This window comes from Diceros bicornis, chromosome 2 (genome assembly GCF_020826845.1).
Source record: "Diceros bicornis minor isolate mBicDic1 chromosome 2, mDicBic1.mat.cur, whole genome shotgun sequence".
NCBI classification, from domain to species: Eukaryota; Metazoa; Chordata; class Mammalia; order Perissodactyla; family Rhinocerotidae; genus Diceros; species Diceros bicornis.
This window is the reverse complement of record NC_080741.1, coordinates 40,062,810-40,206,988: the sequence shown is the minus strand read 5'-3', so window position 1 is coordinate 40,206,988 and position 144,179 is coordinate 40,062,810. Positions and strand designations below refer to the sequence as shown.

Here is a 144,179-nt window from a genome sequence, read left to right as displayed (position 1 = left end):
CTGCCCTGGGGAATTGCCTGTGGCTGATAGGAGCCACCTCCCTGGATCTCCCTGGGAAGTTATGTCACCACGACCCTCAGGGGCAGCCAATGATTGACCAAGACCAAAAGCATCAGGGTAGGTCAACTCTGGGTTATGATTCACACTCCATGGTGCTGTCCAGTAGAATTTTCTGTAATGATAGAAATGCTTGTGTCTACTCTGTTCAATATGGTAGCTCCTAGATACATGTGGCTACTGAGCACCTGATATAAGACTGAAGAATGGAATTTTAAATTTTAATTCCTTTTAATTAATTTATATGTAAATAGCTACATGTGGTTCTGGCTACCATACTAGACAATTCCATGGATCAGGCCAAGGATAGACTTTGCCTGAGACCACATCATTACTCATCTCTTCCCCTTTCCCTATCCTATTCCACTCCCTCCTTTGCTGGGTTCTCCTGAGAGCACAGCCTCAACAAATTATGTGCACTCAAACCCCTATCTCAGGATCTGCTTCTAGGGAAACCACCTGAGATATTATGTTACAATTATTTAATAGTAAATTACAGAAAGCTTAAACCCTGATCAAAAGTGCACATATGAATTCAGTACCAGTCAGAATTTTTTTAGCAGAAAGTATAAAAGAATCTCAAACTCATCTGGCTAAACAACAAGGAAATAGATTATCCTGCTCCTGGAAGTCCAGGGGTAGGATAGCTCCAAGGTGGGATAATTCAGTGGCTCAGTGACATCCTCAAGGACCAAGTTCTTTACATCTCACTGCTCTGTCACCCTGGTGGGCAAGCTTCATTTTTGGACCACCCTCACCCTCATCATCACAAGGTGGCTGCCCAAGTGCCAGCTTTCACATCTAGATACAGCCATGTCCAGGAAAAAAGACCATCTTGTCCAGTGTGTCTTTTATTAGGAGCAAGAAAATCTTTCCCAGAAGCCTCCTGCAGACTTCCCCTCAGTTTCATTGATCAGAACTGCATCACATGGCCATGTCTAAACCAAGTCCCACAAAGGGGAATGGGAAAACCATGACTGTCGTAGAACAATCAGGACCTGGCCTATGGGTCTGTGGCCAGCCTGTCCTGAAGCACACGGCTGAGCAGAGAAGGATGGATACCTAAATACAATATAGCGTCTGTGCGTATGGGTTGGGAGCTGGTTACAAAGAATGTTAGAGAGACAACCACAGTATCAATTATGGGTTTTTTTAGGCCAGCTTCTCCTACAATGTGTTCTGTGAACCAGCTATGTGAAAATTATTTAGAGGGCTTGTTAATATGCAGATTCCTAGGCCTAAGGCATTGTCTGATACATGACAGCAGTTTAAGAGATATTTGTTGGAAGGAAGGGAGGGAGGGAGGGAGAGATGGAGACCTATTGTGTTAGAATCACCCTCAGATGGTTTTTCTGCTCACAAATGCTAGAGAACAACTAACTTAAGCTGAAAACTAAAGATTTATCTCCAGTCCCTTCACTACCAATCTCCCAGCAGAAGGGATGCAGTATGTGACCACGTTGCCACATGTATGCCTCTTTGCTCTAACACTCTCAGTGATGTTAAGATGGCAAGAGTGCCTATCGGTTGTACTTAACATACATTATTAATGTGGCTTTCAGCTTCACTTACTGAATCCACGATTCCTGTTACAACACTTCATGAAAAATAAATGAGTGTGATTATGGCTTCCAATTCCTGGACTAATATATTAAAAAACATTTAAGAAGACGTAAGTATGAAGTTTGTGGAAAGCAGCACCTGGGGCCATTTTTTAATGCAACAAAAGATCTCAGGGGTGATTTTGGCATCTGGAAAGCAGCTGCCACCAACAGTAAAAGCTGGCTGTTTATCTCCTGGATAACTCTAAATGGAGTCTGATATAATGCTCAGTCTCCAGTTAACTAACATCAGTCTTCAGGGAAAAGAAAGCCTGAGCAGCGACAGACATTTATGTCAGAGGAGGGACTCGTTGCCAGAGAAACTAGACAGTGATCAGCTCCATTTTATTGATTGTGAATAATTTGACTTTTTAGCAGTGACTGCTCAACTTCTTTTTTCTTTTTTTTTTCTCTTTTTCTCCCCAAAGCCCCAGTAGATAGTTGTATGTCATAGTTGCACATCCTTCTAGTTGCTGTATGTGGGATGCTGCCTCAGCGTGGGGGAACAAGCGGTGCGTCAGTGTGCGCCCAGGATACGAACCCCAGCTGCCAGTAGCGGAGTGCGCACACTAAACCACTAAGCCATGGGGCCGCCCCTTCAACTTCTTTTGGATATCTAAAAATCATTTCAAATTTTAAATATCCAAAATAAAATTCTTGATTATACCTTTACGGCTGATGTTCCTGTCTTAGTCTTTCTCCTTTCCTTGTCTTGCTGTCTCCACTCCTTCACTTCTGCTCCCCAATCACCTCCCTAATAAACTGCTTGCACCCAAGTCCTTGCTTCAGTCTCTGCTTTTGGGGAAACCCAAACTAAGACAGGTGACATGAAAGGAACAAACATTTCTTAAAATATAGAAATAGAACACTATTTCAAAGAAATTATGAATATAGTATGCATACAGCACAACTAACGTATACTTGGAAGGACAGCCATGATTAAAGATGCACAAGAGATGAGTAACAACATTTACCTCTGGGGAAAGGAACTGGAACCAGGGAGGGGATGAGAAGGGAACTCACTCTTCACTGTGACCTTTTCTAAGTTGAATGCTTTTGCCTAGTTAAAAATATTTACCTATTTTAATTGTAGACGGACATAGTAACTCTGAAATCAAGTATGTACACAGATTGACCAGCCCAGAATGGAGTTTGCCTTGTGCCTGCATTGAGGGGAGTGCCTTCCTTATTCCTGGAATCCCTGCTTGATGTCATAACCACAATTTGTTTAAGTTGCTTTGTAAAGAAAGCCCAAATATGTAAAGACCTACTGAACTTGGTGAGCAGAGTAACAAATAAGAAAGGATTTGTCGTATGTAAAGCTCCATGGCTCTAACTAGAGGGAAAAAGTGTATTTCATAGTCCATAGGTAATTAATGCAATAGGTTTCTACTGTGGCTTCCACTGTGTAGTCTCATTACTCTCAAGGTTTTTAGGTCTTTGATCTGAAAGTGACTGAGAGGGTGGGATTATCATGGAATAATTAGATGATTCTGATTTCAGAATATATGCTGCAAGTCAGTGTGTCCTAAAGGGTGGGTGGGACCAGCATATCTCTGGGGTACAGGAGGAGATTTTAGGTGTTCCTGGCCTTTCCTAGCTGTGATCTGCCTTTCATGGTGATCATTTTCATCCATGCCGTTTGATGGAAAGTGTTTGCCAGTTCTAGACAAGGCCTGCAGAGAGAAATACGGTTGCAGAACTGCTGACAGTGATGGCTCCTTCTGCTGATGGAGGCCTGGGGAGAGATGGCTGTACCCGACACCTCAATCAGGGTCAGAGATAAGGAGAGACTTTCCCTATCTCAGCTGATGGTTGAATGGAGGGAGAAAACATCATGCTACCCACCTTCTCTGGATCTGATACTGAAAGTGATGCTACAGTTGGACACATGGAGAACGTTATCCTAGAGGATGGATGAGGACAATTATCAAGGATAATTCTCCACAAATTATAAAGTTCAAGGTAATCATACACCACCCTGCAACTTATTTAAATGAACTTAATATTAGTTGAATATATTCCCTGAATTATTCTCAGATACCTCCCCACCTCCTGTCAAGCTACCAGAAGGCTCAGGCCTACCGTACTGGTATTCTTGAGTTTTCAGTATTGGTCACCCAGCATTGCCTCCTTAACTACCTGGGTTCCAGTCTGTCTGCTTATATCAGACTCAGGTTTCTGTTAGACCTTGGCTGACTCTTTCAATCCCTGGCTGAAGGCCTCCTCCTAGCCATTTTAACCAAAATTAAAAGGGAATGCAGAATGGGTGGTAGCAACAGATCAGAAACCATCAAGCAGGAGCAATGAGCCAAATCTCGGAAGAGCCAGATGTTAAGAGATGACTAGCCATTAGGTGTCAGGAACAGACAAGAAAGTTGAAAGTCACCGAAGAGATACACTTATCAATCTGCAGGTAACAGCAGAGAGTGCTGAGTTAGACAACAAAATCTAGATTCAAAAAGAATTTAGTTGGCTAGAATGTGAGCTCCATACAGCCACATAAAATTTTAAAGGAATGAAAGTGCTTTTGCTTTTGGTATCACCATGCCATAAGCACTGAGGGAAGACACTTGGCTTGTGAACAATTTCACATGAAAAGCATCCCGGGGTTTAGATTAGCACAGCCCCACTGTGAGCCTAGACTATTGATCCTGGGCAAAGGAGAATGGGGTTTAGTGGTCCCCTTGAATTCTACATGTCAGACCACATCTGGGACATGTGTGTCCTGGTCTGGGTAGAACGACTGAGATGGGATCTTAGTGTAAGGCATACAGATCCCCTTTCCAGGGCATCCATTCCCTACACACTGTGACGGTTTCCAACAGCTTACATCTGTACCCTGCTCCTGAGACCTCCCTCGCCAAAACGGGAACCATTTCACTCTGGAAGGTTATACGTAACTCCCCTCACCCCCAGAGCCAATGGCTGAGAGACATAGAGTACAAAAGACTGCCCATGGTGACAGTCTTGCTCCAGAGCTGCCCTAAGGATCACCTGAGGCTCGTCTCCAGCTGAGACCACATCCTTGCTCAGCTCTGTCCCCTACCCCATCTAGATCCCTCATGCTTCTACAGGTGTCCCCTGAGGGCGCTCCCCCAGTAAATCACTTGCACTCGAATCCGTGTCTCTGACTCCGCTGCCAGGGAACTTGACCTGAGAGAGAAGCATAGGATGATGAGAGCTCTGGAAATCATATCATTTAAAGAGAGATGAAGGAGCTGAAATATTTAGTCTAGAAAAAAAATGTATGGAAATATGATAAGCAGCTGCCTTCAAATATTAAAAAAATTAGAAAGTAGCAAAAGAAGGACAGTTTGGATCGAAATTAGACCAAAGTAGAATTTGGCACAGTATCAGAAAGAATTCTCTAATAATCACAGCTTTACAACATAGGAATATACTGTTTTACAAACTGGCAACCCGCCGTGGGAAGTATTCACCCAGAATCCAGTCAACCAATGGATGGGCTGCAGGAGCAGGAACTCTGGGCCTTGTCTGGTGGGACCACAGGCCACACACTAGTTGTTATTACTCCAAGTGGCCACAAGATGGCAGCAGCAGAGAATTCCCAAAGAGTGATTAAATAGAAAATTCCAGTTTCCACAGATTTGATTCAGATCTTCAGACATTTCAGGAGGTGTTATGTCTACCATTATATGCCTTTATAGATTTGTGACACACAAACTTGGAAAGTAAAAACATTTTCCCTAAATCGTATATTTTACTATCGGAAAAAATAGAATCTCAGAGGTAGAAAGAGGTAAACACTGATCGTTAGGGTTACACTGAATCAAGGTAAACACATTTCTTACATTCTGATCATGATGCTACTTCTATCTTGTTACACAGGTTTCCAGGTCCAGCCACTGTGCACCTTCCAAGGGAGGGGGTCTGTGTTTGAAATAGGCTCAACAATGAGGCTACATATTAGGCCTCAGCCTGCAGTGGCCTATGGTCCTCACAGAAAAAATTCTCCACATTGGTAGGCCTCTTCCTGCACCACCCTCGAAGTCTACAGGAAGATGTACTGGCACTGAGAGCCTAACTAACTAGTCTGCCAGGGACGCCAAACATACCTGTGATTACCGGAACCAGATCTATATCAGAGCACTGTTTGCAACTCTGAGGCCAGTTAATCCCACCAGGCCTCACAACCCTGCCATGCATGTCCCGATCTGTGGTAGCAGCCTCCAAGATGGCTCCCAGCGAACCTTTGTTCCTGGCATCTATGCCTTTTCTCATCCCCACCCACACTGAAACATGGCTGGTCTGCATGACCAGTAGGATACTATAGAAGTGATGATGTATGTCTTCTGAAGCTAGGTCATAGAAGACATTTGCAAGGGTCGGCCTGGTGGCGTTGGGTTCGCGGGCTCTGCTTCAGCAGCCGGGGGTTCTCCGGTTGAGATCTCGGGCACAGACCTATACACCTCTCATTAAGCCACGCTCTGGTGGCGTCCCACATATAAAATAGAGGAAGATTGGCACAGACATTAGCTCAGCGACAATCTTCCTCAAGCAAAGAGAGGAAGTTTGGCAACAGATGTTAGCTCAGGGCCAATCTTTCTCACCAAAAAAAACCAAAAAGACATTTGTAGCTTCTGCCATACTCTCTCTTGGCTCACCCACTCTGGAGGAAACCAGCTGCCATATTGTTAGGACAGTCAAAAAGCCCTATAGAGAGTTCCTCGTGGGCTCCTGACAACAGCCAGCACTGACTTGCCAACCACATGAGCGAGCCATCTTGGAAACAGATGTAGCCCTAGTCAAGCCTTCAGATGACCACAGCCCGCCAACATCGTAACTGCAACCTCATGAGAGACCCAGGTCTGAACTACCCAGATATGCTGCTCCTGAAATCCTAACCCACAGCAGCTATGAGATAATGTATATTGTTGTTTTAAGCTACTAAGTTTTGGAGTAATTTATTATGTAGCAATAAATAACTAATACAACACCAAAAATAACTAATACAACTCCCTGGCCATATACACTCCTCTTTTCAAATATTTTCCTCTCTTTACTCTGGCTGCTATCTTCACCACTCTGGTTTAGTAACAATAACCTGCTAACTTTGAAATGCAACAGACATTTTCCAGCCCTTACAGTACTGAATCTCTGCTTTGACAATGGGGATCTTCTTGAGAATTCCTACTCCTTGGCTTCCATTGCCTGGCTTCCATGACACCATACTGACCTGGTTATCCTAGAGGATGGATGAGGACAATTATCAAGGATAATTCTCTACAAATTATAAAGTTCAAAGCAGTCATACACCACCCTGCAACTCATTTCCTTCAAAGAGGCTTCTTTTCCACATGCCACATAAATGTTGGTGTTGGCCCAGAGTCTATCCTTGTTTTCTTCTTTTGACCCTCAACCAGCTCCGTGAGTCGTCTCGTGCTCCCCTGGCTCCAATGACCATCACCCTGCAGATGACCACCAGAGCCATCTCTCCAGCCTGCATCCCACCCCTCACATCCACCTGCCTGCAGCCCATGGTGTGCTGGAGACTGCTCATAGCAACTCGGGAGAGCCAACTGTACACATCTCTTCCCAACTCTGTGTTTAGTAATGTCACATTGGTAGCTTGAAATCGGCCACGGTGGGAGTATTTACACCACGGCATTCAACGACTGCTACCAACCAGGGCTTTGTCAAGAACCAGTTGGTATACATTTGTCAGCACATCACTGTTCAACCAGATGCTTCTGCCTTCTGTATCCCATAAACATCTCAACACGTCCCAAACTGAGTTTTATTTTTTCATTCATTCAGAAATATTTATGCCACTTTTTTCCAGGTTCTAGTGAAGGAGAAACATTCTCTGTTTTCAATCAACTTGCACTCCATTGGAGTAGACGGAAAGATAAACAGGCAGTCTCACTAGCATGGTAAATGCTATAGCACAGGCAAGCATGAGGTGCTTGGAAAGCACAGAGCAGGAAGACTTTAAAAAGGATGTCTCATCTAAGCTATGACCTATAGGATTTATGGGAATTTTCCAGAAGAAAGGGGGAAGAAAAGTGCTCCAGGCAAAGGAAGAAGCATGTAAAGGCTCAGTGTGAAGAGAGAGATCCCCATGTTTGGGGAGCAGGAAATGCTTCCAGTAGAGATGGGCCTGGCATGAAGCAAGCAGAAGTGAGCTCATGAAAGGTTTTATAAGCCCTGATCATTGCCTTGGACTTTTCCTGAAGGCAGTGGGAGGTCACTGAAGGGTTTTAAGTCTATTGATATGACTTGATTTGCTTCCTGGAACATTCACTGCAATTGGAGTCTTGGAAACGGGCTAACTAGGACGCACTTTCTCCTTTGAAAGTCTTTCTTCTCTTGGCTTCCAGGAAAACAGACTCTCTGGCTTTTCTCATACCTCTCTGTCTTTGCTTTTGTTGCTTTCTTGTCTTCTTCCTGACCTGTTCATGTTGATGGGCCCAGAGAAATCCACCCTTGCTCCCTACAGTCTACTCCCAATACAGCAGCCAGAGTTAGTCTTTTAAAACGTGAGTCAGATCATGCCACTCCTTTGCTTAGGACTCTCCAATGGCTTACTATTTCACTCAGAGTAAAAGCCAAAGTTCTTACACTGCCCCATGAGACCCTTCGTGATCTGCCTTGCTTATCTCGCTAATCTCTTACTCACTCTGCTGCAGCTACCCACTCCTCCTAGCTGTTCCTTGCATTAGGAATGCTTCTGCCTCATGGCCTTTGCACTGGCTCCTCTGTCTACCTGGATTCCTCTTGGCCCAGATACCCCATGCATGGTTCAGTCCCTGATCTTCTTCCAGTCTTTGCTCAAATGTCATCTTCTCAGTGAGATCTTCTCTGACCACTCCATTTAAAATTGCAACACTTCCTCCCATCCTGATACTTCTGATACCCACTCCCCATTCTATCTTTTTTTCTTTCTTTCCTTTTAGTAGCCTTTATTACCTCTTAATAACAATACATAATCTACTTATTTGTTATGTTTATTGTCTATTGTCTCTCTCTCCCACTAGAATGTAAATTTCACAGCAATGGGCATCCATGTGCCTTGTTCACTGATATAATCCAAACATCTCTTAGGATGATTCTAGAGACGTCCTGAAGTTCTTCCCAAGGGCTCCTCTCTACCTGAGTGTAGAAAGTCCCTCAGAGCCTGTATAACCTAGAGATGATAAAGCTGCCTAGGACATAGCTGAATAGGAAGGAGAACACCCCGAATTTGAGGCAGATGAGGTAGATGTGGGGCTAACTGACCACTTCCCAGCTCTGTGATCTTGGGCAAGTCACTCCACCTCACTAAGATTCAGTTTCTTTGACTGTAAAATTAGGTTAATAATATTTGTCCCTCTTGCTTTGCTGGAGTGTGGTGGGAAGTGTGGCCTTTTAGCTTAAATCCTCATGCCTCAATGACCCAGAGAAATGGCCCACCCATTAGTATATGATGACCCAAGGGCTATGTCCATGTTTGCCAGCTGTCCTTTGGGATAAAATGTCAGTTCTGGGGGAGGACATGTTGTGTTTAAGACTCAGAGATCCTTAGATCATCTGGATGAAATGAAGAAGGAGTAAGATTAGGATGTTTCAGACAGAGTGGGCCGGATTCACAAAGCTGGAGAAGGGACGTGCATACCATGGTCAGGGGCTACTAACATGGGAAAGCCAGACTTTGAGGAAATGAATCACTTCCCAGAAGTCCTAATAGACCCTCTGTGGACTCCAGGACTTCTAACTCCCAGGCCAGCACTTTCTCTATCTTCATGAAGAGTGATAAATGAAATTATTTTAATAATACAGTTACATTTTCAGGTCCAGTTCCTTGGGCTCACTGGGTACTTCATGGACCATCATGATCCTGTTTAAGCAGCATGGACTGTATCTGTATCTAGTTTCCAAGAATCCTATCAGAACAGGAAGTAATCCAGGTTATTGTCCCAACTCTGCCAGTCACCTGGGTCCCTGTCCATTCCATAGCTCTGTGTCTCAGACCACCGTTTCCCTTTCAACATAATGGTAGAAGTTTATGCCTGTTGGATCTTTTATGATATCTTGTTGGCTTTGTCTCAGGTTTATTAGTCTGTTTTTTTTTCTTTTTTTTTAATAATTTTATTTATTTTTTCCCCCAAAGCCCCAGTAGATAGTTGTATGTCATAGTTGCACATCCTTCTAGTTGCTGTATGTGGGACTTGGCCTCAGCATGGCGGGAGAAGCGCTGGGTCTGTGCGCGCCCAGGATCCGAACCCGGGCAGCCAGCATCAGAGCGCACGCACTTAACCGCTAAGCCACGGGGCCGGCCCTATTAGTCTGTTATTTCAGGCTGGGCCCCAGGAGTATTTCTGAAATATAATTGTGTGCTTTGTGTGTGTGTGGGTATGCATGCAGGGATGGTCTGTGGCTTTGAATCTGAAGTTTAACTGGTAATAATAATAACTTATAATTGACAATTTGGATTAATATAATCAAATTTTATTGATAAAATAATAACAATAGCCTTCAGTTATTGAGTGCTTGTTTTTTCCAGCCACTAAATTAAATTGAGGTTGGGAGCATTTAAGGGTAAGGAAATCGATCACACAAAGACAGTGATGGAGCCAGGATTCAAACGCAGGCAGGCTGACTGGAGAGTCCCTTCTATTTTTTACAAACCATCACCACATCCTCATATTCTCCCCTCCTCCATAGCTCTTGTTTCTCTTCAATAATGGTTCCCACTCTTTGCTGCCTCAACTCACCAGATGGATGATACTTCCTAGCACAACCACTTCCTTGCCCCGTCCCCAATTTCTAATTTGTCCTGCCTAGTTCTCTGCTGGTTCTAACTCCATCTGCAGCTCTCACTGATTATGGCCCAGCAGTGTGTCCAACAACATCGTGGGAACCTCTGCTGTAGGAGAAAGACTGTACTCCAGACAAGTAAGAAAGGACTTTCCCACTCTAGCTCCACCCCACATCTCCCACCTGATTTCTCACACTTCCTCCCTGACGTCTGCCCTTGAGCCAGGCCAAGCAGAGTTCTTGAGACCCTTTGCTGATAATGTCCTCCTCACCTGGAATAAGCACCACATCCTTTCCAGCTATTCATATCAGCCCACATCCCACATTTTCCAGGAACCCATTTGTACAAGGCCAGGTTCTCAGGTGGCCAGCAACAGAAACTGACCCTTAAAAGACCTTATTGGAATGATGTGGGAAAGCTCATAGAATTTACAGAATCTAACCTGGCAGGTCCCAGAAAGAAAAGGAATTAGGTTACTTGAGGAATCCAGGTAGCAGGAGTTAATGGGTGGTCCCTTCAAGGACTCTCCATCAGGATAGATTTTTACCCTCATGTTCCTATACTGAAGATTCAATTCCTGGAAGAAAGAGTGTGAATGGCCTGGTTTGGTTACTTGGTCACACACGCCCATTGGCCACAGAACTTTAATCGACAATCCCACCAAGATTGTATGTAATGGGTTGGGGGCAGTTTCTCAAGGGATAATCAAGGTGCTGCAACCGAAAGAAGGGGAAGGAATGCTGAGCAGATAGACACTAGGCCCACAGCCTTCCCTCCCTTCTCTCAAGGCTTAGACCCACATTGCTGTCTTCCCTCATGATAGCCTGTCATCCACCTGTCTTGCCTAGGGTTGTTATTTAAGTTGTGTGCAGCAAAATCACTGTCATAGCCATCATTGTGCTTACTTAGAAGCACATATTACCTTCTCCCAAAGTCTGTAAACTCCTTGGAGCCAAGAGGTGAGGCTCCTAATTCCGTAGGTTTGCTCAGAGCCCCACTATGGGCCAGGTAACAGATGAGTGACCAGTTGCATGTTGGGTGGAGGAACAGGACATTAAGGGGGTGAGAGGCTCAGGGTAAGAGGGGCACCTTCCCTGGGGAGCCCTTTACCCCCAGTATATGCCTTTTCTCAGGTGAGAGCAATTAGCTGAAGAAGCTCTGAGAGAATTTGATCAACAAATTGCATGTAGCTCAAGGCTGCCTCCACTGGTTCAGGCTCCTCTAGACTTCCTCTAGATGGTCATATGTGCTGCTGAAAACTATTCTGCTCATTGAATCTCCTTTTATGCTGTTTTTTCCCCTCTTGATTTTTTGTTAAATGCCCTTATGAAAAACACTGACTTTCCCTCTGCTAACCTTCAATTTGGAAAAGAGGCTAGACAGGGATTCAGGACATGTGGTATCTGGGGCCAACTCTGCTCCTAACTACTTAGCTGATCATTCATTCATTCATTCATTCACTCAACAAATAGGTATTGAGAACCTACAAGGTAGTAGGCACTGTTCAAGGCACCGCTGGGAATACAGCAGTGACCAAAGAGACCAAGTGCCTGCCCTGCTGGAGCTTCTGTTCTAGTGGGGAGCAGGTAGTAAGCAGGTTGTGAGGCAGGAAGCAGACTACCCACCCATCTGGGTCTCCATTTCCAACCTCTTTCTGGAGGTAGGAGGCCTTCTTCAGCTCTCACAGCTTTTTCAGAGCTATCATTCTAGAAGAATATGAAGGGGAAATAACGAAAAATTTTTCTATATCTCATTCAAGACAAAGGGATATCAAGGAACCACAAGAGGTAAAGCATGGTGGTGTTTGGAAACAGTTCAGAATCTGGATGAGGAGATGGAGACAGAGACAGACTACATAATAAAACCTCCATGAAAGTTTGTTCAATGCTGTATCCTCAGCCCCTAGAACAACGCCCGACACATGATGAACACTTAATAAGTACTTGTTCAGTGGGTGAATCACGTGGGAGAGGGGAAGGAGAGTGAAAGGGTGCTTGGGAGGGAGGATTTCCTCACTGTGACTTTAGGCCCTTACATAACCTCCTTCTCTCTCTCCTGTCTTGAGGATACTGCTCCTTCGGCAAAGCCCATTCTATAACTTCCCCACCTCCTCAAGCATTTGGACCTGAGCGGTCCAGGCCTGAGAGTCCACAATTGAACTGTGGAGTCTGCTTCTTCTCACATTCCATGATGCTAAGAAGAGGGCCTGACTCATTATTGACTATAACCTGGAGATTTCCCTTTTCTGTGGGGGAACTTCTCTCTCTTAATCCTCCTGTTTCTTTCTCAGAGAGGAAAATGTTTGCTTCCTGGGCACCTAACATAATCTTTCTTAATGGGTTTAGGCCTGGGGTCACATATTCAAGGGCACACAGAAAGATGCCAGGCAGGTAATGTCAATTGTGATAGACAATAGGGAGTGTCAGGGACTGTGGTAAACTGGAGAGCTGAGCCCTATGTGGCCAAAATCATATTTTTAAAGAGTACCCTGTGGGCCAAACAAACCTCATCTGTGGGTGCTCTGAGATCAGTGGACCATCAGTTTATGGCATCTACTACTCATTAGGAACAAGCCAGAAAGACTTGTCAACTTTTCACTCTTCACTCTGCAGCATGGCTTCCCTGAGACCACATGACTGTCTGCTTGAATGGATGGAAGGAAGAAGAGGACATGCCCACTGGAAAACAGAATGTTAAGATATAGGTTATATCTTAAAATATCCTACTGTATCCACATTTGGCTTGGGTAGACACTCGTCTTGGGCTAAACTACATAAAATTGCTATAGAGGCACAATTACTGGCTCAAACAAAAGCTGCCTTTGACTATTGAGAGGGGAAAGTCCGGATCAGAAGGATCAATTTTCTGATGAATCAGTGAACAATTCTGAGTGGAACTAATCAGGCTTGTGTTGTGTCACCCTTTCTTTGTAATCCATAGTTCAGTGATCTGAAATCTGACCACCCTCCTGTGACTTCCCCGCCACCTCCTCCTTTTGCTTTCCTAACATGTATGCAAACACACTGCATGTGCATGCACACACATGCACACACAGAGAGAATAAGAGGATATAGAAAAGTATATTTTAGGGATTAGAAGGCTCAGAGAGACATTAGAGCCTTCCTGGACAGGACTGAAAACAAAGAAAGATGCGAGGGCATGATGACCAGTGGAAGGAATTAGCTCTCCCTGCCGCCAGGGAATTAAGAAGGTCTGAGGGAAACAGAGCCCTGGGTAACAAATTAGCTCCTCTGCATGGCAAATTCCTGGAGGATTAAAGGATGGGGCAAGTTCCCAGCAACACTTTTAGCTACTGATGCCAAGGGAATAGGAAGAGTAATCAATTAATTTTTCCCTCAGGATTCCAACTGATGTTATCCCACAAAGCACTGGGTCATATCTCCAAAGCCATGTTAGGTTAGGCCTGGGTTACCCATCATAGTAGTTAAGGTTATAGTGGTTTCAGGGAAGAGAAATGGACTTTGGCCGACTTAAACAAAAGGGGAATTATTGGAAAGCTCCTGGAGGCTTTTAGGAACTCAAAGGAAAGCTGAAAAACCACAGCTCAGCCAGGGAAGAAGCTGAGCTCCTGGAGGTCATGGTTGTGCCGTTGATACAACTGTTTCAGCCTGCCTAGGCTCTCAGGCTCTTTGGGGAAAGAGGATCTTATGAGCCCTGTGACTTAGCCTGGGTTCCCAAGAAGCAGAGGGATTCTGGCGCAAGTGATTTATTGGGGGAGTGCTCTCAGGATGGAGCAGGAGACAGAGCTAAGCAAGTCCAGTTTCAGTCTGATCCTACAGTGGGATCTGGAGACTAAAGGGCATTGCAGAGTTATCCCATTTTGAAGCAGCAGAGCCTGCCTTTCATATCCCATATCCATCAGTTATGGGCTGTGGGCTGCCTCCAGGGGGAGGGCTTAGTTTCTTGAGCATTTTGGACAAGGCGATTCAAGAAAAGGAGGCAGCTGTGAGCTGCTAGCAGTCAACATTCACAGCAGCTGGGGGAGGGTGCATGGCCCAGACAAGGGGATCGTGGCAGAGCACCAACTGCATCCATGGCGCCTGGCGTGGGTAAGGTGTCCACCCACAAGCAATCAGCCACTAAGAGAGAGAGGCAGAAACTTGAGGTCTAGACGTGGTGACGGGCTATTTCCAGAGGAAAGTAAACAAAAAAAGTGAAGGGCAACTATACCAAAGAAGGTCCAGCATATTTACTTAAATCACTTCCACTAAAAATGCCCTTCTGCTCAGCATGCACAGCTGGCCAGGTGTTTCTTCCTCAGTGAGGAAAACGTTTGCTTCCCAGGTACCTAATATAATCTTCCTTAATGGGTTTAGAATTGGCATCACAGATTCAAATGTGTATGGAGATAGGCCAGCCACGTAGTGTCAATTGTGATGGACAGCAGGGAGTGGAGACAGCACTCCAGTTTACCACAGTCCCTGATACTCGCACTGTCTCTCATAACTGATGCTACTTGCCTGACCTCTCTCTGTATGCATGTGAATTTGTGACCCCAGGCTTAAACCCATTAAGGAAGATTTATGTTAGGTGCCTAAGTATGTACCTAGAAGTGAAATCTATAGATCATAGGGTATGAATGTGTTCAGCTTTAGTAGACATTGCCAGAGCCTCCTAGAATGGTTGTACTATTTGATACTGATTTTAACAATGTATGAAAGTTCTAGTTGCCCCACATCCTTATTAGCACTTGGTATTGTCTTTTTCATTTTAGCCATTCTGGTGGTATTTTCTCTGGTGGTATTATATAGTGGTTTAAATTTGCATCTCTCTGGTGACTAATGAAGTCAAGTACCATTTCATGTCTTTTTGTTATTGATTTATAAGAACTCTTTATATAGTCTGTATATGAGTCCTTTGTCAGATATATATCTAACAAATGATATATGTACATAGAATAGATACACACACATAAACACACATATACAAACACATACACATATACAGAGTGGGGGAAGATATATGTGATTTACATATAAAAATATATTTATTATACACTATATACAATATATAATTTTATATGTTAATATGAATTAACACACATCAAATCTATTTAAAATAAATATTAAGTAAAATATTTAACACATATTTTAAAATATACAAATATATTTATATATATATATGTAAATCACATCTATATTCTCCCACTCTGTGGCTTGCTTGCCAGGGACAATCTTCCTCAGGCAAAAAGAGGAAGATTGGCAACGGATGTTTGTTAGATAATCTTCTTTACCAAAAAAAAAAAAATAACCCAAACATTTCAAAATGCCAAAACAATTCTTAGTTTGCAGGATGTACAAAAATAGGTGGTGGCTAGATTTGTTCCATGGGCCATAGTTTGCTAACTCCTGCTCTAGTCCGCCAATTGATTCATTATTGGGCAGAAGAAAAAATGACTTATAAAATTGAGATTATAAAATAATAAGTATTATTTATGGAATATATAGCAACTTATTTGTCTCCTAAATTGATAGTCATGTATTCAAGGATATAACTATAAAATATTAACTGGATAAGATTTTCTTATTCCCAAGAATTTCTATGTAACATAGAAGAATGCAGAAAGATCATATTAATGCTAAACTTCTCTGTAGTTGTTTCTTGACTATTTAATTTTATAATGTACTAATTAAAGATTTATTGTTAACATAGAATCAAAGAAAATAAGGGGCTGAAGATATAAATCACCTAGTCACTTACCATAATAATGATGCCTTACATTTGTACAGCATTTGATAGTTCACAAAAATTATAGTTCCATATATTATCTCTTAAGATCCTCACAACAACCCTGGAGGTAAAAAGCCAAGGTATTATTATCCTAATTTAAACAAGAGCAACCTGCTCAAGATTACGCAAGGGACAAGGGAGTGGGAGGAATACTGTAGTCACACCTCTGACTCATAGTCAGAGTTGTTTCCATAAAACATAAAGATATAATCATGCAATTCAAGAAATGGGTAATGAGTAAATCCTGCTTCACCAGATGAACAACATACCATGTATCCCCATAGAGATGTCTCTGGTTTGTCAACACAAGCCCCACAATGCCTAGATCAGTGGGAAATCCAGACCTCTTTTTCTCTCCTCCTCACTCCACCTCCTTCCCCTATAGGAATCACAGCAATCACAACCAGGGCTGATTGCTCTGGAAGGGGTTATCTTAGCTTCTGTGGAAGCTGGGAGCCTAGTGTCGTTGCTGACTCTGAAACATTCCAAAGCTATGCTCTTGGAAAGCAGTGCCCTTGTCAACTTCCACTGCTGGCCACAGGATTTGAGCCCCAGTCTGAGATAACTACACCCCAACTCAGACCCAAGCTCCGGGCATCAGTGAGAGCTTCAGCTACCACTGCTTTGATAGCCTGTGAACACACAAGCCATCTATAAGAAGTGACTTAGATTGAGCTTCCTGTCCTCACTGTGGCTATTACTTGTGCCCTTCCCTTCAGTGGTGCCACAAAAAGGAAAGGGAGATGCTCCTTTCCTCAGGTTTACACATTTAGACAAGGGCACCCACACCTACTGGTCCAGGGATCCCAACATTACAGTTCTTTGCATTCATTCACTCAGTCTCTTCCCCAGGGCACAAGTCAGGTGCAGAAATAAGCTGCCCTAAAGCCTTTATGTATGTAAGTATGTATGTATGTATTGATTTAAATTTTAACTTTCCATTATGAAAAATTTAAAACACACACACAAAATAGAGAATATGGTATTACACCCCATCTCCTCCATATCCCCATCACTCAGCTTTAACACTTAATCCTTGCCTAATCTTGTTTCATCTGTCCTGACACCAACCCTTTCCCTCTGAAGTATTTTGAAGGGAATCCTGGAGATCATGGAATGTCATCTTTAAATTATTCAGTATATGTCTCTAATAGACAAAAGACTGTTTTCAAAAACATAACCACAGTATCCTTATGACACTGACAAAATTATTAACCCTGTAATAATAATTCCTTAATATCATCTAATATCCAGTCTATGATCAAATTTCTCCATTGTCTCAAAAATGTCTGTTTATAATTGGTTGGTCAAATCAGGATCCTCATACTATATTTGGTAGTTAGGTCTCTTAAATCTCTTAATTTATTAAGGTAATTTATTTGTCGAAGAAATCCTGTCATTTGTCCTGTAGAACTTTCCATATTTTGGGTTTAGTTGATTGCATCTTCTTGGTGGTGTTCAACACTTTCCTCTATTGTTCCTTCTTCCTTCTCCTCAGAAACTGATAGTTACACTTAGAGGCTTGATTGGATTCAAACTCAAAATATTGTGGGGAGTGGTAAAAATACTTCATAGGTGATTCAGTATATTTTCGATTGTACCACATCAAGATGCATCTGATGTATGGTTGTTCGACTTATAGTGATGTTAAAATTGATCAGTGGGTCCAGGTGTTGTCAGCCTGATCCATCCATTATAACTCTGTCCATCAATTTTTCATATAATGGTTTTAGTAGCCATTGATGATTGTTATTTGAATCTGTTATTTTATTAGGGGTTTCCAAAATAATGATTTTTTAATTTTATCATTCCTTTTATATTTATTATTTGGAATTACTCTACACAAAAGGACTTTTCCTTAACAACTCTTTGGCTATTCTTAAAATACAATTTGTACAAGAAAGGCAGAATAAATTTTTGATTCTTCTTCTTTCTTTTCCAGTTACCATCACCATATAATTCAGCAACTTACCACAGCAACTTCTATAGTTAACCTGTAAATTCTTTCTTTTCTTAGTGTCTTTATAAACTTGTGAATTTTAACATTATTGATGTGATAAATGATTTAGAATATATTCTGTAGGCAGTGGTGAGCCACCACAGGCAGTTCCCAACTTCAAACATAAAGCATACCTGAAAATGCATCTAAAAATCCAACAACAAACTTACATGTTTTAGGAGGAATCCTTTCCTGAAGGACTAAAAAGTAGGGTCAAAATCTCTAAACATCCCTAAACTTTTAGGTACAAACTTTACAATGAATATTTCCAAGATTCTGCATTTGTTCTCTGATTTTCTTCTTTTTCTTTACTCAGTTTACTGGCCTTCATTTCATGAATGTCCGGTTATCTGATTGAGGCTAAAGATTCCCTGCTTCTGCCACACCTAATGATTTCCATCTTTATATCATTCAAATAACACTTAAAAGACCTACATTTCCTATAACTAGTATTTGCACTTTGATTTTTATAAAATAAGAGCAAACAAATACTCAAATAATTGTACACTCTAATGATTAAACTCTACTATGTGAACAACGATGCGGGTGTGGCTCAAACTGGAGAACTGAGTAACTGAGTGCCACTGTGTGAGAGTTCAACACACTTGTCAGCTGATGGGCCAAAGCCAGATCTGATCTGTAAAAGGAGGGTTAGGTATTTTGACAGAGAATGCATGAAACTCTATCAACTGTGACATGCTGGATTGTTTCTGTCAGCTTACCTGGTAGACCTCCACTAGACAGGCAGTTAGGTCTAGGAAGGTAGGAGCCACACTTGTATTGTTCACTTACTCCAGAAAGTACGTGATTTTCTTAAAATGAAAGAACAAATGACGTATGTAAGGCAAGAGAAAAATCTGCAATGGTTTTGAGCAGTGAGAATCATAATTTGATCTATTTTTTTGTTATATCTTTTGCATGTTTTGACTCTGGGGTATTGGTATTATAAACTATTTTTCTCTAAAAATTAATTTATCTTGGTCTGGCCCCATGGCCTAGTGGTTAAATTCAGTGCACTCTGCTTTGGTGGCCGAGGTTCAGTTCCCGGGCCCGGACCTACATTACTCGTCGGTGGCCATGCTGTGGCAGTGACCCACGCACAAAATAGAGGAAGACTGGCATAGATGTTAGCTCAGGGCGAATCTTCCTCAGTAAAACAAAAAAATAATTATTATTTTGGGTACAGACATAGTATATTTCATCTACATTTTGAAAAGCAAACAATCAAATCAAATCAAATCACTGATAATTCCATTCCTTAAGGCTAACATTTGGGTGTCTTTTCCAGTATTTTTCTGTGTCTGTATAATATTAAACAATATTGGGATAACCTAGAACATATGTTAAGTAATCTACTTTTTACATTTAAATACATGATTAACACTATCCTATGTCACCTTCTCATACAATAGAAATTTTAATGGCTATATGCCATGATTATTCCATTATCATTTCTATTTTTAAAGTAACTAGACCCAAATCCAATTTCTAAACACAAAATTCTGATGAATGGGACCACAGAGCATTGATTCTCATCAGAATTTTGCTTGTTAATAAAAGCGGGCTATTCCATGGCACACACAGTTCCAGGATGTGAGATTAACTTCAACAACTATTCATTTAGTTTGGTTTGATTTTCTGCCAGTCTTATGACCAACTTGAAGCAGGTCCTAGAACAGAGAATGTTAAGTTTTGTGTCTAGGGAAGCAGCAAACTAGAGGAGCCATCCCAAATTCCAGAATAATAGATAGAGCCAACACTCTCTTTATACCAAAGTTATCCATTTTCTGCAGCAAAATTTGAACTAAAATGTTAAAAATGCCATATAGGTTGGCTTAAACATCTTGCGGGGAAAGAACACCTATTAGTGTAGAAAAGAATGGAAATGGTGAAGCTGAAAAGAAGCTGAAGAGAAAACAGACATATCTGTAGATACCTTTTGCTTTCAAGATTCTACACTGTGTAAATGTCCTTCTAGAGGATTAATTTAAGCTGATTCATTGTCACTTGCTTCTGTAGCGGTTTCCCAGGCATTTTAGCCAGCAGCCACCCTGCCCCCAGGGTATTGAGGGCAAATAACAATGTTTCAGGCAGACTGACAATAGGAAAGAATTGTAGGACAAGAAACTACCTGCAATACCTAGGTGGGAGTATCCTGGAAAGTGATGCGCTGAAACACTGACCCTTCCAGCTGGTTAACTTCTATACTCAGGCATTTACTTTTTGTGACCTTCAATTATCAACGACAAGTGAATATATGACAGCCTAATGATTCAGGAGATAATGCAGTATTGTGTATGGAATTGGAAGAGATTCAAAGTGAGTGCCATGAAATTGCTAATTTCTTTTAAAAGCTTAAGATTCCTTCCTTGAGTTACTTGGCATAGCGTGTATTGTTTTTTGACCATCAGTATCCATTTCCTTATTTTGGTGACAATACCCCATTTCTTCTTCCAAGGAACCACTTCTCTCCCATAGTCTATGTTCTTTGGGCGAACCAGAGGTGAAACATATGACTCACATTTGGCCAGTCACAGCACAGAATTTTCCTACCTACAGTAATTTGTTAAGGGAGGGCAGGTAATCCTTGTTGGTTCAATTAGTGAATTCAGGAACTACTGGGAAGGATTTCTTTCTTGCTGGATTGAACTTGGTCTGAGGTGGATGTAGACTTGCAGTTCTTGGGAACTGTCTTGTGACCACATGTATTCTAAGTATAAAGCCAGTATGGAGGAGAGCTGAGCATTTTTTTTTTTTTGCAGAAGATTCTTTTATTTGTTTGACCTGAAATAGGCAGGTGTGGCAATAGATTGAAAATTCTAACTGTACCCTTATTTTCAAAGGACAGCTAGAAGTGTCTAAATTAAACATTTATAAGAAAATTGATGCTTTATGACAACAAAAGAAATGAAAAACTCTACACTACAATAGTTCATTATATAACCATTGTAAAATGTCTTCCAGGGATACAGCATTGTGGAGTATATAAAAGAAAACAGATCTTTTCTCAAGAAACATATAATCTGCTTGGGAAGACAAGACTAACATTAAAAAACAAAACTCTTTAGAACACAAGTGAATTGCAGACAGAAATGCATATAAATGTTCTGAAAGGCAACAGAAAGTAACCATTGGGTATCTACGAAGAAAATCAGCCTAGAACAAAAGCATGAGTAAGATGCTTTAGGCTAAACTCTGAGTATTTCCATTTAATTTTCAAGGCACTGGTCCTTGTATTCCTAATCTTTAGGTGGAGTCATACGTTTCTATTTTCTGGGTGTTTGTATTGTATTACCTGGATGTTTCCTCTGAACTAACGACTTCCGTATTCAATTGCCCATTGGATATCTCCACTTAGATGTCCAACAGGCATCTCAAATTCACGTTGTCCAAAAAAAAGTCTTCTCTGCCAAACCTGCTTGGCCTAGACTGCCTTCCAAATTTTATTAGATGGCAATCCCATCCTTCCAGTTGCTCAGGTCTAAAATTTTACATGTTGTCTTCTACTTTTCTCACATCTCGAATCCACTCCAAAAGCCAATCTTACTGGCTCTATCTTCAAAATTTATTCAGAATCTAACCACTTCTTACTACCTCCACTGCTACCTGAATTATTGCAATAGCCTAACTGATCTTCCTGATCTCACCCATGTCCACCTGAAGTCTATTCACAATACAGCAGCTAAAACAGTCTCCTTATTTTTTTAGGAAAATTTTCAAACATATCACAAAGTGGAAAGAATGTTACAGTGATACACCTGTATATCCACCACCTAGATTCTACCACAGACAGAACAGTCCTTTCTAAAATGACAGATTGTGTAGCTCCTCTGCTCAAAACTCCAATTTCCTCATTCAAAGAGGAAAAGCCAATTTCTTCCCACGGTTGACAAGACCCCGCATAATCTGGTCCCTACTACCATTCTTCCCTCTGTCCATCACTCTTCAGCCACATTGGCCTCCCTGCTGCTCCTCAAACATGGCAAGCACATTCTTGCTTTAGAGCCTTTGCATCTGCTGTCCTTTTGCTTGGGATGCTCTTCCCCCAGGTATATGCATGGCTTGCCTCTCTGTCTTTAGACTACCTCATTAGAGGTTTTCTTGGACTCTTCCAAGTATTAGGTTGAACAATATAACTCTAAAGTCATCCAACCAGGTTGAACCATGTGAACCTAGTGTTCTGATATAAAAAAAAAAATGATGTAAAGAGATCGGTAATTTCATATGGTTCAAGCTAAAAAAATGGCAACACTATCCTACTCTTTTATTCTTAGTCAGCTTCCAATATTCTTTATAGCACTTCTCACCATCTCATATACTATTTGTATAGTACTGTCTGTAAGATCCTCAAAGATAGGGAATCTGTCCATTTTGTCCACTGCCGTGTACTCAGTGCACAGACTAGTACGTGGCCCATCATGGGCACTCAGGACACATTTTTATTTTATTTTTTTACAATCCAATTATTTTTGGGGGGGAGGTATTTTTTTATTGTGAAATTTTTGTTGTACATTATTGTTTATCAGTCACCATATAAGTGCATCCCTCCACCTCTTGTGCCCACCCCCAGCCCCCTAGCCCCTAGTAACCACTAAACAGTTCTATCTGTCCGTGTGTTGGTTTATCTTCCACATATGAGTGAAATCATGCACTGTTTGTCTTTCTCTTTCTGGCTTATTTCACTTAACATAATACCCTCCAGGTCCAGCCATGTTGTTGCAAATGGGACAAGTTTGTCTTTTTTTATGGCTGAGTAGTATTCCATGGTATATATATACCACATCTTCTTCATCCAATTATCAGTCGAGGGACACTTGGGTTGCTTCCATGTCTTGGCTATAGTGAAAAATGTTGCAATAAACATAGGGGTGCATAAGCCCCTTTGGATTGTTGATTTCAGGTTCGTTGGGTAGATACCCAGTAGTGGCATAGCTGGATCATAAGGTATTTCTATTTTTATTTTTTTGAGGAATTTCCATACTGTTTTCCATAGAGGCTGCACCAGTTTGCATTCCCACCAGCAGTGGATCAGGGTTCCCATTTCTCCACAGCCTCTCCAGCATTTGTGGCTTTTTTGTCCTGGTGATTATAGCCATTCTAACGGGTGTAAGGTGATATCTTAGTGTGGTTTTGACTTGCATTTCCCTGATGACTAGTGATGTTGAGCATCTCTTCATGTGCCTACTGGCCATCTGTATATCTTCTTTGGAGAAGTGTCTGTTCATTTCCTCTGCCCATTTTTTTTTTTTTTTTTGTGAGGAAGATCAGCCCTGTGCTAACATCTGCCAATCCTCCTCTTTTTTTTGCTGAGGAAGACTGGCCATGGGCTAACATCCGTACCCATCTTCCTCCACTTTATATGGAGGGACCGCCGCAGCATGGCTTGACAAGCGATGCATCGGTGCGCGACCGGGATCTGAACCGGCGAACCCCCGGGCAGCCGCAGCAGAGCACGCGCACTTCACCACTTGCGCCACAGGGCCGGCCCCTCCTCTGCCCATTTTTTGATTGGGTTGTTTGTTTTTTTGTTATTTAGTTGTGTGAGTTTTTATATATTATGGAGATTAATCCCTTGTCAGATATATGGTTTGCAAATATTTTTTCCCAGCTGGTGGGTTCCCTATTCATTTTGATCCTGGTTTCATTTGCCTCGTAGAAGCTCTTTAATCTGATGAAGTCCCACTTGTTTATTTTTTCTTTTGTTTCCCTTGTCTGAGTAGACATGGAATTCAAAAAGATCCGTTTATGGCTGATGGCGAGTAGTGTACTACCTATATTTTCCTCCAGTTTTACAGTTTCAGGTCTCACCTTCAGCTCTTTGATCCATTTTGAGTTAATTTTTGTGTATGGTGAAAGAAGATGGTCTACTTTCATTCTTTTGCAAGTGGCTGTTCAGTTTTCCCAGCACGATTTATTGAAGAGACATTCCTTTCTCCACTGTATGTCCTTAGCTCCTTTGTCAAAGATTAGCTGCCCATAGGAATGAGGTTTTATTTGTGGACTTTCAATTCTGTCCCATTGATCTGTGTGTCTGTTTTTGTACCAGTACCATGCTGTTTAATTACTATCGCATGTAGTATGTTTTGAAGTCAGGGATTGTGATGCCTCCAGCCTTGTTCTTCTTTTTTAGAATTGCTTTAGCTATACGGGGTCTTTTGTTGCGCCATATGAATGTTTAGTATTCTTTGTTGTTTTGTTTTCAGAGAGATGGCTTTCAGTTTTTCCCCATTGAGTATGATGTTGGCTATGGGTTTGTCATATATGGTATTTATTATGTTAAGGTACTTTCCTTCTATACCCATTTTGTTGAGAGTTTTTATCATAAATGGATGTTGGATCTTGTCAAAAGCCTTCTCTGCATCTATTGAGATGATCATATGGTTTTTATTCCTTGTTTTGTTAATGTGGTGTATCACATTGATTAATTTGTGGATGTTGAACCATCCCTGTGTCCCTGGTATAAATCCCACTTGATCATGGTGTATGATCTTTTTAATGTACTGCTGTATTGAGTTTGCCAATATTTTGTTGAGGATTTTTGCATCTATGTTCTTCAGGGATATTGGTCTGTAGTTTTCCTTCTTAGTATTGTCTTTGCCTGGCTTTGGTATCAGGGTGATGTTGGCCTCATAGAATGTGTTGGGAAGTGTTCCATCTTCCTCTATTTTTTGGAATAGTTTGAGAAGGATGGGTATTAAGTCTTTGAATGTTTGGTAAAATTCTCCAGAGAAGCCATCTGGTCCTGGACTTTTATTTTTTGGGAGGTTTTTGATTGCTGTTTCAAGCTCTTTACTTGTGATTGGTCTATTCAAATTCTCTATTTCTCCTTGATTCAGTTTTGGGAGGTTGTATGAATCTAGTAATTTATCTATTTCTTCTAGATTGTCCAATTTGTTGGCATACAGTTTTTCATAGTATTCTCTTACAATCTTTTGTATTTCTGTGGTATCTGTTGTAATTTCTCCTTTTTCATTTCTAATTTTATTTATTTGAGTCTTTTCTCTTTTTTTCTTGGTGAATCTGGCTAAGGGTCTGTCAATTTTGTTTATCTTCTCAAAGAACCAGCTCTTTGTTTCATTGATCCTTTCTACTGTTTTTTAAATTTCAATTTCATTTATTTCTGCTCTGATTTTTATTATTTCCCTCCTTCTGCTGACTTTAGGCTTTGTGTTTTCTTCTTTTTCTAATTCTGTTAGGCATAGTTTTAAGTTGCTTATTTGGGCTTTTTCTTGTTTGTTAAGGTGGGCCTGTATTGCTATGAGTTTCCCTCTCAGGACTGTTTTTGCTGCATCCCATATGAGTTGGTACGTGTATTTTCATTTTCATTTGTCTCCAGATATGCTTTGATTTCTCCTTTAATTTCATCAATGATCCATTGGTGGTTTAGTAGCATGTTGTTGAGTCTCCACAGCTTTGTCACTTTCCTGGTTTTTTCCTTGTACTTGATTTCTCACTTCACAGCATTATGGTCTGAAAAGATGCTTGTTATGATTTCAATCTTCTTAAATTTATATAAGCATGCCTTGTTTCCCAACATATTGTCTATTCTTGAGAATGTTGCATGTGCGCTTGAGAAGAATGTGTAATCTGCTGTGTTTGGATGGAGTGCTCTGTATATGTCTATTAAGTCCATCTCATCTAGTTTTTTGTTTAGGTCCATTATTTGCTGATTTATTTTCTGTCTGGATGATCTGTCCATTGATGAGAGTGGGGTGCTAAGATCTCCTACTATTATTGTGCTGTCATTAATATCTCCTTTTAGGTTTGTTAATAGTTGCTTTATGTACCTTGGTGCTCCTGTATTGGGTGCATATATATTTAAAAGTGATATGTCTTCTCGGTGGAGTGTCCCTTTTATCATTATATATTGCCCCTCTTTGTCTCTCATTTCTTGTTTTATCTTGAAGTCAACTTTGTCTGATATGAGTATGGCAACACCTACTTTCCCATTAGCTTGGAGTATTCTCTTCCATCCTTTCACTCTGAGCCTATGTTTGTCTTTAGAGCTGAGATGTGTTTACTGGAGGCAGCATATTGTTGGGTATTGTTTTTTAATCCATCCCACCACTCTGTGTCTTTTGATTGGAGAGTTCAGTCCATTTACATTTAGGGTAATTATTGATATATGGGGGCTTGTTATTGTTATTTTATAGCTCTTTTTCGGGTTCTTTTGCATTTCTTTTGTTTCTCGTCCTGTGTGTTTCGCACTACCAATTTAGTTTGGTAGTTCTGTATAGGAGTTCTCTTAGTTTTCTCTCTCTCTTTTTTTTTTTTGGTGAGGAAGATCAGCCCTGAGCTGACATCCATGCCAATCCTCCTCTTTTTTTGCTGAGGAAGACTGGCCCTGGGCTAACATCTGTGCCCATCGTCCTCCACTTTATATGGAACGCCGCCACAGTATGGCTTGATAAGCGGTGCGTCAGTGCATGCCTGGGATCCAAACCTGGGCCACCAGCAGTGGAGCGTGTGCACTTAATTGCTATGCCACGGGGCCGGCCCCAGTTTTCTCTTTCTTTATCGTGTGTGATTCTGTTCTGATTATTTGGTTAGTGGTTACCATGAGGTTTGTATAAAAAATCTCATGGATGTGATAGTCCATTTTTTGATGCCCTCTTATTCCCTTAGACTAAGTCGATTCGATCTCTTTCCTCTTCCCCTTCTACATTATTGTTAACACATCTTATTCCTTCTTGTGTTGTTAATTCATGTTTAACATGATGAGGTTATATTTATGCTTGGTGCTTACCTTCGCTTGATCTTTGGTTTTATAATGAAGTGTTTGCTAATCTATTTTGATAGAGGACTGCAATTTTTCTGGTTTCGTCAACCTATTTTCCTCCTTGTTCAAAACTTTGAATCCCCTTTCTCTTTTTTTCCTCAGGGATGAGAGCCTTCTTGAGCACTGCTTGTAGTGGGGGTCTTTTGGTAATGAACTTGCTTAGCTTTTGTTTATCTGGGATAGTTATTATTTCTCCATCATATCTGAAGGATATTTTTGCTGGATAGAGTATTCTTGGCTGAAAGTTCTTGTCCTTCAGAATTTTGTATATATCGTTCCACTCTCTCCTACCCTGTAAAGTTTCTGTCAAGAAATCGGCTGAAAGCCTGATAGGAAATCCTTTGTATGTTATTTTTTTTTTGTCTAGCTGCCCTTAATATTTTTTCTTTGTCATTGACTTTTGCCAGTGTTACTACTATATGCCTTGGAGAGGGTCTTTTCGTGTTGATATATTTAGGAGATCTATTGATTTCATTCACTGGTATTTCCAGCTCCTTCCCCAGGTTTGGGAAGTTCTCAGATATTTTTCTTTGAACAAGTTCTCTGCTCCTTTTTCCCTCTCTTCTTCCTCTGGAATATCTATAATCCTTATGTTGGATTTCCTAATTGACTTGGATATTTCTTGGAGAGTTTCTTCATTTCTTTTTAGTCTTAGTTCTCTTTCCTCCTCCATCTGGAGCATTTCTGCACTGCTGTCCTCAATATTGCTAATTCTTTCCTCTATGTTGTCAGCTCTGATGCTTAAGCCTTCCAGATTTGTCTTTATCTCCTCTACTGTGTTTTTCATCTCTAAGATTTCTGATTTTTTTTTTTATAGTTTCAGTCTTTTTTGTGAAGAAACTCCTGATTTCATTGAATTGTCTGTCTCTGTTTTCTTGTATTTCATTAAGCTTTTTTATGATGGCTATTTTGAATTCTCTGTCATTAAGATTATACATTTCTGTGCTTTCCAGGTTGACCTCTGGGTGCTTGTCATTTTCCTTTTGATCTGGAGATTTAATATATTTTTGCATGGTGCCTGTCGGTGTTGGCTTACTTTTCCTCATAGGGAAAATATATGGTCGCAGTTTCCTCTTGCTGCCGCTGGGTGGGGGTCAAGGGCTGTGTATTCTGGCCTGCCTCAATCCACAAGCACTCTCGTCAGCCCCTGGCTGATCTGCAGTGTGGCTGAGTGGACGCTGCTGGGGGGCAAGCATGGGAACAGCTGGAGCTGGAATGTGAGAACAGCTGGGACTGGAGCACAGCAAGGCTGAACCAGCTGGAGCTCAGGTGAGGGTGGGTTGAAGCAGCTGCAGCTGAAGTGCCACTAGCCCAAAGAAGCTGGAACTGGTGTGCACTGGGCCAAAGAAGCTGGAATTGGAGTGCGCTTGGCCAAAGAAGCTGGAACTGGAGTGCACTGGGCTGAAGAAGGAGGATCTGGAGCGCTGCTAGGCCGAAGAAGCTGGAACTGGAGTGCGCTGGGCCAAACAAGCTGGAACCGGAGTGCGCTGGGCCAACAAAGCTGGAATTGGAGTGCGATGGGTGGAAGAAGGAGGAGCTGGAGCGCCACTGGGCCAAAGAAGCTGGAACTGGAGTGTGGTGGGCCGAAGTTGCTGGTGCCAAGTCAGCTGGAGCCTGCACACAGGCCAAGCCGAAGCAGCTGGAGCTGGGCGGTGCGGTCAAGCCAAAGGAGCTGGGGCCATGGCTTGGTGGAGCGGGGGAAGCTGGGGCCGTGGCTTGGTCCAGCTGGAGCAACTGGGGCTGTGGCCTGGTGGAGACTGGTGTGGGGGGCACAGGCTCGCCCCGCTGCTGGTCGGGCCGGGCACCTGGGGGCTGCTGCCTGAGGGGGTGGGGCCCAGGTGCCTGCGGTCCACTGCCTCTGGGGACTGGGCTGAGCTGAAGCACCACTGTGCTGAAGTGCCAGTCGGGCGAGCCGGGTGGGGGAGGGGCACTTACTCTTGCCCCCCGATCTCAGAGGCTTCTTGCCTTGCTGTCGCTCTCTGCTCTCTTGAGGGGCTAGCTTGTTGAAACTACCCTTGCAACAGTTCCGCTCCCTCCATAGGGGGATCCCCTCAGGCTGTGAGGGGTCTTGGAGAGCGCCATTTTTCACTTGGCGAGCTGCCCCTCCCCCTCCTCTGAGAGCCATGTGGTCTCAGTCTCTGGGTCGCAGTCCTTGGAGAAGGAAGGGAGCTCCTCTTACCTCCTTCCACTTACTCTGGGGATTCCAGCACCTCAGTCCTCGGGTGCATGGCTGCCTGGGTGCCTCAGATGTCCCCTGTGTTGTGTGAATAGCTTCTGTTGGAATATGAATGTCCTTTTTGTTGTGTCTTAGAGGGGGAGAGTTCAATGGGGGAAGCTCACGCCGCCATGATGCTGACATCACTCAGGACACATTTATTTAAAGAACGAATTCTTCACATTGAAACCAGAGTGATCTTTTAAAAACACAAATATGATCATGTCACTCCCACTAAAAATTCTTCAGTTGGTTTGAACTGCTTTCAAAACAAAGATAAGAATCCTTACCAAGCTCCTATGACCCTGCATGGTGTACCCTCACTTAGTTCTCTAGACTCATTTCACATTATCTCCCTCAATTCTTTTCAGTCCCTGAGACTCTGCTGGTTCCTCATAAAGATCATGAGGTCTTTATGTTCTTCCTTCTTCTTCCCCTACTTCTGCATTGAATTCATTCTCAGGCAGTTTTAAATCTTGGCTCAAAGAGTCTTGCCAGGAGAAGCCATTTCTGACACTCTAGATTAGGTTGAATTCCATTTTAACGCCCTCCTACACCACACATCTACCCTTAGTAATACTTATTAGGATTAGAGTTACTTGTGTGTGATAATTTTTTTTTTTTTTGTGAGGGATATCAGCCCTGAGCTAACATCCATGCCAATCTTCATCTGTTTTTTTTTTTTTTTTTTTTTTGCCAAGGAAGACTGGCCCTGAGCTAACATCCATGCACATTTCCTCCACTTTATGTGGGATGCCGCCACAGCATGGCCTGACATGCGGTGCCTTGGTGCACGCCTGGGATCTGAACCTGGGCCACCAGCAGCGGAGTGCATGCACTTAACTGCTATGCCATGGGGCTAGCCCTGTTGTGATAATTTGTCTCCCTTATCAGACAGTAAGCTTCATGAGAGAAGGAAATACAGCTTTCTTTTTACTTCCCATTGGATCCCTAGCATCTAGGGAGTATCTGGCACATCGTAAGAGCTTAATACTCAAGTAAGAGCTTAATATCCATTTAAAAAATAGATCCCGTTGTGTCCCAGTGTTACTAGTCCCTAACTGGATGCCTGGTACACAGTAGATGAATATGTTTGCTAAATGAGCCATAATACAAAGGATTTTTGATTACTCATTTACAATGAATATATGATGCAGAAGAGCTATCACTTGATTACCTGTGATTAGGCACTCATACATAATTGCTACACAAAATCCCAAATTCTCCCCTCTCATCAACCTTTCCTCACCACCAAGACTGAAGAAAGTAGTTACATTTCTTTCTTTTCCTTTGTTTACTCTCAGGGGGAGTAAAGGATGAGCTGCTTTGGTTAGGAGAATCCACGCAGAGACAGAATTAGCCATAAGTGAGATCTGGCTTCTGAGCCAGCAGACCATGGCATTCTCATTTGGATAGTTAGATGTTTAGAAACTTTTTTTTCAGTCAAACAAGGACCTTGGCATTCTTTTTCCTTTTACTTTAATAGCAATCTCTTTGAAAACATTTCAGTGGTCAGAGGATGTATTAAAACACAGACACAGGTTGCATAAATTTATAGGTTTATTAGGGCAGGATGACACGGAACACTATAAGCAGAAAAAGCAAAAATCTTACAAATGAATCACTTTTAAGTGTGTTGACTCACAGAATTTTTTAGTAAACTTGTAATTCCAGATGAGCACCATGGCAAACTTATTGCCTTTGTCATTTGCTAATTTAGGAAAAGGAGAGGAGTCAAATCAAATACGATAGAAATGGATTATTGCAAAATGGTAATTTTTTGATATAATGAAACATAAAGAGAAACTAAAAACCTAAAGAAGATAGCAGGATGTCAATTTCTTAGTTTTAATCATGTATTATAGGTATGTAAGATGTTACCAACAGGGGAAACTTGGTGAAGGGTACACAGGACCTCTCTGTACTATTTTTGCAACTTCTTATGAGTCTATATTTCCAAATAACAAGTAAAAAAAAAAAAAAAGACAGCAAGAAAGATATATAAAATCTGGATAAGAAGGAATTTTTAGAAAGAGAACTTAAATACACATATTCTGACTACTGCTTTGCCAGGTTTCCATAGGTTTGTAAAGAGTTAACAAAAATTTTAAAAAATGCTTTCAAAACACACTTTACTAATAAATATATTAGGCCCTGAAAAGTAGCATTCTATTTTTAATGTTTGAACTAATGATGTTTTCCAGAGATGTGTATAGACTGAAACACAGCAGTGTGTTTGCAAAAGATAACTTAATTTTGGGAAAACCACAAAAATGAGTGCTTGCTACTAAGAAAGGAAAATTTTTATTTCTTGACATCATCAAAGAAAAATGTGAAGGATCTGATACGAAAGGAACAAAAATGTACAAATCCTACCACCTCATTCCTCAAAACTGTATAAACACTTGCAAAATTTTCCTTCCTCTATTAATATGTCTCTAGAGCAGCCAGCCCACCCAGTCCTGGGGCATTCACATGTCAGAATAGTCCATAAAGATCTGGGAACACATATTTTTGGCAGAAAGAAATCACTTAATGTGATGGGAAAGACTGTTGGTGAAATAATTCAGAGTGATGCATTTAGGCAGGACCCTTTGCAATGACAAAACATTAGCGTCATACTTTATAACATTTTTGGGAGCATTCAAAAGACACACGACATTATGAACTCTTAAAATAAGTGGAGTAGTTTTGGTGCCAAATAGATGGCAAACACCCTATAGAGGCGGAAGTAAAAACACAGAGAAGTTCCCAACTTGCCTCATACCACTCTACCTTAAAGTATATTTTCATAATAAAATTCTAAAAGCAAAATAGAAATCTGCTTGGCTGGACACTTCACTTATATTTCCCTCTTAAATACTAACGTAAAGCAACATGGCATAAAGTAAAGGTGAATTGAAACCAGAAAGACCTGAGTTCAAATTCTAGCTCTTTCAGCTACTAGTTTTGTTACCTTATGCAAGTCACAATCTCTCTGAATCTCAATGTCTTTGTTACTAAATTGGGTATAATAATCCCCATATCTCAAAGTGGTCCTAGTACTGAAAGGGATAATATATTTAAGTGCCTACTACAATGCTGTACAGATAGTAGGTACTCAATAAGTGTGAGCTCCCTCCCAGTTTTTCCAGAAGACACAGCAAAATACTTCTTTCTCTGTTAGTTTGATATGAGCTAAAACAAGTGGTTAAGGAGTAAAACAAAAAGGGCAATAGAATATATCCTAAAATTATCCAATCTTTCTATTAATTATGAAGTTATATAAACTAATATTTAATAACATTATTGGGTTTATTGGTATTTTTCAGGTAATGCATTATTACCTGAATAGGTCCTCTCACAAATCGGCTTTTTGTCTTTAACTGATTTAGCAAAATATGTCATTAATCCTTTTATTTAGATCATAACATGGTATGATCTTTTGGGAGGATTAAGCTCCTCTTGATTCCAGGTAAAAATCATGGTTTTAAGGTTTACTCCTGGGTCTGAGACAACTAGTGACATGGAAAGAGAAACAGTGAAAGGTTAAAGAATTTATCTTTCAAGGCTGATGGTATGAGAATTCTCCCTACGATGACACATCTGTTGATGTCTCACTGTATAGAGACCAAAGTTCCCCAATCCAAGCCTTGAACCTCCCCTATCAGTGCCATAGTCCCAGCCCCCATGAACTCTAAAGGGCGAGCAAACTTTCCGAAATGGCAGGAGTGGGCAGCACAGAAACAGCCCTTAGAACGTTTTAGAGACAGGTTCTTAACATGGAATCCATGGGCTTATTCAGGGGGTTCTGGAACCTACAGTCCCTGTATGTAAAGTTGTGTTTAAGTGTATTTCGTGCCTTTTTCTCAGAAGGCTGCTCAACTATCACTTTCCTCTAGAGGTCTTCTCTAACCATCCTATCCTGCTAGAGGTCTCGCCCACATCATCTCTCCCATCACTCTGGCGTGTTTCCTGCAGAGCCTTACCACAATCTGTCATTACCTTGTTTGTTTGCTTAAATCCGTCTACCCCACTAGAAGGTAATCTTCCCAAAGAGCAGAATCCTGGTCTTTCTCCCGTGCTTTGAACCTGGTGGGTCTCGAGAGAGACTTCTAGAATTAATGACAGGTCCGTGTTTACTAGATATTTAACGAACTGTATATTCCCCCCGCCCCATCACCCCCCGCATTCTTCTCCAGAAATTATTTTAAAATCACGCGTTTTCAATTTGGAAGTAAGACTTTTAGTCTTTCAACCACACCGCTCACTCTCTCACACTGGTTTCCTACATTCGGAACTGCCACCCCGGCCCACTTACCCAAGCCCACTAGGCCGGACAGTTTCAAGGTGACCAGGACAGGTGCAGCCTTGAACGGGCCCACACGTCAATTCACATTCCTAGCCCCGATCCTGCGGGCGGTGGGGCTGGGCAGGCACAGCGGGACGGCAGGAGCCACCTCTAGACCGCCCCGGGCCTCCGCCCCCACAGGCGGGCGCGCCCCGCCGCCCTCCCTCGGGCGCGGCCGCAGCCGCTCGCAGCTGCAGAGTAGAGCAGCGGGAGCATCTCCCCCGGGAGGTGCACAGCTCGCTGAAGGACAGCGGGTGTACTTCGCCTGCAGCGACCCAGCCCGTCCCGCAGCGCGCGCCGCCGCGGCCACGACTGCTTCCGGGTGAGCGGGTCGCCGACCCTGTGGCCCCGCCCCTCCTTCGCCGCCTCCGCCCGCCGCTCGGGCTGCGGCGCCTCCCGGGGGCCGGTTCCCGCTGTCTCAGCCGCGGCGTTGACGGGACACTGCCGTGAGTGACTGCCCGGCCGCCGGCACCGGGAGCGCCGCTTCCAGCCCGGCCCACTGGCCGGGGACCTGGAACTGAGTCCGCCCTCCGCGCCCCTCGCCTCCGCTCCTCGCTCTTCGCCCCGGCGGGCTCCTGGCGGGCGAGCCGCGCTCCGGCCCTTCCCGGCGGCCCGGCAGCCGCAGCCCGCGCCCGGAGACAGGTAAGAGCCGCTCCTCCCGCTGGCCGGGGAGAGCAGGGAGCAGGGGGCCCCTTCCCGGCCTCGGCAGCCCCGTGAGGTCCGCTCCGCCGCTGACCCCCGCTAGGGGCCGGGCTTCCCTGGGGCGGGCGGGCTCCCCGGTCGGGGTCGCCCCCTGCCTGCCGCGTTCCCCGGCACCACGCCTGGTTTCTGTCGCGCCCCCTCCATCGCCGAGGGGAAGGTGGTACTCCCACTGTAGGAGAAATTAGATTGGGCCGCTGTCCCTCTGCTCCGGGTGCTCGAGGCTCCTTCTCCTCGTCCCCAGACGCGGCTCTCCCTCGGTTCTGTCCCCGGACAAACACCCCAGGGAGCGGTGTCAGGCCAGTGGAGGGCGTAGCATTTTTATGGAATTTTTTTTATCCTCCTTGACCCGAACTGAAGCGCGGGCATAACAGGCGCTTGCTAGGAGTGTCAGGGTTAATGCTTGACTAATATGGGGTGTTATTCACACCCAGATTGTTAAGTTATATAGCTCCAGTCAGGCCTGCTTCTCTTGCCCGTGGCTATCCAGCAGGAAGCGGGAGGACCTAAGGAAACTCACCTCTTTTTCTTTTCTTAGAAGGAAAAAACTTTAAGTGTTTGCTCTACATTTTCCACCGTGGGAGATACAAATATCAGGCTGCTGAGACATGGCTGGGGAAATACTGTATCCTAAACTTGAACTGTCTGTAGCTCATTTTCTTTGAGTTCCTTTGATGACTCAGCATTTCTGCCATAAACAGTAAAACTGTAGAGTAGGTTAATTGACTAAAAGATATATGTAAGGATAATAGAGTGGACATTAATTTTTTTATGTTATCACAGTGGGAAGAGAATGTGGATGTAGTAATGGAACCAGAGGGGTGAGGAGCAGCGTATGGATGAATGAGTTCTTAATCAATGTTTAAAATAACATTTTTTCAAGATAACATTTTATTTTGGGGATGAATATGGAAGGGTGCAATTGGTGGAGAATGCAAAGTGTTGCAGATAAGAGTTAGTTGGCAGGGACTCGAGGTTTGCTAGTCTTGCAGAATTAACGCTGTTTAACCAACATCATGCTCTGTTTAACAAATGTAGAGATGATGACCTAGTATTATATTCATATGGAACAAAAATTTTGAAAAGTGTGATTCATTAAGAAAGTTAGGTCACTCTCTTTGTGAATCATTGATATGAATCTGAAAATTGGAAGAGAGGAAGACTAGAAGTTTGTTACTGCCTGTTTAATTAGATGCCTTCACTCATTTTATAGGAAGTGCTGTATTACCCTTTGTTAGGTTTGTTGCTAGATATTTATTGTCATGAAGTATGATAAGGAAATAAAAATTAAACTTTTGCAGAATGTTTGGATTAAAATAGTTTGTTAGTTCCTAAGTGGATTGTTGTGATTTTGCCCATTTTTTTTTTGCCAGATGTGGGAAGATAAATGAAGGGGTCTAGAAACAAAATAAATGTCAGTGAAAAGGAAAGCTACCATCATTAAGGTAGGAAAAAGTTCACTGAAAGAATTTGCAGTGTACAAAGTAGAGTCTTGTGAGTGAAAGGCCCCACCCATTTTGTAAATCTATCCTTAAAAATGTGGAATGAGACTAACTGTATGAGTTCTTATTTAAGCTCTCTTATAGAAGAAAGTGTGAAGTTGTGATTTAATATTGGAATGAATTCATTTTAAACTAGAAATAGCTTTTTATTGCTGAAATGTAATTTGATAAGTGTTAAGCAAAATAGTTTTGAATCACAGAATTCTTGATACTATTAGCCTTGTTTTCTTTTTTTTTCCTTTTTGGAATTCAGATTATTTTACCTTGATTTTCATTTATAAAGAGCTTTAGTTAGTTATCAGTTATAAAGTAATGGTAAGTTTATCCCCTTGGTCTCGCTTACCAAATTCCTTTAAATTCTTTGACTAAATTTTGGCATCTGATTTCCTTGGATATCCATTCTTATATTCAGAGTGTTCCCTAATGTTGCTTTTGATTTTTGTCCAGCTAGTAGTGACTTCAGAGTTTCAGTTCCCAGTGAACAGCCATTCCTTTGGGAAAATCCCTTGTGGAAATTACCGTAGCTGGCAGTTTTGATGGGTAGATATGCAAGAGAACCTTTCTTAGGTCAGGATTTAAGCATCTCCATAATGAAGGAAAAAAGTGATATGGGAAATAATATTTGGCAAAGTAGATTCTTTCTCTCTCAAAACAAAAACAGAAACGTATCTTTACTAGAAATGAGAGGGAGGGAGCAGTTTCTTGCGAAGCTCTTTGTGAATTGTTTACCCTGCTCCTAGTGTGAAAAGGAACGGAATTGATGTGTATAGAAAAAAAATAATTTTCCCTGCAGTGCTGGAAATGTTGATGAGGATCATTGAAGAGGAGATAAAATTCTCCTTTCCTCACCATAGGAGCATTTTCCATTGCACCTACAAAATAGAGGCCATTTCATAGCCTTTTCCTTTTAGGTAGTTGCTTTCTCTCTGGATAGTCTGAGTGGAGAGATGGTCTTTTAACCAGGAAAACATACTACCTTATCCAGTTTGGAAATAAAGAATGGACTTTATGACCATCATTCAAAACTCAACTTTTAGACTTCAGAAGGAAGAAACTGAGCAAAATTTACACTGTGACTAAAATAACTTTGCCGCCTTCTCCATTCTTCCCTTTGAGATAATAGATAGGACACCTTTGGAAATGATTTTTTTTTTTTGTGTTGCCATTGTACTTTCACTTTTAAAACTTTTTGGCCTGCAATAAATTAGGTCAGACTTAAAAGGAATCAAATATTGGGCTAAAAACTGGGTTTATTGTATGTTATACTTTTTCATTTGTTCCAGTAGTTCTTTATTTTGGTGGGAAACAGAGAATTCCATTTCTTGGAGAAACTCTGAGATTTGCTGCTATGTATGCTTTTCTTTTGATCTAGTCGTAAGGAAAGTTGTAGGGAAAGAAAATGGTTAAGAAGAGGGAGGAAATGGCATATATAAAGGAGAATTCTCACTTCATGGGTTCAGTGGATGTTTGTGGGACTTCTAAAAAATGGTAAAACATTTAAAAAGAAAATGTTATATGGTGAAAAGGAAGTCTCCCCTATAAACTGCCTTTTCTCATTCCTTCATCCCCTAAACCAAGCATCTACTGTTAATAATTTCCTGTGTATCCCTCTCCAACTTTTCTATTACATATGTAATCACATATGTTTAGGAGAAATGTCATGTACCTTTTGTTCTTACCCTTGATATACTTGAGAGATCTGTCTATATTAGCACATACGGCCATCCAATTTTTTAAAAAGACTGGATGTCCTGCCTAGTGTAGATGAACCATAATTTATTTTACCATTCCCTATTAACAGACATTTAGGTTGTTTTTAGCTTTCTACAAGCACTGCTATAATGGACACCTCATATGTAAGTTTTTACACTAGTCCATAGTATGTATATGGGATATGTTTCTAAAAGTGTGACTGCAAGATTGGCACTTAAGTTGTGAAAATTTATTTTAATCCTATATTGGGCTTTATTTTATAATAGAAGTTAACTTCTGTCTCAACTTTGTAGAAGGAGAAAGGAGCTCTTAATTATTTTGTATTCTTTATCCTCCTCTCTATTTAAAAAAAAAATAATGCAAATGTATTTTATAAGGCAATTTTAAGCATTTGAGAGTGACAGGTGGTTACTTTTATTTGTACTGGTATGGGTAAAAATACTGTAGCTTGAAGACTCGTGCTGTTACAGACAAACCACTTCATTTATATTTAGTAAGTTAAATGAATACCTTTTGTAGTAGGTTGATTATTTTAGGATTTTATGACCAATATCAATTAAAAACATTGTATATAGTTTAACTTTTTGCTCTGGTGAAGTCTGTTACTATATTATTAGTCACAAGGGAACTAAATAGCCCACCTTCTCCCTTCTTCCTTTATCTTCCACATCCTAGTCTATTCATAATAAGATAAACTTCTGTGCCGTTTGAGATCCAAAAATCCTTTTGCAAACCACAGTGCTATTGGTGGATTAATTTTCCGAGGCAGGATGTACGTACAGATTCAATCTTTATTCTGCAAGGTGTTTGTGAGTAGAAGAAGGGAGGTTCAAATTTTTAATTTTGATATTATAAAGCTCACTCATGACCAGGAGGAGGTTCAGGGAATTTTTGTCTTTTTAAAATGAGTGAGACTAGAGAAAAGAAAAAGTGCTGAGGGGTAACATATGATGATGAAGTTGGAACTTGTGAGTGGCAGTTTCCCTGGCTGGTGCCCAGTGTCTATTTTGAGACCTTGTCAAAGCTCGCCTGACAGAACCTACCACATAACTGTAATCTGTCCTGGCCCCGCTGCAAGTCAGGAAGGCCTGCGGTTTAGGAAAAGTGGCAACCACAGAAGAGGGAGCTTATAAGGGACATTTGCCTTCAGAAGATTAAGGCTAAGTTTTGGGGTGAAAATCTGCTTAGCATGCATATCCTAGGATCCAGTTTTTGGTTTTCCTTTTTTAAGGAAAAGGTGTGATTAAGGAAAACTAACAAGGAAAGTATTTTAGAAAAATGTGCACAAGGAGAAGCACAGGATTGTGCCAGTATTGATCTTATGTTCTGGTTCTGAGAGTGTTTGCCGAGGCTCAGTCAAATGTTTTACAACAGGGGAAAATTATTACTTTTACCTGCATAAGGAGGCCATGCCCTGGTTGATATAGTCCAATTCAGAGACCTTCACGCTTATCACTAGGATCAAAAGGACACTGAGAATTATAGACTGTTTTACAGGATTATTTTGAGTTCATACAGAGAAATTAGCTTCTTCCCGTATTCTCATTCTCTTCTTCTCATACAACTGTATAGTATCATGTACAGTATCATGAAGTTATCTCTTTAAACTCTTGGTTATTACCAGATGCTGTCTCCCAGCGTAGCTGCCTCTCTGTGCTACTTGCTTTCTCATGTAAACCTTGGTGTTTTCTATATTTAGTGAATGAAGTGCTTGAGTTTAAAGGTCTTTAACTGATCTCACTTCTTTTGTTTTTGGTGAGGAAGATTGGCCCTAAGCTAACATCCGTTACGAGTTTCCTTCTATTTGCTGAGGAAGATTAGCCCTGAGCTAACATCTGTGCCCATCTTCCTCTGTTTTGTATATGGGATGCTGCCACAGCATGGCTTGATGAGCAGTGCATAGGTCTGTGCCCGGGATCCGAACCTGCAAACCCCGGGACACCGAAGTGAAGCGTGCAGACATAACCACTACACCAGCAGGCTGGCCCCATGATCTCACTTCTTGGGCTAGAAAGCTGTTAAAGAGCTTATTGCTCCACCTCTTTGACCAAGGTACATGTCACCATGTTTAACTGCAGCCTTGTATTATAGTCGAGGTTGCTTGAAGAATTTGGCATACGGATTTAATGTAGAGATGCAAAGCCTGCAGATGATTTCCTTCCTTTTACTTTAGGTTAGTTTGGCACTCCAGGAAATTTAGTTTTTTCTTGTCCTCAGAAATTTGGATTCTTAGCATTTGATGAAGATGATGTATTTAGTATTCAGGGTGAAGAGAAAAAATAAAACAAGTATTTTTCTTTCTTCTCTGTTCCTATTATCTGGTTTATTTCTATTATTCTATTTCTTTATGTTTTATTATATTATATAATAATACTATATATCTATTTCTATTATATTCTATTTGTTCCTACTATTGTAGTTCATCTTTTTCCATTGTTTTCACTTTGAACCCTCTATATCTTAGTTTTTCTTCATTATGAACACTAAAATTTTAACTGGTTTTGATATAACATCTTTTACTGTTTTAGGAAGCAAATCTAATTTTTAAGTTAGTTGTTCTGGTCACTTTGTTTTTCTTTTTACATCCTCCGCTTTCCAAAGTAGAAGCATTTTAATAGCTAGGAGTAATCTTTTGGCTCTCTGTTTTCTGAGTTAGATAGATTATACTGTGTGTAGAGGATTGGGATGTTACACTGTTTATTTCCCTGTTAAATGGTTTAAATCATTTATAACAACAAAAATACAATTAGTAAGCATACATGTTGTTGCTGTTGAAAAAAATGTATTCCATTTAAGTGACCCAAGGATTATAGGACTAAAAATAGAAAAAACATTCAGTTTTAGATGTGATGTTTTTTTCCATCATGGATATCACTATGTCTAAATAGACAGTCAAGAAAATGAGATGGTCCTCTTGTCTTACCAAACTCACCCATTGCTATCCATCCGAAGTTCTTTTGTTTATTGTAGTAGAATATACATAACGTAAAATTTACCATTTTAACCATTTTTAAGTGTACGATTCAGTGGCATTAAGTACATTCACATTGTTGTGCAACCATCACCACCATCCATTTCCAGAACTTTTTCATCCTCCCAAACTGAAACTCTGTGCCCATTAAACAATAACTCCTCATTCCCCAAAACTCTTGGTAACCACTGTTCTACTTTCTGTCTCTATGAATTTGACTACTCTAGGTACCTCATGTAAGTAGAATCATATAGTATTTCTCTTTTGTGTCTGGCTTATTTCACTTAACATAATGTCCTCAGAGTTCATCCATGTTGTAGCATGTATGAGAATTTCACTCCTTTTTAAGGCTGAATAATATTGCATTGTATGTATATGACACGTTTTGTGTATCCACTCATCTGTTGATGGACATATGAGTTGCTTCCACCTTTTGACTATTGTGAATAATGGTGCTATGAACACAAATGTATAAATATCTGTTCGAGTTCCTTTCATTTACTTTCATTTCTTTTGGGTATGTACCCATAGTGGAATTGCTGGATCATATAGTAATTCTGTGTTTAATTTTTTGAAAAATGGCATACCATTTTCCACAACAGTTGCACCATTTTGCAGTCCTACCAGCGGTGTACAAGGGTCCAGTTACTCTTTCTTTTTTTTTTTTTTAATAGCCATTCTTTCTTTTTTCTTGTTATTTTCTTTCTTTTTTTTTAAATAGCCATTCTAATGGGTGTGAATTGGTATCTCATTGTGGTTTTGATTTGCATTTCCCTAATATTTAGTGATGTTGAGCATTCTTTTCGTGTGCTTATTGGCCATTTTTGTATCTTCTTTGGAGAAATACCTATACTTCTCCTTTGGAGAAGTCCTTTGCCCATCTTTGAGTTGAGTTGGTTTTTTTCTTGTTGTTGAACTTTAGGGGTTCTCTATATAGTCTGGATATTAATCCCTTATCAGATATATGATGTATAACTATTTGCTCTCATTCCGTGGTTTGCTTTTTGCTCTGTTTATAGTGTCCTTTGATGTGCAAAAGTTTTTAATTTTGATGAAGTCACATTTATCTAACTTTGTCTTTTGTTGCCTGGGCTTTTGGTGTTATAGCCAAGAAATCATTGCCAAATCCAATTTGAGGAAGCTTTTCATGTGTGTTTTTTTCTTAGAGTTGTATAATGTTAGCTCTTAGATTTATTTCTTTGACCCACTACAAGTTAATTTTTGTGTATGGCACAAGGTAAGGGTCCAACTTTATTCTTTTGCACGTGGATATCTAGTTTTCCCAGGACCATTTGTTGAAAAGACTGTCCATTCGCTGCTGACTGGTCTTGGCACCCTTGTTGAAAATCATTTGACCATATATGCCAGGGTTAATTTCTAGACTATTATATTCTGTTGATCTGTATGTCTGTCATTACCCAGTAACACTGTTTTGGTTACTGTAGCTTTCTAATAAATTTGAAATCAGGAAGTATGATACCTCCAGCTTTGTTCTTTTTTAGGATTGTTTTGGCTATTTGGGGTCCCTTGAGATTCCGTATGAATTTTAATTTTAGAACCGGTTTTTCTATTCTGCAGAAAAATCATTGGGATTTGATAGAGAGTGCATTGAATCTGTAGATTTCTTTGGGTAGTATTAACATTTTAACGATATTAAGTTTTCTAATCCATGAACATGGGGTGCCTTTCCATTTATGTCTCCTTTAATTTTTTTCGGCAATGTTTTGTAGTTTTCAGCGTACAAATCTTTCTTGGTTATGTTTATTCCTAAGTATTTTATTCTTTTTGATGCTATTGTAAATAGAATTATTTTCTTAATTTCTTTTTTGGATTGTTCATCCTTAATGTATAGAAATGTAACTGATTTTTTATGTTGATTTTGTATCCCTACAACTTTGATGAATTCATTCATCCACAGTTTTAAAAGCTGTTGTATTGGGGCCATCCTGGTGGCGCAAGCAGTTAAGGGCACGCGCTCCGCTGTGGCGGCCTGGGGTTCGCCGGTTCAGATCGCGGGCACGCACTGACGCACTGCTTGTCAGGCCATGCTGTGGCAGCATCCCATATAAAGTGGAGGAGGATGGGTGTGGATGTTAGCCCAGGGCCAGTCTTCCAGCAAAAAGAGAAGGATTGGCAGATGTTAGCTCAGGGCCAGTCTTCCTCACACACACACATACACAAAAGCTGTTGTATTCATTTCTATGTTGTGTAACAAATTACACAAATTTAGCAGCTTAAAATTCAAACACACATTTATTATCCTACAGTTTCTTTGGGGGTTAGAAGTCTGAGCATGGCTGAGCTGGGTCCTCTGCTTAGGGCCTAATGAGGCTGCAGTTAAGGTGATGGCTGGGCTGAATTCTCACCTGGAGACTTACCTAGGGAAAATCTGTTTCTAAGCTCGCTTTGGTTTTTGGCAGAATTAAATTTCCTTGTGCTTTTAGGACTGAGGCTTCTTGCTTACTAGAGGTTACCTGGTTATCCTCAAGCTTACGAGAGATTTCTTGGCTGTCCTTAGGCTCCTAAAGGCTGCTCTCTGCTCTTAGCAGCAACCTGAAGTTCTTGGCCCTGTGGTGTTTCCCAGTATGGCTGCTTCGTCAAGCCATCGAGGAGAGTCTAGAGCAGGTTGACTAGCTAAACAGTCTTATATAATGTAACATAATCATGGGACTGACATCTCATAACTTTTGTTATATTCTGTTGGTTAGAAACAAGTCACAAGTCCTGTCCACATTCTTGGGGAGGTGTTTATACAAAGGTGTGAACAGCAGAAGGGGATTCGTGGTGGGGGGCCACCTTAGAGTCTGTCTGCCATAGCTGGATACAAAATAGCACATATTTTATAAACCTATTTTTGTTTAAAAAACGTATATGTACAGTTAAAATAAGAGTATCTTCAAAAGGCTGGAAATTACTGATGGTTTTTATTGTTATTTTGTATTTCTTCATTGTTTCCTCCCACATCCCCTCCCTGCATCATTCCAATTTTGCAATTTTCAATCAGTAGTTGGTGTTTTCATTATAACTGAATAAATATTATTTACTACTTGGCCAAGAATTGTATCATGATTGTTTCCTTTCTTAACTTTCAGTTTTTCCAGTGGATTGAGTTGCTTTTTTTTCTTTGCTTAGTTTTCTATTCACCGTATTTTCCCCAAATGCGCCAACAGATTTTTCAGGTGTCTATCCTCCTGTATAATTTATTTTGAGCAAAATAATTAGTTTGTGAAATATAGAGAAATATAAAACAAAAATACAGTTTCAGGAAGAATAATAGAATGAGCACCTGTGGTTTCACTATGTAGGTCAAGAAATTAAACATTATAGTTATCCTAGAAGTTCCCCATATATATATCCTTTAATGGCACCCCTTCCCCTACAGGTAATCACAGTCCCATTTTACATGTTAATCACTCTCTTGGGACCATTCCCTGTCCAACCTTGCAACCCCATCCTACCCCCTAAATATGTATTCCTAATCAATATGTGGTTTGCTTTTGAAAAACTGAATAGCTCTACCACCTTTTTGTGTCTGTTAGTCAGGGTAGGCTAACCTACTTTAACAAACAACCCCCAAGTCAGTGGTTTAACACAATCAAAGTTCATTTCTCACTCACATCTCTGTCTACTGTGAGTTGGAAAGCACTGGCAAAGGAGTAGATGGTTCCACAGAGTCATCCAGGGACTCAGGCTCCTTTCATCTAGTGACTCTGCTGTTCCCTGAGGTCTCAGAGACTTTCACCGAATTCTCTGCATCTGGGTGATCTACGAGGGCGAAGAGAAGGAGTGTGGTAGATTACATGGAAAGTTTGATGGGCCAGGCCTGGACGTGGCATACATCACTTTTGCCCACATTCCATTGGCTAGAACTCAGTCAAATGGCTGCACATAACTGCAAGGAAGGTTGTGAAATGTAGCATAGCTGTGGACAGAAAAGGGAAATGACTTGGTGAACAATAAGCCAGTCTCTGCCATAGTATGTATCCCTAAGCAGTATATTGTTTGGTTTTGAAAAACTGAATAGCAAGTAGAAACTTAGCTATGAAAGGAAAGGTCCATGTTGCCACTATTAAATGAAGGCTCCCAGGAGAAAATAAGCTGAACAGTCTTCTTTGAGCCCTTTGTGGTAAGTCCTTGGGAAAGCTGGTTAGTAAGTCCTGGGAAACCATAAGACTCATCACAGTCAGGGTGTCTGGCAGAGCTGAAGTCTTTACAAGGTACTAAATATCTAGAAGAAATATGGTTGGGGAGTACACTGCCCTTTCTAAGCTCATGCCCTAGTTCTCAGCAATAGGTAAAAGCAAAATACTTCTGTGGTTTGAAATAAGTCCTTAGCCAGTCTAGGCAACAGGGGAAGGGACAGCAGGAACTTCATCAGCGTGGGGTCAGATCAAAACCTGGACCAGGCTCACCTCATATTAAAAAGAACTCTCAAAGGCTGTGGGGATTTTGGTGATGACAGCCCTCCATTGTGTCTCTTTGCTTCGATCTGTAGCTTTCTTTCTGAGATATAAATATCTGCTGGGGATTGATCCCCTTTGCCCTTCTGTATTGGATTTATTTCCTGTATGCTAAGTTTCCTCTCGATTTTCTTTTATTTGATGCAGTGTATCTTCTATTAGCTTATTGACAAAGGGTGTAAAGAGGTAAATTTTTGAGACCTCTCATGTCTGAAAATGTCTTTAATAGTGAAGTATGAGAATAGAATGGTTTGACTGGGCATAGGCTGCTTATAGGTTTTAATTTTCCTTGAGGAATTTGAAGGCATCATTCTGTTGTCTTCTTGTCCCCAGTGTTTGAAATTCACTATGATAATTCACTATCAGATACCTTGCTGTGCACTCAGAATTTATGTTGCACGTTCTGTACTTCCTTTGAATCTGGCAACTCATGTCCTTAACTACTGGGAAGTTATTAATGATTTCTTTCTCTCTGTTTCTGTATGTCGTGGGGGTAAGGGGTGGTGGGGGAGCAGGTATGGGAGTGGAGAGGGTCAGTTTTTCTTTATTTTTATAAAAAGGAGCCACCAAATGTTGGTATTAGGTCTTTTTTGAGCATAAGTAATGTATCTAAAGTGGAACTCTTTGCATGTGTGTTTAGATTGGAGTGGCACTTGGATTAGCTACTCACAGCTGTGCTGTCAGCTCTCTTCTCTAATCATTCCCTCATGAACATTGTACTCATATTGCATTATATCTTGTTGACTTCTTCCTTTTATGGGCTTAGTTGGTATCTTGCCTACCATTTCAGGGCAATACTTTGCCCTTTCTATTTAGGACAGGTTTAAGCTATACAAACCTGACCAACATGGCTTAAGAGGGGGAAAATGTTGGCATCTTCCTTTCTGCTATGAAAAGAACCTTATGTCACTGCTATTTTTTCCCCACAATGAGTGAGCTACATGGATGGAAGGAATCATAGCAGTCTTCAGGGAAACCTGAAAATTTAAGAGAATCTTGCTCTGATAATAAAAACCTGTAGACTTGAAAATTAATGGTTTTTCCAGGACTTTAGAGGACATTAATGGTTACTACTTTGTTCTAGTTTTGACCTGTTGATTTGAGTCAGATTTTTAATTTTGTAACATTTTTAAGGTTAATTCAGTGGTACTCATTCTGTTTAAAATTAGCAATGTGGTTTTCATTTACTTAGAATTCCATTATGTCTATAAGAGTGATGGTTAATGTGAAATCTGTTAGAAAATTATGGTTTTACCAGAGATGACCAACATAAATTTTTACAGTCCTACTTTGCAGTTGCTCTGACAGACTAAATGAATCTTTCTCCCTTATCAGCTTATATTAATATAGTTTCAAAAGTTGGTTATTCTTGTAAGTTTATATTTTCATACTATGAAATAGCCCCATAATTGTTACTTTTAGCTTAAGTCATTTTATTGATAAGGTGATTATCAACGTATATAAAGCTGAAGAAAAAGGAGAATTTTTTTTTTTACATATTGCCTTTATGGTTCATCGTTCATATGTACAAAGTTTTACATATTTGCAATCATACTTTACATGCCATTTGGTCATCTTTTTGTACCTTATAGGCATGGTATCAAACTGGTCTCTGTCTTTGCTTGCTTCCCGTGAGTTTTTTAATGCCATAATTTATTACATCATGTTGACTGGCCTTGACTTAAAGCTGTTGTTGTCAATTTGGGTCATTTTCAGTTTTGTATTTTGTTTTATTATAGATTAAAAAAAAATTAAAATGATCATCTTTATTCATGTAATTTTTTCTTTTGTTGCATTATGTTCCAAGTTTTATTTTTGTTGCTATTAGAATATAGTTAACATGAGTATTGTCAATAGAGTTCATCTCTAATCAGGAGAGCCTAAGGTTGAAGGGTAATTTAGGTTCTTTTTTCCTTTGGGACTTAGTTCTGGTCCATTCTATTTTATTGTTAGTAACCGAGGTTAGTTACATGCTTCTCTTATGTTAGTTTTTATTTTCATTTCTTTTGGCAGAGGCAGTATTTCAGCAATAATTCCGTATACCTCAGAAAGAAAACACACACTTGTGCAGTTCAGTAAGAGGACTTCCAGTTCTTTTTAATGTTGCTACATATCTAGTTAATTGGAAATAGTGAAAAATGCCTTTCTATTAAGAATGTAGTCTGGTATTGGATTATGTTTATGTTTGAAAATGTACAGTCCTCCACCCACCTACCCACCCATCCGTGGCTCAACTAAGATTAACTTTAGCCAGGGGATTTACTTCTGGGTTTTAATTTACTATCTTCTCTTTTGCTATTGTGATTTCAGATCTTTTGGTTTTTTGGTGTCAGAGATACCATATATTTGTGAAACATTTTACAGTTTGTAGAGACTTTTGTATCCATTTGATCTTTAATGTGACCTCAGTGATGTAGGAATAAATTTAATAAAAGAAGTGTAAGACTCGTTCATTGAAAATCCCAAAACATTGTGGAATGAAATTAAAGAAGATCTAAATAAATGGAAAGACGTCCCATGTTCATGAATTGGAATCTTAATATTGTTGAGATGGCAGTACTCCCCAAATTTATCTATAAATTCAGTGTAATCCCTATCAAAATCCCAGCTTTTTTTTTTGCAGAAATTGACACACTGATCCTAAAATTTGTATGGAAATGTAGGGGACTCACGATAGCCAATACAATCTTAAAGAAGAAGAATAAAATTGAAGGACTCATTCTTTCCTATTTTAAAACTTAAGACAAAGCTACACTGTAATCAAGACAGTGTGATACTGGCATAAGGATATACGTATAGATCAATGGATTAGAATTGAAGGTTCAGAAATAAACCATTAATTTTATGGTCAATTGTTTTTTGACAAGAGTGCCAGGGCAATTCAATGGGGTAAAGAATAGTCTTTTTAACAAATGTTGGTTGAGACAAGTAGATATCCACATGCAAAAGAATGAAATTGGATCCCTGCCTTACACCATATATAAAAACTAACTCAAAATGAATCATATAGACCTAAAAATAAGAGGTAAAACTGTAAAACTCAGAAGAAAACATAGAAGTAAATCTTTGTCACTGTGGGATAGGCATTGCTTTCTTAGATATGACACCAAATGAAGCAACAAAAGAAATAATAGATAAATTGACTTCCCCAAAATAAAAACTTTTGTGCTTCAGAGAACACCATTAAGCAAAGATTCATAGAGCGGCCGGCCTGGTTGCGTAGTGGTTAAGCTTGGGCGTTGTGCTTCGGCAGCCTGAGGTTTGCAGGTTCGGATCCCGGTTGTGGACCTACACGCCACTTATCATGTGGCAGATGTCCCACATATAAAAAGTAAAGGAAGATGGGCACAGATGTTAGTTCAGGGCCAATCATCCTCGGCAAAAAGAGGAGGATTGGCAATGTATGTTAGCTAAGGGCTAATCTTCCTCACCAAAAAAAGAAAAAAAAAAAGACGAAAGATTTGTGGAAAACAGCATAAGTACCTTCTCTCTAACTTCTTTACCATTCTTATTTTCCCATTATACTCTTTTGCCTATTTACAAGGCAGTGGTTATTATGTACATAGTGCCTTGCAAATTCTCAGTACGTATTTGTTGAAAAGGGAAAAATTAAAGGTATATGATATATTTTATTTTATAAAAATTTCTTAATTTTAGAACCTCCTTCATATTAATTACATTAAAAATCATATCTTTATCACATGCTTTCCCATTTCTCCCTTATTTTTGGTTTTATCTTTGTTCTTTGCTACCTGAGCTTCTGTTGTTCATCCTAATACTTCTGTTCGTTTCCTTTTCTGCTTTATTTCACACTTTTAAGTCTGACCTGTCCTCAGCAATTATAATTTTCTCTTTCCATTCCTTTCATTCTTTGGATGTATGTCCATACATTTCTGAGATATTTTAAAAGGCATAGGGAAAGGAGGCCATTTGAATGGTACTAGAAAATGGTTTACTTCTTAGGGCATACTAAGAATGCAGTTGTTGGTAAGAGTACATCTTCCTAATTTGGGCTCGGCATAGTCGATGAAATAGCGTTATAAATCATGTCGAACATACAACCCATTGCAGTTCATTTATCAAATAACATCATTAGCAAGGAAGGAAGTGCAACCACTGGCATGTCATCTTATGAAAAGAGGAAATAGAAAGATTGTCAATTGTGTTGGGTATATAAGAATAGTATGTATTCAAAATATGAGACTTTAAAAAACATTTTTGGTAATTCTTAGGACTACTGAATGTGGAAGTAGATGTGATTATACAAGTTCTCATTGTGTAATCAGTTCTCATTGTATAAATGCGTTTATCGGCATTATATTTGTTAAAATGTGAGTTCAAGTTAACCATTATAGGTTTTAATACTCTCCTGAGATTTAGTTTTTGTTTAGCATCTAACTTTCCTTGTTCTGCCAGGTCCTCCAGTTTTGCTTTGTATATATTTTTTCATTTTTTACTTTGCCTCAACTTCTAGAGTACTTTTTATTCTTTCTGTAGCTTCTGTTAATGATTTATTCATTTTCTGTAATGGTCTCATCTAGATATGTGCAGGATTGATGTCTTTAACTGTAATTCATACCTTCCTTCCATTCTTTCTTCCTTCTTCTCCCACCCACCCCCACCCTTGACCTTCCTCCTCCTCCATTTTTTTCTCTTCTAGTCCAGGAATTTGGACCATTCTGTCCTTTGCCCATAATCTTTCCTAATGTATACATAACTATTGGTATTCTTCCATACTATGATTACCTCTGCCTTCCTTTTCTGTTTCAAATCAATATTTTTTATTGCAATTCCCAATTTCCATCCCTTTTGTTCATTTAATCATCTACCTTTCTCAGCTAGTTCTTTAGTTCCTTTTTTTCTAAGAAAAAAAGGAACTTTATTATAAAATTTTATTATAAAAATTTTATTATTTATTTTATTTTTTTTTATTTTTATCATAAAAATTTTTATTATAAAAATTTTCAAACATATAGAAAATTTGAAGGAGTTCTGTGAACACTCATGTACCTACTACCTGGATTTCACTATTAATGTTTTACTATACTTTATCACCTATGTATCCCTTTATCCATTCTTCTTTTTTTTTCTGCGTGCATTCAAAATAAATGGCAGGTATGAGTACATTTCAACCCTAAATATTTCAGCATGTGCATCACTGACTAGAGTTCACTGTTCATTTAGAGGTCTTTTTCTTTTGAGGTAAAATTTATATAGAAAGATACGCACAGGGGGCCGGCCCGATAGTGCAAGTGGTTAGGTGCGTGCGCTCTGCTGCGGCGGCCCGGGGTTCGCTGGTTCGAATCCCGGGCGCGCACCGACGCACCGCTTGGCAAGCCATGCTGTGGCAGCCTCCCATATAAAGTGGAGGAAGATGGGCACGGATGTTAGCCCAAGGCCAGTCTTCCTCAGCAAAAAAAGAGGAGGATTGGCAGATGTTAGCCCAGGGCTGATCTTCCTCACAAAAAAAAAAAAAAGAGAAAGATATGCACAGATGTTAAGTGTACCATTTAATGACCTCTGTCTTCTGTTTGCTTCTAAGTCATTTGTGTTCTAGTAGGGAAACGTACTCATTATAAGGCCACACTCCCAAAACTTGTGTATTTATTTGGATTTTCAAAAATAGACTTTAAATACCACAAAGTACCTTAAAAATTTATTTTTTATTTTTTATGTATTTTTAATTAAAAAAAAATATTTATTTATTTATTTTGCTGTGGAAGATTAGCCCTGAGCTAACATCTGTTGCCAATCTTCCTCTTTTTGCTTGAGGAAGATTTGCCCTGAGCCAACATCTGTGCCAGTCTTCCTCTGTTTTGTATGTGGGTCGCTGTCACAACATGGGCGCCGATGAGAGGTGTAGGTCTGCACCCAGGAACTGAACCCGAGCAGCTGAAGCAGAGCGTGCCAAACTTAACCACTAGGGCATGGGGCTGGCCCCATCTTCTTTTTATTTTTCTTTTTATTATGTGATGTGCTATACAATATAATGATATTATGTGATGTGCTATACAATATAATGATAGTTATAGACACTTTTATTTTTTCCGGATTGTTCCGTTCTCAGCAAACATTCTTAGCATAGCTAATGATATCACATAATGCATGCTGGAGGAAATAACTTGAGGATATTTTTGTTTAGTTAAAAGTATGAAATTGTAAAGAAAGGCAAGGAATGCTCTTTTGTGAACTTTGTAAGCTAAATATGTAAAAGAAGTAGTTAATTGAAGATACTTTAAACATTTATGGAGTGCTCTTTAGTTTATTAAGTGCTTGCATTTATCTTAATTCGTTTGAGCCTTACATTAACCGTGGTTTACTTCTTAGGGCATACTGAGAATGCAGTTGTTGCAGTTCTTAGATGACGAAACCAAGGCTTAGGCAGCGGGAAGGGCAACACAACAATTGGTAGTGCAATCGATTGAACTCACATCCTCTCACTTTAAATTTCAGCCATGTCAACAACTGCAGTCAACTAAGTCTTTAGTTGCAGATATTGAGATTTGCTTGTGAATGACTACCAAAGGTTTTATTGTGCAGACTAGTGAACTATAATGACAACTCGTATGCAAAGACTTACTATGCCAATATTTTGAGTTCTCTCTAATGAAATACTTCGATATAAGGGAACTGCAATTATCAGGATCCAGACAGAACTATCTGTGTGTGCTGTATTTAGAATGTGACACACTGATATTACATACACATTCTCTTCTCACAAAAGTGAACAATATCATGATTGAAGTGCCACTTGATGTGGCAAAATGCCTGTTTTTCAGAAATGTATTATATGAGAAGCTCATTGGAGAAGGAAAGACTTATTGATGTATCTATTTTGGAAGGTTTATATTCCACAACATCCTGAAGGTACTTCCTTTGTTTCCCTTAGGTAGACAAATACTAAATGGCAAAACCATCTGGAGAAAATCAGCTTGACATTGTCTGGATAGAGGATTTGACAAAAATGCAGGCAGTTTTGTTCTTGTCACTGAGTGTAAAGGTTTAGCTCTTCATTTGCTTGATACCACTAAGGAAAAGCTGGAAAAGATTAACATGGCTTCTGAAGAAAAGTGTTCTTGAGGAAACCTCCTTTGGATAGAAACTTACTGAAAGTCCTTTAGGATCAGAAACTAGAAGTACTTTATTCGAGGTCACCTTTGAGTCTACATCGTTATTTTTGTCACTGAGTCTACCTCCTTATTTTTGTCACTTACTTGAAAAGCGGTTTTCCATTGGCTATGCTAGGAATTTTATTTCTTTTAAGGTTTCCCCGATCATTGATATAGAATTGTTCTAGAGTTACTAGAAGATAGTTGCACAGGAGCTGAAAACTTAATTTTTATGATACCAGTAAGGATGTCTGCCTACAGATGCAAATAATATAGTTCTTTCAAAAGCACTAGATTTTTTTTGAAATACGTAATGGTTGATCTGCCTCAAGTGCAACTGAAAAAGATGACAGGACCTGGCCAATCAGTCGTGTAAACACCTGGGTATCCTTTGGATAGGACAAGAAAGATGAGGAAGACAGACAGGGAGTTGTTCCCATTTCCTGCTTGTCCTGTGCCTCTGTCTCTTTTGCCGTCATCTTTCTCTCAGGCCTGTCTAGCCTAGAGCTTGCTGAAACAGTTTTGTTTTGAGGCATTTTTAAGAAAAGATAATTCTTAATGTAAATCTGTGTGCTGGGAATATCCTGGCAAGAGTAAGGTCTAAGGCAATGTTAGTTGAGAAAGAAGAAAAATGGATTATGGGGAAAGAGGAGAAAGAAATACATTCAAAAGAGGGCCACCATGGGCCGGCCCCGTGGTGTAGTTGTTAAGTGCGCACGCTCCGCTGCCGGTGGTCCGGGTTCAGATCCTGGGTGCGCACCGACGTACCGCTTGTCAGGCCATGCTGTGGCTGCGTCCCACATAAAGTGGAGGAAGATGGGCACGGATGTTAGCTCAGGGCCAGTCCTCCTCAGCAAAAAGAGGAGGATTGGCTTGGATGTTAGCTCAGGGCTGATCCTCCTCACAAAAAAAAAAAAAAAAAAAAAAAAGAGTGCCACCAGCCTTGGCTTCAGATAGTGTGTCTCAACTGTATAGCATATTGTGCCTAATTTGGCTGTGATCCACTTTGGGGCCAGTTTATTCTTTGAACCTTGGAGCTGAATGTTTTTCTTTTTTTTAAATGCATCTCTCTTTCCCCAATGCTACTGAAATTTTAGAGAATCAAGAAGAAGAAGAAAATACATCTCTAATTCTAGCCTTCTAATGAAACCATTAAACTTTTGATATACCTGCAGCCAAATTCTTTTTTTTTTGTTCTGTAATTATTTTTATGTGCCTGGAATTAGAAAATGCCTACATTTTTGTCTCCTGCTTCTGTGAAATGTCCTTCAGTGTGTCCTTGGAAAGCCGGCTGAAGGACAAGTATTGGATGATACCACAGTACATCAGCTAAATTGTCATTCCAGTCTGAAAAGAAACTTTGTATTGCATGTTGCTTTTTTTCTCTCGGGAGGTGACTGATATTTGTACACCATTACTATTAAGTAACTGAATGCTCTTTAAAATGCTGCCCAGGATGAAGATGGTGGGAGACTTCTGAAAAAACTCTTCTGTGCTTTTCAGAAATTGTCCTGATTTGTGGCTGGGATTTCTCAGCTGCTGCTTTTGGACAAATACTCTTTTTCTTTTGTTTCCGTTTAAATGAGTCCCTTTCTTATCATATCCAGATATATTTTCTGTGGCACAATAATAAACTATCATCAGTCTTCATTCTGATAGATAAACATAAGAAGCTAACTATGTGGGAATAAGAAATGGTGTCAGATAAGACGGAAATGGCCTGCATTTTCATTGGAAAAAGCTTTTTTGGAGGAGTGAATTGTTGAAGTAGTTCTGTTTTATTTTGCCTGAATCAAGTAAATTCCAATACATTAGTCACTTGTAGTTTTAATATAGTTCATTCTGTTAGGACAGACTTACTGAGAATTCCTTTGTGATTCACAGTGTAATGAAATTTTGCTAGTTTATTTTGTTAAAGCTAGGAAAAAATTTTTGTAAGTTCATGGGTATTTTGCTAAATGCGCTGTACTTCTCAGGAATGGGTATAGGAGCAAGGGAGGTCATGCAAATTGGGATCCCTTCTCATGAGAATCTTTAATTTCAAATACCACGTTAGAAAGGTTAGATGGTCTTTATCATCCTTGTTATTTGATCCTGGTAGATGAATTTTTCTTCTCTCTGTTGTAAAAATATGTCTTTTTCATAATAATAACAATAATAATAGATCCATAGATATATTCTTAATCATTGGCCTATGCCAGTTTTGTTTATCACTGTATCTTTGGCACCTCCCATAATACCTGGCAATAGCAGGCACTCAGATATTTGTTGCATGGACAGTGTTGGTTCTTGTTAATTGCAGAATAATAAACTTTGATTTGTTCTTTTATGTGGTAATGGTTTAATTGGAATTGTTTGTTAAATTACACTAAAAAATCCAAGTTACCTTTGTAGCTTTAAAATTTATTTATTTATTTAGTGTGTGTGTGTGTGAGAGAGGAAGATCAGCCCTGAGCTAACATCCATGCCAATCCTCCTCTTTTTTGCTGAGGAAGACTGGCCCTGAGCTAACGTCTGTGCCCATCTTCCTCCACTTTATATGGGACACTGGCACAGCATGGCCTGACAAGCGGTGTGTCGGTGCGTGCCCGGGATCTGAACCTGGGCTGCCAGCAGTGGAGCACGCGCACTTAACCTCCATGTCACAGGGCCGGCCCCTGTACCTTCAAAGATCTATATTAAAATTTCTTGAATATATTCTCTCAAAGCTTTAAGCTGAATGACTTTTCTGAAATGTTTTTTGCTTGGAATGGTAATAAATTTTAGAAATAGCTGTCGTAATTTTAAACTGTTAAGTAGAATTACTGCTGACTGCAGTTTTCTGAGGCTAATATAAGACATTCTCATAGGTTGCTGTGGGTAGCATGGTATAAAGAGTTAGGAGGTTTAGTAATTAGTATAAATTTAAATTTTCTAAAATTTATTGGGATAATTTGATAGTGGGAAAACTTGTGGTGACTCATTAATTTATAATTAAATACATAAATATAATTTCTCTTTGTTGAATGAGCATTAAAACTGCACAAATAGAAACATCCTAAATTGTTCTGTTTCTGTTCATTTCAGGGCTGAAAACAGTGAAATCACTTTTAATAGTTAAAAGACTATTAAGAAGACAAGATGGGGACTCCTGGTTCTGGAAGGAAAAGGACACCCGTGAAAGACCGATTTTCTGCAGAAGATGAAGCTTTGAGTAACATTGCCAGAGAGGTGTGTCTGCAAAACCTGCTCTTCACACTGATTTGCACAGATGAGAATGTTGTAAAAATGCAGAGGAAGATATATACAAGCAATCGTTCATTGAACTAGTTTCAGAATGCTTACTATGAATAAGATGTTATTATATGGCCTTTAAAATACTGTGTTAGGGTAAAATATGGTTTTATCTCTTTACTCTTTGGAGTATCTGGATATCTGTTCAACTTATCTAAAATTAATCTTTCATTTTATTTTTGTGGATTACTTGAGTTCCAGGTACTTGTCCTAATGTCTTGAAGTTTATAATTAATCTTTAGCATTGAAACTTAAAGTAATTAGAATATTGAAGATATGAAAACTATATTATAGAAATGCTCATTGAGCATACAGTTAATATCTTCCAGGAGACACTGTAAAAATGTTGACAGAAGTAATCCTTATTTGACATCTGGTCAAATTCAGTGTCTAAACTGTTTTTTGAAATATTGCAGTGGAATTTTTAATTTTTGAAAAAGCTAGTAACAGAGCTTCTGGAGCAGTTTTGTTTCGGTTTGTTGACAACTCAGAAAAAAGAAAAAAAAAAGGAAAGGAGTGTCACCTATTGAATCACTGGCAACATTTCCTGTTGGGTATTGGAAATTTAAGATAACTCCCAGCTGTGATTTCTTCCTGAGGTGCCAACTTTGTTTCAGACTCTGACTCTATCTGCAGCTGCAGACCTGACCATAAACTAATCTGGTGCAAGAATTGCTTACAGCGTTATTAAATTATATTCTTTTGGTGAGCATTATTCCCTCATCACTTCCTCTTTGTTATTATTAGTAAATAACTCATTTAGGACTAGTGCTGTTTCCTTTTGACATATTACATAGTCTTTTTTGATCCAGCTCATTGTTGACGTTTTTCCTCTTGTAAGCTACTCAGTTAGCTTTTGAATTAGGAGTCACATTCTGTAGGAGGATATTTGAAGCAGGGAAAGGTTATCCAAAAGCGGGTAACAAAATTGTGATATTACTTTAACAAAATTACTTTTAAAAAAATCAGTGAGATATTTTTAGATAAAAAGGTAAAAGATATTTAAAAATGAAATAGTAGACATTACAGCAATCTTAAGTATTTGCACAAATGAAGCATTTTAGAAGCTATATAGTTTTAGTTGAAAATTGAAACTACTCAAAATGTTTACTTCCAAAATTGGAGAGATTTACCCAGATTTCTAGAAGGGGAGAAAATACTAGCCCCTCTAGGCTCTTTTTATACTGTCATTAAGTATTTGAACTTTTTTTTGGATGTGATGCTTCGTTTACAAAATTGGGGGTAGCGTTCTAATATCTAACACTTGAGGGCTTACTATGTGACAAATAACTATTTTAAGTATTTAAAATGCATTAATTAATTTAATCCGCAAAATTCTGAGAGTGGTTTTATTGTCTCCATTTTACAGATGAAGAAACCATTGCACAGAAAAGTTAAGTAACTTCCCTAAGGTCACATAGCTAGGAAATAGCAGAGCTTAGATTCAGATACATGAAGTCTGGCTCCAAAGTCTGATCATTTTACCATTCACTATGCTATACTGTTTCTCAGTCTTTTTCAACTTTCCAACTTATAGCTTGTTTTTCTATAACTTTTCATAATTTTGAAAGCACTTTCACATCTTGATTTCTCCCAATAACCTTATGAGTTAGGTAGGATAGGTATTATTATTAGCCTTATTTACAGATGAGGAAACAGATGAAGCTGAGAGATAATTGTCTAAAAGGTATCAGAATTGGGGCTCAAATTCAGCTATTTAAAGCCATTGTTCATTTTACTGTACCATACTGCTTCTGGAAGAGGTGGGCTTTGGAGACGTCTAAGTGTGGCTTTGAATTCTGGCTTTTCTAGTTGCTGGTTTAGTAATTTTGTTAAGTAACTACTCTGGCCTTCAGTTTCCTCATCTGTAAAAGGAGAATAATACTCTCTTCCTGTTTCACAGGGCTATTATGACGATTAAAGGAAATAATGCATGTAAACCTCAGCATAGTGTTAGGCTTGCAGTAGGCTATTTTGTTGCTTATTAATAAGTCGAAATAGAAAGTGAGAAAGAGGTAAAATAATCTCCTTTTGTAAGAAGAAATTCATTAAGATAGATGTTATAAAACGTGGTTGATCATCAGATTCTCTCACGGAACTTTATCAGGGTGCAGATTCCCAGGTCTTACCCCATACTTGCTAAATCTGAATCTATGGGAGTTCAGCTCAGAAATCTGTATTTAAATGCACACACACACTCTCTCTTTCTTTCCTAGGGGATTTTGATGGCTAGTCAGGTTTGGGAACCTAAACCAAAATACACAGAAGATCCTATCCTGGATGGTCATTTTTTTCTTGTTATTGGGATATAATTGACATATAACGTTATATTAGTTTCAAGTGTACAACATAATGATTCGATATTTGTATACTGCAAAATGATCACCACAATGTCTAGTTAACATCCATCACCACACATAGTTACAAAATTTTTTTTTCTTGTGATAAGAACTTTTTAAGATGTACTCTCTTAACGACTTTCAAATATACTGTACAGTATTGTTAACCTTAGTCAATGTGCCACATTACATTCCCCGGATTTATTTATTTTATAACAGGAAATTTGTACCTTTGACCACCTTCACCCATTTTGCCCACCCTCCACTTCCTGCCTCTGGCAACCACCAACCTGTTCTCTGTATCTTATGAGTTCGTTTTTTTTTTTTTTTAGATTCCACATTTTTTATACTTACAGATTGTTTTCCTCCCTTTACGTTGTTACTTTGCTCTGAAATAACTGAGTTTAATCCAGTTATTGTATTAGATGTCATAGTAATAAAAGTTGTTAGTATAAAAGGATATAAAAGTCAATATTTCTAGTTTTTATTTCTATCTTCAGAGCTCTAAGTATGAATATGCCAGATTTAATAACCTGGTCAAAAGGCTCAGCTTTAACGTGAAACATGAAAGAACCAGTTTTTACTGTTAAGATTCAAGACTTTATTTGCATGATAAGTGCCTAATGTGGGATACACTAGTTTTAAAACTTTAGAGGAAATATGTTTAGCAATTTGAATAATTCTTTCATATGTTCCTTGTGATTCTTTCTCTTTCCTTTAAAGTTTCCATAGCCAATTCTTAATTGTCTTTTCATACATTGGATGGTTGGCATTCACAGATAGTTCCTAATCCTTATTTTCTCCAGTGGGATCATCCCTTTCACAAAAAGACATTGCCTTTATAGTTAGGAATAGACAAAAACTAACAGAACCCCTGTAACAATTAAGAAGGACAAAAAGGTTAATCTTTATATTTTTTATTTTTAGGTTAAATCTTAAGAGTTTAATTTATCTTGCCTCACTTCAAATTGTTTTTTGAAGTAGACAGAGAATGCCATAAATAAAGAAAAACAAACATTGCTTACTGCAATGTTTGCTTACTATCTGCTCATTTTTCCTTGTTTGTCACTTGGCTCCAAATCAAGCAACTAGAGGGAATAGGAAGGAATAGAAACAAAAGGCATGAATATATTCCGCAAACTGGATAATTTGCATGCTAAAATATACAACTGAGTGCATTTAAAAAATTGTGGTAAAATATAGATAACATAAAATTTACCGTCTTAACCATTTTTGAGTGTACAGTTCTGTGGCCTTAAGTACCTTTACATTGTTGTGCAACCATCAGCATCATCCATCTCCAGAACTCTTCTCATCTTGTAAAACTCGAGTACATTAAAAAAAGATGTTGAAATGGTTGAAGACTGCTCCATGAGGAAGGAATGTGGATGGGTTTAGAAGTCCTATAATGTCTATTATAGACATGTTGCTGCTTTGCTGAGGGAGCTTGGGCTGTCACAGCCCTGAGAAGAGCTCAGAGGAGCAGGTGTTGGAAGGGTTCACCATCAAGTCCTCTAGGGCATCAGAAAACTAATCTGAATGCTTACGTTTCTTGCTTGTTTGGCTTTGATACTTCCACAGGTTTGGGGGAAATGCAATTGGAGAGTTGACTTGCAGTAAAAATTACCTGAAAGCACAAAGTGTATCAAATTTGGGACCCTTAGGCAGCTGGCCTCTCATAAGGACAAAGATGAGGGTAGAATGAAAGCCAGTTATGGTGCCTTACCACAGTCAATTTGGTGAGTGTTATGGCGAGTGTTCCTATGAGAAGAAATGGAAGCCTCTTGAAGAGTTTGCAAAGTCTTTTAAGGCATTACTAAAGCCTGGAATATTAATGCTTTCCTTGTTTTAGAGCTGAAATTATGAAGAAAACATGTTTTATGCCCGTCTCTTCAAACGGAGGTCATCAGAAGGTTGCTTATTTTTGGATCTAGTGATCTGAGAGTCCTTCTAGCTCTAAAATTCTGTAATTTCTTTCGAGATCCAATATCCAAAGAAAATTCGTGGTCATAGTGCACAATTCTCTTAAATCTAAGGAATCAACAACAGGCATAGAAACTGATCATCTTTTATAGGAGTTGGAGTCTAGCAAATGAAATGTTCAGAGACTTTTATGTTGAGCAGAATTTACATGTGCGAATACATATTTGGTGTGCAAACCTACCTGTAAAAATAAGGAAGAGAGGAAGCTCTATGGATGTTTAACATTTGTGGATTTTAGAACAACAGATTTCATTTTTTAAAATAGCTTCATTGAGATATAATTCACATAATATGTAATTCACCCATTTGAAGTGTAGAATTCCATGGTTTTTGGTATATTACACTATTAATTTTAAGTTGTGGTTAAAATATATACCAAAATTTGTCATTTTAACCATTTTTGTGTGTGTGTGTGAGGAAGATCAGCCCTGAGCTAACATCTGTGCTAATCCTCCTCTTTTTGCTGAGGAAGACCGGCTCTGAGCTAACCTCTATTGCCAATCCTCCTCCTTTTTTTTTTCCCCCAAAGCAACAGTAGATAGTTGTATGTCATAGTTGCACATCCTTCTAGTTGCTGGATGTGGGACACTGCCTCAACATGGCCGGAGAAGCGGTGCGTTGGTGCGCGCCCGGGATCCGAACCCGGGCTGCCAGTAGCGGAGCACGCACACTTAACAGCTAAGCCACGGGTCCGGCCCTCATTTTAACCATTTTTAAGTCTACAGTTCAGTGGTGTTAATTATATTTGCAGTGTTGTGTAAACATCACCAATATCTGTTTCTAAAACCTTTTCATCACCCCAGACAGAAATTCTGTAACTGTTAAGCAATACCTCCCCACTCTCCCCTCTCCCAGCCCCTGTAACCTCTAATCTACTTTATGTCTCTGTGAATTTTCCAATTCTAGATAATTCATATAAGTGGAATTATACAATATTTTTCCTTTTGTGTCTGGCTTATTTCACTTAACATAATGTCTTCAAGATTCATCCATGTTCTAGCATGTATCAGAATCTCATTCCTTTTTTTTTCCTTTTAAATAACTCCATTCCTTTTTTATAGCTGAATAATATTCCATTATATGTATATACTGCATTTTGTTTATCAGTTTATCTGTTCATGGACACTTGGTTGGATTTCATTTTGCTGCCTAAGGAGATAACAGCCATTCCTGGCATCTAGTGGTGAGAACCAGAAGTTTTTGGTTTTTGATTATGGATTAGCAGCCTGAGAAGAAAGATACAAAGGGAAGAATTGTGCTTAGTTTAAAAGATACTGTCTAATGTTATTGTTTTATGCAATGATAATCATAATAGCTTGATAGAGCTAATGATCCTCTCATAGTTATTTTGCTATTTTATTTGAGTAATTTATTCATTTTTAGGCTATGGCAAATTAAGGATAAAAAACTTTTAGCAAGGATAGCAGCTTTTAAAAATGCAAAGTAATCAGCAGTAATTATGGGCATTAATACCATCTTTCATGTAAGAATAGTTTTGTTTTTTTTTTAAAAACATGAGTTTTGAATATCTTTCATTCAGTAAATGTTTATTGAATATCTGTTCTCTGCAGGTACTTTGTTAAGTATGGAGGATATGGAGTGGACTGGTCTAACATGGTCATTTCCCTTGTGGAGCTTAGATTCTAGAGAGGAAAATAGACACTAAACAAATAGTTACATAATGTACTAATTCTTTGATTTGCAGCTCCATTTTTTCCTTCACAATTAATGTCTACATTTAATATGTCTTGTCTGTCTTGAAAGCTGTGATTGTCAGTGTATGTCACAATCAGTGGCATTCTTAGAATTGAGGAAATACAGTAATATCTTTATTTACAACTGTGTGAATTGGTTTGAAAAGTAAATGATTTTATTAAAGAGTGTGTGACAGGGGACTTGACATGTTTGGGGACTTTGGGAAGGCTTCCCTGAGGAAGCGCCCTTTCAACAGAGTTTTGAAAGTTGAGTGAAATTATTTAGGGGAAATTGAGTTGTAAGATGTGGGGAAGAGCTTTCCAGTCAGAGGGAAGAATGTGTGACAAGCTTTTGAGCCTGAAAGAGTATGGAGAATTCAAGGAGTAACAATGATAGCTAACATTACTTGAGTTCTTATTATGTACCAGGCTCTATTCTAAGTTCTTTAAGTGAATTTAATCCTCATGACAACTCTGTGAGGTGGTCTACTATCCTTATTTTATCGATGATTTATCGATCCAAGGCATGGAGAAGTGAATTAATTTGCTCGAGGTCCCATAGCTAGAAAGGGGTAGGGCTAAAATTTGCTCCTGCACTCTTAACTGTTGTGCCTCCGGTAAGATCACTGTTAACACTAACATGGACAGCAAGGAGGAGAGTAGCTGGAATGTTAGGCAGGAGCCAGATCATATAGGCCAGTGCTTCTCAACTGAGGGTGATTTTGTCCCCCGGGGGACATTTGGCAATGTATGGAGTTATTTTTGCTTGGCACAACTGGGGAAGGGGTGTGCTACTGGCATTTGTGGGTAGAGGCCAGGAACATTGCTAAACATCCTACAGTGTACAAGACAGCCCCCCATGACAAAGAATTTTCTGGCCCAAATGTCAATAGGGCCAAGGGTGAGAACCCTGATATAGACTCTTATAGATTGTATTTAGCATTTTGGTCTGTGTCTTAAGAGCAGTGGAAAAACATTGAAGGGTGTTGTGTTGGGGCATGAGATGATCAGATTTGTGCCTTAAAAGGATGACTTTAGGGGCTGGCCTGGTGGTCTAGCGGTTAAGTTTGTGCACTCCACTGTGGCGGCCCAGGGTTCGCAGGTTCGGATCCCGGGCACAGACCGATGCATTACTTGTCAAGCCATGCTGTGGTGGTGTCCCACATAAAGTAGGGGAAGATGGGCAGGGATGTTAGCCCAGGGCCAGTCTTCCTCAGCAAAAAGAGGAGGATTGGCATCGGATGTTAGCTCAGGGCTAATCTTCCTCACACACACACCAAAAAGATGAATTTACTGTAGGTTAGAGATTATATCAGATGTTATAAGAGACTTTAGTGGATATGGGGAGATGTCATGAGACTTGCAGAGGCAGTGGTGGCCTGGCCTAGAGTGATGACAGTAGGGCTGGTGAGAGATGATTGGAGTGGAGAGATAAGTAGTAGATGCTGGGTAAGTGGCTGTGGTTGCAGAGAGGGGAAGTTTTGGTTTGTGCATCTGGGTAGGTGGTAGGGAACATTAGAATGGGAAGGAAGTTTGGTGAGGGAAGACCATAAATTTATGTTGTTCATGTGCTGCATTTCAAGTGCCTGTGAGGCATCTTAAGTGGAGATTTTGAAAAGGCAGTTTGGGGATATAGATCAAGAGCTCAAAGGAGAGGTCTGAGCTGTAGATAAACAGTTGAGACTTGTGAGCATATAGAAGGTAGTTGGAATCGTGAATGTGGATGAGATTATCTAGGGAGAAAGTATAGAGTTGAGGATAATCACTCCTCAGGCTGAGCCCTAAAGAGCTCCAGGATTTCAAGGCAAGTCTCGAGTCTCTTAATTCTGACACATTTTTTGATCATCCTGTGTGTTTGGTTCAGATGGTTCTGTGCAAATTTGATTTGTCTGAAAAATTAATCTGCAAGAGGCAGAATTACTCTTATTTAAAATACCCTCAAGTGTTCTCAGTGGTGGTACAAAAAAATTTATAAAAGATTATGAAATGTGAGTTAATTTTCAGAGTTACGGAAAGTGAATGTTTTTCTTTCCATTTTTACCCAGTTAAAAAAAAATCAAAAAGATAAAAATTCTCCCTCTTAGTACTTACTGTTTTTATTAGATAAATCCTTCAAAAGAGCAAATCTAAGTTGTAGTTTTTAGTCATTTAGGATTCCTTCTAGTGGCATTAGTGCATGAATTCAGCCAATTCCCGTCGAGTGCAGACCTCTCTCCTTTTTTTCCCCATTCACCCACTGGAACTAAGGCAAGGCCAGTGGGAGATGTGGTTGGGGTAGCAACCTCTCCCCCCCCACTCCCCCATGCAGAGCCCTGGCTCCGTGATGGCCAGCGTTATTCTCAGTATCTTGCTGCTCCTTGATTTGTCCCTCTAACTAGAATTAATGGAGGATTATTGAGCCCCAAGACTTAGTTTTGTGTCAGTGTGACTGAAGAATATTTGGTATAATGTTCACTGTCATAATCTTTACCATTGCTGTAACTTATAGGAATTGAGAGACAAAAAATTCAAGTAGTACAATATCATTAACCTAAATGTGAAGACATTACTGGCACCACCTGTTTTTTCCCCACAAAGTATTTCCACTTGGACTATGATTCACATTTTCCCCTTTGGTTAGATATGTCATTGCAGAGTTTAAATTTTCCAAAGTTTATCTTTATCTGTGCTATCTATTTATTAGGTTGTATTCAGACCTAGGTAATAAAGTCTCTAATCTTAAATTTCCTCTCTCATTCCAAAAGAATATTTTGCTATTAAAGGTCTGTGAATAAAAGGAAGATATAGTTGTTTGACATCAGAGGAAAATTGGTTAAAATTCCTAGGTTTTGTCTAATAGATATTGGTGTTTATGCTCAGAAAAATTTATATAGTTGTCTTCAACTACCAAAAGCTTTAAAAAAAAATGGTTAAATATAATTACTTTGTAAGAGCTAGTAAAGAAAAACGGTACCTAAAATTTTCTACTAAAGAGGAAGTTGGTAGGAAATTGAGTAATGATTTTTGTTTGTTAATTTGGAAACCATAGCAACACAATAAATATTATGTCTCTTAATTTGTCTTTCAGTGTTCTTTTGGCATGAGTGTCATAGAAGAATAAACAAAATTAAACACAGTAAACTCTGAGTCTTAGCTACCTGAATTAATCATTTTCCTTGAATGTTTCACTTTCTAGAATTTCATATTTCAAATTTCTTGAAATTAAAGCATAGTCTGTAAAGGTCCAGACTAGACTTTATCTTTCTTACTCATGCCAGTTGCATGAGTTTTATATTATGGATATACATGTAGGCTGGCAGTTGCACACTTGGCTCTCAGTTCAATGCATTTCTGTCAAATTATGAAATTTTTATTTGCCTCCCTCTAAAACTGTTACATAGTCACAGCTGGACAAAAGTTTTAAAGCTAGAGGTTTTCCTTCTTTTAAAGGCATTTAGTGTGTGTTTTTATGTACTATTTTTGAAAAATATTAAATGCAGACAGGTTTGGTAATATAAGTACCCTGAGTCCACCACCCAACATTAACTCATGTCAATGATTTGTGACAGTTGTTTCAAATCTTTTCTTTAAAAAGATAAGAAGGAGAGGAGAAAGAAGACATTATAAACCAAATTTAGGTCCCTTTGTTTCACTCCCTAGGCCTGCCTATCCCCTCCTTCCCAACAGGGAACCACTGTAATAAAATCATAAGATATCCTTCCTCTCCATGTTCTAAAAGTTCTAAGACATAGCTCCATAAAAATATTGTTTTTTGGGTTTTTGTGTATTACTTTCTAAGTACTCTACAGGCACAGGGGTATGAAACAACTAGAACCATGTGGGAAACTGCCAGAATAATAGCTCAGTGTGGCTGGAGAGAGGTTGGGGAATGGGAGGAGATGATTCTGGGGAGGCCATAGGGGCCTGTCATGAAGGGATTTGTATGCTAAAGAGTTTAAATTTGATTTTAGAAGCTGTGGGGGAGTGATTGAAGGATGAAAGCTTTTTCAGATTTGAATTATAATTGCTTTAGCCACCATGTGAAGAGTGACTGGTAGGAGGCAGAAAACTAGTGACGAAGCTGCTGTAGTCATCTTGGTGAGAGATGATGAGAACCCGAATTAAGGCAGTGATAGTGGGAATAGAGAGGAAAGTTTGGATAGAAGAAATAGTAAAGAGAGAGAATCTTGATGGGAGCTAAGTAGTTGAGATTTAGTGACAATGTGGAGGAAGGGTAAAAAAGGAGGAGGAGCCTTATGATGATTCTTCGTTTCAGTTTTTGGGTAATGGGACAGCTGACGGGGAATATAAAGGTGACGAGGAAGTTTGAGGGAAAGATTATAAATTCAATTTGTGATACATTGAATCTGAGGTTCCAGTGGGACAGCTTCAGTGTTTAATAGCCAGTTGGATCAGGAGTGTGGGAGAAAAGTCTGGGTTGGACATAAAGATTTGCAGACTATCAGTATCACCCAGGGAAGGAACATACAATGAAAAGAGTGAGATCAAAACTGAAGCTTTGCTTATATTAAAATTTAAGGAGCTAGCAGAGAAAAATGAGCCCATGAAGGATTGTGAGGAAGAGAGGTCAGAGAGTCCAGAGAAAACCAGGAAAACACTAGTGTTGCAGAAAGCCAAGAGGTGTGAGTTTTAAGAAGGAATTGAGCGGTCAGTGGTGTTGGAAGTCCAGAAAGGACAAGTGAGATATGAATAGAAAAATTCTGCTGGGTTTGATATTAGAGGTCATTAGTGACTATTGCATGAGCAATTTCAGTAAAATGATTTGGTCAGAAGCCAGAATGCAGTCATTTGAAGGGAGTGGAAAGTGAGGAGGGAGGTGCGAGAAAAGTTGGCTGTAAAGAGAAGACAAGGCAGAATTGAACCAGGATGGGATTTTTTGTTTGTTTGTTAAAGATGGGAGAGACTTTGACCTACTTATGATGAGAAGAACAAAGCAATATAGAGAGAGTAAAGACAGAGAAGAGAGCAGATAATTGAGGCAAGGTCCCTGGAGTTCACATCATAGCGTGGAGGGGTGTGTGTGTGTGTGTATAGGGATATATATGTTTTATATTTATATTGAGTTATCTTATATAACTTATAATGAACTCTCTTGACTTTGAATCTTAAGATGATGGATTCAGACCATTTAAAAAAAAAAATAAACTTAACTTTTTTTTTTTCCCCAAATAATAGTCCCAAATGAAATTTGACTTGCAGATTATATTTCAGGGAAACAGTGAGCACTGTCCAGTGGATTGATTAGATCCTGCCTTACTTGTAGACCTGCTAGATGGAAGATTTATAATAGAATTGGCCTTAGTTGAGTTTCTGGTTTGGGATGCCACTGGGAGCCACAGTGAGTTTATTTTAGCCTGTTCTCCTGTGTTTATTTAACTGAAGCAGTAACAGCATCCTAATTTAAAATTCAGAAACTGTAAGGATACTTTTGGGTACTGGACATTAGAAAATGTGTAATAGCTAATCGTATTTTACGTTGGGATGTTTTATCTCACTTGTTCCGTGGTGTTTCAGGCAGATTAATTCAACAATGTAGTAGTATGGAATAGCAAGGATGGGAGGAGAGTTGGAACCGAGAAAGTGAAGTTAGAATTAGGAAACAAAGTATTCTAGGTGAAAGTGGTAAGAGCCTGCTTGGAAGAAGGGGAATACATTGGAATGGAAGGTAAAGGTTGTATTCAAGGGATATTGAAAGGAAGATTTGGTTAGAAAGTAGGAGGCCCTGAGACCTTGAGTTTTGAACAAGTGTGACAAGGATTCCATTTCTGGAGATTGGAAAATAGGGAAGCAAAGCCTATTCACTAGGGGAAGATGAGGTTGCTTTTTTTTTTTTTTAATTCTTAATTTATGACAAGAGATCTATCAGACAAAAATATAGGCTTTGATTTTCGTCAGAGCTTGAGATGCTAGATTTGAGTCATTCTCATTGGCTGATAGTTGAAAATGTGGAGTTAAAAGATGAAAGGAAAGACTGTGTATAGCAAAAGGAGATTATCTACATGTAGGGTAAAGTCATGGTTAAAGATAGAAGAGAACTTGAATGGTACAGCTGCACAGAAAAGAGAGAATCTATGCTAATTTGAAAATCCTAGGACAGTTTGTCCAAAGTAAACTTTTAATATTTGTCTAAGGATATGCTCTTATACTTGAAGTATAAAGATGTAAGTTGTGGCAACATGGCTAAGAGTGTTAACTGGAGATGGATTCTTAGGATGTGGATCTCACCTCCAGTACTTGCTGACTAGGGGATATTGGGCAAGTTACTTAACCTTTCTGTACCTCAAGGGGTTAATTTGTGGATTAAAGGAAAATAAGCACCTGGGTTTGCTAAGTAAATGCTCAAACGATGGTAATTATATTAGTGTGAGGTCTCATCTTCCCTGTCATCTTGCAAGTTTGAGATTTCATTGAGAAGAGATTATTCTGATAACATTGTTTAATTTTATAAATATTAAGAACAAAGGTAAGATTCCCCTTTAACAGAATTAGTACAATTTGAATTGGATCCTGATACATTGCCATAAGCTTAATGGTTATTTCCCAGATGTGTTCCTTGGAGCATAATCCTTGAAGAATTACTTAAGGTTTTTTTAGTAATGTGGTCAGGTGAGTCTGAGAAATCCTTTTTTATTTTATCCTTTCCTTGGAGATTTATAGCGTGTATTATTAAAGACTGGTTATTTAACCTGGCATTTTCCAAACTTACTAGATCATAAGATTTCCTTTCTCCCATTTTATATATTGAATTTTGTGTGTTGAAATTTTACATGTTTTACTGTTTAACTTAGGCATTATATTTTTTATGCACTCGATCTCATCTATTTAAAAATGTTTAAATTGAGATATAATTCACATACTATAAAATTGACCATTTTAAAGTGTACAGTTTTAGTGATGTTTAATATATTCACAAGGATGTACAAACATTGCCACTTTCTAACTGCAGAACATTTCATCAGCACAAAAAGAAACCCCATACCAATTAGCGGTCACATTCCATCTCCCCCTTACTCCAGCCCCTGGCGATCAGTAATCTACTTTGGGTCTCTGGACAGTTCATGTAAATGGAATTATGTAATATGTGGCCTTTTGTGTCTAGCTTCATTCACTTAGCATGACATTTTTAAGGTTCATTCGTGTTGTAGCCTATATCAGTACTTCATTCGTTTTTATGGCTAAATAATATTCCATTGTATGGGTAATACCACATTTTGTTTATCCATTCATCAGTTGATTAACATTTGGGTTGTTTCCATTTTTTTGGCTATTATGGATAATGCTGCTATGAACTTTCATGTACAAGTTTTTGTGTGGACATATGTTTTCATTTTTCTTAGGTACACATCTAGAGGTGGATACTGGGCCTTATGGTTTACGTTTAATGATTTGAGGAACTGCGAAACTGTTTTCAATAGTGGCTGCACCATTTTATCTTTCCACCAGAAATGTATGAGGGTTGTAATTTCTCTACATCCTTGCCACCACTAGTTATTTTACTCTAAAAAAATTTTTTTATTATAGCCATCCTAGTGGGTGTGAAGTGGTGTCTCATTGTGGTTTTGATTTTCATTTCCCTAATGACTAATGATGTTGAGTACTTTTTTATGTGCTTATTGGCCATTTGTATATCTTCTTTAGAGAAATGTGTATTCAAATCCTTTGCTCATTTTAAAATGGAGTTGTCTTTTTATTTATTTATATACTTATCTATAAATACATATATTTTATTTATCTCATCTACTTCTGTTTTCTTAAATTCCAAAAGAGCATAATACAAAATTCTGATGGTAAAGGAAAAGTCCCTAATGTAAAAGTACTCAAACCATAGTACATGTTTAGTTCTCATCTTTTCCTAGGCGTTCTTTCTTAGTGATCACTGTACGATTCCTAATTATTAGTTGAGTGATAAAGTGAACTATTCTACAAATTTAGAAAGTTTATGAGTTAATACAACTTAAAGCATTTGTTCCAGGGGTGATCAAGCCCATGATTTTTGCTGTCATTTTTTTTTTTCTATTTGCCCCAAGCATTTAATGAGAAATGGATTTAATTCTATCCAAATATAGCTTTACTTTTTGTGTTATCATTTTCATTGCTCTAGGAAGAATAAATTTCTGTACTTATCCAATTACATATTATTTCCTTTAATCAGCCTTAATATGCCTAATATTTGAAAGCGTAACAATCAGAATAATTTTTAGAAACCTGGTCCAATGATGTTTGGTTTCCTTGATTTTACAGGTAACTTTTGAACCTGAATTTCTAGTTCTTGAATTTTCCTGTTAACTTTATTTTAAAAGTTCGGGTCATATCAGCCTAAAGACCCTACAAGTAATTAAATGATTTAGACTCCTGAATACTTCTGATTTCATGTCTTATGCTAACTTTACTTACTTCTTTTGTGTGGTAAAATATACACAACATAAAATTTACCATTTTAATTATCTTTAAGTATATAGCTCAGTGGTGTTAAGTACGTTTACATTGTTGTGCAACCATTACCACTATCCATCTGCAGAACTTTTTATCATCCTATATTGAAACTCTTTACCTGTTAAACAGCTCCCAATTTCCTCCTCCTCCCAGCCCCTGGAAACCACTGTTCTACTTTTTATCCCCATGGTATTTGACTATTCTAGATATTTCAGATAAGCAGAGTCATACATTTGTACTTTTGTGTCTGGTTTATTTCGCTTAACATAATGTCTTCAAGATTCATCCATGTTGTAGCTTGTGTTAAAATTTCCTTCCTTTTTAAGGCTGAATAATTGTATGTATATACCACATTTTGTTTATCCATTCATCTGTTGTTGGACATTTGGGTTGTTTCTACCTTTTGGCTATTGTGAATAATGCTGCTGTGAACATTGGCATACAAATATCTGTTTGAGTCTCTGTTTTTAATTCTTTTGCGTGTGTACTCGAAAGTGGAATTATTGGATCAAATGGTAATTCTATGTTTAAAATTTTTTACCAACTTTGTTTTGAGCTTAGATAAATCGTTGCGATCCTTTACTGTTATATCCCATTTATTTTATAACTGTCAGTGTGTGTTAAAACAAATCTGTAGTAGCCCTTTCATGCAATTGTATTCTGAGGGGGAAATGCTAGTGTTATTACTTAGAAGTATGCTTTGTGTACCTATAATTTGTCTATTTAAAAATATATCGATATTTAAGTATAGGGTATGTATTTTGTTTACTAGGTTGGAATCACCATTAGCTCCTTGCTTCTCCTACTATCAATATTACCTCAGGCATCTGGTAGCAATGTATAGAAAAAAACAGATAAAGTAGTTTTAAGTTCTGTTTACCTTTTTTAAGCTTGTTGTTTAGGGGCCTTCTTCAATACCATCTCCAAGGGAGGTAACATCTGCGTTTTGGATAAAGTTGGCTAAGTACCAAAGGAAAGGATGTTTTTGTGGCTCTGAAGCCATGTTTTTTCTGTTACACAGTCATATTCCCTTCCTTTTTGTTGTGAAAGAAGTCTTATTAGAGAATAGATCTCAATTATCTATAATTTAGGTTTGGTAAGAGAAGTCTCATTTTAGTATAGATTATGCAGATTTGGCCACAGATCTTAGAAGGATGAAATGGGCATTCTCGATAAATTTCTTTTTTTTTTTTTTGTGAGGAAGACCAGCCCTGAGCTAACATCCATGCTAATCCTCCTCTTTTTGCTGAGGAAGACCGGCTCTGAGCCAACATCTATTGCCAATCCTCCTCCTTTTTCTTTCCCCCAAAGCCCCAGTAGATAGCTGTATGTCATAGTTGTACATCTTTCTAGTTGCTGCATGTGGGATGTGGCCTCAGCATGGCCGGAGAAGTGGTGCGTTGGTGCGCGCCCGGGATCCTAACCCTGGGCTGCCAGTAGCAGAGCGCGTGCACTCGACTGCGCACTCAACTGGCCACAGGGCCGGCCCTTGATAAATTTCTAAGGGAGGCTTCAAAGTACAAAGTACAAAGTTAGGATATGTGGAAATGAAAATTCTTACACATTGCTATGGCTTTCTTAAATTAAAAAAAGAGGTTTGAAAGTTTTTCCCAGAAAAATGATGCTTTGTAATTTAAAAACATACTTGCTATCAGTTGAAGCATAACTTAGCTTTGAAGTCTTTTTCTATAAAATACTAACTCTAGTAAGAAAGTGATATCCACTCATAGTCAGAGCGGTAAAGAAGATGTAAGTTTTTTAAAGATAGAGGCCAATGTGAAATTCATGTGGGATGACTAATTGCTCTGGTCATGTCAGTGTTTAGAGCTTGAGGTTGGTATATTGCAGAGGACTTTGTAGGATTTTTGCTACTAAAAGGCCAGTTAAACAGACTGGGAAATTGCCAGAATTGGGGTAGTTGAATAATTGTTAACTATTAAACTGCCTCCTCTTTTAGAAACCTGTTGTGACCTTGCCAGGCAAAACTAATTGCTCCCTCCTGCATGCCTCCTTCTGTTTAAGCATTGTGTTTCTGTCTCCCTCAACTAGATGGTGAACAACTTTAGGGCAGAGATGTCATATCTTACTCTGTAAATTTTCAGCACCTAGCATAATTGCTCACGCAGTAGACCCTTTTAAACATTGGCTGAGTCTCTTCCCCGTATGAGACTTGGACGCAAATACAACAACATGGGAAGAAGCAACTACTGTGGTTATCGGAGAGGGGATCTGAATCAGAGTTCGGATGTGGCCAAGAACAGAGGAAACCACTACAAGATAGAAACCAGAGAGAAGATTTTTTAGTTTTATGTGGTATATCAAGCTATTTCCTTGTCTCATTTCCTTGATACTTTGGCTCATGGCCTGACATTCTTTTGTTTGTTTAGCAGACATTGAGGCATGGAAGTTGTGGGGTGACAGAAGCATGTAATTTTAATACAATGTAATATAGCCATGGTAGAGGCATATGCATAGACTATTGGTCTGTAAAAGATGCAATGGGGGAAATTTTCTTAGAAGGTAATATTTTAGCTGAATAAGAGAGAAGGGAGAATACCTTCTGCCAAGCAAATGGTCTGTGAAGAGAGGCTTAATGGAGCACAGTAGAGCCCAGGAATGGAGGCAGATGGGATGTAACTGCTACCTGTGGGACAAGTACTGGGAAATAAGGTGGATATCTCACTGGGAGGAATCTTATTTCTGTTTTTGCTTTTTTATCCTCTCTTCTATCCTGTTTGTGCTAGTCTAGGGAATTTTTGCTTTAACCATAAGTAATAGGGAGCCAGTGGAGCTTTTTACACAGCAGAATGACATGATCAGAAATGTATTTTGAAAGGCAGACTGTCAATCATGTAACCATGTAGAAGATGAATTATAGGGCAGATTCTGGATGCAGGTAGATAGATTTGGAGGCAGTTGCAGTATCCAGGCAAGAGGTGAAGAGTTGCTATGGTATGATTCCATTTATATGAAATTTCCCTCCAGAAGAGGGAAATTCATAGAGAGAGAGAAAGTAGATTAGTAGTTGCCAGGAACTGGGAGGGGATGGTAATGAGGAATGGCTACTAATAGGTATGGAGTTTCTTTTTGGGATGATGAAATATCCTGGAATTAGATAGTAGTGATAGTTGTGCAGTGAATATACTAAAAAACCACAGAATTGTATACTTTTCATTTTTTTGTGAGGAAGATCAGCCTTGAGCTAACATCTGATGCCAATCCTCCTCTTTTTTTTTTTTTTTTGCTGAGGAAGATTGACCATGAGCTAACATCTGTGCCCATCTTCCTCTACTTTATATGGGATGCCGCCACAGCATGGCCTGACAAGCAGTGCATTGGTGTGCGCCTGGGATCCGAACCTGCGAACCCCGGACCGCTGCAGCGGAGCGCACACACTTAACTGCTTGTGCCACCAGGCAGCCCCCAGAATTGTATACTTTTAAGTGGTGAATTTGATGGTATGTGAATTATATCTCAATTTAAAGAGAGAGAAATATGAAGAGTTTCTGAAACAAGCAGAAACTGAGAATAAAGAATGCTGAGATGAGTTTGAGAGAAACTCAGTGGTAGAGAATTGACAGTACTTGGAGATGTCCAAAATGAAGTAGAGTCTGGTTCTGAAGTTTCTAATTTGTATGATTGAATTGATAGGGAAAGAAATTCTGAAAAAGCAAGTTTGGAGAGACATATAATGAATTGTGTGAAATGTTTTGAATGTGTAGTCAAGGCAAGCAGTTAAAGGTAAAGGCCCAGATTTCAAGAGAGACTCTGGGACAAGAGAAAGAAATGAGTGTAAAATCATGTCCCCTCCACCCCCAGTGGAAGGTAATGTTCCATTTGCTCCTTATTCTCAAACCTGGTGTGCGGGGTAGTGGTTGTTGTTTTTAAATAAAGCTGAATTTTTATATTACTTCTCAGGCCGAGGCAAGGCTGGCAGCAAAACGGGCTGCCCGGGCAGAAGCAAGAGATATACGCATGAGAGAACTGGAACGACAACAAAAAGAGGTAATATGGGGGAATAACCCTAATTTTGCGTTAGTCTCAAAAAAATCAATACTTGGCCAGTTTACTTCTGAAGTAAATCTGGTTTGCTTTGAAACACTGGGAATAGTATAACTTGATGTATGAATTTTAGCAAGCCATTTTATGCCATCAAATTAAATGCAATATTTGTTTTAAATAATAACAGTAAACATATAATAGCTTTTACTATGTATATTGTTATAAGTTATTATAATGTTATGAGTGCTTTACTTATATTAGCTAAAGTAGGCTTAGAGACAGCAAAGTTATTTACTGTAGTCCCAAGTATCATAGAATTTCGATTAATTATATTATATCTATATAGTAAAACACTGTGAAGTCATTCAGCCTTCCAGTTTTTAAGCGTATTTAATAATGGAGGAAAATATTCACATAAGAAAATGAAAACAAAAAGCAAACTCTAAGACTGGTAGGACTCCGATTTTGGTTACAAAAAATAGCGTCCATATATAAGGTTAAAAACTACAAGAAAGAAGTGATTGCCTGCAATACTTTGATTTGTCTATGGTGGAATTGTGATTGGTTTTATTTTCTTATTATGCTTTTCTATAGTTTATAAATTTCAATATGCTTATATCAGTAGAAAGAAAAGCAAAAAAAAAATTAAGAAAAAATAGGCATATGGAAATTGGGCTGCTTTAAAATGAAACAAATACTCTCGTTTACCCTTTCCTTCTGATGTTGACCTGGCTCTGAAAATTTCCATAAAAAATATTTCTGATGCCATATTAATAAGTGTGAAGGGGAAAAAATCTGCAGGATAGTATTAGACACTTTATTTTGATGTTGGTGGTAGATCTTCTGCTAATGGGTTAAAGAGAAGTGTATAAATTCCATATTGTCACAGCTCAAAAACAAAACCAAAAACATTTGATTTGTTGCTGATTTTTTTTAACCTTATATATGGTTTCAAATAGTGAATGCAATTCTTAGCTTGAGATGAAAATGTTGCAATGCATTGTCTTTTATACTCCTAAAATTATAATAAATTATAAGGGGACCGTTATTAAATATAAATTCTATTTATGATCTTCTGAATTACGGAGAACCATTTCTCTCTTTATTATTGAAAGTATTTAGCTTACTAATTTTCTATATTTTGAATGTGTAACTTACTTTGAGTCAACAATTATTGCTTTTCAGGGCAAATGTATATGATTAAGACTTTCTGGAGAAACAGTATGTTGGAAACTGTTCAGTTTATGAAACTTTTGCATTTGTAGCACTCTCATCATTCCTTTGATCGGAAATGGGGACAGATTCAGAAGTGGCTGGTAGGCCAGGATTGCCTGTTCTGCGTGTTGTGATCAGTTGCTTAAAATAACGCAGTCATGAAGTAAAACGTTAACTAATAGTTTGCAAAGTAGGAGTGTTTGGCGTGTTTGAACCTAAAGGTCAGAGAGTGTCTCTTCTGTCTGGAGTGGACCAAATGTGTACTTGGAGTCGAACCATTTTCTGTTGTAATCTACACCTTCACACTCATCTCATGAATGCTCCTGACTGAGAAAGATTTAGTAAATGAATCTGTTTTCTTTCTATGGGTTTGTTCTTCTCTCCCTCTCTCGAGAACCCACTCCCTCTCTCCCCTTCTCTCCCTCCCCCGTCTCTCTTTCTCCTTCCCTCCCTCTCTCTCTTCTTCCCTCTCCCCCTCTTTCTTTCTCTCTTTTTTTAAGAAGGAAGTCAGCAGGGTCTTCATTTAGAGATGGCCCAAGTCATTCTTTTGTCTCCTCTGAAAATTACTCTTATTTTTTCAGTTCTCTATATTTTTCAAGTCTTCTGCCACCACTCCCAAATTTGTTAGCTACAAGAGCAAATTGCAAACCAGTAGAATATTAGTTATTGTGAATCATTCCTAAATTTGAACTTTTTTTAATGTTGATAAGTTTCCCAACTGTCTCCTACTGCAGGGGTTCTTAACTTGGTATATGAATAGGCTTGGAGGATGGGGCATGCAGCCTTAAAATCTCAAGCAGAGTTTTGAATATGTGTATATTTTTATGTGAAATGCCCACAGATATTTTTATCATCACATTCTCAAAGGAGTCTGTGATCCCTAAAGGGTTAAGAACCACTGTCTAATTGCTGCCAAACAAGCAACTTTCATAAGCAAATCCCTTCTGTAGCAGCATCTTAAGGTACAACCAGAATTAAAATATCTGTGACTATTTTGATCTACAAATTTAAAACTTTCTCATACTTCTTATTGTGATGTTTTAGAAAAGAGAGAAAAAAGATGTTTGGTTACTTAAAATTAAGTGACTCTTCATGTATGTGTTGGTTACTTTGGAGTGGAATATGTCCTTTGTTGTTACTAAAACTAGCCTAATTATTTTTATTTAAAGTGTCTTCTGCATGTAACTGGGTTAGTATTACTGATGATGCATTAAAAATGTTTTGTGTGAATAAAAGAAATCACTTTTGCTTGCAAATTTTCCATGAAATATTAGTTTAACAACTTCTTTTAACTATATGTTATAGTTGTAAAATTAAATTCTCATATTTTAATATCTCAGGGCAGACCAAAACATTAAATAAGAAGAAAAGCCTATATTAAAAGTCTAATATTTGATTCCTATATTCAAAGGCCATGAAGATAAACATATTTTTTATCTCTGTGAATTGTGTGCAGTTCAGGCAGTGAGTGCATTAGATTTTCATGGCATGGGGAGCAATTCTGGTTAGAGGCTTAAAATGCAGATAGTGACTAACCCGAGTCTTGAATGATACTAGGACATGCAGAGGAGGTGAGGTTTAGTTTCAGATGAGAATAATTATCACTTCTGACCCCGTCTGACACTTGCTTTTTACTCCTTGCAAACTGGTTTTTCCTCTCACTTCTTATCTTATCCTTGTTTCTCCAGCTGCTTTCTGTTTATGAACCTATAGTAGAAGTTGGCATGTGATAGTCACAATAAAAAATATAAATTACTAACAAATTTATAATAAAATAAATAATGCATATACAAACAATAGAACTGTCTGTTATTAGAAGGTAGAATCTTCCCATATTAAAAATTTCTCCTAATTTTAATACTTCTTTGTGTGGAGGTGGGGTGTTGGGATGTGACTAGGGAAAGCAAGGGCCTGAGGCTCAGGAATAAGGCCACCTTTGAGTGTGTTCTGTATGCCAGAACTGTGCTAGTGCTTTTTACGTGTTTTCATTTCACCTTATAAGACAGGTACCACTATCTCTATTTTATAGATAAGGTAATAAAGGATTGGTGAAGTAAACAACTTGCTTAGTCATTGGCAGAGCCAGAATTTGGAAGTATGAGAGAGTGCAACATCTGCTAATGGACTGGAAGATGAAAGAACCAAGAAGAAAAGGACCTAAGTCTTTCTGGGCCTCCAGATAGTCTTAGTTTAGCCAATGATTCTGGGTTTTTTTTGTGTGTGTGTGTGTGGTGAGGAAGATTCGCCCTGAGCTAACATCTGTTGCCAATCTTCCTCTTTTTGCTTGAGGAAGATTCACCCTGAGCTAACATCTGTGCCAGTCTTCCTCTGTTTTGTATGTGGGTGCTGCCACAGCATGGCCACTGACAAGTGGTGTAGGTCCATGATCGGGAACCAAACCCAGGCCGCCAAAGCGAAATACACCGAACTTAACCACTAGGCAGTGGGGCCAGCCCCTGATTCTGTTTTTAAACTGGATGTCTTAATTAGTAGCATGTTGGTGAACTGAAAGAGTAAATGCAATTTCTGAAGTTTCCTAATTTGAAATTGAGGGAATAGCTCTAGCCTGAAGTATTCTGTGTTGGCAGAGAAGACAACCAGGTATATTCATGGGGCTGTGGTTTTTTTTTTTTGATAAAACCACTTCATCCTTACTTCAAGTGAACTTTTAAAAACAGAGTATGTTTCATTTCCGTTAATTTAGTTTAAATATATCAAAACATATTTTTCCAGAAAGCCTTGAACAAATTTAGATCCATCTTTTAAGGCATTGTCCTGTTTACTCAGCCTTGGATACTTTATACTAATAAGGATGCACAGGACAATGAAAATGTGTTGTTTTCCTGACTGTGGAAGAGTGGGATACTCTGCCTTGTAATTGGTACCTAAAAACACAGTTTGCTGAAATTTTTTTCTGTTCGCCTCTGGTGCTGTTAATTCAAGAAAAGCCAACTGGCAATTTAAATACTACTTTAGAAATACCTGGGAAATGAAACTTTTTGTTCTTCCAGAGAAGGAGAAATCTCTGAGTAAAAACCAGGATGCATTGCCATTTTCTTCATGTTCTTTCTATGTAATCAGTATACATTTAGCCACTGTAGGGTGGTATCTTCATGGTTCAGTGGTCTGATGAGTCAGAAGATCTGAATGATGGTCCCACCTTTATGACTTTGTAGATTCTTACTTAATCATTTTGTACTGCAGTTTTCTTTGTTGTAAAATGAAGAAATCAGAGTAAATGATCTCTAAGGACCCTTCTAGGTCTTCAGAATAATTCTAGGGTTGGTGCTAGGGTCTTTTCTTTGACACAAGGGTTTCCTTCTATTTGCCTCATATTTGCCACCATGCAAAAGTATTCAAGGTGGGGGAGTAATTAAAAACTACCCAAATGCCTGCCTTTCTATACTGGTGGTGCTATGTGGCAGACTCTTAGAAAAATACGTGTTTTGAGTCTTTTTTGGTGTAATAAAAATTTGCTTTGAGCTTGCCTTACTGTTTATATAGTAGCCACTAACCGTATGTGGGTAATTAGGTTTAGATTTAAATTGATTAAAATTAGAAAAATAGTTTCTCAGTTGCACTTCTAGCATTTCAAGTTCAATAGCCACTTGTGGCTAATGGCTATCATATTAGATGGCACAAACATGGAATGTTTCCATTGTCACAGAAAGTTCTGTTGGACAGTGCTAGTTTAAGGTGTAGTTAATGACTGGAATAAACTGTATTCTCTTAGTTCAAATTAATTGGCCTGTATGGGGTTTACATTTTATTCTGTAGTCTTCTGAAGTCTTTTTAGGCCATTTTTTCAAATCAGGCTAAAAAGAAAAGCTTTTTAAATATAGAGGTATTTCAATATTTAATAAGGTATTTTTATTTAGAATTATTTCAATAATAGGCATAATTGAAAATAAATACGAGTTCATCTGTCTTTGTTGCATCTATAATGGTAGGTTTTTAAATAGTGCTTTTGTGTGGTAGGTGGAATGAAAAGAAGGGGTAGAATAAAGGAAAGATTGAACATTAAACCATGTTTGTCACCCTGGTACCCCAAATAATACTGAGATGGGGCATGTAGAATTAACCTGCCTGTGTAGCACAAGGCTCTTTAAACTAACCAAGCTAACTAGCCTAGAACTGGTTACCACTTAATAAACTGTACTTACCCTCCTAAGCTAATGCATGTGCTCCAAAACTTCTGTGGTATATCACCTGATAGTCAAAGAAAGGGAAGAAATTTGCTTGGCTTCTTGCAGATTACATGTATCTATTACATAACAAAAATGTAAATCAGTGATGAATTCCTAAACATCAGAACAGCCTATTGGATATTGAATCATTGAATCATACTGGTGCTTATAAACAGACTTGATCAAATGCATCAATGTACACAGCAGATGACAACCAGTTCTTTGGAATTAAACACAAAGATCATGACCAAAATAAGGCATTAAATTGTAGTGTTTCAGTTAATTTACTATTTCTGTATTTGAAATAAATGGTCACGCATAGCCACCTCTATTTGTTCCACCTGCATAATGATCATGCTATATTGCCTTGGAGTGATAAAGTATTGATTCATTTTGGAAAAGACAGTGTTGATTAGCTGTGAACCCATTTGGACAGTTTTACGAGAATTCTTAGTCAATGCAAATTACTTTAACGCTTTGGACTTTGAAATTCTGAAAGATCAGAAGTTCCTTACTGTTTCAGTTGATCAGATTCTAGGGACTAGTTATTTGATTTCACATGACTCAGGGCTTAATGCTCCAGTGCTAATAGCTGAATGTGGAAAAGTTTAGAATTGCATTCAGTTTAGTCAACCGTTAGGCTGTGGTCAGTTTTTTAAATAGTCTTCCTGAGGCATAACTCGTGAGATAACTTCACCAACTCTAAAATATTTATCCAATTTGTTCTAATTATAAGTAGTTTTTCATATTAATACACAGTCAGGGGCTTTTTCATTTAGTTGTTCTTTTCTTTTCCAGTTAGAATGGTAAAAGAAAAAAAAGGAAATTCTTTGCAGTGAGCACAAAATTATAACCTAAATCTTTTTAAAGCAACACACTGTCTCCTTAAACTACATCTGTAATAAAGAAAACATTTCTTCCTGCCTTGCGTAAACTAACATTCACAATGAAAAAAAACTCATTTCTGTTTGTTAGGTATACTTGCTTATTTTTATCTTGGTATGTTGAACTTTCTTGGTAATGTGATATATAGATTACATTCCACAAGTGGTCATTCATAACACTTGTTAAGACAAAAACATTGCCAAGATTATTTCTACTTGCTTTCCAACTGAAGCATGTGGCTGCCCCCAACTCAGCTTTTGAAGCTGAGTTGTTCACACCCGCCTGCTATAAGGAAGGTGCTGCTGTGCTCTTAATTGACTGCTCTTTGCTCACTTGTTCTGATAGTTAGCCCTCTCTTCAGTGATTAACTCTCTGTGTACTTTCTCCTTTCCCAGGAAGATTCGGAAAGGGCCAGGTATTCCCACCGGTCCAGTCATCATCGTCCTTATCTGGTTTGTAATAACCTATAAACTTGCCCCCATACTTTTCCTCATTAGCTTAATGTAGTCACTCACAAACTTTTACTATGTTTGTTTTTATTTTTATTAGGGAGTTGAGGATACATTGTCCATTCGAAGTCTTGGCAGTCACAGGGTTGGTATTTTAAGTTGTTTATACCACGATAGCAAAGCTTGTAAGTGTGAGCTTTCTGCAGCATTGTTGCCTAAACAGTCTGACAATTGTTCATATTCCTTTGCCTTTTTTAAAAAATAGAAAATATTGGCAAAGTTCTTTCATTAGAAAATGATGCTTTCTCTCAAATTATTGCTATAAGTAAATCAGTTCTAAAATCATGACTATTTTTATCTATCAACATATGTATTTACTCTTTTTCTATAAAAGGACCTTTATTTTGGAAGTATCACAGAATAATAAGATAGATTTTATGGAATAACATCTGCAGGGTTCTAACTTTCAGATTTTTCCTATTTTCATATTTTTGAAAATGACAATTTATTAAATGAGAAATAGCGTTGGGGCTTGAGTGACTAATTATAGTTTTGTTACATGGAAAAATTGAGCTACTGATTTGAAAAATTCCCTGCTTGTTATATAAAGTGTCCTGCTTCAGCATTTGATTAACATTTTATAGTGTTTCAGGTTTTTAGCATTCATTGTTATAAATCAAGGTAAATGAGAAGTCGCTCATTAAAGGCTTGCATATTGTGCCAAGACGCTGATCTTTCTTTCTTTCTTTTTTTTTTTTTTGTGAGGAAGATCAGCCCTGAGCTAACATCCACGCTAATCCTCCTCTTTTTGCTGAGGAAGAGTGTCTCTGAGCTAACATCTATTGCCAATCCTCCTCCTTTTTTTTTTTTTTTCTCCTAAAGCCCCAGTAGATAGTTGTATGTCATAGTTGCACATCCTTCTAGTTGCTGTATGTGGGACGCGGCCTCAGCATGGCCAGAGAGGCAGTGTGTCGGTGTGCGCCTGAGATCCGAACCTGGGCCGCCAGTAGCTGAGCGCGTGCATTTAACCACTAAGCCTCGGGGCCGGCCCAATGCTGATCTCTCTTAAAGAATTTTGCTTTAAACCTTAAAGCAGTGCTTTTAATTTGCACTTTGACAATATTGTATGTATACTTACATCTAGATTTTTCATCAGTAAAATGATCTTTCATGTTAAGGTTGATATTTGTTAATTTTCCCCAAGTCTAGGTTTCTCCCTATCTTGTATAATATATAAAAATACACTCTAATAAACTGAGTGTGTTCTGGTATACTAGTTATTGATGTGTCTGTACTCTTAAATAGTCCTTAACTCTGGTATATTTCTTTTTTTTTTTTGTGAGGAAGATCAGCCCTGAGCTAACATCCATGCCAATCCTCCTTTTTTTGCTGAGGAAGACTGGCCCTGAGCTAACATCCGTGCCAATCTTCCTCCACTTTATGTGGGACGCCGCCACAGCATGGCTTGACAAGCAGTGTGTCGGTGCGCGCCCGGCATCCAAAGCCAGGCCGCCAGCAGCGAAGCGCGAGCGCTTAACTGCTAAGCCACGGGGCTGGCCCCTGGTTTTATTTATTTATTTATTTTTGAGGAGATCAGCCCTGTGCTAACATCTGCCAATCCTCCTCTTTTTTTGCTGAGGAAGACTGGCCCTGGGCTAACATCCGTACCCATCTTCCTCCACTTTATGTGGGATGCCGCCACAGCATGGCTTGCCAAGCAGTGCATCGGTGCACGCCTGGGATCCGAACCGGCGAACCCCAGGCTGCCGCAGCAGAGCGTGTGCACTTAACCACTTGCATCACCGGGCCGGCCCCCACTCATTATATTTCTTAATGGTGAATGTAATCTGCTGTCTTTTTAGAGTAAGTTAGTAACCTGGTTTTTGAATCATAAATATTTTGGTTAATTACAAAAGTGTAGATTTGTAAGAATGTTAACCAGCCTTTACAGAACTCTAATCAGCAGCTTAAGAGTGATTTTATAGGAGAAAAACTTTAAGATAATAAATTCATCATGTTTCTCCTTGGAGATATTTTGTTTTTTCCTCTTTAAATATTTTGGAAAAAATCATACAGGGAGTTAGTCAACAAAAAGCTTAAAATAAGTTGAGTGTCAAGGGCTTTGAAAATAATCCCCTCTCCCTCGTTTTAAAAAATGTATGGCTTTTTCCTTTGCTTTTCATCATAATGTTCATAGTGTGAAGTTTCACACAGTTATTATTGAGCTGGTTATTTGTAAATTTGTGTGTGGCCTCAGGGAAACTTGATTATATATTAGTTTAACCTAAAGGTAAAACTATCCAAATTCAACCTAATTTAGGAGCCTTTAAAACAAGTCTGCAAACAAACAAACAAAAAAGAAACCTGCAATTGTACCAATAAGGAATTGTTTACCCAAGTGTCTATAAAGTAATGAGGTTGATTTTCTTTTTATGGAAATTATATCATTAAATAAATTTAATATATGACTAAAATTCACACAGTATTTTATTTCATTATGGTAATTAGAAAATCTGTTACTATGGGAAAAAGAATAAAGCTCCCAATATTTTAAAAAGTCAGTGTGTGTGCTTAAAGATTAATAAAAATTTTACACCACAGAGGAGACTCTAGTTAGTACTTTATTTACTGTGTGTGAGTATACATTCAGCACACTTTAAATATTTACACTTTCTTGGAAATAAGTCTGAAAGCTCACTAATAACATTGTGTAAAAGAAGTATAATTGACATAAGTTTTTCTTTTTTCTTTTAACTAGATAATATTGGGAGCTCTAAGTTTTCATCAGATCATTTGCTTTACAAAATAACGTTACCATCTACATTAAGCTGAATGTATAGACAACTTTTGTTCTCTGTGAAGACAAATGTGATGACCTAAAACACTGACCTAAATTTTATTAAGATTTGCTTTATAATTTTGGAGTTTTGGTTTTTCTCTGTCAGTTATTTTTTAAAACTTCACCTGTGAGCTATGAATTAAAAATTCTGACACTTTTGGAACTTGTATTTGATGTATGAACATTAGCAGTACTGGATGTAAGGCAGATGTGTTGGTGATTTTGTGCCACATTCTTAGGACTTTGATCTTTCCTTTTGTCCAGTTAACTTTTTTAGGTGCTAACTTCTTGAAGGTGGCCTGCCAGAAGCTGTTGGGGCTGGAAACTGTGTCAGTGCTTTAGACAGTCTGTATAAAAATAAAAAGAGTAAAGATAGTTCAAGACTGTGAATGGTAGGTTTGGGGGAGGGAGGATTAAATCAAAGCCCTGAATTTAGAATTGAAATAATCTGTTTCTTAAAAACAATCTGCCTTAAAAAAAATCTTACAAATGCTTGGTCACTGCTTTATATGCTGAAATACAAGAAGACTATAAGACAGAGATCCAAAATTAGAAAATGAGGAGATCTTGAATCAGAGCAGTGGGGATACGTTACTATTTCTCACTGGTGGAGATTTTTACTTTCGTAAATATTAGTTCTTGTTTATATATCAATGGCCTTAGTATAATTTTAATGAGTTTAATTTTAATATGCTTGCTATTTGTGTTTTTATCATTTACTACTACACTGTTTAATTCTATTGAAGAACTCATCGAAGGACATTACTGGGACAGATTGGAGCAGAGCCAGTACACCCAAAAGGAAAGACATCATGGTGTGTAGTCCAGAAAAATGTGCAGTGTTAGTATTATGAGTTCACTGTTGACTGTCAGAGTTCTGGGGGCTTGAGTAATAGGTACATTCTCATAGAAATTGACATTTACTGAACTTTGTTTCTACTATGTATTTGCTGTACTTTCTTTTAATTTTATTTCCAAATGAAAACTTTCAGGCAAGTTTCTCTGAGTTAAAAAAATTTTTTTTGATAGATTACGATAGCATATTTGGAAATGTTTTAGCTAGAGCCCTTCATATTTTCAACTCTCCTTCCTTTGACGAATTATTTGTTTTTAAACAACATAAACACCAACTGTCACTTATTAGGGGTGTTTTTTTTACTTATCCAATTGCTGTAGCAGCGGTTGGGGTATCAAAGTTGTGGATTTCCCTACCAGGTAGATTCAGCAATCTTTTTAAACCAACTGAACTCTGCATTATATTTTGGAAAGGGAAAATTGAAGTAGGCTAATTTCAGTTCAGCTTGTTAATTCTATGCCTTTGTAAAATGCCATTGGTGCTACAGAGAGGTTGAGAAGTAAGACATGACTATTGTCTTCAATGAACTTAAGCTAGCTGGAGGATGGACTAGTTTATATGTTAGTATATGTGGCTTGAGTAGTATATATTTTGGTCGTGTTTTTATTTAAAACAAAAAAGGTATTTTGTTAATGTAGAAAAGAAGTAAATGAAATTTCTGTAGAGAAGGAACTTTATTTTCAGGGAAATGTCCTTCACCATATAGTGACATTTTACCATTGCACATCATTTACCAAATGCACACCTTTAGGCGTTTTAGAAAAGTTGGGGTAAACAAGATTTTTTTACACATGTAATAACATTCTTTATTGCTTGCCTTTTCTGTTAGTTTTGGGATAATATAAGAAAAGCGTGCAAATGCAGATATTTTGCTCTAGTACTTTTTGGTATTTATTACAATATCATTTTCATTAAATTTATATCAGTGACAAAATTGTACCACTTAGCCTTATAGTATTGAAATATATTTTGAGGGGTTACTGCAATGTCTTTTGTAAATGACCATCTCATTGGTCATGAAGGGAGGGTCTTTATTCTGTTTGAAGTATTATTTTATTGTTTTATTAGAACTAGACTATGTACTTTAGTCTTCTAGTGTATTTTAAGCTTTTCAAAATTATAACCTCTACAACAAGAAATACACTTTAACTGTGATCCAGTAGATCCATGCAGATATGTGCCTGTGCCTTTGTATATTATATAAGTATATAAAATATATTATTGAAACAAAAGTTTCATGAAATAATATTTACTCTTACTATGCATGATACACGCTAATATTTTATCTTCTATTTCATTTTAAAAAAATGCTGGTTGAACCCATGAATTGATTTCATGAACTACTAATGAATTGCAGCCTACACTTAGGAAAACATTACTTTAAATCAGGATTTTGAATGGTGTTCCGTAAAATCCTCAGTGGGTATGAGTCTTGCAAAAGAAAGAAAAAACTTTTACCTAACTACCAGAGGATTGCTTTTACTTCTTTTATGCATTGCTCTTCTGGGTAAGAGTGCTTAAAAAATATAAGCTAGAATGCTTAAAAAACAGTTAGGAAAACCACAAATCTAAGTAGTTACTATTTAATTCAGTTTCTTGGATTTGAAATGTGGTGATACACATATTATCTTATTTTCTTGAAGACCTACATAGATTGTGGTTTTTCTGGTCTTATCATGAATCTTACATATTTTTCTTTGATTTACATTTAATGCCACACTTGTATGTATACTGTGCATTCCACGCTTTGCTCTGACCAACCTTCTAGTTTTGTTCAGCATTTTTCATAGAGAAAGTTCTTGAGAAAGGAAGTTGTTCAGGTGTGTGTCCACGAGCAGATCCAAGGGAACTGCCCCCATTTTGATGCTGCAGTTGTTTTTTGTAAGCTTGAGTCTATTAGTTATGTGCTCTTGCCTCATTGCCTGTCCATGCCTTGATTTGCCATGTTTCAATTGATGGGAAATGATGATAACAGTCACAATAATAAAAAGTAAGAAATCTTTTGACTTCAGAATGTTTAATTCCCGCATTTAAAGGCTGCCTGAGGATGTTTTCTGCTAGAGTGTACTGAGATTGAATCATCTCACCATTACTGGTTATGAATTCTGTATTTGAAAGACATACAGTTTTACATATAATTTAGCAATAACTTACACCAGGAAAGTGTTGGGGGGATAATATTCTTTGATTCAAATGTAATAGCCTTTGTGTTTAATAATTTTGGGCTTTTAAAATAGTGCTGAATTTTTAATAACTTTACAACTGTTACTTTTTTTCCTTTTTATATTTCTGATTTTGCAAATATACCAACTTTCACCTCTTTCTGAAATCCAGTATGATGCTCTCAAGGATAGATCGTCAAGACTTTCATCATTAGTATGTAGTGCATGACTTTGTGTTAAATGTAGAGTTTCACTTTATAAACGCCTAGTGGTGCTAATCATAGGTTATGACTAACTTGCACAGGTTTGTTTTGATGTTTTGGGGAAAACATATGACTAACAAAACAAAAACTATTCTTTTGCAATTTTACTATAATTTAACATTTGAGTAATTTTTTCTTTTAGAATTTCAGAATCAGATAAAAATTATTTACTTCCCTATTCAAGACTAAGATTGGTAGTAATATCTTTTCTTAGAATGATGAGCCACCCAACTGACATATACTCGTTGCCCTGGGAGACATGTTTCTAGCAGTGTCTTGGAACATACTGAACTACTGCAGCACAGACCCAACTGTGTTTCATGTTACGTATTACAAGCTAGCAGGTGTGAAGTTGCTAAACAGAAAACGTTCAGCAGTGACAGATGACACCTGAAACATCAGTTACGTGCACTCATTTTTGCTTGATTTCGTTTGTTTTTATGGTATGTCATTTTAGCCAAGGAAGTTAACTTATAGCATGTTTTTCTTGGGTTCATATTATGTCACTACGTTGCCTCAGTTTCTAGACTATATAGACATCTCTTAAAATGTTCAGGATAATATATAAAAGGAAAGATAATGCATATTCAAAAAAAGAAAAATAAGTTTATAATTATTGGTTCAGGATCTAGCTGTGCGTATGTTTATAGATTTGCCTAAAGCAGCGTCTCGATAGGTAGGACACTTTGAGCTGCACCTCATCATTTCAGGTGAGCAGAATATGCCTAGATTGGATTTCTTGTCTACCAATAGACCTGTTTAGTAGTATTGCTGTCCTTTATCCCTTCGTATATACTATTGGCTCTGTACTTGCAGAAGTTATGTGTTGAGACAGTGCTATCTTCAGAAGACTCGCATGTAAGGTTATTGTCTAATAATACTGCTGCTACACGGGTTGTTACATACCATCTTGGCTCTTTTCCTCCTGGGCAGCACATGCCATGGGACCAGTAACTTGGCTTAAGGATACTGTCTGGGGCAATGCAATGTCATGTTCTTTGTTATCTCAACCTTGTTTTGGTTGATCCAAAGGATTGCTTTTTGGTAAGGAAGACTATAGAAGGAGGTGGACTCTCTTGTCACCCATAACTTTATAAAGAAGACAGAGGGACTCAAATGAGGTGTGGGTGAAGGTCCCCACAAATGTCCTGCTCAAGTTTTCTTTAGCTTGCTAGATGAAACTGAATGGCACAGGCTAGGTGAGGGGAAATGCAGATGTGTAGAGAGGCCATATATCTGAGCTAGTGAAGTGCAGTGAATCATTTACTAACAGATGGGAAGTAGATTGCATGTATACTACTCTGTCTCATATGGACCTATCTGTGTATAATTTTAAGATGAATTTTATTAAATTATTTTTTAAACTTCATTATGTGATCATTAAAGTTAACTTCAAATATTTACTTCCAGAATCATTCTTATAGTCACTCTTACAGAATGAAGAAGAGATCTTCTGGTTCTCATAAAGACCCACTGGTTAGTTCTCTTGTATCTCGTATCACAGTATTTTGTGCTCCTGTAAAATTCACTGATTACTTTTAGGAACCTTAAGAATTATGACTGCTTTGGTGTGCTCCTAAGGCATTATTGCAACTTGATAATATACTGAAACATGATTTATTAGAACCTTATTTAAAAATAATTTTGTTATTTTGTTTTCATTTACAAGATTTAATATCACGTTATATGCTAATATATAGCCCCACAGGCTAGAGTTTGTAAGGTGTCACAAGAAGTTGATTAGCAACATATTTTCGTTCATAAACTGTCCTTTGGAATATACCTCAAGACTAGGTTTAGTGAGATTCTTATCTTTATTTTAGAAATTTGAACTGATTTAGTTGTGGTATTATAGGCAGTACCAAACTCACAAATAGGATTTATTCTGAAAGTTTGTTAGTAGATGAAATTTTGGGAACTTGGAATGAATTTTCTGGTAGAAACAATAAAGTATGTGATGGTAGAGTTTCCATCCTGTCTTGCAGAAAGCTCTTTAGCCTATGATGTAATTAAACTACAGAACTAATAGTTTTCTCCATTCCAGCCCCACCTTGCTAAACAGCATTTCTATAGGGAAAAAAATGTGTCCAGAATGCCCATTTGGGGTGCTAAGAACACCTCTTTCCTGTTGCCGCAGTACTGGCAGAGGAAGTTCAGTCCCAAGCTCCCTGCTAACTCAGGGTACCCATGGGAGGGGCTCTGACCATTGGTGGGTGGAAAGAGGGTCAGGAGGCTTCGGCTGGTAGAAGGGAGGAGGGAGGAGAGAATGTAGTGGAGAGGACATTAGTGAGAGGCCCTGGAGGGTGGAGTATTGGGAGTTCTGGGGAGAGGTGAGTCATGGCAGCTCATTGAGGGTGTGATGCAGAAAGGCAGGGCCAGGTGGGGCAGGGATAGGGTGGGAGTAGGGGTGTCCCCGATTGCAGTGTCAACAGTGGAGGAAGAGTCTTTCAGTCAGGGATTGCCTAAATTTGCTTAACCTTGAGTAAAGGTGGCTGGAGAAGTTAGGGAATTTTATAGATGATTTTCTCCCCCTCAAGTAACCGCAATATATAAAATTATTGTTTGTTTTGTGTAGTGTGTTGAAAATGAACCTGCCATAGATGTTTTGGACTAAACTATGTTTAGTGCGTGCTCGCTCTCTCTCTTTGGTAATTTAATTTGATCAGTTTATTTTGACAAATAATGGGAGTAGGAGAAGTTTGGGGAAAAATTACTGTTTAATAATTTCTGTGGCATTGCGAAGTGGATTATAACAGTGGTAATTATTCACTTGTCATGGATTTTTCATGGACATTCTTAAGTATGACATGAGAATAAATCACTTATTATTTCCATTCCGTTTTGACTGAGGGTTTATACTCTTGTTTTTAAAGTAAAAAAATTAGTAATGACTTGGTTTGAAAACAGTTAACCTTTAATATTTGTCTTTTTTGAGAGACTTGAAATAATTACTTTGACTTTTACTTAATATGATTCAATGCTTTAAGCTCATTGTTTTGGAGGAGAAGGGGTTTGGCAATATCAGATTTTGCGTTTGTGTGTTGTTAGGTTAACAACATTTAACCTAAGAAAAATGTGTTTAATTTTGCTTTTTGCAGAGTGGCCTCTACTTTGACCAGAGAAACTATAGCAGTCTTAGACACAGCAAACCCACCTCTGCCTACTACACTCGGGTTTGTCTGAAGTTTTCTGGCTTCATGTGTTTTATCCAGCTTGAAGACATTTCTAATCCCCTGTTTTGCATTTTGACTAGTTAGAACTAATCTGTGAATGGCTGTGTATATACTAGTTTGTGGTAATTGAATTCATATAGTCTGTTCAAGGGTATCTTTAAACAGTGGCAACTATTGAATCACCATGTTTGTAAATGAGTACCATGTTTTTTGTTTTTTTTTAATGAAAAATATTTAACATACAAAAAAGTTCAAAGAATTGAATAATAACCACCCACATACCTATCACTTAGATTCTACAATTAACATTTTACTGTATTTCCTTTATCGTGTAATTATCTGTCTATTTGTCCCTCTATCCATCCATCAATCTATCTGTTTTGTGTGTGTGGGGGAGGATGCATTTCAGAATAAGTTACAGGCATCAGTACACATCACAGTGGATGCCCTTTTAGTATAAGCTTGCATGTGAAAATTTAAACTATAAATGGGATGAGAAGAACGTAATTATTTGTTTAGTGTTAGAATCTCGTTTTTGCAAGGCATTTGGCACATCATACATTTAAAACACAATAAATATATGGCACACAGTACATTTAAAATAATTCAATTGTCAAAACGTGCACACACAACTTAGATACCCTTATTTTCTGTGTCTGATTGAGCTTGGTGAAAAAGAACTGAAAATTGTGTCTTCAAATGACATCAGGAAAAGAAAGGTTTAATTTGTTTTTTAAAAATGCTGTGCCTTGTTAGTGCATAGATTCATTGTGACTAGTACAATTTATCTGACTAAAATAAGGTACTTTGTCCATGACTTGTCTTGAAATACAGGTTTTCTAATCTATTTGGAGAGTGTTTATAGCTGTAACTCAGAGCTCATTTACCTGGTTCCCCAATAATCAGGCTAAGCCCATTAGGAGTCTGTCGTGAGACCACTGAAAATATCACAGGAGCTGCTGGTGACTGGGATGTGGCCACTATTTGCTACACTCCCTGAGCTGTGGCCCTCTTTGCCTGAGTGTTTTCTTAGGTTGCCATCCCATCTCCTAACGTTAGTGTTCAAAGAGCACTAGGACTTAAACAGATATTTAGAAAACTCTTCCAAGTGTTTTTCTTTTTTATCCCTTAAAATTGGTATTCAAAAAGATATCTAAAGATCAAGTTTTTCTCACTTTATGTGTTACTGAACTACATTAACCACTCAGGAATTGCTAGTGAATAATAGAGTATAAAGTAACCATGTCTTCTGCTCTTATTATGGTGAGATCAATTCTTTTCTTTTTTTCTTAATTCTTTCATTTTTGTTTCTTAGCAGTCTTCTTCCCTGTACAGTGACCCTCTGGCGACATCTAAGAGTAACAGGGTTAGTACTTTGTGAGGAGTGTGTTGCTTCAGAGCTACCAGTTGCTTGTCTTAGGGTTAAATCATGTGCTTTTTTCATAGGCCTCCCTTATTGCAAATTCTGGTCTGCTGAGAAGTGCCAGTCTGGTTTGTATTTTCCTTTTCCAGTGTGTGTACTTGTGGTGGGGCCACTGTCGTGGTGCTGACTCTGGCTTGACAACTTGCCTCCAAAATAGTCAAGGACACATGGCTTTAATGCTGTGTGTACTGCAGAATGTGCTACCTGTGCTTAAAATACAAAAATTTAGGATAGTAAAAATAAGCATATTATCTTTACAGTAGTAGATACTACTGGCTATTGGTAGGCCCTTCCTTAGAATTGGTTTCCTATAAAGAAGGTAGATTTGCATGGGTCCCACTATGCTTGCATACTTTTGTGAGATGGCTGCCCGTGCATGGGATGTCGTAGTTTTCTTTGAGACAGCTGTGGCCTTGGCCACGTCAATACTAGGCTCTAATAAAGCAAGCCCACTAGAAATCAAAAACAATAGCTCTGTTTAATGTGCGAGTTGTGAGTTGGTTGCTTTCAAGTTGTTGTGTTGTGGCCTGTTCTAGTGGACTGGGAACCTGAGGCTTTGTAATTTAATTTTATTGTGACAGTGAGCAAAATGCTTTCTGTACCTCACTTTTCTTTTCTGCTCTATTTCCTCTTTTGAGAGAATAACTTCATAAATATTAGTTCTCCTAGTTTTATAGCATGATGATGAAAGGAGATGCTATAACCAATAGTGCTTTTTAAATGAAGTGTGAGCTTGCAGTTGTAATATGACGATGTAGCAATTTATGCATATAAATGAGTGTTATCATCTTCAGAGTCTTCACTTTGAGAGGCTGTACACTTACACCATTCTTCAAAACTTTTTGGGAACTGAGTACTGCAGAGAAGTTATGACATTTTCAAAATAACTTTGATGCTGAATAGATAAATGGTATTTCCTTTGTTCTTTAGGTATCGTTGTATGATGGTGGATTATATAACCCTTATGGTTCTCGAACTGTAAGTCTAACCAGAGGGAGGTGGTGAGGAGGGTAATGTTTAGGTGGGCACAGTTTACTTAAAAAGAAAAGGTCATTTAATCTGACCTGTAATTACTCTACAATCAGCTGGCCAATTGTGGCTCTCACTCAAGCTGTGAGAAAGTGCCTGCTGGAAATCATGGCTTAAAGTATCAAGGGAGTATAAATAAGAAACCTCTTTTCTTGCTCATTAGTTCCTCAGGAAGAGGATGAGAGTAGTGCTTCTCAGGGCATACCCTTTCTCTCCTCTCCCTCCTGCCGTGGGCTGGTGGGTCTTGAGGGTGGGAGTGAGGTAGAGTTCCGGACCAGTGAGTAACAGGTACCTTCATCCTGGGAGCCAGGGGTGAGTTAGGTCTGGGGTCAGTAATGTATTCCCAGCAGGAAAAGGAGCTGATCATTATTGTAAAACCTTTCTTCTTGGAAACTGTATAGCCATCTGAATACAGTTATTACTCATCAAGAACAAATTCAGCCCGAAGCAGTCCTGTGGTGAGCAGTCTAGTCTCTTTGCATGCTTTATAGAAACTTTTGGTTGTTCCATTAATCTGTACTCACAGTTTAGAATGTTGAGGATGTGGTGTGTTTCACTCTCTTGTGCATGGATTGTCGTTTTCCTTCAGTACACAAACTCAAGTACTAATTTGTCCTAATTGGTGGTTTCTCTATGAATGTGACTTAGCATATAATTTCTTAAATGAGTCTTAAATTATAATAGCAGTGCCATTAGAATTTTTGAAAAATGTATATTTTATTGTCATTTGTGTGGAACTGCTTGTCTTGTCATCAGTGATAATTCAGTGTATGAGTTGGCTACCTTGTGTTTCTCTTTTCCATCTCTGCTTCCTACATTGAGCCATTTCACTTGCTTGCCAGTGCTTCAATCAGTGGAATGGAAGGAGAAGAAATAAAACAGATCAACTTTAAAAAATTGTTACATGAAAGACAAAACTGGGACAATTCTAATCACCTAATCTTTCTGAATATTATATTTTTAAATTTATAATAGTACTATTAGCTTAAGGAAAGTCCAAAGTAAAAGTCCCCTGACCCTCTCTCCTATTTCTATTCCCCAAATGCAACCTCTGTACTTGTATATCCTTTCAGAGATATTTTTTACATATATGTGTCCTTTATTTGAACAGTGTATATATGGACTCATATACATACTGCTCCTCAACTTTTTTTTTTAACGTACCTTTCTGTATCAGTACATAAAGATTTATTTAATTCTTTTTTTGACATTTAGAAGATTTTTAAAAAGTAAACCATGTCACTTACTTTTTCCCACTGAATGCCTCTTGGAGATAGTTTATATCAGCATATTCTTTTTAATGGCAATATATTATTGCATTAGTGCATAGGCTATGCATTTTAAAAATCACCCCTCTATTGATAGACATTTAGATTATCAGATTTTTGCTGCCACAGACACTTGTACAATGAACAGTCTTATACAAGTATATTTTTGTGTACTTATATGAGTAGATCTACAAGGTAAATCATAAAATGATGGGGGTCAAAGAGTACATGCCTTTAAATTATGATGTTTATCACCATATTCCCCACCAAAAAGACTATACTAATTTACATTTCCAATAGCAAATGATGACTTTAGGAACTACCTTGTTATTCTTGTCAGTGTCAGAATTGGAGAAATTATTAAAGAGTTTCTTAATGGTCAACACAGGTTACTTTTTGGAGTGGACTAGGTGAGCTATATGAGCTTTCTTTTACATATATATTTGGCTTAATTTTCCTGCCATTTCCCAGTGGCACTTCTCAGGAATTTCACTCCTATAGTTAACAAAAATTTACATAGAAATGTTTAAGGAGATATATGCTTTTCACATAAGGAGGAAGTTGACTTTTAATCCACCTGGTAATAAAATTCCTCTTGGCAGTTCTTGGGCCTTGTAGCATTTTAATGTTTCGGGTGTGATGGCCCCTTGCAAACGAAGTGCTGTCATGTATTTTCAATCAAGTGTAGAACCTTGTCCTTGTGTGCTGGCTAGGTGCTATTTCATTTGCAAGTTGGGTTCAGAGTTATTATCTTAGTGATGCAGAATGGTTCCTTAGTGATGTCAGAATGGAGATAACCTACACATACTGAAGATGAGTCTTCACCTGCTGGTGAAACAGGAAGAAAACTGTAGAGTGATGTTAGAAGTATCTCCACTAATTGCATAGGAATGAATAAAGGAAAACAAGAATCATCATTTCAGTGTTCTTGCTGGTAGGAAATTCTGTCTTTGACTTATATTATTTCACTTTAAAATATTCTTTTATATTCTCTGCCAAACTAAAACTTTAAGTATATTTATTGATGCCTGATAGGATCCCAAGGGAGCTAAAGGTTTAAAAAGCATGAAATCCCTAGCTAGTTTTGGCTAATTTACCATGATGACCCTCCTCCCCTTTTCTTTAATTTAACTTAAATAAAAGATAAAGTACTATTTTATTCTTTGTGCTTTTTGTAAATATCTTTTCATTTTTAATGATAGTTCATTATACCTTAAAACAACTTTTCTGTTTAATGGTGCACAATAGATGGTGCCAATTATAATGCTCATATAGAGTGTTTGCATGCTTCCCAAAACCTTGCGTAATATGCTTACAGCCAGGTAAGACCTGTAGTGAAATTGCATCTTTTTCATTATTTGTTTTTAATATCTATAGTTTACCGACGATGACTGTGCAAGCATTGCGTCCTCTGGTCGTGCCAGTCGTGGGCGAAGGGAGAGTGTGGTGAGCGTGGTTTGCATGCAAACACATACAATGAGTTTTAAAATTGCAACAATGTGTGATCACATGAAATCTATTGGAAAGTGAAATTTGCATTTGACAAAATGAGCATTTTCCTCAAATTTAGTTTATGTGAATAATATGCCTTCAAAAATGTGTTCCTGAGAATACGTATTCTCTGTGGGCTATATAAGCTTTCATTAATAACTTGCTTCTTCACACCTCTTATGTGCTAGTCTTTGTGTATTTAAAAGATGTTCACTTTTTATTCTTTATTGCTGTTTTATGCACATGCATTTAAGTGCACGGTTCACCAAAAACAAAAGTTTCTCAAGCAAAATTAATGCTTCCACATTGTATAAGACTCGTAACTGTGGATTACAAATCATGTTGCCATCAAGTTTGCTTTCTTTGGTGTATATTTAAGTTTAACCATTGTTTATACATATTTTAAGACCTGTGAACTTTTTAAGAGTTGCTCCTGGCAAAATTTAAAAATTCTGATCTTAGAATTCAACTAGAGTGATAATTGTAGAGGCAACAAATAGCTATATTAGAATACAAATTATATAATTTCAGGTTATTCTTTTGGTAAAGCTGGAAATTTTACAGAGAGCTGATGACATTTTTGCTATGTTTAAGAATTAATTTGAAAATTACATTGGTGAGGATGGTGTTTCAGCTTACAGCTAGAATAAAGACCCCAGTAACTAACAGGCTATAATTCCTTTAAGAAAAATAGAAGGCCATTTACTACTAGTCATGTTTTGTGAAAGATGTAAACCCGAAATTTTCATAGAGAAGGGGAACACCAAGTGTTTGTGAGATTTGTTGCCAAAAATTCAGTGATCTAATTAAGGCAGTTGTGGTCCATTGGCAAACCAATTAATGCTGATAGTCACAGCTGAAGGAAAAGGAACAGGCCATGACGCCTGAAAGCACCTTGGAAAGCCATGGAGTGGAAAGGGCAGGGACTTTAAAATAATAATACCTGGGCTTGTTCCGCTTCTACAACGTATTAGTGTTAATCACAGTTTCTTTTATTTGTACAATGCAGATGTTAATTACTATCTTTGTAGGTAGGCATAATGGTAGGCATAATATGTGGATTAAATGAGTTACTGTATAGAAAATAACTATCAAAATTCTGAGACAGTAAGTGCCAATAAAATACTACATATATGTAAATCTAGGTTGTATTACTATTACGGTGAATAAAAATACTATTACTTAATTGTATTAGCCCTTAGCAAAACTTCATATTTATAAGCCTTCTTTGTCTCTGTGGATGGGCTTCCAAATTCCCTTCCTGGAAAGGAAGAGTTTTTAAGCAAGGTAGTCAGACAAAGCTGAGGTAAGGAATGGCTGATGAGTGAGGTAAAAAATATTCATGTATTTATTAATTCAGCAAGTGTTTATGGAGTACCTATTATATGCAAGGCACTGTGTTAAGTGCTGGGAATAATGTGGTGAGCTAAACACACCAGATTTTTGACTTCATGGATCTTATATCCTAGTGAAAGAAATAGAAAATAAACTAGTAAAGGAACAAAAAGAAAGTAACCCTAGGGACTGTGAAGAGAAAAAGCAGGAACATTGTGTGTGTGTGTATGTGTCGCTTTGGATGGGGTGGTCAGAGAAAGCTTCTCAGAGGGAAGTGACCTTTGAGCTGAGACTTGAAATGTGAGGAGCTAGCTGCTTGAAGAGCCTGTCAAAGAGCTTTCTAGGCCAGTTCCAAAGTCTAAGGTGGGAAAAGACTGTGTGTGTTTGGGAAACCAGAAGGAGGCTAGTGTAGTTCTTTCATTCTTTTCTTCTACATGGTTCCTGGTTTTAGGAATATGAAAAAGAGGGAACTGTGGAAATTGGAGAAAAGGTGCAGTAAATACCCTGCAAATAATTCTGCATTCAGGGCCGGCCCCGTGGCTTAGCGGTTAAGTGCGCGCGCTCCGCTGCTGGCGTCCCGGGTTCGGATGCCGAGCGCGCACCCATGCACCGCTTCTCCGGCCATGCTGAGGCCGCGTCCCACATACAGCAACTAGAAGGATGTGCAGCTGTGACGTACAACTACCTACTGGGGCTTTGGGGGGAAAAAATAATAATTCTGCATTCAGCATATATGCGTTTAACAGAGTTGATAGCTATAATGAATTATAAGCTTTGTGAAATATAGTAGAGGCTTTAGGTAGATATTATCCTAGAAACCCTCCTGTTGAGGGTGATGCATGTCTTAAACATGGGAGACTTTGCTAGCCCTCAGGTGGTAAGTGATCTCTGTAGCATAGAACTGGAGTTAAGGTGAATAAAAGCTTATTTTAGGGAGCTGTGATTTCATTTAGGAAACTGCATTTTTCACTTTTTTGAGTAGGTTAACTACAGCAGTTTCCTCATTTCATTTCATGATAGTTTCTCTCTCTCTCTCTCTCGCTCTCTCTCTCGCTCTCTCTCTCGCTCTCACACACGCACACAATTTGCCGGCTATATGCTGATGTTCTTATCTTTTTCTTCTCTCTTTTCTTAACTTTTAAAGCATCTTGTTTTTTCTGATTGAAAGGTTTCTGCTGCCGATTATTTTAGTCGTTCCAATCGTAGGGGGAGCATTGTCTCTGAGGTGGATGACGTCAGTATCCCCGATTTGACCAGTGTGAGTGTATTGCATGGGGTGGTTGTGTTGTCTCAGGCTTGTGACTAATGGCTATTTTAAAATTAGTAACTTAACTTACTGCCTAGGAAATATTTATTTGAACACACTAGCATAAAATACAGTTGTTTGTTTTGTTTTGGAATGTATATATTGATATTTTCTGATTTTTTAAAAACTTTTTTTCTGTGGAAATTTTCCCCCATGGAACCCATTGGCAGCTCCAACAATTATCAATATTTTGCCAGTTTTGTTTCATCTGTTTCTTCCCCTTTCCCCTCTTTTTTCCCCCTGAATTATTTTAAAGCAAATCCCACACATCATGTCATTTGCCAATAGATAGTTCAGTATGCATCTCTAATTGAGATTTTTTTCATATTTACTATATCATTATCATACCTAATGAAATAAAAAATAATTCTGCAAAATCATCTAATACCTGTCCTATATTTAGATATTCGTGATTGGTCTTAAAAATTTTCTTCCCTTTTTGTTTTCACAAATCTGTAAAGTTCTAGGTGGACTTTGAAGGTTGAACAATAATATGCTAAAATAAAATATACTACTTAGTAAAGTAGAACTAGTTTATAGTAACTGGGAAGAATCTGAATAGATTTTAAACATTTGGATTATGACATTGTTTTGAAGAAGTGCTTATCCATTGCTTTCATCTTCATTGGGAGCTGAATTTAGGAAAGATTATCCAGTAGAAATGCCTTGAGGCATTTGTCTTAATGAAGGAACCCCATCCAGTGGATATACCTGCGTGGTTTATCTAACAGCCTGATTTTCTCTCTGACACCTCCTCTCTGATGCTGGCATAAGTGTTGTCTTGCTCTTGCACCAACGTGCTACTGATTATCAAGCCCTTTGAAGTGGATGAGAGGCAGTGTTTCTTAACAAAAAAGTTAGACAGTTTTTTAAATGAAGAGATAATTATTTATATTTAGCACTTCACTGATTGTATTTACATAGCTATTTCTGAACAACTTTAATCCTAAAAGATAATTTTAAGTGTGGTCTTTAAGTATTCCAAATTGTTGGCTCTCAAACCTGGCCGTGTAACAGTCCCATCTTTCCCTGGGTCAGTTCAAGAAATCTCTCTGCATAAAGACTGGCTTTCAAGTCTTCCCCCGAAATAGTGCCCATTTTATTATTTTGCTTAGTAACCTGTTTTTTCATAGATAAAAACAATTAAATTTAATTTATTGTGTACACCTTTTCTCTTAAAAACTTTGAATTCTATTAGCCTCTAATCTGTGATATCTGAATTAGTGTTGTGTCCTCCTTACATTTATTTCTTGGCAATTTATTTTAGTAACTACACAGAAGTGAAAGGGTTGACAATTTTTAAAACACTTTTCCCTGCCTCTGCTAATTAAATATAACTCTTTTTTCCCTCAGGTAGTTATTTTGATTTATTTACGTATTTTTAAATAAAAATTGTACCTATGTAAGGTGTATAACATGATGATTCGATACAAACACACACACACACGCAGCCCTTATGTGTTCAGATCATCATACTCTACACCTTATTACATAGCAAGAGATTCTCTAGATCAGTGGTTGGCAAATCTGGCCAGCCCCTTGTTATTTTATAGCCTGTGAGCCAATAATTTTTATATTTTTAAATGGTTATCTAAGTACCTGCATAATATCCTTAATTTAGCCTCTTGGCAAAGCCTAAAATATTTGCTCGTTCCCTCTCTAGAGCAAAAATTATTCTCTAATATTATTTCTTTTAAAGGATGTATTATAATTCAGCTTACTGTAGACAAATAAAAAGTGGACTTGATGTTGGTAAGATCTGTCTCCCCCCACACACACTTTTTAAAAAGATAAGCTGTAAATCTTCATTTTTATCTGAAATATCCTGATTTTAAAATGCTGACAATGAATTCATAAGTTTAAAAGACACTTTCTGGCTTCCCCATTGTGAATCAAATATATACATATAGTCTGCTAGCTTATAACTTCTGGGTTAGGAGGTGCTGAAAACGGGTGCTAGGCTCTGATGGGGCACACTCATTATCCAGTATTTATGGTGGTTGCCCTAGCCTCTTGTCGTCTTGTCTCCTGCATTGCTTTCTTTCTGTTCCATAGGTCAGGCTAGAGTAAAGGAAAAGAGTGTAAATGTGCTAAATTCAGTTGTACCGATTGTTAATAATTAGATGATTTCTGACTGAAATCCTCAGACAGTTTTGCTTTAGGAGATTATTAAAATTTATTGTTGTCTTCCCTTCCATGGTTGGGGAATCAGATCTTCTGTTTTTTGGCTTTTTTCCAAACATAATTTTTGAATAACGTTATCGTCATATATAAATTAGAAGTTAACAAAGGATTAGAATCAATGACTTAAGCACACTACACTATAAGTCCTTTATTAGTAATGACTATAATTTTATAGCTTTAAAAATAAATAGAACTTTTTTCAAATGCCTTAATAAAATACCTTTATCTTCTGATCCCACATTATATTAGAGTTACTGATACTATTGACAAAATAGTTGCTGCATGCTGAAAGGTGCTACACATCAGGTATGCATAGCTCAATTATATCAAATCTCCAGTATCCTTTTAAGAAAAAAATATAATTTGGAACAAAATACAAGTTTTTTTTCTAAAGAACTCTTTCAAATGACGATATCAAAATGTATTCACAACTGAAATGCTCTGTTTCCATTCAAAAAGAGTCACATGTATTTTCCTATTTAGTAAGATAAAATTATCTGTCAAACTAAGTAGTCATATGCTGAAATGAAGTTCAAAGGGCCGCTTACTTAGAGAATAATAAATCTTTCTTTTAAGGAGAGACAGAGTTTCAAAGATTTGACAGGATTTGTATTCTAAGAAATATTGCTCATGTAGTAATTTCAACAAATAATTAAGGAGTTTAGATTTAAAGAGAAAAAATCTATAATGTCAAGAGTAAAGCATTTTCAGATGTCCCGGACATAAATAAGGCAAAGGTATTTATCACTGAAATATGGGAAAGATTATAGTATTTAAGACTTTGTTTGCTAGTGATAATTTGAAATTCTTTAAGAAAATGTTACTTTTGAACTTTTAGCATTCAAATGGGAATATAAAGTTTGCCATTATGTGCTCTTCTTTGCACATTAATAATAAAAGGAAATATTACAAACTTTTAGCTAACTTTCAATTTCCAACTGTCAAGGAAACTCTTTTCTTGATTGGAAAATTACCTATTTATTTATTTAAGAGTACAATGGCATAATATTTACTTGAAATTTTTTGAAAATAGTAGGCTATAGTCAGCATTAATGAGCAAGGCCTTACTAGGAAAAAAGAAAAGGTTTTGCTTACCATTTTTTTGTTTTGTTTTGTTTTGTTTTAAATTTTAATCTACATTTTTATTAGCCACCTTTTTTTTAAAGCAATTTGCTGATTTGTTTGTAGTATCTTTTCTATTCAGTTTAATTTGCTTGCTTTACAGAATTGTGACCATATAGTACATACAGCCTTTGTTTTCTGATTTTTCACTTACTAATCTTATAAACATTTTTTGTATTAGTGCATATTCATTTTTTTCCATGTTATTCATACACAATAATTGTTTTATCAGCTATAGTCACTATGTTTTACATTAGATCCTCAGACTTTAGTCATCTTATAGCTGAAAGTTTGTACCCTTTTACCAATCTTTCCCTGTTTTATACTTTAATGTATTAAACATGATTACATTTTATTCCACTTAGAAGCCTTTTCAGGATCTGGCAGACTCTTTGGGACATGCTTATGAACATTAACTTGTCATTGTACTGCAGCTGTGTAGACCTCCTGGCGGTTAGAGCACTGGGGCTTTTAGAATACCAGGTTTCAATTAGTTTTTTGTCTAAATGGAAGACAGCACATAATATAGCACAGGTCTGAGAAGTGAGAATTGAAGAGTCTCTGGCCAAATCACTGCAGCCAAAATAACTGGACTGCGGCATGGCTGCTCTAGGCGTTTTTTGCTGCCTTAACAATCCCTGAGGTTTGGCGCATGATCAGTTGGGGTTGCGACAATTGGGATCTGTCAGAACATAGTGAAAGCAGTACAGTCAACATTGCAATGGACTAGTTCAGCGATGCAGCCTCTGAAATGTAAGATTATTCCAAATTGAGTATTAAAAAATGGCTGGGTTTGGGAATCATTTTTATGAGGGGCGGATATGAGACAGGATTTCAAATAGACCTAGAAGAATGTTTCTGTATGCCACTTGGTTTTTTCTTTAACTCGTTAGTAGAAGAGAGTTGGAATATACTCTGAGGAAAATAAGGCAGTTTATTCAGATACAGTATTTCATTTTGCTCTGAAGAATAACACGTTAAATATTAGGCAATGTATTTTACTAGTATAGTTGTGATGGAAGATTATTCCTTTTTATGGCAATAATTGCCAGTATTAAAAACTGTCATTGCTTGTTTGTTTTAAAACATTTCATATGTGGTTTAAAAAAATCAAAGTGAACTAAAATCAATTCCTTTTTAAGAGTATTACAGCAAGAAGTAGCAAAAAGAGTTCAAAGTCTAAGATAGTATTTACATTACTGATAAAGTACTTAAAAAGTGTTTTCTGAGAGAGAAAATGAACGTGATAAATGTGGGTAATGAAAAAGAACAGAAAAACTTTCAAATATGAGGAAGTTAGAGTGAATTGATCTGAATAGAGCCAGACATAATGATATTTTGTGTTATAATAATTAACTGAGGAAGGTTTTCAAATCTCTTCTCTAGATTCATCTGGAAGAGTTGGTCTGGGAGTTGGAGTCAGGGTATATTTTCAGTTAGTTAAATCTCTGTGTGACTTTTTTCCCCCTAGTGGTAATTGGGACAGTATATACAGGGAAATATTATGAACACTGGGGTTAAAATTCACAAAACTGAGATCTGGATCCAGCTCTGACATTTAGTAGTTGTTCAACCTTCAGCAAAATCTTTCACCTCTGAATTTCTCTTTTCTCAGCTATAAAGTCAGGGTTTTGGACTAAATCTTTAAGGTACGCACCTTCTTGAAACACTATCTAACTAACACAGCCTTAAGGCTTATCAGCAGAAGATAGGATAACTCAATTATGGTATGTCCAGATAATAGGATACTGTGCAGCTGTTAAAATAAATGAGGTAAGTCTGTAAGTACAGATGAGGTATGATTCATTTATTCACTCATCTAACAATTTTTGAGTCCTTCTATATGCCAGGTGCTATTCTTGGTGTTAGGAATACAGAAAAAATACAGACACAGAGCTTACATTAAAGAGAGATCAGACAATGAATAATTAATAAATATCATGGGGTCAGGGAGTGATAAATGCTATGAAGAAAAAAGAAGTACTTTTTCTAATCTCCAAAACTTGGTAAGGGGAAAAAGAAGATATAGAATGTATTTGGGACACTATTGTTAGAGTTTTTTAAAGACTTGGGAGTTGATTGCCCTTGGAGTGAGAATTGGAGGTCAAGGTATATGGGATGGTAGGGAGAGAGTCTTACTTCATATACCCTTTTGTGCTGTTTGATTTTTTTTCCCCTTTTTTGATACATGTGCGTGTATTGCTTAAAAAAACAAAAGACAAAAAAAGCCAAACAACTGAATCCTTAATGCTGTGGGGGAAAATTTTTTTGATGATGTATTTAACATGCGTTAGTCCAATCGGAACTTTTTTTTGGCTAAGTGTACTAGTCTTATCTATGTGTTCTCTGTCCTAATAATGTTTAGATAATAAAGTTTTTTGGCTTTTGGTTTTATCAGACTTTTCCTTTTGATGTGTACAAGTTTATTTTGTATTAACATTTGCAGTGCTAAAACTTAAGTTTATATATAGTTTTCTTTAATGTGTTTCAAATACCATGAAAAGAAAATCTATCTAAAAGTTCGAAACTTTTGTGTAAGGACCTCTTGCTTACTCTATGTCTTCCTTAGGATAAGAATTAAAGTTCTTGACATTTTATCTTATGTGTCTCAACCTTTATTCCAGTTTTATTAGTATGTTTACTTTTAGGTTCCAAACATTGGTTGAACTTGAAGAAGTCAAATGAGGCCGCTTCTTTTTTTCCCCTAAAAAAAAATCAACATGCTTAGCATTTTTCCTGATTTTTATCTCTGTTCTTTTCTAGTTTGATGAAAAATCTGACAAACAGTATGCTGAAAATTACACAAGGGTGAGTATATATATTCCTAAGGGAATTCAGTTCTCAAGGTCAACTAAACTTACTTTCTACTACTATTTCATTCTTTATTTTCCTACAGTTGAACTGATGGAGCCACTTTTCCTCTCTTCATCTATTTCCTGTCCTTGACCCCCCAAATTCCTCCGAGGTTGAATCATGTGAAGCACTGGGAAGAGAAAAGACATTGCGTTTTATTTCCTTGAATGTCACCTCTTAAGCTTTTGGCTGCTTTTTTGATTTTCATCCCTCTAGAATTTAATCTTGAGAAGAAGCCATTAAACACTGAAAATGAAGTGTCTTTAGGAATGATGGTGACAAACTATGAGGTTTTTTTTTTCCCTTCATAGATAAATTATTTTTTTGAAGTAAAATAACTCCTTTCTAGGGGTTACTTTCAGTTTAAAAGTCTCTGACTTTCTTCTACAAGTGTTTTTAGAAAGTCATCTTAGGGAAATTACCAGGATTAATTTTATACTATACTCAAAAGAGACATATCAGTTCTGTCTAATAGAAATATAGTACAAACCACATATGTAAGTTTAAATTTTCTAGTAGCCACATTAAAGCAGTAAAAAGAAACAGATAAAATTAATTTAAATAATATATTTTATTTAACCCAAATGTCCAAAATATTTCAGCATAATCAGTATTAAAATTTATTAATGAGATATTTTACATTCTTTTTTCTGCACTAAGCCTTCGAAATCTGGTGTGTATTTTACTTAAAAAAATCTCTGTTTGGACTAACCACAATTCAAGTGCTCAATAGCTACATGTGGCTAGTGGCTACTATATTGGACAGCACAGATCTATGCGATTTATTAATCCAATATCATGATCTCACATTTAAACTAGTTGTGGAAAGAACAGTGTAAATTTATAGTGATACACAGTGTTGTTGCTGCACCAACTGCAAATAGTATCTCCATTATCAACAAAGTGTTAGAAAAGATTCTAAAGAAGCAGCTTCAGGATCTAAATAGGAACTAATAGACTGCTAATTAGCATACCAAATATAAAGTTCTAAAACTGTTTTAAATTAATCTGATTTACTCATCCCAGTATTGTTTACAGTATAGCAAAGATAAACTTAGAAAACAAAAAACTCGCACACAAACCGTTTCCTTCTTAGTTATGAATTCTAGATTCCAGTAAAGTGTTTGAGTGAGCGAAGTTAAGCTTAGTATGCCTGGGCCCTTCTCTGGACACCCCTTCCCCAAAGCCAATCTAAATTGTCTCTAGGTTACACTTGGCTAGTTCTTGTCCACACTGTATTAGATCTCCCCCTATCACCCTGCTCCATTTTTAGTTTTCACAGCAAACATATTTGTAAAGAAACAAGACTTAAAAGTGTCATATTTCTTTTTCTATAGCCTTCATCTCGAAATTCTGTCTCGGCAACAACCCCTTTAAGTGGAAACTCATCCCGAAGAGGAAGCGGGGACACCAGCAGCTTAATAGATCCAGACGCATCATTAAGTGAATTACGGGTAAACAGCAGTTTTTGGTTTGCTTTTTAAAAACAATTTTTTGGCTTCTTTGTAGTATACTGTTATACTGGAACTATTTCACATTTAATGTGACTTAGTAGAAAAAAGGAGTTTGAGTTCTTTAAAAAAATTGTTAATGCAGTTCAAGAATGTGACTCAGGTCTGAAAGGAAAGAGATTAGTTAATTCTTTTTTCTGTTCTCTTTCCTGAACATTTAATAATATTGGAATGAGTTCTGCTGATTTACAAATGCCAAAAAAACTTTTTAATGTATGTAAAAGTAACTCTCTCAGAAATAATGGGCCATATTTTAAATGGAAAATATGTGGATGTACAAGAAACCAGAGTCTGGGAATTATTAGTCTTTTGAGCCGCTATGGTATTATTTGGCTGCTTGAATACAGTTATCTCTCAATTTTTCATGATAAGACAAGTGTAATAATATTTGAGATAACAGAAATACCTGAGTAATGAAAAGCTCATTTAACCCATTAGTTGAGTCTTCATTCTTACTCACCCTTTTATTTGAAAGATGGGGACTTTCAAAATGTATTTGAATATCTGTTTGCTGAACCTGCTATTTGTGAAGAATGGGGAAGGGTAGTAATAAAAACTGCTTTCATTCAACATTTATTGAGTACTTGGCCCCAGAGATTTGGGCAGTAAAACACTTTGGACTTTAGGAGTTCACTGTTTCATAGGAAGACAAACTGATACAAACCAGTAAAACCAGGTGGTGTGATACTATGGCAGTAGCAAGAATAGGGCTGTTAAGGGAATTCAGAGAAGCATCATCTAAATTGGACTAGGAGAAGAGATAACAAAAGGCTTTTCAGAGGAGACAAACTGAGCTAAGGTTTGAAGGAAGAATAAAAATCAGACAGGCAAAGTTGAAGGAGGAAGGCTTTCTCAGAGAGAGAAATTCAAAGAACCATGGGTTATCTGTATAGCAAAGTTGCCAGAGGGTAGGATGAGAACTGAGGAGTAGCGGTGGATGAGAGAGAAGGCTAGAGAAGCCATATCACAAAGCATCTTGTTGGCAGCCTAAAAGGAATTCAGTTTACCCTAACAACGTTGGAATATTAAACAGGGAAGCGATACTATCTGATTTGCATTCTTAAAGATTGACCACAGATTGGAGGAAGCACTGGAGGTAAGGAGAACAGTGACCCTGTGGTTGAACAATGGGGATGAGATGAGCAAGTCAAAACTATGATGGGAGAAAAATGTCAGAAACTTGTTTTGAAGAGGATACTGGAGGGTAGGAGTTGGTTGGTCAATAGTGAAGAGAGATAGAAGGTTAAGAGAAGTTTTTTGTTTTCTTTTAAAGGTGAGATTGGGGGCCGGCCCGGTGGCGCAAGCGGTTAAGTGCGCGCGCTCCGCTGCGGCGGCCCGGGGTTCGCTGGTTCGGATCCCGGGCGCGCACCGACGCACTGCTTGGCAAGCCATGCTGTGGCGGCGTCCCATATAAAGTGGAGGAAGATGGGCACAGATGTTAGCCCAGGGCCGTCTTCCTCAGCAAAAAAAAAGAGGAGGATTGGCGGATGTTAGCACAGGGCTGATCTCCTCACAAAAAAAAATAAATAAATAAAAAAAAAATAAAGGTGAGATTGATTATTATTTTCATTGGTTGGATGGAGCCAGTAGAGAGAGAGATGAAGTTTGAAGAATGAGAGAGGGGTAACTGACAGAGCAGAGTGCCTGAGTGGGTGAGAGAAATGTCCAGGGCTCAGATGGATGGGGTGGCTTAATTTGCAGGTCGCCTCCGACTGACACAATAGAGGAGGTGGAGACGGGTAACGACTGAGGAGGATTGTAGACAGGGTAGGAGCAGGAGTCTGGCTTGTGAAATGGGCAACTTTTAAAAGTGAACTGCGGATTAGGAGAGGGTGGAGAGGTTTGGAACAGTGGCAGTGGCAATAGAGAAGGAGAGAGCTGACCCAGGTCAACGTGGCTATAACTTTGAAGATGTCAGTATTTATTGAGCTCTTAGTAAGTGCCAGGCATAAGTGCTGGGGGTGCAAAGTTGAAGAGATAAACTCTTGCCTTTAGGTGCTATTTTCTAGTGGGACAAAAGACAGGAGGACAAGGCCTTGCAGCCTCAGACTTAGCTTGTGCTTGCTGTGTACTTTTACTTCTTTTTTGAGAGAATGACTTCTTGAAGGAAATGAACTTTTTGTATCATAGCTCCTGGCTCCTAATAGGTCCTCAATAAATATTGAATGAATCAATGAGTAAAAGACAGATAAACCTACCAAGGAGGGAATGAAGGGGGCAGGGGAAGTGTAAGACAGAAACTATATAATTGGCCTTTGATAATCGATCCTGCCTGTAGTTGCAGGATTGTATTTAGGGCCCTGTGGCAGTTATTTCCCACCTAAATCAAGCATCCAGAATAGATTTTATGTAGCAGGGTCAGGTACAAGGGAAACAATATTTTCCATTTAAAATTTGACCTGCTTCATTTTTCTTCTTATAAGGATTATGGTAATATTTGGAGCAAATGCTTTTTTCATCATTTAAATGTTGTCCTCAGGATAGACTCTTTCATTTGACTCTGTGTTTAAAATGTTTGTGTTTAACTTCCTTCCCTTTACTTTCTTTTTCCGAAATTAATTGTGGTCAGTAACTAAGTCATTGGAAGACAACTTTGTTCATATCCATTTATTACATTTTTTAAAACTTCTGCATGAGTCAGTAAAATTTGCTGCTTATAATTTACTACGTGTTTTACTAGTTCTAGGTGAAACATTATGCTAAAAATTATTTAAATGATTTATAAAATTTTTAAAATGTTATATTAAAAAATGTTGTAATTTATATAGCTTTTTTCCATGTACATTCCCACCCCTATTTTCTAATGCTCTTTCAACAGGAGTTAATGCCAAGAAAATACTTAACACTTTAGATTGATTGCTCCAGACCTTCCCCAGCCCACTATCACCTGACCTTGTTGCTCCTTTCAGTGGTTTGGAGTGGCAGTTATGTTTGTGCACTTTGATTTTTCTGCTTTTAGTCTGGAATGTACAAAAGTAATTCACATTTTCATCTGAATCCTCTGATTTAAGATGTATTTGTGCATGGTTTTATGCAATGGTTCATTCCTATGTCCTGCAGGATATCTATGACCTTAAGGACCAGATACAGGATGTAGAAGGGAGATACATGCAGGGGCTTAAAGAACTAAAGGTATCAGGGCGCATTCTGCAGCCCAAGCATGCTCTCTGTACGCAGAAGTGTTGGTAATGGTGGTTTCATGAGGTCTGTTAACCCCACTGCACATAGCTTTACTAACAGTGTTTGTCTTTCAAGCATGTGCTTAACCTGCAATGCATAGGAAAGGTGAACTTTGGATCTCTGCTTATGTTTAAATGTTTAGTATAATTTTTGGAATATTCAGTAAAAGATATTATACTTCACAGTTTTTAAACCTTGTGAAATACTTGCATGTCCCTTGTATCTTAGCCATACAAAATTGAATTGGGCAAACACCTACAAAGTATTCTAAGAATATTATTTTTTTTGAGAATTAGCCCTTAAAATTCTTCTAAGCTAAAGGAGAGAGTATTGCCTATTTCTGTCACCAAATTCTGTCAATATTAAAGGAAGGCAGAAGAAGCATCCAAGAGAGCATTATTATAAATATTCCCTCTGAAGGAAGGACCCTAAAGCATGAGGCCTGTATTTTCTTTTTGTTTCGATCTTTTTTACCTGTAGGTCGAAAAGGATTACATGGATTCAGTGCCTTAAAGAATTTGGAGGTAAATTTAAATGGGCCTTATCTTTTTTTTTTTTTTTTTTTTTTTTTGTGAGGAAGATCGGCCCTAAGCTAACATCTGCCAATCCTCTTCTTTTTGCTGAGGAAGACTGGCTCTGGGCTAACATCCATGCCCATCTTCCTCCACTTTATATGGGACGCCTGCCACAGCATTGCAAGACAAGCGGTGCGTCGGTGCGCGCCCAGGATCCGAACCGGTGAACCCCGGGGTGCCCCAGCAGAGCCCGCGCACTTAACCACTTGCGCCACCGGGCCAGCCCCGGGCCTTATCTTTTTTGAGCAAGGACAGCTGCCAGTTTTCATTATAAGTGTTGGGTGAGGCAGATATTTTTGTTGTAAATGTTACTTGGTTATCATGCTCTTCCCTGTGTTTTATTATGAAGTTCAAGCCCAATCTGAGGAAACTAGAGGTTTCTCTGAATACACGCATGTCCCTCTTTGAAGCAGACATACACATCAGGCCTCTAAAAAAGTGTAAACAAGGCAGTCAGAAAGATGACTCAGGATATGCCCAAAGGACAAGATGTGGACCTAATGGGCAAGGCTTTCATTAGCCTCCCTGGCATGGTTTGAAGTAGCCCAGCTACCAGCCAAAACCTTCATGCAGGTGATTGCTATCTGTAAGGAACTTAAGTTAAGGCTCAGGACCAGAAAGGTGGGAAGTCCTGTGGAGAGTGCCCGTGAGGGAAGCCTGCAAGCTGCTGGTATGGCTGATATGTGAGGTTGTCAGTACACATCAGGAGAATTACAGAGTTAGTATGCTGATGTGCTCATTTAGTCTGACTGCTTTAATCTTCAGGATTTAACCCCACCTTTGAGGTTTTAGAGATAAGACTTTTGGAAATATCTTGAATCAAAGGAATAAATCCGATACATTAAATAAATACACTTATATTAAAGTTTCCTATGTAACATAATATATCAGGACAGCAAGCAAGTGATTCAGAGGCATTCTTACTTGCTTTTTATTTTATTTAAAACTTTTTTTTCATGGAGCCAGCCCTGTGGTGTAGTGGTTAAGTTTGCGTGCACTGGTTCGGTGGCCTGGCGTTCGCAGGTTCAGATCCCGGACGTGGAGCTACGCACAGCTTATCAAGCCATGCTGTGGCAGGCGTCCTACATATAAAAAGTAGAGGAAGATGGGCACAGATTTTAGCTCAGGGCTAATTTTCCTCACCAAAATAGATAAATAAAAAAATAAAATAAAACATTTTCTTCTTATCTTTTGGATCTATCATTTATTGCTTTCTTTGAAGGATATAAAAAGAACAGATTAAATTTATTTGAGACTTTGGTTTTTTTTGATTTTTTGTTTTTTGTGGGGAAGATCAGCCCTGAGCTAACATCCATGCTAATCCTCCTCTTTTTGCTGAGGAAGACTGGATCTGAGCTAACATCTATTGCCAATCCTCCTCCTTTTTTTTTTTCCCCCAAAGCCCCAGTAGATAGTTGTATGTCATAGTTACACATCCTTCTAGTTGCTGTATGTGGGACGTGGCCTCAGCATGGCTGGAGAAGCGGTGCGTCGGTGCGTGCCCGGGATTTGAACCCGGGCCACCAGTAGCGGAGCGTGCGCACTTAACCGCTAAGCCACGGGGGCTGGCCCTATTTGAGACTTTGAATAGATAAGGTCCTTTTTCTTAATTCATGGTCAGTGTATAATTGAACTTGACTTCGGGTTGTATTTATCTTTGAAATAACTCTTTTAAGTGGAAGAAAAATCATTAAAAAAATTATCTGATTGGTGATCAAGCATGGTGGTGTGATGCATCATATCCTGTTAAAAAAGGACGCTGGGTCATTGCTTATGACATTATTCTTGATTAAGTATGTTTGCCTTTGGGGTGCTTTTCCCCATTCTGCCTTCCATCCAGAATCACCTGAGTCTTGTCAAAACACAGGTTGCTAGACTCTACTCCAAGATTTTCTTATTCAGTAGGTCTGGGATGGGATTGAAAATTTGCATTTTTGCTGTTTGTGATGCTGTTGCTGCTAGTCCAGAACCTACACTTTGACAATCACTGCCTTAGACACATTTCAGTAAAACTAATTCCTAGTGGGTATTACTATGTAAGCTAGATTGAAATCATTACAACTGTCTTGACACTTATATTTAAAATGGCCTTCTGTGGTCTATTATTTAAAGGAAGAGTACATGGTCTATTATTTAAAGGAAGAGTATGTTCTGTAAGTTTTATGTCCAGTTGATTGTGTTATGTATCATGTCCTTGCATCTACTGCTTGAAGTGTCTTAGATTCTGGTGTTCATGCACTTATGTCCCATTTTATATGGGACTGAGTTATGAGGAGGACTTTTTTATGCTATTAGCCTCTAAGATGGATCAGAATCGTTCTAAATTCAGCATTATATTAAGATACCTACTATATTTAAACTATTATACAATTGACTTTGCTTATATTCTTTATTTGGGTTGTATTTGTTCCCAATCCTCGTATAAATGCTGCCTATTAATAAATCTTGATTTTTGAAGTATTAAGTGTATGTGTTTGTGTATATATATATGTGTATGTGTGTATCTTTATTGAGAGAGAATTCACATACCATAAAATTTACTCATTTAAAGTGTACACAATTCAGTAGTTTTTAGCATAGTCACAGAGTTGGATAACCATCACCACAACCCAAATTTAGAACATTTTCATTACCCCGAAAAGAAACCCCATACTAATTATCAGTCAGTCTCCACTCCTCCTCTCCCACTCCCATACCCAGCACTGGGTAACCACTAATTTACTTTCTGTCTCTGCGGATTTGCCTTTTCTGGACATTTCATATAATTGCAATCATTCAATATGTTGTCTTTTGTGATTGACTTTTTCATTTAGCATAATGTTTTCAAGATTCATCCAGGTTGTAACATGTGTCTATGTATATATATATATATATATATTTATTTTATGGCTTGATAATATTTCAGTGTGTGGATTTACCACATTTTGTTTATCCATTTGTCAGCTGATGGACATTTGGGTTGTTTCCAGTTTCTGGCTATTATGAATATTGCTCCTGTGAGCATTTGTGTACAAATTTTTGTATAGGCATATCTTTTCATTTCTCTTGGGTAGATACCTGGGAATAGAATTGCTGGATCATATGGTAACTCTGTGTTTAACATTTTGAGGAATTGCCAGACTGTTTCCAAAGCAGCTGCACTATTTTACATTCTCACCAGCACTGTATGAGGGTTCTAGTTTTTCCACATCCTCACCACCCTTATCTTATTTCTGGTTTTTTGGTTATAAATTATAGCATCCTAGTGGGTGTGAAGTGGTATCTCATTGTGGTTTCAGTGTGTATTTCCCTAATTACTGATGATGTTGAGCATGTTTTCATGTACTTTTTGGCCATTAGTATATCTTCTTTGGAGAAATGTCTATTCACATCTTTGCCCCCCCCCCTTTTTTTTGGTCAGGAATATTGGCCCTGAGCTAACACCTGTTGCCAGTCTTCTTTTTGCTTGAGGAAGATTCGCCCTGAGCTAACATCTGTGCCCATCTTCCTCTATTTTGTATATGGGGTGCTGCCACAGCATGGCTTGATGAGTGGTGTAGGTCCGGGCCCAGGTTCCGAACCTGCGAACTCCAGGCTGCCGAAGTGGAGGGTGCCAAAAACTTAACCACTGTGCCACTGGGCTGGCCCAAATCCTTGCCCATTTTTAAATTGAATTATGTGTCTTTTTATTATTGAGTTGTAAGAGTTCTTTATATATTCTGGATATAAGTCCCTTATCAGATATAAGATATATAAATATTTTCTCCCATTCTATGGGTTGTCTTTTCACTTTCTTGATGGTATTGTTTGTAGCACAAAAGTTTTAAATTTTGATGAAGTCTATTTCTTTTTTGTTGATACTGTTTTTGCTGTTGTATCTAAGAAACCATTGCCTACTCCAAGGTCATGAAGATTTACTGCTATGTTTTCTTTGAAGAGTTTTATAGTTTTAGGTCTTACATTTAGGTCTCTGATCCATTTTGAGTTAATTTTTGTGTAAGGTGTGCAATAGGAGTCCAACTTCATTCTTTTGCATGTAGATATCCAGTTGTCCCAGCACCATTTGTTGAAAAAGCTATTCTTTTCCCATTGACTTGTCTGGGCACCCTTGTCAGAAATCAATTGATCATAAATGTAAGAGTTCTGGACTCTCCTCTATATCATTGATCTTGGTTTGTTAAACATTTGCATTAGTATTTTTTGAATTTATTTCCAGAAGTGATGACTTTTTCTTTGTGAAATATTTCTTCTTTTTAGCCTTAAAAAAAAAGTTACTAGGGGGGCCGGCCCGGTGGCGCAAGCGGTTAAGTGCGCGCGCTCCGCTGCGGCGGCCCGGGGTTCGCTGGTTCGGATCCCGGGCGCGCACCGACGCACTGCTTGGTAAGCCATGCTGTGGCGGCGTCCCATATAAAGTGGAGGAAGATGGGCACCGATGTTAGCCCAGGGCCGTCTTCCTCAGCGGGGAAAAAAAAAAAAAAAAAAAGAGGAAGATTGGCGGATGTTAGCTCAGGGCTGATCTCCTCACAAAAAAAAAAAAAAAAAAAAAAAAGTTACTAGGGGGGCTGCCCAGTGGCATAGTGGTTAAGTTCATGCACTCCACTTCGGTGGCCCAGGGTTTGCGGGTTTGGATCCCGGGCGTGGACCTACACACCGCTCATCAAGCCATGCTGTGGCGGCATCCCACATACAAAGTAGAGGAGGATTAGCACAGAGGTTAGCTCAGGGCCAATCTTCCTCACCAAAAGAAAAAAAACTTAATAGGTAGTAGTAATCTACCAAGTTAGATACAGTTTTTTAAAAACAGACTTGTAATCTATTTTAGGCAGAAAACTTTGAAGTACATAAAATTTCAGGCATTTTGTGGTAGCTCTTTTTTAAGTAGTCACTTTTGCATTCCTTACTTATTTAAAAATGACTAAAATTTGAATAATTGCTTGAAATAAATGTTTACATATTTACATTAGCATTATTATGCAGAACAGGAAAGTATTGAAAACAATGTCCAGGAAGTAGCAAAATTCAAATAAGTATAAAGTTTACTTGTGTAAAAACATGCTGTTTTCTGTTGTGTCATTGAATTCTAAAGGCCAAACAGCTTGTTAAAAACTACAAGAGTACCATTTCTGAAAACGTTGGTGGTTCTTCACTTTACGTTTCTTACAAATATACATTGTCTGCACACCTTTTCATCTTTCAGAGGCTACATTGCTGCTTGGTTTGTTTTCTTGGATAGCAGAGAGCACATAAAGTTCTTATAATGGCATTGTTGGCTTATTATTGTCCTCCTGTTTTATGTGCATGTTACTTAACAAGGAGTTCACCTACTGCTTGTATTTTGCAAAAATGCGTCTTCATGTGTTTGTGCCAGTGCTATAGTTTCCTGTTATATTGCATATAGGCAGTAAACATATTTTAGATATTAGGCTGATGACTTTGACTTTCATTTAGGAGTCTTTGTCTGAAGTGGAAGAAAAATACAAGAAAGCCATGGTTTCCAATGCACAGTTAGACAATGAGAAGAACAATTTGATCTACCAGGTCGACACCCTCAAGGATGTTATTGAAGAACAGGAGGAACAGATGGCTGAATTTTATAGAGAAAACGAAGAAAAATCAAAGGTAATTGCTCATCTTGTATCACACCTTTCTCTTGGGTCAGAAAATAAAACCTGCCATTTAAAAAGTGCTGGGGTTGATAGAAGAATGCAGCATACCTGGGAAAGATGTTTTTGTCAAAACTGATTGGTCCAAGGAAATTGATAGATCATAAGATCTATCCTGAAATATTTTCCTTTTTTAATTTTTATAAAATTTATTTTATGTTCTTAAGGAAAAGCTTATGACCTCCTTCAGTTTCTGTAAGTAGAATACAACTCAAGTTTTATCTTTATTGTCTATCTCTTAATTGAGACAATTACAGTGGATTACTTACTTCTTCCTGTTATAACTGGCTAGAACTCCACAAAGCTCCAAACACTTTCAATGAGATGGTTCCCTTTTTCTTTCTTTTTTTCATTTTTCAAGAGAACCTGTATTCTAAATAATTGGAGAGAAGTCTTGAACCAGTTTTTAAAAATAGCAGTGTGGAGATGTGGGTCAGAAATCGACAGATATTTTCTTTAGAGGGTTGTAAGCTATATTGTTAAAACATGCAGATGGAAAATAAAAGCCACTGCCCAAGGTCCAGAGTTGCCCTTTGACAACGGCAGAAAACAAATTGGGTTCTCTTGAAAACTTTTTGGATTTGGACTTCTTAAAATGTTGATGTCAGTCCAAGCAGAGAACAAATGGATATTATTGCCAAAAAATGAATTGCCACTACGTTGCAGAAATAAAAAACCCAGAAAATAATTTAGGAAATGTGCATTGGTGAAATGTTAGAAACAATAACAATCTGAATTTGTACATAATAAAGGGAAAGAAGGTGTTAATATAACCTCTAAGGGACCAGCATTATTACTGTAGACTCTATAGGAATTTCTTTCCTTGAGGACTGAAAATGCTCATTCCAGTCTGTTTTGGTCATGTTTAAAAAGTGTTAGGAAGTGTTTGCCAAGGGTTTAGGGGAAGGAGGGATGAATAGGCAGAGCACAGAGGATTTTTAGGGCAGTGATACTATTCTGTATGATAATATAATGGTGGATACATTATACATTTGTTAAAATCCGTAGAATCTACAACACCGAGAATGAACCTTAATGTAAACTATAACTTAGGGTGATAATGACGTGTCAGTGTAGATTCATTGCTTGTTACAAATGGGATGTTGATATTGGGGAAGGCTGTTCATGTGTAGGGCAGGGGTTATAAGGGAACTTTGTACTTTCTGTTCAATTTTGCTGTGAACCTAAAACTGCTCTAAAAAATAAAGTCTATTAAAAGAAAAAGGATAAGAAGACTTCTGTCTAGATAGGTGAAGAAGAGTCTTCTGGGTATTTTCGTATTGGGTAACAGTGGCCCATTGAAGAGTATGATTTGGTGGCAATAGGTGGTTTCCTCTTTGATTCTTCCTGTATCTCATGGGCCAATGCTAGAGAGTCTGAGCCATCGAATTTTAGCTAGAGTCCTTGGACCCCTTTCTTGCCTTCCCATGCGTTTTTCATATCTATTTCTGGCTCGCTGCTTCTAGCAGATTAGAAGGAAATCTCACGCTAAGTATTTTAATGGCCAGTACTAAAATGAGTTCTTATCTTTCTGTCTTCTCAAATGTCTTTGAGTATTTTTAAAATTAAGAAAGAAACCCCATGATTATCTATTTTAACCAACTTCGTTTTTCCCTTCTGTCATTTTCTAAGATACAGAGATGTCTCAGTGTACACAGAGTTGTGTTTTTTTAATTTGTTCTTAGAACAATCTGTGCTTTTCAAATTTGAAAAATCTTTAAGCTTTTTTAATACCCTAGAAATGGGCTCCAGGTAGAAGACTTGGTGATAGTGTCTCTCTCTAACATATCTTCACCCTGAGCTCTCTTCTAAACAGATGTTGCCTCACGCAGTAGAATGTTCATGTTCAGAGACACAAAAAGGTCAGGCACTCTGGTATGTTTCACTATAGCAGCAGACGGTGAGGGTAGAAGAAGGGACCATTCAGTTACAGCAACAATATTAATACGATTTTTCAAAATGTCTTTAGTGCTTCCTGCTGGGATTATAATAACTGCATCTTAAACATTGTTTTTATACCTACTTTATGGACAGAATTCCTGATTAGGAATGTCTCAAATATACTATTCTTTTCTTAATAGCTATTCATTTTGGTAGGGAATTCTTTTCCTTTTTTTAGCTTATCTGAGATTTAAAAAAATGTTTTATTACAGATTTTAAACATACAGAAAAATAGAGGAGTATGATGAACCCTCTTAACCCGTCACCTGCTCCCAGCAACCATCAATACATGGCCAATTTTGCCCTGTCCATTTCCTCCACTCCTGTTATTTGAAGCAAGTCCTAAGTATCCCATATTTTAGTATGAATTTAGGTATGGCTCTCTAAATGATATGGACTCTCACTCTCTCTCCTTTTTAAACTTAACCACAAGACCATTTCACATCTGAAAAATTAAAAATAATTCCTTTATACTATCTATCCAATCATTGTTAAAATTTCAGTTGTCTCAAATGTCATATAAACTATTTTTCCTTTTTACACTTAAAAAAAAGTGAGGATCCAGATAAGTTCCACACATTCACACATTGAAATTAGTTGTCATGTCTTTTAAGTCTCTTTATTTATAGGTTTCCTTTGATCTCATTTTTTCGCCCTTGCGGTTTATGTGTTGAAGAAACCGGATTGTTTGTCTTAACAGTTTCCGTCAGTCTTAGGAGTTTTGCTGTTTCATTCCCATGGTGTCTTTAACATGTTCCTTTTTCTTCTGTATTTTCTATGAATTAGGTAGTTAGGTTTACAGGCTTAATCAAATATAGTTTAGTATTTTAGCAAGTCTGCTTCATAGGTTATCTTCCTTCAAGAGGCCCGGATGTATGGCTGTCTTTCTTTGTGATGCTGTAGCCAGATACTTACATCTGTTAGCTGATTAGGGGTTGCAAAATGGGATATTCTAATTTTATCATTACTGCTTTATTTTATTTAATTATTTTTAAACAGCTTTATTGAGATGTAATTCACATATCATACAATTCATCCATTTAAAGTGTACAATTCATTGGCTTTTTTATATATTCACAGATATGTGCAACCATCATCACAGTTTTAGAATATTTTCATCACATCAAAAAGAAACCGTATACCTAGCTAATCATCTAGACGATTGAGCTATCATCTCCCTATCTCCCACCACCCCTTAGCCCTAAGTAACCACTATCTACTTTCTGTCTCTGTAGATTTCCCTATTCTAGACTTTTATATCAATGGAACCATATAATATGTGCTCTTTTGTGATTGACTTCTTTCACTTGGCTTAATATTTTCAAGGTTCATCCATGTTGTAGCATGCATGAGTACTTCATTCCTTTTTGTGGCCTAATAATATTCCATTATATGGGTATACCACATTTTGTTTACCCATTTGTGTGTGTTGATGGACATTTGTTTTTTTCCCCACTTTTTGTCTATGACAAATCATGCTGCTATAAACATTGTGTACAAGTTTCTGTGTGGAAATATGATATCCTTTCTATTAAGTATATACCTAGGAGTGGAATTGCTGGGTTATATGACAACTCTATGTTTAACCATTTAAGTAATGCCAGACTATGCCAAAGCGGCTGCACCATTTTGCATTTCTACCAGCAGTGTATGTGACTTCTGATTTCTCTACATCCTCACCAACACTTGTGTTTTCCAGCTATCCTTGCAGATGTAGTTTTGATTTGCATTTCCCTGATGACTAATGATTTCAACTATGTTTTCATGTAGTTAATGACTGTATATCTTCCTGGAGAAATGTTTTTTCAGATCTCTTGCCCATTTTTAAATTGGATTGTCTTTTTAGTATTGAGTCGTAAGAGTTTATATATTCTAGATACAAGTCCCTTATCAGATACATGATTTGCAGATATTTTCTGCCATTCACTGGGCTGTCATTTCGCTTTCCTTTGCTTTACTAAATAACGTAAGTCTATCTTTAAAGAGAAATTTCCCCTCATCTGTTATTAGTCAGATGAGACAGTTTACGTGGGAAAGGCAAGATAAAGCCTTGATTCTTTTATTTATGAGTTTTCAAAATAAAAAATTGGTTGTTTAGCATCCTCTGATAGTGACCAGTTATTTGGTTTTTTAGAAAAATATTATAAAGTTAAGAATTAAAGGATTTGATGATTTCAATCCACATAGCTTTTATTCTTACTGATTTTCAAATTGTCCCACCTTTTTTTTTTTGTGAGGAAGATCAGCCCTGAGCTAACATCCATGCTAATCCTCCTCTTTTTGCTGAGGAAGACCGGCTCTGAGCTAACATCTATTGCCAATCCTCCTCCTTTTTTTCCCCGAAGCCCAGTAGATAGTTGTATGTCATAGTTGCACATTCTTCTAGTTGCTGTATGTGGGACACGGCCTCAGCATGGCCGGAGAAGCGGCGCATCGGTGCGCGCCCGGGACCCAAACCCAGGCCGTCAGTAGCGGAGCGCGCGCACTTAACTGCTAAGCCACGGGGCCAGCCCCAAATTGTCCTACCTTTAACTAATGCAACCCTCTTCACATTGACTCCCAAGTAATTTTGACATGAGTCTAATTGTTTTTGATAGCTTCTTTGCTGTCTAGCACAAGGTGTTCTCCACTCATTTGGTAATTTCCTCCTCCAGACCAGGAGTCAGCTATTTGTCCAAGGAGCCCTGCTTCTTTTAGTGGAGCAGTGTAGGTGTTGGGGTGCTCTTGCTACCAAGTTGGTCACTGTTTATAGGCCTTTTTAGTGGATATATCAGGGCAATATGTATGTAGGGTTTTTTTTTGTTTTTAAAGTCAAAATATATTATGAGTTTATGCTGATAGTTCTAGTTCATATTCAGGACTCTAGGGTTTTTACTTAACCTCTTCTGTCTTACACATATATATCTCCTTTTTCCCACACTACCATTCCCAGTGCTCAAAGTCACTGGGGAGGATAGTAATTATGTTATATTCTTTTCTCATTGCTTTATCCAACATTACCCAGAATAGCAATGCCAACATTACCACCAACAATATAATTACTGAAAATAGTTAAAAGTTTTTTGTTCTCTTTGGTGGTTTTTTTGCTGCTAGGCTATGTATAGTTCAACCATTGTTTTTGAAAATTACTTGAAATAGTTTCTCTCTCTGTGCTTATGCTACTAACTGGATATATAGTTACGTTGACTGCATTTTATTTTTAATTTTTATGAATTGCTTTTTAAATTTTTATTTTTAAATTATTTTTACCTTTCATTGTGGTAAGAAACATAATAAAATTTACCTTTTTAACCATTTTAAAGTGTACAGTTCGGTAATATTAAGTATATTCACATTGTTGTGCAACACATCTCCAGAACTTTTTCATCTTGCAAAACTGAAACTCGACCCGTTAAACAACTCACCATTTCCTCCTCCTCCAGCTCCTGGCAGCCACCAGTCTACTTTTTGTCTCTATGAGTTTGACTACTCTAGGTACCTCATATAAGCGGAATCATATAATATTTGTCTTTTTGTGATGGGCTTATTTCACTTACAGTAATGCTCTCAAGATTCATCCATGTTGTAGCATGTGACAGGATTTCCAGTCCTGAATAATATTCCACTGTATGTATGTAACACATTTTGTTTATCCACTCATCTGTTGGTTTGCTTCTACCAGGAATTGCTTTTTAAATTTAATTTTTTCAGTTATGTAAAATATTTACATAGATCTGAAGTCAAATCAGCAAAGAAAATATATTCAGAGAAGTCAGTCATCTATCTCTGTCTATTCATCCCTATTCCCTCCTTCCTTATGGGAATTTTTAAATTAAATGGTTTATCTTTCCATTTTTTAAAATCTAAGAAGATGTATAAATTTTGCCATTCAGAAAAATTTATATATATATATATATATACACAAATATGTATATTTGCATGCCTCCTTTCTTAGAAATGATAGCATACTATAAATACTGTTCTGTACCTTGATTTTATCACCTTATGACTATAGTATATAGAGATCTTCCTTATTCTTTTTTATCACTGTATAGTTATTCTGTTGTGTGGATATACTATAGTTTATTCCACCAGTTCCCTGTTAATGGACATTCGAGTTGTTTGCAGTCTTTTGCTGTTAAAAAATAGTGTACTGCATGGGTCTTTTTGTATTTCTGCCAGTCTTATGGGAGTCATAAAGGTGGGTTTGCTGGGTTGAAAGGTGTGGTAATTCTCTAGAAACTGCTGAATTTTTACACCATTTTACATTCCCTCCAAAAGTATGAGAGGGCCTATTTCTTTGCCCATAGTACTTTCCCCTAGATATGCTGTCAAGTTTTTGGACTTTTACTAGTGTTTTGGTGAGAAATACAGTTTTACTTGACATTTCTCTTAGTGTGAGCATCTTTTCATATTTAGAGCGATTTCTGTTTCCTTTTCTGTGAACTGTCCATTTCTTTAGCCTGTTTTTCTATATAGTAGTGTTTTTTTTTTTCTTTCTTTCTTTCTTTCTAATTTTAGAGGCTCTCTATATGGAGAGATGATAACATTGCATCTCTGATATAAGTTGTAAAATTTTTGTTTTTGGCAGTGTGTCATTTGTCTTTTCAATTTGCTTATCGTGTCGTTTGCCATTCAAAAGTTTTTATTTTTATATAGTCTAATTTAATACCCCTTTCCCCTTCTTGCTTGTGGATTTTTGAGTCATTTTTTAGTGATATTTTCCCCACTCTTTGGTTATAGAAATTCACTCATCTTTTCTCTAGTAACTGTACCCTTCCTCCCTCCCTCCCTTCCTCCCTCCCTCCCTCCCTTCCTCCCTCCCTCTCTTTTCTTTCTGTACACTTTTGATCTATTTGGAATTTGTCCTGGTGTGTCGTGTGAGGTATGGTTCCAATTTTCTTTTTCCCTATGGCTATCCAGTTTTCCCACCATCACTAATTTAAAAGTCTACCTTTTCTCATTGATTTGAGTTGCTCTTTTTGTTTTGTTGTTGTTTAATATATTTGTTTATGTAATTGGGTCTATTTCTGGCTTTTCTTTTCTGCTCCATTGGTCTGTATTCATATGCCACTACAACACTGTTTTAATTATATAGGCCTTATAATGTGTTTTAATCTCTAGTAAGGCTAGCTTTCTTCTTTTTCAGTACGTTTTTTTTCTGGCTATTTTTTCTAATGTTTTTCTTACAAATAAACTTTATAATCAACTTGTCTTGCTTTGAAGAGGAAAAAACCTGATAGTATTTTTATTTGGACTGCTTTAAATGTATAGGTTAATTTAGGGGAGAACTGACATTTTTATGATGTTGAGTCTTTTTATCCAAGAAGATGGTGTGCCTTTCTATTTGTTCAGTTCTGCTTCTCTGTCTTCCAGGAATATTTTATATAATTTTCCTCATATAGATTTTGGATATATTTTATAAGTTTATATGTGTGTATTTTCTTAATCTTATTTTTTGATACTGTGTTTATTACATCTTCTCTCTAGATTTTGTTTGTATCTATGAAGATTATTGAATTTTGTATATTATTTTTATAACCTGTTACTTTTACTAAGCCATTGCACTTTTCAGAGTAATTTTGCCATGGATAAGTTTGGGTTTTCTAGATATATAATCCTCTGAGATGAAAAATTTAAATTTTATGAACTTTTTCATAGAATACAGAATTTTTCTAAGTTACTATGTTTTGGCAGTCAAGGCGTGTTTCTGGAGGTCATACTTAGCCTCTGTATTATTATATCATAGATGTTCCAGTTTGTCATGTGCCATGATCATTGCAAACCATATCATTTGTTTAATAACAGGAGTTAGAAAGGCAGAAACATATGTGTAGTGTGCTGCAGCATAAGATGGATGAACTTAAAGAAGGCCTTCGACAGAGAGATGAGCTTATTGAGGTATGTACATGAACTGTGGAAATACTTAATTTTGAAAAAATGCATTGAATGGGATGAGGGGCTGTGTGTTGGGAGGAAAGAAAGTTAAAATACCGCAAAGAGTGTACTTGTCTCTTCACATTTGGCTGTACCCTAACATTTTACAACATGACACATAAAGGCAGGCTTAAAACATTAATACTATGGGGCCGGCCTGGTGGCTTAGCAGTTAAGTGTGCGCGCTCCGCTACTGGCGGCCCGGGTTCGGATCCTGGCCGCGCACCGAAGCACCGCTTCTCCAGTCATGCTGAGGCCGCATCCCACATACAGCAACTAGAAGGATATGCAGCTATGACATACAACTATCTACTGGGGCTTTGCGGGGCAAAAAAAAAAGGAGGAGGATTGGCAATAGATGTTAGCTCAGGGCTGATCTTCCTCACAAAAAAAAAAAAACACATTAATACTATGAACACTATAAACATTTCCCCTTTAAACAGCAGAAGCTTTTGTAATTGTCTTATTCCTAAGCACATTCTTTCCTAAAGATATCTTAGGAAATGGGCAAAAGGAAAAATTACAAAGTACCATTATTCTTTGGAATGTAGTGAATGCTATCTTTTGAGACGTGATTTTGGGGAATAAGAAGTTTATCTTCACTCAGGTATGTACATTTCTGAGGTGGTTAAATGAAAAGAAGAAATTGTCAAAACACCTTATATACAAAAAGGTGAAGGTTGGCCAGTGCTGAGGTTCAGGTTTCTGCTGGTAGAGGAACTCTGAGTGCCACAGTGTTGGCTACATCTTAGGAATGGGGAGCAGTGTGGTCTACCCAAGAAACCTTTGAAAGCATTTGTCATCCTTTTGTGCCTCTGTTTCTCTTTAAATGTGGTTTTTCCTCTTGAGGTTGTTGTTTTTTGTAAGTATGGAGTTAAATTTGTTGGGAAGGGATCCTGCCCACTACCTTGGTGTGGTTGTCAAGAGCATCTAATGTTAATTTAGTGTGGAGGACATGCGAGTGATATCAAGAAGCCAGCTCTTAATGATCCCTAGGAGATGCCTCACTTAACCATGCTCATACTCATCCACATCTGTCGGTCAGATTCCCCCCCACCCCCTGTCTTTTTTCCTCCCACTTTTCCCCCACCCCAGACCAGCCTCACTTAATCTCTCTCCCTGTAAATAACTTTAAAAACCATTCAATAGAAGAAAAGAAATGACTGTTTTTCTATTTGTGTATTTGTGTTACTTTTCATCGTTCTTGAGAATAATTGAATTGAGCATAGCCTGTTGAAAGGAAGTAGAATTTGTGATTTCTAAATGCAGAAACAGATAACCCTTTGAAAATATCAGATTACATGTGAAGTTAGTTGCCTTGGTTTTCCATCTATGGCGAGAAGCATATTGTCCAAATTCTGTATCCTGTTGGTATTTAAAAATAATCTGAATTCCTCTCCCTTTTTGTCCTTTTGTGTTTTTGTGCGTCAATATGCCAGCCACTTGTCATTTCTTAATTTCTAATTAAGATACATACTTTTCCCCTTTTATGATTTCAAACGAATAATAAAACTACTTTGGGAGCTGCTTCTCAGATTTAATAGCTTAAGTTAGAATTGGTTAAGTGTTCTAGTTTTTAATTTGATGTTTGCGTTTAAGAGGAATTGTAATGCTTGATTTGTATAATTTGTTACTGTGGTTTCTTTAAAAGCCCAGTGTGCTCGGTATACAAACTTTAAAAATCTTAGTTTTAGGTGACTTTTATGTTTAGAATTAGTATCTTTTAGATGAAAAACCTTGAATATGACAAAATAATACTTTTTAGTCTAGAATTGAGAATCGCATGGTAAAGTAGATAAGAAATGTGTGAGTAGGGAAAGTAGGTGATGATAATTTACCAATAATGCATAAAGAAAACCTGTTAACGTGAGGGTATAAACTTAACATCGTTGCCTAGTTAGAAGAGTTGTTTAAGAATTGCTAAATGCTAAATTCTAGTTTTTGAAAAACTGATGTGACTGTTGATTCGTAATTCATGATATTTTTGCTATCATAGATTCTGCTGACAGAAATTAAGAATGATTAAGCTGAAATATTTCCCTCTTGTATTTTTTTAAGTCTGCTTAAAAAAAATGAAGTTTAAAACTACTTCATGTTCTTTATGATAAGAATTGTTTGTTTATAAGCAAATCTGAATTTCCCTCTCTAGAAATGTAACTTGTTCCATGTTTAGACAAAGGCACTTATCAAAGGAAGAGTACACATATGGAGTTCTCTGTACACAGAAACCCTAGCTGGCTTGCTGGCACATAGCTGTGGTTGAAACAGTTATTCCCAGTCCCCTTGCTTACTTTTATAGCGGCAAGCCGATGAGAAACCTGTCTCCAAGACACTGGATATCACCTTTCCTTTTAGCAAGCAACTCTCGCTTTTCCTGTTCATCACAGACTTTCCCCCTTTTGTTAAGTTTCTTTATCAGCTTTATTTTTGTTTTCCTCTCTCCAACCCCTTCCCTTTTTCCTTTGTGCTCTTTTATTACTTCTCTTCCCTCTTCCTCTGCAGGAGAATCAACGTATGCAGAAGAAAATAGACACCATGACAAAAGAGGTGTTTGACCTCCAGGACACACTTGTTTGGAAAGATAAAAACATTAGGGTATGAGATGAAATTGGGCTTTGGTCTGAAGCTCATTGATGAGGAATAGACCAATATAATTTAACCTAGAGATTACTAAAAGTCTGTCCTTTTGATTATTTTTAGCATTTATACATTGTGAAATATGAATAAACAGAAGACAGAAAGAAACTTGCATGGGAAAACCTGATAGTATGCCTGGAAAGAACTCTTCTTTCTAGCTGTCTCTGGTCTTGCGAAACCTACAAGGAGGAACTTTCTAAGGAAGTTTTCTTTATTCCCCTAGGATTCTTATCCAGAAGCAGCCACAGGCATTTAATTCAAACTCTGTGGGTAACTTGATTTCCTTACATTGCAAGAATTTGGATAAGAAACAAGAGGATAAGGAGTGGGAGTGGGGAAAAGTTATTAGCATCCCATAAATCCTTGGTGAATAAAATAGGAAGAGATTAAAATCAGTTTAATTACGGAAGTGAATAGGAATGTAAGATTTGCCAGAGCTGCCAAACTGTGACGTCATCTCTAATTATAACCCGTTAACTCCCCAAAGCAGGGGCCCAGATAAGGAAAAAGTCTTCAGTGCTTTTTTGCTAAGCCCTTCAGGTAGTTTCCAGATACACAGGAGGCTGAAAAAATTCGCACCAGTTTGTCCCATGTGGCATTTGGCAGCCACATACATCTCATGGGATGAGCTCTCTGTTCTGCTGTAGGGGAACCACAGCCGTAGCTGCCAGAGGCTTACCTTGTCAGGGAAGGGCTGTGTTGGAAGAAACAGAGAGAAGGAAACTCTTGGCCTGAGGACATAGTGAGAAAGTCTTGTTCTGCTTGAGATTAGAGAGGGTAGGGAAAAGTTGGCAAAGATACCTCAGAGCACCTGCAGTAGACATGCTTGGATGTGAAGCCCTCTGGATCATACCCACCATTGTTAGAGGCATTCTGATATCCAGTTCTTTTCATGTCTCCAAGGACCCTATCCTCTCATTAATAAACACATGGGAAACAAAATTATTTCTTAAGAGTTTGATAGACTGAAAGTTTTGAAGAAATAAAGCTACCTTTTGGAGTTTCTGATACTTAAAAACCAACTTTCTAAAATTCCACTCAATGCTCTATAGAAGAGCCTTCTGGGGTATAAATGAACAAATGAACTCTGTTAAAAGTTTTGAAATTGTGATTGTGAACTACTGATTTTATTTAATTTTTTCCTTGGGGAATTTAAAATGAGATGTGAAAAAATGTATGGTGCAAAGTAGGGTGTGAGATGAAATTTGTACTTTTAGGTAAAACCTGGTCACTATCTAGAATGGGCTTCCTATAGGACTTTACATAATTGTCTTTAGCACAGATCTGCAGGTCTACGATTTTTATTTTGTATAATTATCTTAGTATTTAAAACTGATTATTTTGGACCAGTTACAGAAAAACCCCAAACCTCTCAGTCCAATAAAATAGCTATTCAAAATAAAACAAAAATTTTCTGTCAAAAAGATACACTGATGGTTACGATATAAATTATGTGACTTTTTAGCTTTCTTGGCATTATTGAATGAATAAGTGGGTATCTTCTTTTTATGTGGTAGATAATAATGTGATCCTTTGGCTTTTTTTTTTTTTAATTAAACTTGAAAAAATTTTTTGAGGTAATTGTAGATTAACATGCAATTGTAAGAAATGATACAAAGAGATCCTGTATGCCCTTTATCCAGTTTTCCCCAAATGTAACATCTTGCAAAACTGTAGTACAATATCACAACCAGAATATTGACCTTGATAAAGTCAAGATACCATTTTCGTCACCATAAGGGATCTCTCCTGTTGCCCTTTTATACCATGTTTACTACCTCCCCTACCCCATCCCAAGCCCTGGCAACCACTAATCTGTTTTTCATTTCTATAATTTTGCCATTTTAAGAATGTTATGTAAACAGAATCATACAATATATAACCTTTTGGAATTAACGTTTTTTCATTTAGCATAATTCCCTTGAGATTCATCCAAGTTATTGCATGTATCAGTAGTTCATCCCTCCTCTGACTTTAAAAAAATTTTTTTAAGTTGTGGTAAAATACAAAAACATAAAATTTACCATTTTAACCATTTTTAAGTATAGAGTTTAGTGGTAGTACATACATTTGCATTATTGTGCTACCGTCACCACCGTCTATCCCCAGAACTCTTTTCATCTTACAGAACTGACTGAAACTCTGTACCCATTAAACAACAACTCCCCAATTTCTTCTCCCCCCCAGCCCCTGGCAACCACCATTCTACTTTCTGTCTCTGTGAATTTGACTACTCTAGGTATCTCATACAAGTGGAATCATATAGTATTTGTCTTTTTGTGGGTGGCTTATTTCACTTAGCATATATCATCAAGGTTCATCCATGTTGTAGCATGTGTCAGAATGTCCTTCCTTTTTAAGACTGAATAATATTTCCCCGTATGTATATACCACATTCTGTTTATCCACTCATCTGTTGATGGACACTTAGTTTGCTTTCAGCTTTTGGCTATTGTGAATAATGTTGCTGTGAACATGAGTCTGCAAATAACTCTCTGTGACCTTGCTTTCATTTCCTTTGGGTATATACCCAGGAGTGGAATTGCTGCGTAATATAGTAATTCTATGTTTAATTTTTGGAGGAACAGCCATACTGTGTTCCATAGCAGCTGTACCATTTTACATTCCCACCAGTGCAAAGGGTTCCAATTTCTCTACATCCTTACCAGAACTTGTTTTTTGTTTTTTTGATCGTAGCCATCCTAATGCATGTGAGGTGGTCTTCCTTTGACTTTTAGAAGACACATTTTCACTATGGTCAGTGACTGACTTAATGCATCACTCGTCTCTAGCTTCGTTTTCAAGATTTAAATTTAGTAACTTGATAAAGGAACATGGCCATTATTCTCATGTTAAAGTTGTTTTCTTGCGTTCTTCATTGATCCTAGTGGTTGTACCCATAGCCCCATGGCAGTTCCAAGTGCCAGGTGCCATGTGTGGAATATACAAAGGTATAAACAAAGCACTTGCATATCTGTATAGCCCAGCATAAGACTCACTCCCATTCTGACTAAAGATATTTGTGCCCTTATGCAATTATGCAGAGAATTAACCTGTTTCCCAAAAGTTCAGCCTATTATACATATCCTTCAGGCTTCTTGACACTAGAATTTGAGGTTAGGTCGGGGTAAAGAATTATTTAGATCTCCACAAGCATGTATTTTTTACCCTAAAAAAAAAGTCTACTGTAGGAGCTATTATTGAATGTAAACACAAGGGTAGTGGTTATATGGTCAGGTAATACAGAAGATTTCAGATCCAGCGTGAATACATTTGGTCCAGTTATAAGGTATTTCAGTAGTCTTCAAATTTTGTGGTGAAATGGGAGAACTTACAGGATGTATTTTATTTTCCCACCCATAATTATGGGAAGATGAAGTTAAAAAGTCCAAAAGTAAAGATAAAATCCACACTATAAGATGTGGAAGAGGAACAAATGGCATGTTCTAGCATTTGCTAGAATTCCTAGTTTCAGATTGGTCTGTTCCTAAGAGATCTTTTATATTCAGTGGTGGTGTTTTATCTAGAGCATGTTGTGGCAGTGATCACTGACCCAGTTACACGGGGTGATGCATGGCAGAACTATGCACGCAGATACCAATAACCAAAAATATCTAACCCAGCAGAGATTAAAGCGACTGTCAGCAGATGGGAAAGTAATGCTTGTGCTTTGTTGTCCTAATGTTACATTTGTTATTAATGTAATGGAGTGTTAATATTAGCTTGAAGTGTTAGAGTAAATGCCTTATGATGCTAGAAATTCAAATTATTAATTTACAGGCAGACTCAAGACACATCATATGGTGTGAATGTAAATTGTTGAAAGGAAGTTAGATATTGATGTTGCAGTTTGGAATTAAGGAGTAGAACTTGCCTAATGGACTACTTTTCTAGCAGCATTTGAGAAGATAATAAGGGAACATAGTAGTGGCCTTCATGGGGCTGTGATATAGAAAAAGTATGCAAGGGCTTTGGAACCAAAAAGAACTGAATTCATTTTCTGGCTTTGCCACTTACTGTGACTTTGGGCAAAACAATATAATCTCTCTGAGCCTCAATTTTTTTTTTTTTTTTTTTGTGAGGAGATCGGCCCTGAGCTAACATCCGCCAATCTTCCTCTTTTTTTTTTTTTTTCCCGCTGAGGAAGACGGCCCTGGGCTAACATCGGTGCCCATCTTCCTCCATTTTATATGGGACGCCGCCACAGCATGGCTTACCAAGCAGTGCGTCGGTGTGCGCCCGGGATCCGAACCAGCGAACCCCGGGCCGCCGCAGCGGAGCGCGCGCACTTAACCGCTTGCGCCACCGGGCTGGCCCCTGAGCCTCAATTTTTTGATCTGTGAAATGGGTATAAGACAAGTACAGGGTAATAAGGGAGAAATTATATATATAAATATAAGAGCAAAATTAGATATATACAACAGTGCCTGCCATGTAGTTGGAACTATACAATGGTAGTTGCTATCATGCCTTATTTACTTATTGTTTGGTTGCAGAATAGGATTATAATGATTTAAAAAATTGTCAAACTATTCAGCCATCAGTTAGCTCACTTCTAAACCCAATAAACCAAGATTAAAGTTACCTACCTGTTGTAGTTTAACTTCTTGGATTAATGAGAATGCTGGCAGAAAACATTAAATATATGAACAAATGTGTAGAGAAAGGCTTTTTGAAATAGCCCAGCTGTCAGGTCCCTACATAGACTGCTTAACTTGGCTATGTTTTAAAGTCTGGGTTATTTTATTTCATAGAGTAGATTTGATTTGTCACTGATGACCAAAATGTGTTCGTGCTTCTGCACTGTCCTCCTCAGCTCTGACAGTTGTGAGATACAGGCAATGGCAGGGAAAATACATATGGAGACACCAGCTGCTTTTCCTGAGCCTTCCCTGGTGATTTAGGCACTGCAGGCAGTGCCTTTCACTTAGTGCTCCATTAAGCCCGTGTCATGGGATGGGTGGGTGCTGCTGTTATCCTTTCTTTTGTTTGGATGAGGAAACTGAGGCATAGATAAGTTAATAAGTGCCAGGACTGAAAAGCCTGATTCCAAAACGCATGTGCTGCTACCCTCCATAGGTGAGCTGTATTTATTTTGTCAGTGTTTTATTTTTATTTTTCACATTTTGAAAGTATATCGGAAAACCAAATAACTCAGTTGTATTTAATTAACAAAATATGTCCTTGAGAATCACTTTGGAGATTAACTGTTTTTAATTAAGTGGTATTTGAGGAATATTTGCCACACTACTTGAGAACAATCACTATACCCAATATTTAATTAAAATACCTTATGTATACTTGTTATTTTTCTTCCAGAACCTTTTTTGTTTTTTAATTTTTAAAAAAGTCAAGTATATTCTTGAATAAACTATTTTAGTTAAATATGAAATGTGTTTTTTGGTTCACCAAATGAAAATGTACTAAGAAGGTCAGTGAGAAAAACTATTTTAATATTACAGCTGTCTTCATCTTCCTTTTCCTGTTTTTTTCATTGACTGGAAAAGAAAGACTTGTTTTCTTGCCTAATTTGATAAGCATGTTTTGCCAAATTTATGCACAATTAACCAGTTTCTATTAAAACTCTCTTCTGATGTATATCCACATAACTTTGTATTTCCTTCCGTATCTAACTGCTTGTTTCCAAGCTTTTAACTGCTTTCTTGCCTTTTATGCCTTTATCTTTGTTTATTTGAATTAGGTACTTCTCTGCTACCTTTCACTTGCTCTTTTTCTGAGCCATTCTTTCCCTTGCTACCCTGTCTAAAACCAGGCCCTAGAGAAACAGAAAGAATACATTGCCTGCCTTAGGAATGAGCGAGATACGCTCAGAGAGGAGCTGGCTGACCTGAAGGAGACAGTGAAGACAGGAGAGGTATGTTAGCATTAGCCTGGAGCTCAAGTCCCTCACTGCTATATTCTTCCTTCATTTTTGTCCTGTCATCTTTCCTAGCCTGAGTACAAACCAGTGTTTATTCTTCAATACAGATTTGGTAGGTTTAAGTCATTTCCTCTACAGAACTAAATTCCATGTAACTAGTTTAACCAGGTTTTACCTGTGGCAAATATATATTGTCACAGAGTCACCTCACAGAGCCACAGAGTCACCTCACAGAGCATATTGCTTCTGTGTGGGCCATCTTTTGTGATGGTAGGTTTTTTTTCTTCCCCACAGAAACATGGCTTAGTTATAATCCCCGATGGGACTGCCAATGGTGATGTCAATCATGAACCAGTGGTTGGAGCCATCACTGTTGTGTCTCAGGAAGCTGCTCAGGTCTTGGAGTCAGCAGGAGAAGGGCCACTAGGTAAGACACTGGTTTCTGTGTTGACTTGGATTAATGTCCTATTGGACTTCCAGCTTGTTCATATCCCATCTTGGAAAACAAAAACAACACAAGGGCTGTCTGAACCCTATCTAGATCCCTAACAGGAAGAAATTCGGGCACATTGTCTTCAGACATCCTTGACCTTGGGAAACTAGTATCTGGGTCATCGTAAGGCAGTAAGTGTAGCTGTCAGGCCCCTGGATGGAAACATTGTGGGTGTATACATATTGCTTTTTCACTTAAATATAGCACATTGCTTTTTCACTTAAATACAAACCTGCAAAGAGATAATCCAGCACACCTGTCCCAGGGAACCAGTGGGCTGGTAGAGGACTTCCCAAGTATGTTTTAAGTTTCTTCTTCCTGGAGCATCTGGTTTTATGTTCTGCTGCTTATCCCAGGGTTCTGTAGCTCTTTGCTACTGCATTTCTTAAGGCAAGAAGCAGATGACCAAGAAGATATCAGGAATGTTATTTCCAGGGCAGGGCTTCTGAACCTCTTAAAGTCTAAGTCTCTTAAATTTAAGCCTTTGAGAGTCTAATGACACCTCTCTCAGGAAACCACACAAATGCCCATCCATTGCTTCCACTAAGAATCCTGTGCTAGAGAAAAAGAATAGCACAGATAGATTTGGTACCATCAGCTCACTTTTACTTATTAAAAAACGCTCTTTTTTATCTTGTTTTTATATATATGTAGGTTTCCTAGAGGAGTGGGATATACTGTAAGGGGGTGGAAGCCGGAAAACTTTTTAAAAGTTAGTAATCGTTCTCTAATATACAGAATTCCAGAAATGTAATTATAGAGCACTTTGATAAAGCAGAAGATGCTAGCGAGGCGAGTGAGAGAGCTGCTCTGGAGAATGGAATGTGTACAGGTGTGGGCAGCTCAGTGTTTCCTTTGCCTGTTTGGAAGGGGCTGAAGAAACCAGAACTTACATTTGGCCGTGACCCTGGTTGGTTGTCGGGAGCGCTGGCTAGGTGTCAGCTGCTTTTTTTTTTTACTCATCTGTGGGTATCCCCTCAGTCCAGGGGGCCTATTTTAAGGCATGCTTGGGAAGGAGCAGCCCTCACCACAGGCCATGAGCAAGCCCTAGTGATCCTGCTACTAAGCCTCAGACGAGCTCTTGATGGCCCACATCTTAGACTTGGTCCCCTTCCCTCCCTGCACTAGCTCTTGTGGACCTTTGCCTCTTCCAACATTGTGTTCCTGTCTTTTTTTTGCTCCAGCTTCCCCTCTCAGTCCCACTCTTACCCTTGTCTTCTCTCCCGTATATTTTTTTTTCTCCTGCTAAGGGCTTAAGCCTGTGGGAGCACCCTTGGCATTTGAGTTGTCTGTCTACTGGTAAAAGGTTGCAAATTTTTGAAACAAGGAAATGATCTTTGTGCTTCACTTTGTCTTTAAATGGAAAATCACTGCCCGAGGGAGCAAATGTTGTATTTAGTGTGCTGATAAATATCAGTTATGTGGACATATGTGTTGAATAATTAAGTACTTTTCCTTAACACCATTAAAGCCTTCATGTCTTTTGATATTCAGAGCTGTAAGTTGTTTACCAGATAATGTTTGCTGTGTATGAATTTGAAGAATTATTTTTAATTGTTATATACTACATCATTACAAATTTAGTTTACAACCTTTTTCATTTGTTTTAGATGTAAGGCTACGAAAACTTGCTGGAGAAAAGGAAGAGCTACTATCACAGGTAAAGGCATTCTTTTCATTAGAAGGTAACGTTAATTGTAACTGACCAAATCATGTGGTAAAATGTTAGCAAACTCAGATGTACACTAGAAAGAAATGTGCATATTTCAAACATGAGTACTCAAGATTTGAAGGATAAAAATATATTTCATATTTTGCCTCTTTGTTTCCTATTCTTTCAAAAATATTTATAGGACACATAGTTTAAGGAGTCGAAGAGTTCTACAGAGCTTGTTATGAAGACGGAAGTTCCCTGTCCTGCCTCCTCCACCCTTACCCCTGACCATTCCTATTTGGTTCTTTCAGCTGATTCTTTTGGTGTGTACTGTCCTTGTATATTTCTGTATAACATGCTTATGTTGCTTCTTGATTGTTCTATTTTAGGCATTCTCTGTTGACATCCTTCTATGGAAGATGAGGATTTAGCTTTCTTTCATCCCCTGTCCCTACCACACATGTGTACTTCCCATCCCCACATCCTCCTACTAAAGGAAGTGTAATTCCAGTCTGCTTATGTTACTAGAACTCTGTAAACACTACTCACAGTGGAGCCATGTAGCATTCTAGGATTGCCTTTCATCTCCTCACAACTCCTTATTTCCCTAAGGTTAACATTGTGGTTTTTCTTTTCATTTGTTTGATTTCCTATGTCTTTATCATTAATTTAGCTGCAGTCCCTGAGTGTTTTCAGATGCATCAAGTATTCTCTCAGTTCCATCTTTTTGATTCTTAGAGCATCTGACTCATCCCATTCTGAACTTACTGGCTCGCTCCCTCAGTATAGAGATGTGACCACCCTTCATCACCATCTGGAGTTTTTTCTGCCTGTGGTTCAGGGTGGATTCCCTTTTTGTAATGTCTTATGCCTTCCTCCTCCTTTATTCATTCTCTTATTTTGGTACATTCCCCGGTAACTTCCTGACAAAAAGGTATGTAGGCTGTAAATTTTTCTTAACTTTGCAGGCCTGAAAATGTCTTCATTTTACCCTCTTGATTAACAGTTTGACTGGGTATAGAATTCTGATTTGCAATCATTTACCTTCACTTTTTTTTTTTTTTTAATAAATTCCTTCATTGTCTTTTGGCTTCCGGTGTGGCTGTTGAGAATTTCAAGGACACTTTGATTTTTGATCTTGTCCCCCTTCTCTGGAAGCTTGTATCATACTCTCTTTCTCCCTAGTGTTCTGAAATTTCAGAGTTTTGTGATTTGGAGTTTTCATGTCTGTCAGTTCTCAGAATTCTTATCCTTCAGTCCTGGGAAAATTTCTTGAATGATTTTCTCCTTTCCCATGTTCTGTGTTATCTCTTTTTGGAACTCCTATTCAGTCATTCAGATGTTGAATGAGATTCCACCACTATTTAACAGGCACTATTCTAGGCACTTTGGATATTTCAGTGAACAAATCAGTTAAAAAAAAAAATCCCTGCCCTAGTGGACCTTACATTTTAGTTGGGGGAGACCAGATAATAAACAGTAAACATAAAAAAGTAAATCAGATGGTATGTTAGAGGTGAATGCATTTGTTGTATATATTTTTCCAGCTACATTTAGCTGCACAGGTGCAGGCATGGAGTGGGTAGAGAGTTAGATTTTACTAGGCGAGTATAACAGAGCAGAGGAGGTAAGTGTGTGCAAGAGAGTGATGATAATGATGGACATGGAGATTAAACTAGGTAAGGAGGTTTGAGAGGACATCCAGGAAAACATCAAGGCACACTGGAAAGAAGATGGAAACAGTGGGTTTAGAGGTGCCAGTGAGGTTAAAGGATTTTTTGAGTTGGGGTCCAGAGAGTGAGCTGGAAAGATAAGGAATAGTGTAAAGAAGATACATGGAACTGAATTATGTAGGGATTGCAGTTATCTTATGATGAGATAAAGTGTATGACTGTGGGACTGAGTGGTTGAGAGCAAGAAGGGATAGATGGCAAGATCCTTGGAGAGGAGGTGTTCCAGAAACGGACGTCAGTTGTAGGAGAAATCCGCTACTTAGATGTATTTTGAAATGGCCAAGAATTAAGACAGGAATAGTCTTGAGGGAGTATGTCAGGAGCTAAAATGGTAAAGAAAAAGTGGAATGATAGCAATGATGAGGGGTAGTTAGTATATATAGTTTGAAGAGATGAGATTAGGAACTGGGAATTTTAGGGAGGATAGAGGGAGAGTAGCTGGGCAACAGCAAGGAAAGCAAGAGGACACCGATTCCATTTTCAGGCTCCGTGGTAGGAGGGCTGTGGGAGAAAAACAGCCAGAACTCTAGAGGGCTGCAGAGGAAGCCGGATTCTCAGGGGAGAGCAGGTTTCCAGTAGAGCACCAAGGTAAAGGGAATGCTTAGAGAAGAGACTGAGGATGGAGGGGGTTCTGCTGATGCCGCAGTGATAATCCAGAGGGTATAGTGGAAGAGTTTCAGGCTTTGGGAAAGGTTTGGAGATGAAGACAGAATAGGGGCTGTACAGAGCCTTTTGGAGAAGAGTGCAGGAGAGGAGAAATTCCGAACATTCCTGTCGAGATGGACACAAACAGGAATGTCGGGGATAATGAGATTAGTCCTGGTTCACCCCAGGCAGTTAGTTTTGACAACTCTCTGTGTTGAAAGAGCAGAGTTGTCTGGGAATCATGGCTTTAGTCCTAGTGTGGAACTTGCTCTTTCCCCATTGGGGGAGTGGTACACTTAGTCCTAGTGCCGAGCCTTCCCTTTGACCCCTGTTGATGGAGTGAGGACAGTTGGGGAAGCCACCTGGAACTCTGAGCATGCAGACTCACCCTTGACCCTTCATGATGGAGGACAAAGGAGGCATGAGGAGGTTTGGTCTCCATTCCAGATGTGGGCCCCTCTGTAGGGGAGGGGTCGACTTGCTCTGAGTTGTGGTGCTTCCTGGATCTCTGTTGATGAGATTCATAGGCATTTGGGGAAACATGACTCTGATTTCTGATGGAGAGGGACATTAGACCTCAGGACTGATGCTCAGCTTTCTTGTTATTTCTCTCCTCTTGTTCCATCTCTTTTGCTCTGCTTTCTAAAAGATTTTTGCAACTTGATCTTCTCATTCTTTTATTGAGTTTCTATTTCTTCAGTCATTTCAAGGATGCAGATAGTTTCACTTATCTCGGAGGATATTGATAAGCTGGTTGGTTTGTTTTCTGATGTTTTTTCCTGTCTGCATAGTTTATTTCCTTCCAGATGCTCTTTTATCTATATTTATTTGGTCGTCAGTTTAAAAGTAGGGTACTAAAAAGCTGATGGGCAGCTCTGAGCATATGGGTAAGGCTTGTCCAAGTTTTTGTGACAATTGATGTGGCCAGGTGTTTTGTTGGGAACTTCAATGTGGGAACGTTGGTCTTCTATTTTAGGCTAGTCAAAGAGTTCTAAACAGAGATATCCTCCAGCCTTCTGACCGAGGGAACAGGCCTGGCTGTCTGCATTCTGGGAACTGAGGGTGGACTAGAGGCTTCAGCATTCAATACACATCTGTTCACCTAATATCCTTGTTTTCCATATGTGAGACTCCTGTCTCCAACTGGGCCTTGTTTTTTCCCAACCCTATTTTTTTTAGTTTTTTGATTTTGTAAATTAAAAAAGCAGCTTTATTAGGGTATAATTGGTGTAGAATAAGTTGCACATACTTAAAGTGTACAAATGTACATACCTGTATTAGTTTCCTAGGGCTGCCGTAACAAAGTACCATAAACCAGGTGGCTTAGAGCAACAGAAATCTATTGTCTCACAGTTCTGGAGGTTAGAAGTCCAAGATCAAAGAGTAGCAGTGTTGGCTCCTTCTGAGGCCTGTAAAGGGAAATCTGTTCCATGCTTCTTTTCTAGCTTCTGGTGTTTTGTTGGAAATCTTTGGCATTTCTTAGCCTATAAATAGCATTCTCTGTCTTCATATCATCTTCCCTCTGTATGTGTCCGTCTCTTCATATGGCATTCTTTTTATAAGGACAGCAGTCATAGTGGATTAGGGGCCTACCCTATTCCAGTATGACCTCATCTTAAGTTAACTAATTGCATCTGCAGTGACTTAATTTCCAAATAAGGTCACATTCTGAGGTCCTGGGGATAGGACTTCAATATACAAATTTTGGGGGGACACAATTCAACTCATAGCAATACCTGTGAAACCATCAATACAATCAAGATGTTGAAAATATCTGTTAATTCCCCGAAGTTTCTACGTCCCTTTGCAAACCTTCCTTCTTGTGCCTTCCCTCTCTCCCCCTCTCCAGGCAACCACTGATCTGCTTTTTGTCACTATAGTTCGCATTTTCTGGAGTTTTATATAATTGGGTTTATACAGTATGTACTCTTCTTTGTCTAGCATCTTTCATACAGCGTACTTATTTTGAGATTCAGCCATTCTGTTGCATGTATCAGTAGTACTTTCCCTTTTATTGCTGAGTAGTAATTTCATTATATACATGTACCACAATTTGTTTATCCTCCTGTTGATGGACATTTGGATTGCTTCCAGTTTTGGGCTATTATGAATAAGCTGCTTTGAATGTCCTTTATTTTGGGTAAAATAAGATAAATTAACTATGTAGCCACACTCAAAAATATATTTCCAATCATTTCTGTATAGGGAAACTTTTCTAAATATTTAACCTAACTCTAAAATTAAACACAAAGCATCTAACTGCCCATGGAATTTTCTATTTTTAATAAAAGAAACAAAAAAAACCCAAAAGATGTGCTTTTCCACAAACCTACACAAATAATAAACTATGGCTTTTTTTTTTTTGTGAGGAAGATCAGCCCTGAACTAACATCCATTGCCAATCCTCCTCTTTTTGCTGAGGAAGATTGGCCCTGGGCTAACATCCATGCCCATCTTCCTCTACTTTATATGGGACGCCGCCACAGCATGGCTTGACAAGTGGTGCATTGGTTGCGTGCCCGGGATCTGAACCCGCGAACCCCGGGCCGCCAAAGCGGAGCACGCGCACTTAACTGCTATGCCACTTGGCCGGCCCCCAAACTATGGCTATTTTTATTGGGACACCTGGTTCTGGAGCTTGCTCCTTTTGGTATTTGGTCATAGCTTATCTCTAGCACCTTGAACAGTGCGTCCCCCATAGTAGGCACTCAGTAAAATAGTTTTTGAATGAATGATTTGTGGCTGATGAGGATATGCCTTGTTCTGTGATGTGGCCATTGGGCCAAGCATTTGTTTTGTTTGAGAGACTGGATCTTGCTGAGGAGCCTTCATTTCCCTTCAGATTAGAAAACTGAAGCTGCAGTTAGAGGAAGAGCGGCAGAAGTGCTCCAGGAGTGACGGCATGGTGGGTGACCTGGAAGGAATGCAGAATGGCTCGGACTTGCAGTTCATCGAAATGCAGAGTAGGTGCTGGGGGACAGGCCAGTCCCAATCTGTATGTAGGCTGTGTCCTAGGAGTGGGATTGCAAGCAGGCTGCTAGTCTTGTAATTCGCATTTCTCAAGAGGAGCTATGTTACAAAGATGAGTTAGTCCTCAGCCAGTCCAGAAAAGCAGTCCTGGTCACTAATGGAGCCAGATAGAGGCTTCTGCTAGCCTGTATGCTTCAGAGGATGAGAGGATTAAGAGTTAGTGCTCTTCCCCCTGCTGGGCAAAGTGATTTCTAGGAACATTTTGCAAATAATGACATCCTGACATTGTCCTTTTCCATATCCCTATGTCATCTTTAAGCTCCCATACAGCACCCTTTTTAATTACGGTTTTTTTCTATGGAATTTATCTTGGATAATTGGAGGGATATATTTGGAACTAACTCACACTAATGTTGAATAGTTTCAGAATTTTCCCAGAAATATTGTTGACTCAAATTAATCTTTATTAGATGGAATTTAAAACAAGGCCACAAAGTAAGCCTATTCTGTTTACCTAAATTTATTTGTTTTTCTCCCTTTCTGCTTTTGACCTCCTGTTATTTTTAAATGCCTACTGTATTCACAGTAATTCCCATAGTACGGAGATTTCAGCAGCCATTTATATGTGTTAGATAATATATAATTCACAGATGGGGAGACTTATTTTTCCAGTGTGACAATAGCTTTTCTGATAATTTATTTTAAAATATTGGTTATTTCATGGCCTTTTCATCTAAATATTCTGAGTTAAGCTAAATAGAAAAGGCTTCTTGGATTAAGGCTTATTAATAGTAACTTATTAATACTAACTTTTGAGGTCAATATCATTTCCTCTATTGGATATCAGAACCCCTGTGACACTTCACGGTAAATATCTTGTTCTGGAAATATCATTTTGGTGTGGAGGGTAGATGAAGACAGGGGCATGACAAGAGGCAGGCTGACTAGTTAGGAGGCTGTGATGAACTGAATCAGTACAATGGCTGCCAACAGTCCTAGAGAGGGTTCAGGGGATCAATTTGAAAGAGATTGGCCTAAAGCAGCAAATTCAGAAGGAATCCTATTGAGAGGGAATGGGCATGCATTTATGTGTGAATGTGTCCTAGAGCAGGTAGGTGTTATAGAGTTGGCATTTGTGGAGGTAGGGAAAGTACCCAGGGTGCAGCTGGAGATTGACATGAGCTGAACAGAACCAGAGAAGGCTGGGCCTGGCTAGTAAAGACAAGAGCAGGCAGCTCCCCCGCACCAGGGGCCAGGAAAGGCACCCTGGTGACTCTCGGGTCTGGACAGCACCTTGGCTATTAAGCATGGTGTTTTGGAATGCAGTTTCAAAACATGCATGAAATAGCTGAGACCAGGGACTTAACACTTTTGAAAACAGGAAGGAATGAGTGGTTTGGAGAGTGAGAACGAAGCAGCACATTTTGATAATAAGTTGCTGGAGTTAAGAATTAAAAAACAAGATCCTGAAGCTTCTGTTTTAGAGCCCAGGAATAGGAATTGTTCTCTTTTACTCCCAGAAGTGGCTTTTCGGGAGAGGGTTTTATAACCTCATTACTTTTAGGGTAACAGTAACTATCCAGTTAGAAAAACCTCTTGCATTGAAGATTATATAGGTAGTTGTAACCTTAGTTATATGGAAAAGCAGAAAAATTCTTAAGTTAGGTAGGTTAATGTGGTTTATTTCCTGCAAGCCTTATGATTCCCACCCTATAAGCATTTAAAATGTTTGTTAAATTTGGATTGCTGGAGGGAATTTTTCTCCCGTCATTTTTAAAGTTCTCATTTTAAATGATTTGCTTCTTAGGTTTATGTACGGCTAATGATTTATAGCTCTACCCTTAACACATCATCACAACATGTTAGTGAAAAGCATTTATTTCAGCAAATATTTATTAAGCATACACTATGTGGAAAGCACTTGGCTAGATACAGAGGTATATTCAAGAAGGCTAAGACTGGGCCCCTCTCCTTACATACATATGTAATGTTAAGAAAGTATGATAAATGTCACAAAAGAGAGTGCAAATCAAATGCAACAAGGGAAGAAGTTAGTTACCTAAGGAGAGTCATGAAGGAGGTGAAAATTGAGCATGACCTTGAAGGTTGATTACGACTTAAATCAGAGGTGAGAAGAAAATGGCACCTGAGGTGTGGAATATTAGAAGGAAAGCTGAGAGGTAGGAAGGTTCAGGGCTGAGTTCAGGGAAACAGGAGGGCTCAGTCCCATGGGCATGGAGGCTCCCTGGGCCATAGGGCTGCAGATAAGGTTGGCGGGGGCCACTGCTGCACTGACAGCGCTCCTTGCTCAAAGCTCACCTACACACAGCATGAGATAAAGAGTGAATTTTCGTCTAACTCAAGATCCAAGGGATGCTATTGCAACACAAGTGCTCGAGTTTCACGTTCCAGAACGTGGGCTGTCAGAGATGCTGTGGTTGCCCTGTGTGCATTTGTGTTTTGTCGTCTTAGACTGCATGGTCCTCTCCTGTGTTGCAGAGAGTGTCATTGCCTGATAGGTCACACCTTCACCTTTGAGAGGTGATTCATTATTCTTTTCTGTTCTAGGAGACGCCAATAGACAAATTAGTGAATACAAATTTAAGCTTTCAAAAGCAGAACAGGATATAACCACCTTGGAGCAAAGCGTAAGTACTTCTATATGGTACCAAGAGATTTAAATTCCCTTAAAACACATTTGCTTCCTGCATCTGAGTGGCCCACCCTGTGAGCACCTAGGTTTCTTTGGGCTGCCCTTGCAGTTGGAGCTCTATGGAAGCTCTACACCGAAAAAGTGGAAAAGCCAGCAGAGAACACCTGGCAGGGCACTTCAGCCTTCTGTTTTCTGTAAAAACATAGAAAACTGTAGCTATAATGCTATTTTTGTAGATATTTCAAGAGAATTCAAGATCATAGTTTATAATAAAATTCCTTATTGTACATTTCAAAAAGTCTAAAAACTTTTCCACTCAGTGAGTCTCCTCCTGCAGTGTGACTTTGGCACTTTAACAATATTGTCATCATAAAACTTATGGGAAATTGGCCCCATAATGTCTCTGCAGCTGTAGTCCTCTCTGGGGACATTTCTTGATTTTATAAATAGCAGTTGAGTTCTGAGAGGACCTATGACTCACTCTGAGGGACTTGTTAGTGTTAGATTACTTAGAATTTGTAATGACATTGTATTTCCTTCTTGACTGTGAAAAAGTGGTGGCTCATAGTGCCCAATAGCAGAGGCCTCTGTTTTAATATTTACAGATTAGCCGGCTGGAGGGACAGGTGCTGAGATATAAAACTGCTGCTGAGAATGCTGAGAAAGTTGAAGATGAACTGAAAGCAGAAAAGAGGAAGCTACAACGAGAGGTACTTGTTTTAATACGCTTCTTGGAATACATTCCTAAAAAGAAAAAAATCCTTTGGAAATTTTTTGCTGTGTAAGGAATTTAATCCTGGGTCCAATCTTAAGGAAAAAGCAGTAAGTCACTTACTCTTTTGTGTTGGTTTTTGACCTGCACAGTGACTGCCATTTACTTTTTTTGGCCAATTAGATAATAAGAAAAAAGGATAGTTTTTATTTTTGTTTCTCTCCAGCTTCTGTATGTCCTTTCTGTGATTAATGCTCAGCATCATTATTTAACACCTCTAGCTGACTGAAAAAAAATTAGGCTGTGAGATCCTATGCAAGGCCGTCATAATTAGCAGTGCTTCTATCTCCCAGAAAGTTGAAAATGAAGTAGTCCCGGGCTTTATTTCTGACACATGAAGTAACTGAGCCCCTCCTGTCTCCAGTTACGAACAGCACTGGACAAGATTGAGGAAATGGAGATGACCAACAGCCACCTGGCCAAGCGGCTGGAGAAGATGAAGGCCAATAGGACAGCGCTTCTGGCCCAGCAGTGAGGCCACCCTTCTACCTGAGGGTGCTCCTTGGGGCCCTGCCCAGTGGGACTGACTTTTTGTCCATCGATACAAACCCCTTTCAGTACTGTTTGAGTTATGTCATTAAAATAGCCACCTTTGTATTTTATAATTTATGAGAGAATGAAACAGGTTTGAATCTTCATGAATGAACACCTTGTTCGTAGTTTGATTCTAGACTAAGAACTGGTCCATGCTGTTTTTTCTATTTCCATAATTTTAGAATCAAGTTTACTCACCATTTTTCCCCAGCTGCCTCAGTGACTGGGCACTCGGAGGCCTTGGCACAGGTTCTGGAGAACAGCGATTCTATGCGTGCTCACTGAGATAACTTGCTGGAGACCTCAGAAAACACAAGTGCCTTCTCCACGGTGCAATTCAGACTTGAGTGATCTCCAGTGGTCAAAAGACATTTACCCTTAATGTCAGATAGCATTTATATTTTAGTGAAGAAACAAATTCACAGGTGGGGAATATCTGTTTCACTCAAGTTTATATGTTTGGAGGAAAAAGCCTTTTTTTGTAAAATATTTAAATTTATATAAGAAAATGTTAGAAAAAGATATGGGGAGTGTATATAAAACTTGCTTTATTGCATGAGGCAGGGCAAGTCCAAGGCCTAATACTCTTAAAGTAAGAGTAGGGTCCTTAGTCTTCACATCAGCTGTGCTGTATCTTGTAAAGTATTTCATCTGCTGCTTATTTGTGGAATGAAACCTCAGACAAGCCTGAGGGGGGAGGGAAGGGCAGGACAGGCAGGTGGGAAGTCTGCCTGAAGAGTCTATTAAACACGCCCTTTTGCTGACCACAATTGGCTACTGACATATTCATTTTGTTAGAGGAGCCTTTAAAACAGATCGTGGCAACCACGCCCCTCCTATCTTGCCCCTCTTCTTTTCTCTGCTTCTTGAGGAAAAATAATCTGGAATAAATGGAGAACTTTTTCCTTTAAGAACTTTAGTTTCATCTTTAAAGGTACCCAGAGGTTTTTAATCATTGAGTATAGCTACTTTGCAGGATTTGTGACTTGCTTCTGCTCTCAGAATCAAAGTGGTTTTATGGAAGTGATTATTGTATCTTCAGTGTGTTTACACAGAACAAATATCGGGGAAAGTCTAATGAATCAAGGGCACAAGATAAAATTAGACTTGAAACTAGATTAATAAAATTAACTCAAATGTGAATAAAATCTCTAATAATTATTCCCTTTAATTAGCCCCTTTTTTTTTTGTGAGGAAGATCAGCCCTGAGCTAACGAACATCCATGCCAATCCTCTTTTTGCTGGGGAAGACTGGCCCTGGGCTAACATCTGTGCCTATCTATCTTCCTCCACTTTATAAAGGATGCTGCCACTGCATGGCCTGACAAGCAGTGCCTCGGTGCGTGCCCGGGATCCGAACCTGGGCCACCAGCGGCGGAACACGTGCACTTAACCGCTACGCCACAGGGCCAGCCCAGCCCTTTCTTTTTGAAATATGGAAAACAATCTCCTGAAATGAGATGATTTTCACCTATGAATTTTCTTTCTAGTATTTGGAACAGTTGTGACTGGGGGGGGGGGGGCATGTTCTGAAATGCAGATTTATCCTAGAATCCCATAGCTGGAACCAACAAACTGTGTGGTCCAGCTCTTGAGGTCTTAGAAACCCCGCTTCCTCTGTACCCATGGTCACTCAGCCTGTGCCCCTCTTGGGCTCATGGAATCTCACTTCTGAGATGCCCTGGTCTACTTTTTGGAAATTCTAAGTGTTAGAACTTGATCTTGCCCCTT

At 38.2% G+C, this 144,179-nt stretch overlaps 1 protein-coding gene across 10 annotated transcripts; it reads left to right on the top strand.

The window, feature by feature from the left end:
• Window positions 1-33,883: 33,883 nt before the first annotated feature.
• On the top strand, window positions 33,884-142,552 carry LRRFIP2 (LRR binding FLII interacting protein 2). Of its 10 annotated transcripts, XM_058554969.1 has the most exons (28): window positions 33,884-34,135; window positions 35,566-35,637; window positions 55,014-55,157; window positions 73,588-73,674; window positions 80,354-80,410; window positions 80,508-80,552; window positions 83,993-84,061; window positions 86,437-86,478; window positions 87,938-88,003; window positions 89,626-89,700; window positions 91,019-91,066; window positions 91,147-91,191; window positions 92,054-92,101; window positions 92,554-92,610; window positions 94,798-94,866; window positions 103,622-103,666; window positions 105,049-105,165; window positions 108,283-108,354; window positions 114,405-114,575; window positions 122,348-122,440; window positions 124,979-125,071; window positions 130,887-130,988; window positions 131,289-131,421; window positions 133,098-133,147; window positions 138,362-138,482; window positions 141,058-141,137; window positions 141,748-141,852; window positions 142,279-142,552. In XM_058554969.1, exons 3-28 carry the CDS (start codon window positions 55,068-55,070, stop codon window positions 142,387-142,389), a joined length of 2,091 nt encoding a protein of 696 aa, XP_058410952.1. In that variant the 5' UTR covers window positions 33,884-34,135; window positions 35,566-35,637; window positions 55,014-55,067; the 3' UTR covers window positions 142,390-142,552. The 10 variants fall into 10 exon arrangements, with proteins under 10 accessions (XP_058410952.1, XP_058410904.1, XP_058410913.1 ...); XM_058554921.1 differs by lacking the exons at window positions 86,437-86,478; window positions 87,938-88,003; window positions 89,626-89,700; ... (5 more) ...; window positions 108,283-108,354; window positions 130,887-130,988 and having other exon boundaries at window positions 33,893-34,135; XM_058554912.1 differs by lacking the exons at window positions 83,993-84,061; window positions 86,437-86,478; window positions 87,938-88,003; ... (5 more) ...; window positions 94,798-94,866; window positions 124,979-125,071 and having other exon boundaries at window positions 33,896-34,135.
• The last annotated feature ends 1,627 nt before the right edge of the window (window positions 142,553-144,179 follow it).

Excerpts from the sequence above, each read along its gene's own strand:
- LRRFIP2 (XM_058554969.1), top strand. The coding sequence starts at position 55,068 with ATGGGGACTCCTGGTTCTGGAAGGAAAAGGACACCCGTGAAAGACCGA. Across the intron at positions 86,479-87,937 it reads CGTCAAGACTTTCATCATTA|AATCATTCTTATAGTCACTC; the intron begins GTATGTAGTGCA and ends ATTTACTTCCAG. Across the intron at positions 91,067-91,146 it reads CGACATCTAAGAGTAACAGG|GCCTCCCTTATTGCAAATTC; the intron begins GTTAGTACTTTG and ends CTTTTTTCATAG.